Source organism: Aulonocara sp. 'chitande type north' Nkhata Bay, linkage group LG23 (assembly GCF_057382095.1).
Source record: "Aulonocara sp. 'chitande type north' Nkhata Bay isolate Kocher_YH1m ecotype deep benthic linkage group LG23, A_spYH_male_GT1.1, whole genome shotgun sequence".
Lineage (NCBI taxonomy): Eukaryota > Metazoa > Chordata > Actinopteri > Cichliformes > Cichlidae > Aulonocara > Aulonocara sp. 'chitande type north' Nkhata Bay.
In genome coordinates this window covers 52,558,013-52,691,657 of record NC_141365.1, presented here as the reverse complement: position 1 = coordinate 52,691,657, position 133,645 = coordinate 52,558,013, and the positions used below count along the sequence as shown (strand labels likewise).

General features: G+C 42.2%; 6 protein-coding genes and 2 long non-coding RNA genes across 12 annotated transcripts in view; 4 read left to right on the top strand and 4 right to left on the bottom strand.

Moving 5' to 3' along the window:
• Positions 1–9,802, top strand: part of slx9 (SLX9 ribosome biogenesis factor) — an 11,407-nt gene extending 1,605 nt beyond the window's left edge. Inside the window, exons 3-7 of one of the 2 annotated variants that reach the window (XM_086283477.1) lie at positions 1,254–1,286; positions 4,791–4,859; positions 6,744–6,918; positions 8,988–9,053; positions 9,146–9,793. In XM_086283477.1, coding sequence (XP_086139603.1) covers positions 1,254–1,286; positions 4,791–4,859; positions 6,744–6,918; positions 8,988–9,053; positions 9,146–9,272 — 470 coding nt within the window. In that variant the 3' untranslated portion in view covers positions 9,273–9,793. Of the gene's footprint in view, positions 1–1,253; positions 1,287–4,790; positions 4,860–6,743; positions 6,919–8,987; positions 9,054–9,145 lie in introns of both variants that reach the window. The other variant, XM_086283478.1, reaches the window with a different exon arrangement.
• Positions 9,803–13,692: 3,890 nt separating this feature from the next.
• Positions 13,693–15,331, bottom strand: LOC147303046 (uncharacterized). The gene is made up of 3 exons (XR_015127092.1): positions 15,031–15,331; positions 14,661–14,741; positions 13,693–14,201 (listed from the first exon to the last, which is right to left on the bottom strand). It is a non-coding gene; the product is annotated as an uncharacterized LOC147303046 (long non-coding RNA).
• Positions 15,332–31,438: 16,107 nt separating this feature from the next.
• adarb1a (adenosine deaminase RNA specific B1a) lies at positions 31,439–47,807 on the top strand. The gene is made up of 8 exons (XM_086282330.1): positions 31,439–32,291; positions 34,979–35,093; positions 39,808–39,976; positions 40,726–40,880; positions 40,997–41,165; positions 42,991–43,172; positions 46,067–46,245; positions 47,308–47,807. Exons 1-8 carry the CDS (start codon positions 31,578–31,580, stop codon positions 47,482–47,484), a joined length of 1,860 nt encoding a protein of 619 aa, XP_086138456.1. The 5' UTR covers positions 31,439–31,577; the 3' UTR covers positions 47,485–47,807.
• Positions 47,808–59,940: 12,133 nt separating this feature from the next.
• LOC147303044 (uncharacterized) lies at positions 59,941–60,585 on the bottom strand. The gene is made up of 3 exons (XR_015127071.1): positions 60,435–60,585; positions 60,156–60,362; positions 59,941–60,075 (listed from the first exon to the last, which is right to left on the bottom strand). It is a non-coding gene; the product is annotated as an uncharacterized LOC147303044 (long non-coding RNA).
• A 2,045-nt stretch (positions 60,586–62,630) lies between these two features.
• On the top strand, positions 62,631–75,695 carry cep70 (centrosomal protein 70). 2 transcript variants are annotated; one of them, XM_086283123.1, is made up of 12 exons: positions 62,631–63,230; positions 63,570–63,669; positions 64,014–64,137; positions 65,220–65,400; positions 65,885–66,036; positions 72,821–72,926; positions 73,024–73,146; positions 73,246–73,395; positions 73,532–73,700; positions 74,784–74,892; positions 74,973–75,052; positions 75,336–75,695. In XM_086283123.1, the coding sequence occupies exons 1-12, from the start codon at positions 63,222–63,224 to the stop codon at positions 75,395–75,397; spliced, it is 1,365 nt and encodes a 454-aa protein (XP_086139249.1). In that variant the 5' UTR covers positions 62,631–63,221; the 3' UTR covers positions 75,398–75,695. The 2 variants fall into 2 exon arrangements, with proteins under 2 accessions (XP_086139249.1, XP_086139248.1); XM_086283122.1 differs by lacking the exon at positions 62,631–63,230 and adding an exon at positions 63,313–63,467.
• A 3,410-nt stretch (positions 75,696–79,105) lies between these two features.
• Positions 79,106–81,389, top strand: LOC147303042 (ankyrin repeat domain-containing protein SOWAHC-like). The gene has a single exon (XM_086282485.1). It carries the CDS (start codon positions 79,234–79,236, stop codon positions 80,443–80,445), a length of 1,212 nt encoding a protein of 403 aa, XP_086138611.1. The 5' UTR covers positions 79,106–79,233; the 3' UTR covers positions 80,446–81,389.
• Positions 81,390–81,614: 225 nt separating this feature from the next.
• dhrsx (dehydrogenase/reductase (SDR family) X-linked) lies at positions 81,615–101,890 on the bottom strand. Of its 3 annotated transcripts, none has more exons than XM_086282483.1 (7): positions 101,757–101,890; positions 89,636–89,743; positions 86,897–86,965; positions 85,934–86,035; positions 85,640–85,847; positions 84,379–84,586; positions 81,615–83,019 (listed from the first exon to the last, which is right to left on the bottom strand). In XM_086282483.1, the coding sequence occupies exons 1-7, from the start codon at positions 101,854–101,856 to the stop codon at positions 82,837–82,839; spliced, it is 978 nt and encodes a 325-aa protein (XP_086138609.1). In that variant the 5' UTR covers positions 101,857–101,890; the 3' UTR covers positions 81,615–82,836. The 3 variants fall into 3 exon arrangements, with proteins under 3 accessions (XP_086138609.1, XP_086138610.1, XP_086138608.1); XM_086282484.1 differs by lacking the exon at positions 101,757–101,890 and adding an exon at positions 93,450–93,580; XM_086282482.1 differs by lacking the exon at positions 101,757–101,890 and having other exon boundaries at positions 89,636–90,257.
• Positions 90,397–101,894, bottom strand: LOC147303040 (E3 SUMO-protein ligase ZBED1-like). Its single transcript, XM_086282481.1, has 2 exons — positions 101,757–101,894; positions 90,397–93,642 (listed from the first exon to the last, which is right to left on the bottom strand). The coding sequence occupies exon 2, from the start codon at positions 93,615–93,617 to the stop codon at positions 91,554–91,556; it is 2,064 nt and encodes a 687-aa protein (XP_086138607.1). The 5' UTR covers positions 93,618–93,642; positions 101,757–101,894; the 3' UTR covers positions 90,397–91,553.
• Positions 101,895–133,645: the final 31,751 nt, after the last annotated feature.

Below are 133,645 nucleotides of genomic sequence, written 5' to 3'. Positions count from 1 at the left end.
TTGATGGATGTCAGAGCATTACGGCTGCCGTAGTGAGGAGCTTCGCGAAGTAATCTGGGTCCAAAACTCCGTCTACTTCAGGTCCCAAAGTCAAACGAACACTGAGAGTTAAAAACTCTCTAAATTCTTTCATCTTTAATTAAATCATCAGCGTTGCTGCTTTACCAGGTCTAATAATTAAGTTTAACATCCATGAAAACAGAATTTATGACATTTAACGGAGTTAGAAGTTAACAGGAAGTTAGCTCGCTAGTTTCCACCTAAACATTTCATACCGTGTTCTGACAGAGATTTTTTTAACTAATTCAAACGTACAGCTCTGCTGCCACTTCCAACATAAATGAAGACAGAAAAATAAACAGCAGTGATGTTTGTAGCGTTACTGAAGTTTGGCTAGCTGGTATATAATGTTGTGCTACGTGATTGCTAGTGACACAGCTATGTTAGCATAACATTAGCACAGTGAAGCTGGAGGATGAACACCAACTTTTTCCACTCGATAAAAGTTAACGTGAGGGATTCTGGTGGTCAGGGACAAATGCAGTCGCATAGCAGGATGCTGTACACGGGCCAAACTTCAGTCAGGAGAACAACTGAGATCATTCATCCACAATACGAGGCTAGTTATTAATATACAGTAACAACATGGGAACAGAGCAGCTGCAGAGAATTCAACATTAATGAATCAATGTTACGGAAGTGGAGGAAGCGCAGTTTTTGGCTTCCCCCATATTTCAAAAGTGCTTCATCTCTTTGCCGTGACCGTCGGCCGCCATCATTTGCAGATGATAATGGTTTTAGCCGCTGCCATGCTTTGACCAAAACAGGCGCAGCTTGATGACATCATCAACATGCGCTATCGCGATAGAGCGGTATAGTCAAAATCTCTATCGTTGGCCAAATTTATATCGTTTCTATCGCCCACCCCTTGTGTCTGACTTATTAAAATGAGTGTTATTAAAATGCTGATGAGAGAAATATTTTGTGTTTGGGACCTAACAGAGCTGCTCGATATGGTTACTTAAGAAATGTACAAAATTTTAAAAAATGGTGTGACAGGAACAAACTATGCTTGAATCTCTGTAAACTGTTGATGTGATTTAGAAATAAAATGAAATTCAGTCAAGTTGTTGAGCTGACTGAGTGTCTCTCTTGCTCAGCTGTGAAGCCAGTTGCAGTTAATCTTAGGTTTATGTGCTCAGGCCCCGGAGTGTAAATGCTGGTTTTCACTCAGTGTTTTGATTTTATTTCAGCATTTGAGAACAACAGAGAAAAAGCAACAACAGGTAAGAAGACTTCAGAATCTCTGTAATTTGAGAATAGAGCAGTTTCAAGTTTGAACTGTACAGAGGCAGAAAAACAGCATAATTGTGTGTGTCTTTTAGGGCTGCCACGATTTGTCGACTAGTCACGATTATGTCGACTATTAAAATCGTCGACGACTAATTTAATAGTCGACGCATCGTTTGAAGCTTTGTAAGATCACAAAGGACGCAGGAATAAGTAGCAGGATTTAAGAGTGTAATAACGGACTGAAACAGAAGATGGCAGCACTGCATGTACAAGGATGCCAGCTGCCGTTAAACCCCGAAGAAGAAGAAGCTGTGTCCCAGAATTCATAGCGCAGTCAACAATGGCGGCAGCTAGTTAGTTTTAACTTTACTCTTATTATTCTTTCTGGGTCACAAAATAAACGTTTAACATATTTTCAGGCGAGAATGTAGCTGTGTAAACCTCAAATATCTGCTCAGTTTATCAAGACACCACATATTTTCAAAAGCGCTCCGACGTTTTCGGAGACGTCTGTTACCCACTAGCTCGATAGCTAGCCGGGGGCGAGGCTAACTAGAGCCGTGAGAACACCGGACTCCCGGCAAATCGTTTTCAAACCCACCGCTGTCTTTCGCTACTCAGGTTAAATATGATATATAAGTCACTTAGATAACTTAAAAATGTTATTGTTTGGCTTTCTTTAGTATTTTATTTGTTCCTGAGTAAATCGGTTTGGCTGAGATTAAAGTTTTTGCACAGCTAAAACTGTCAAGCAGACAGCTGATCATCAGAAGTGTGAGATGCTCCAGAATATACTCCGGTGTCCTGTTATATTTTAGATAGCAAGGAGTTTATTAAACTTCACCGAAACAATCTGCAAATTTCATTAAAATTTAATAAACTACCATCTTGTCTTTATTTTTAGTTAGCACAGACCTTAAACACTTAAAGCTGTAAGCTAATGATAGTTATATAAGACCAGATGCTGCTGGTGCAATAAGCTGTACGCTGTACGTCCAATGGATGATGATCTGATTAGTCGACTAATCGCAAAAATAATCGGTGACTAGTCGACTATCAAAATAATTGTTTGTGGCAGCCCTAGTGTCTTTAATGAGCCTGTTTTGGTTCTTCCGTGTATATGAAGGCCTCCATGAAACTGTTGAAATGCTCGTCACTACTTAGAGTCGTCTAAAGCAGCTGCAAAGCTGTGATGTGCTGAACCAGTCTTCTCTCTCCCTGCTGTGGTGTTGTTTTCTCATTTGCCTTCAGCTGTTCGATATCACTTACTCTGCAGTGTGTGCGGTGTGGTGGATGTACGACGGTTAGGTGGAGAACTCGTCTTCTGCCCACCTCAATCACAGAGATCCATTTCATCTGACAGTGGAAAAATGAGGCTCCCAGTGGGAACAGTGGTGGTAAAGCATGCCCCCTGCCTAACAAACACACTGGAAACCCCCACCTACTTGTGAAAGATTGGATTTCTCCACCTGTGCTCACAGTTGTAGCCAGTGGCAGATGCTTATCTTTGCCTGTTCTGTTGAAACACTTGTGTTGTTTGGTGCTGTGCTGGTAGATAAAGGCCTGCTAGGATGTCTGCACTGTTCACAGTGTGGAGATAACATGCCTGTCTGAACAACACTGGCTGACATACAGTGGGGTAAATAATTATTGGATGAGCAGCAGGTTTGCACACATCTCAGGGGGGATTTTGGCCCACTCCACTTGACAAACAACTCCATGCTTCAGCTCCCTCCACAGATGTCCTGGAGCATTGACGTTTGGAGACTGGGGAGCCTTTAATGGGCCTCTTCCTTAGCCTGTCTGTTGTTGCCTTGGTTGGTATTTTGTCTCTCCATTACATTTAAACATGATAAAAATGATAGACAGCTCATTCTTTGTAAGTGAGCAAACGTACAAGATGTTGAGTTAGGCATGTCTCCCCATCGCTAGCTTAAACAAGTCCTTGGCAGTTCCTGTTATATAAAATATATAAAAAAATTCCCCACTTGCCCCTGTGGGCGGTCAATCCTTCAAGCTCGGGTCCTCTACCAGAGGCCTGGGAGCTTGAGGGTCCTGCGCAGTATCTTAGCTGTTCCCAGGACTGCGCTCTTCTGGACAGAGATCTCCGATGTTGTTCCCGGGATCTGCTGGAGCCACTCGCCTAGCTTGGGAGTCACCGCACCTAGTGCTCCGATTACCACGGGGACCACCTTTACCTTCACCCTCCACATCCTCTCGAGCTCTTCTCTGAGCCCTTGGTATTTCTCCAGCTTCTCGCGTTCCTTCTTCCTGATATTGCTGTCATTCGGAACCGCTACATCGATCACTACGGCCGTCTTCTTCTGTTTGTCTACCACCACTATGTCCGGTTGGTTAGCCACCACCATTTTGTCCGTCTGTATCTGGAAGTCCCACAGGATCTTAGCTCGGTCATTCTCCACCACCCTTGGGGGCATCTCCCATTTTGACCTCGGGACTTCCAGGTTATACTCGGCACAGATGTTCCTGTACACTATGCCGGCCACTTGGTTATGGCGTTCCATGTATGCCTTGCCTGCTAGCATCTTGCACCCTGCTGTTATGTGCTGGATTGTCTCTGGGGCATCTTTACACAGCCTGCACCTGGGGTCTTGCCTGGTGTGATAGACCCCAGCCTCTATGGATCTTGTGCTCAGAGCTTGTTCTTGTGCTGCCATGATTAGTGCCTCTGTGCTGTCTTTCAGTCCAGCTTTGTCCAGCCACTGGTAGGATTTCTGGATATCAGCCACCTCCTCTATCTGCCGGTGGTACATACATGCAGGGGCCTGTCCTCCCATGATGGTTCCTCGTCTTTTTTAATTTGCTTCGTATTTCGCCGCATGTCTTCACAGAACAAATGTGGACTCACTCAGCCTTGATGTTAAACAAGAGGGAGTTGTTATGGAATTTAAAACACCAACATATAGTCAGTAGATTTTATTTAAAAGTGTTTATATTGACAGAATACTGCATCTCTAATGTAATTAACCCCAATATGAGCAGTAGTGCACCGTATACCAGAACACACTGACTGGGTAAAGCTGCCTGTGTGGGCGCTTCATGGGTCAGTGTTGACCTAGCTTTTACTTTAGTGCTGGGCACTGCTATGATTTTAAAAAAGGGACGTAGAGCAAAGAACAGCATGTTTGAAGCTGCTGCTAAAGCATGGATCAATAAGCTTCAATATATTTCTGATGCTGTTGCAGCTACAGGGACAGGACTGCTCAGAGCCTCTACAGCCTTTTGTCTTCACTCTTTCATTTCCAAAAGGAAAGAACTGTGTTTCTACGTTGGGTTAACCCTGCATGGGTTTTGGTCCTGACACATGCACGGAGTGTCAGCGCTGGTTTATGCAGCACGAAGCTTTGTTTTCTGTTCACGAAGGAAGGTTTGCAGCCATCTTTGATGAGTCACATAAAGCTGCCTCTCATAGGCCCCTCCCACTGTGCTGTTATATCGACTGATATTCCTGTTTGTGTGTGTTTGTGTTTCTACAGGCACAGAAATCAAGAAAATGCAGTCAAAGAAAGAAAAGATGAAGGAGAGGAGGGAGCGGTGGCTCAGCAGTGAGTTCACATGGACACAACAATGTAACCTGCTCTTATTTAGTCTGGCAGCTGTGGTTCAGTCGTACAGCTCCATTTCTTACCAAAAATCTCAGGCCAACACGTATTTTCATCTGAGTGAACAGTCCAAACACACTCTGGAGTCTGCCACGTTGGGACCTGTGTTCATTCTTATTAATGTAATATTTTTGTCAGTGTCACTTCACTATTACACTGTTTTAATTACTGAGTTAGGGTTAGTTTGCAGGGAGGCTGAGGTGAAGGTACTGGTGTCTGATCGCTCTGTGCTCGAGCCCCACTGTGGTCCACAAACTCTTCAAAAACATCAGAAACAACAATGGCAGGTTTCGATCTGCCGTCCAGAGGGACCTGTGTACGGTCCAGGTGTCGCATCAGTGCTGCTAGAACTGAATTCAAAGCTCGTGAAAAAACAGTCGGACGCGTCGTTCTGTGGAGAAGGTGAACCCGTCACACTCCACTCACCGTGGACACGCGTGTTTGGAAACTGTGTGTTTGTGTGATCTTAGTTGTTTTCATGTAACACAGATTATTAAAGGTTTTAAAAACGACATCTTCTTCCAATTAGGAATCTTCTCTCCGTGATCATTTCAGCTAATTGGGATTAGCCTGTAACAGTAGCCCTGTGATGAGCCAATCAATTCGTCAGTAACACAACACGTCTCCTCTTCAGGCGTATAATTAGTTACTAATGGCTTCATGTCTCAGCCCTGCTGAAACCCTAAACCAGCTCCACAGTGGATCGTCCCAGTGTTACAGTCTGGGCTCCACTGGCCAAGGACATCCAGCTTTCACTTTAAATGTACAGCTTGAATGGACACGTTAGGGAAAGAAGATTCATTTCCAGGAATTGCTAAACTTAAAGTAATTCTGATGCTTGGGGAGTAAGAAGTATGGTAAATGGTCTGTATTTATGTAGCGCTTTACTCGTCCCTAAGGACCCCAAAGCGCTTTACATATCCAGTCATCCACACATTCACACACTGGTGATGGCAGCTACATTGTAGCCACAGCCACCCTGGGGCGCACTGACAGAGGCGAGGCTGCCGGACACTGGCGCCACCGGGCCCTCTGACCACCACCAGTAGGCAACGGGTGAAGTGTCTTGCCCAAGGACACAACGACCGAGACTGTCCAAGCCGGGGCTCGAACCGGCAACCTTCCGATTACAAGGCGAACTCCCAACTCTTGAGCCACGATCGCCCCTGTAATATGCAGTACATACTTTAATGGTTTGTTTCCACATCACTGGGGCTCAGCTGTTTGACAGGAGAATGAATCCTGGTACTTGGTCGTCAGCTGTGGAGAGTTTAGTTGGCATGAAGGTTCCTTTGGGATCAATACTTCTTATTGTTTTGGTAGACACGCCGCTCATTTTCACTGTGATGCCAGAAAATAGTTTGAAAAGAATTAAGTGACAGTAAAATGGATAAAACCCTCCTGTTAAAGTACCACAGAGGCTTTCTTCATGTGCAACGGTCTGCATGTGTGATGTCACAGAGCTGCCATCACAGAGCGGCTGAGAACGCCGTCGCTCACAGGTTCGGCTTGTTGTTGTCAGCCGTCCCTCGTCTTTATTCTGTAGTCTGCAAACACTGTCTGCGTGTGTTACTCAATGTAACATCTCAGTTTAAATCAACTTTGACATGTTTAAGTTCACATGTGAGAGATAACGGTGTCATTGCACAGTCCTACGTGGTACAATAGCACAATGACACTGATAACTGTCCCACGACGGCACATCACAGTAACTTCAGTAATAAAATGAAGAAGAATAAGTGTATGTTATATAGAAACCTCACATCTTGTACTGACATTTCCTGTTACTATATGTCTCACTGTAATAATTTCGCTGCTGTTTCTCAGAGATCAGCTCCATTAAGCAGGCGAAAGAGCTCCAAGCAGCCGAGGTCCGGAGACAGGCCACTCCTGTAGTGGGAGACATGAGGCCGCTGGCTGACGCCTTACCGGATCTCTCTCAGCTCATCTCCCCAGCTTCCACAGCCCCCGTCGCTTGCCGCAAAAGCAGGAAAATCAAAGTGTAAGTGCCAAGGTGACCGCTGAGCAAGCCAGGCATCAAGTGTCAACATGACAGTTGTTGATTATCAAGTGCAGCGTCCCAAAGTGATCCCGTTTCTTTTGTCCTTGAAGACAGCAAATCAGGACTAATGGCATGTTTGTGGCTGATGAGGCTTCATCTACTGGCTGCTCTCACTTGTGTTCGCTGTCCGTTTCTTAATGACCAAATATTTTAGTAGAAATGAGCAGAGGTTGGAAAAATGAGCTTACTTTGGGCTGATCAGGCCAAAATAAGACGTTTTATTTCAATAATAAAGAGATTTTCTAAGCTTAACTGTTTTCCGCAGGCGTGTCCATCAGTGCCTGCTATACTGACACAAAATGAATTATGGACCATCGCACGAGCACCACTGTTTTACTGCTGACACAGGCCTGCACTTACATCTTTTGCTGGACTCGGATGAGTCGTCAGTCCAGTCAGTTTTTTCCATTGTCACCATGGTTCACCACAGTCCTCAGAAACTTTGTCATCTTTGTACACTGATGTGCTGGTTTTCACATCTTTAGTCTCAATCACTTTCTTTGTATTTTAGAGAATTTGTACTTCACTTTGTTCTGTCGTGTTCATGATGAGTGACAAAAAAAACAAACCTTGAACTGTAAATTTGTTATTCAAGCAGCAGTAATCAGGCCTGGGTTCATCTAGGTCAAAGTTCAACTTTAACACTATTCAGTAATAACAACAACAATGATAAGAAGAAGAATATCAAAAGCAAACACTAAGTGATGCTTTCATTTGGATCAGTGTCAGATATCTCCTAAGTACAGTCAGCTGACTCATGACCACAGGTCTGTCTGAGAGAGGGAACCTTTAGTAATTAAATGAGCTTCAATGTCTGTCCTCGTCTGTCCCCATATGTGCCTGTCCTGTCCCCATATGTGCCTGTCCTGTCCCCGACTGTCCCTGTCTGTCCCCCGCTGTCCCTGTCCTGTCTCTGTCTGTTTCCATCTGTCCCTGTCCTGTCTCTGTCTGTCCCTGTCCTGTCTCTGACTGTCCCTGTCCTGTCCCCCGCTGTCCCTGTCCTGTCTCTGTCTGTCCCCATCTGTCCCTGTCCTGTCTCTGTCTGTTTCCATCTGTCCCTGTCCTGTCTCTGTCTGTTTCCATCTGTCCCCGTCCGTCCCTGTCCTGTCCCCGTCCGTCCCTGTCCTGTCCCCGACTGTCCCTGTCCTGTCCCCGACTGTCCCTGTCCTGTCCCCCGCTGTCCCTGTCTGTCCCCCGCTGTCCCTGTCCTGTCTCTGTCTGTTTCCATCTGTCCCTGTCCTGTCTCTGTCTGTCCCTGTCCTGTCTCTGACTGTCCCTGTCCTGTCCCCCGCTGTCCCTGTCCTGTCTCTGTCTGTCCCCATCTGTCCCTGTCCTGTCTCTGTCTGTTTCCATCTGTCCCTGTCCTGTCTCTGTCTGTCCCCATCTGTCCCCGTCCGTCCCTGTCCTGTCCCCGACTGTCCCTGTCCTGTCCCCGACTGTCCCTGTCCTGTCCCCCGCTGTCCCTGTCCTGTCTCTGTCTGTTTCCATCTGTCCCCGTCCGTCCCTGTCCTGTCCCCGACTGTCCCTGTCCTGTCCCCGTCCGTCCCTGTCCTGTCCCCGACTGTCCCTGTCTGTCCCTGTCTGTCCCCGACTGTCCCTGTCTGTCCCCCGCTGTCCCTGTCCTGTCTCTGTCTGTTTCCATCTGTCCCTGTCCTGTCTCTGTCTGTCCCCATCTGTCCCCGTCCGTCCCTGTCTGTGCCCATCAGCTCCATTTCTTTTTCCTGGCCTACGTCAGATGTCTTGCAGAGTTTGGGTGGAGCTACCTGAAGGAGCAGCTTCTCCCACAGACTGTGATAAAAACATCTTTAGTTTGATTTACACTCTGTGGTCATGTGACCACCACATACTGATGTCAAAGCAACATTAACGTAGTGACTGCCTGATAAATAAACCCCGCAGCGTTTCCCTGCTGTGTGGAAGACCAGTAGGAGACACCATTAGAAGAAACTGTCCACTGTTCTTGATGTGTTAAAGTGTCCCCATGTCTCTGTCCGATGTCCTCCCTTTAGCCCGGTGAAGAGACCAGAGCCCACAGATTTCAGTCAGATGAAACGCTCACAGAAACGCAGACTGCTGTAAGAGTTTTCTTTCTTTCTTACAGTGATTGAGAGCCAGACTACACTCCTGTGTGGAAATCCTCTGCCACTCTTCTTTATTGTTTTTACAGGGAGACTGAGACCAGCAGGTTCAGCAAAGCAGTAAGGACGCTCTCAGGTAAAACCAACCCTCTGGCTGATATCGGTGAGCTGCTGAGGAAGAAGATGAGACAGGAGGAAGAGCAAAGCTGCGTTTAGCAAGATCCCAAAGCTGGACTGTGGGAGGCTGAAGAGTATCCACACACGAACATTTCTAACTGTCAGCGAACAGCAACAACCCTGATACCTGTGAGTGACACAGCAGGGTTTCTCTGAAATAATAAATCACAACATTCAGACCCAACATGTTCTGTTTCATTTCTCCTACAAGGTCACAAACTTTAATCACTGTGTTCATTAAAAATAATAATAACATCCCAGGATGTGTACTTTCAGCTGCTTGCCTGTGAATAAGGCCTGACAGTAGTGTTCAGACTGTCACCACATGCACATACCTCTAACATACAGAAATGTGGATGCTTCTGATAATTCCCCTTTCTCTCAGCCTGGTGTGTTCCCAGGAATGTGGCACATGTCTCCGTGCTGACTCTCCGCTGTAGATGCAAATGAAATAACAGTGTGAAACCCAAGTCTGACTTACAGGAAATGCAGAAATCAGAAGAGAGAAGACATAAGTAATGTCAAGGCAACGTGCTAGCTTTGATGTGTGATTTTAGCTTCTGCTCTTTTTTAGACTCTTCTTCATTAATTCTTAATAAATGAAATGAACGAATGAAGGTCTGGATTTGACTCCCAAGTATTTAATTTGCAATTAAAGACATTTATGTGAAGCCACAACATACGATCAAGGCTCTGAATGCACCGAAGGACAAACCAAACATTACAGGAGTGAATGACAGAAAGAAGAAGAGCACAGTGAACAGGAAACGGCCTGGGCAGTGATGCCAGGATTCTGTCTGTGGTTCAAAATGCAAACAAACTCCTACATGTCATTCTGTACACGGCTGTACTACAAACTGGGGTTAATGGTAAGTCAGAGCTTTGCTTTCTGCTTTTATTTAAACAGCTAAATCACATTAGTCGTTTATGCTTAACACTAAACCGGGTCTTAAACGGGTTATATTTAGAGTTTCAATCCAAAAGCACCACCTCATAATTCAATTACATTTACAGCATATGTTCAATGTGCTGCAGAACCTGTGCTGGGGATAAGCGTAGGGATCATGTTGAGAGCCATCTGACCTCATGTGACCCATATGAAGGCTCTCACAGTATGGATCAGTTAGAGAGACAATGCTACTGTATGAAAGACATCCAGTTAATAAATGTATTCCTTTGTTTCCAGAGTCATCGACTCGCACCCCACCCCCCACCCGAAGCCCTTTTATAATTAGAGGCAAGAAAAACCTAATCAATACAAAGTCCGGTGCTGCCATTAGAACTCATTAATAATGGATCTATGGGACGAGCGCAGTGTTGAATTAAAGTAACCAGAGCTCATTGTTAGCAGCCTCCAAATGAAGTGAATATATGAAGCACGGCGCTTCCCAGGCTTGTATCTGTGAATCCACTGTTCTCAGATCTCACAGCCTTAAACTGCAAGCACAAATATTTCATGACCAACAGACACAAACGCAGCTATGAAAGAACACAATCGCAATTCAAGTGTGGCAGTGAATGAACTGTGACAACAACAACAATAATAGTGCCTGAAAGGCTACAGATGCTGGGTTCACTAGGACAAAGCAAAGTGATCCAATGCGTTAGGAGAATTTAGTGGAGGCTGGGTCTGTAGCCCATGTGCTAATGACTTATTTTAAAGTTACAGTCAGATTCAGGCACCAAACCTAGTTCAGTTTAGGAAAAGATTTAAGTTTCAGTATAAATACTTTCAGAATATGAAATATCCAGGTGTTCTTACTTCAAGGTTAGAACTCCTGAAGGTACGTTTCTCTCACTACTGCAGTATAACTCTCTACATCAGGGGTGGGGAGCTCCAGGCCTCGAGGGCCTGATTCATTCCTTGCCAGGCCTCTGGAGAACTTCAAGACGTGTTGAGGAGGTCATTTAGCCATTTGAACCAGCTGTGCTGGATCGAGGACACATCTAAACCCTGCAGGACACCGGCCCTCGAGGCCTGGAGTTGAACACTGCTGCTGACACAGCAGAGCTTCTTTCTAAGCCTGTATCAGTGCTGCTGGCCTCTCTTTAACTGTCCCTCGCTCTGATCTTAAAACCAGATGTGCTTTTGAGGTTGTTGCACCCAAACTGTGAGACTGCCTCTCTCTGTTTGTTTCAAGCGATGTGTGTGAATGAGGCACGTTGTATAAAGCGCTGTGTGATTTTACCCTTAATCTTTTCTCTTCATGCATACATGCGTGTGTGTGTGTACAGGGAGTGCAGAATTATTAGGCAAATGAGTATTTTGTCCACATCATCCTCCACATGCATGTTGTCTTACTCCAAGCTGTATAGGCTCGAAAGCCTACTACCAATTAAGCATATTAGGTGATGTGCATCTCTGTAATGAGAAGGGGTGTGGTCTAATGACATCAACACCCTATATCAGGTGTGCATAATTATTAGGCGCAAAATAACTGCCCATGAACTGAGAAAAGTCAAGCATGCAGCTGCCAAGATGCCACTCGCCACCAGTTTGGCCATATTTCAGAGCTGCAACATCACTGGAGTGCCCAAAAGCACAAGGTGTGCAATACTCAGAGACATGGCCAAGGTAAGAAAGGCTGAAAGACGACCACCACTGAACAAGACACACAAGCTGAAACGTCAAGACTGGGCCAAGAAATATCTCAAGACTGGTTTTTCTAAGGTTTTATGGACTGATGAAATGAGAGTGAGTCTTGATGGGCCAGATGGATGGGCCCGTGGCTGGATTGGTAAAGGGCAGAGAGCTCCAGTCCCACTCAGACGCCAGCAAGGTGGAGGTGGAGTACTGGTTTGGGCTGGTATCATCAAAGATGAGCTTGTGGGGCCTTTTCGGGTTGAGGATGGAGTCGAGCTCAACTCCCAGTCCTACTGCCAGTTTCTGGAAGACACCTTCTTCAAGCAGTGGTACAGGAAGAAGTCTGCATCCTTCAAGAAAAACATGATTTTCATGCAGGACAATGCTCCATCACACGCGTCCAAGTACTCCACAGCGTGGCTGGCAAGAAAGGGTATAAAAGAAGAAAAACTAATGACATGGCCTCCTTGTTCACCTGATCTGAACCCCATTGAGAACCTGTGGTCCATCATCAAATGTGAGATTTACAAGGAGGGAAAACAGTACACCTCTCTGAACAGTGTCTGGGAGGCTGTGGTTGCTGCTGCACGCAATGTTGATGGTGAACAGATCAAAACACTGACAGAATCCATGGATGGCAGGCTTTTGAGTGTCCTTGCAAAGAAAGGTGGCTATATTGGTCGCTGATTTGTTTTTGAATGTCAGAAATGTATATTTGTGAATGTGGAGATGTTATATTGGTTTCACTGGTAAAAATCAATAATTGAAATGGGTATATATTTGTTTTTTGTTAAGTTGCCTAATAATTATGCACAGTAATAGTCACCTGCACACACAGATGTCCCCATAAAATAGCTCAAACTAAAAACAAACTAAAAACTACTTCCAAAAACATTCAGCTTTGATATTAATGAGTTTTTTGGGTTCATTGAGAACATGGTTGTTGTTCAATAATAAAATTATTCCTCAAAAATACAACTTGCCTAATAATTCTGCACTCCCTGTGTGTGTGTGTGTGTGTGTGTGTGTGTGTGTGTGTGTGTGTGTGTGTAACCAACATAACCAGATCAGGTTAGAAGTCTGTGTTCACATAAATAAAGTGTTGATGAATCCAGACATAAATATATTTCATTAGCTTAACTCACTTATGTAAAGACAACTTTAGTTAAACCAGTGAAACTTTGCAGCTCACACTTACCTGACTGACACTAGTGAGGCAGTCGCTGGGTTTTATTTTACTAAACCCGTTTTAAGTGGTATAACCGTAGAATATTTAAGTTGACTTACTACACCAGGATATGCCCACAGCTTCCACACAGTGTAGTTAAGTAAACTGAAATGACAGCACTTTAGTGGAACAAACGTTTGTTTACTCTGCTGAGTATCAGTGAACATGTTCTTTCTTCCTCACCGAGCTTAATGTTTAACAGTTTTAACTAAAACTGTTAAACTGTTAAAAATAGAAACACTTTTCCTATAATAAGCAGGAAAAGTGTTTCTATTTCACTCTCACATGAATGCGGTCATAGCTGCCATTTTCTATGCTGCTTTAAATTTGTTACTGTTGTCAAACCAACAACAAATGGACTCGTAGCAGAAAGGAAGTGGAGAGAAACAGAAAATGCATAGAGTAAATATATTTACTTTGAATCTGTTGTCTGTTAATGTGAAAAAGCTAATCACCAGCTTTACCCTTCAGCTCGAACAACCACCAGCTGTCATTAATATTCTAAGATAAACTCCCAGAACCAGAGGAAACACTGGAGTCAGTTTATGAGATTGTAAAAAACTGAATATACTTTCTCTGCCTCTAAATATGATCAAAACATGCAATCAACAAAAACCTTCTGGACTTGTTGGACCTGCACAAACCCAGAGAAACTTTCAAACAATATTTCAAAGGGTTACACAGTGCTGTGCCACAGGAAATACTTCAGTCAATTCATTTCCTCACTTGCTCCACTCTCCGTTTTATTTCTTTCCTCTTCCCTGACCGACATAAAAGGAAAACCTCACGTGAACAAGTGGAAAGTCTGTTAAAACACATCCAGACATCGTTTCAAAGCGCATTAGTAGCTCAGTGTGTGGATCCATTCAGTTTGTTTTTTACCACCTGAGCTTTCGTCGAGAGACCGTTTCCGTCACAGTTCTTTGTAAAACCTCAGATGTGTACTTCAGCTTTGTGGGGAGGCTCCAGTCCAGTAAGTAAACGAGGCCAAACAAAACAGCGACTGCATCTGCAGTGTTACCAAGGTCACGAAGCATTTCAGCATCTTCAGTGATTACTCCGACATCTTCAAGGTCACCGGTGGGTTCTGCTCCTTCCTTCCTAATGGTAAGATTCCCAGGATCTGCCGCATTGCCTCCTGGTTCTCCTCAGCATCCTCAAAAACAAAAGAAATAAACCTTCAGCCAGAACACAAACCACAGTAAATATCTGGTGTAGCTTTCCAGCTGTGCTAACATCCACTTTTGGCCTGTTGGTATCTGTTCCCAGCCATGGATAAGACAAAGGCTGCACTGGAAAACTCAACAGCACATCCGCTAAAACATTTGTTAAACGTTAGTCTATAAATTCTTAATGTTGGTGAGAAGAGATCTTTACTGCATGCAGTTGTCCTGAGGGAAGAACAGATATTCTGTATTTCTGTGCATGCACCCCAACAGGGTTTATTCTGTGGGCCATCTGTTCTGATCCCAGGAAGAAATGAAAATAAAAATACTTTATTAATATCAATGAGGAAAAGAATGAATAATTAATAATCAATTAAATTAAAAATGTAAACATCATCACAACATTCAAAAAAGCTAAATCTGTGGAAAGCAGAGGTCACTAAACTTACCATGTACGCCTTTATGAGGGTTTCTGGGTCTTCATTGAGATAAACAATTACACAAGCTCTTTTAACTTCGTTGGCATCATCCTGCAGCGTGTAAGATTATTGTGCAGTAAATAACACAAGAAAAAAATAAAAAGAAATAAAAAGAAGAAACACAAACACCAAAACTGACATTTTTTATAGTTTCTGTAGCTGAAACAGTTCACATCTTAATTTCATGGAGTTTTTAGGGAGAAAGACAGGAACAAACGCCAAACAAGCATGCATTATTCAGAATAATAAAAATGAAATGAGTAACAGTTGCATTCACACAATAATTACAGAGTGAATAAAAATATGTCAGTGAACTGAAGTTTGTTAAAAACAAACACACCTCGTCTGCCATGATGTTCTTAATGTTTTGTCCAGCAGCTCCTCCTTTCATTAGCTGCGCGGAGAGGCGGTGTAGCCGCTGCATGAAGCTGGGTGTCAGGGGTGATGCTGCAAACATTTAATCGTTACCATATATGGCGCCGCTGCTGTCCAATGAGAAGCGCAGCCCTGAAGCATCCAGAGGAGTTTTGAACCTTCACGCTCTGCAGGCGCCGTCACACCGAGGAGGCTTCAGCGCCGTCACGCAGCTCGCTGTGAGTAGCTCTCATTAGTTCATTGGTTGGTTTTCCAGCCTCCTGTCAGTGTTGTCAGAGCGCGCGGTCAGTAAACAGGACAAGAGCTTTAGCAAGAAAGCATCAGGTTAGTCATGTTGCTTAAAATGTGTCTTTTATTCTCAACTTTAGGAACCCGTTTTCTTTAATTACTGTCTTTTTTTTTAATCCTTTTACTTTGGCGCGAGTGCTTGGAAGTGCGCAGACGCACGCGGTGCACTAAGCTGGGGCGGACAGCTAAAATATAACAAATCAGTCAGTCGATCAATATTTAGGGGGAGGTCACACGAACCGACCTCTAGCACAGGTTTGGCTCCCTGCTGTGACACGTGTGTGTCTAATTAAATAGCGTTGTAAACAAACAAACAAACAATGGTTAATATTTCGCTCTTTTTGTTCACATGGTCGTGGAATATCATTAGAGCTTAGATTCATATTTGAAATATGATCCTTCATATTATTTGAATCTGCTGCATCACAGAAATACTGCCATCAGTCTAAATATGGAGATCTGTGAATCTTCCCTCAAACTCGGGTTTTTCTGTCTACAAATGAAATTAACAAAGTTTTGTGATTTTCAGCCTTTGTTGCCTCATAGAAAAAAAAATTTTTGACAGGTTTGTGCAGTAAGTACAGTGAGTACTTATGGAAGAAGTAATCACTGGGTTTCATATTCAGTGCTTACAGAAAACGATAGGTTCACATTTTCCCTCAGCTTGCCTCACTCGATGATGGGCCTGGGTTATACAGGGGCTGGCTGCAGTTCAAACAGCTGATGCTATGTGTTGGTACATTCATACTGCAGTGTCTGTGTGTTTCTGTGCCGCTGCCTCCGTCCAGCTTTTCATCCCTGCTGTAGTTCAAATTGAAACTTATGGTTGACGTCAGAATTTCCTGTAAAGCTGAGCAGCTTCTTCTGTGCAGCATCAGTCTGACTTTCACTCTTGCTGTAAAGGACAAGAAATGAAGAGGAAAACGTGACTCTATTAATATCCTACATGTCACATTTATTAAAAGATATTTACAATATTCTTGTAAAAGCAAAAAGAGCCTCAGGATGAATCATGTCTGTCCCTGAGGGTGACAGCACAGACAAAGAAACAGTGCGGAGCATGTAAAGGTTAAAGGGGAGCTGGCAGGCTGTAGCTGTGGGTGCAGCGTTGGTCCGTCCAGGCTGATATGAGCCAGCTGGAATATTTCTGATCATCATGTGAAACATCTCCTCGCTGTCGGATGATGTTAATAAACGTTTTTGGATACAACACTTCACTTTTCATGTGAACGGCATCAAATACGTCACCTCCAGGAGACACTGACTAAGTCTTTATGATCATCCCCACATTCAGAATATTATCACATCTATTTTCTTTGGCTGCACTGAGCCTTCACACTACTGTGGGACACTCAGTGGGCTTGTTTGGAGCGACTCATATTCTGAAAGTTTTTTTAAAAAGGATCTAATTGAAAAATAAAACATAGCCGTCATCAGAAGCATTAAAGTAAGCGCTCATATGACTTCCATGATGCTTCCTCATAATTTCCCTGTTGAAACTAAAAAAAGAGCATGTGATGTATTCAGCCACAGAAGCTAGTTACCTATTAGTTTAGTAAACAAGTATTTTCATTTGTTTTCCATTAGTCCATTGATCAATCGAGTAATCTGATTTCTTTTCCTTATTAATGAATAGTAATAAATATTCAAAAGAAAAAACAGGCATTTCCAAATGATCTGTCGTTGGTTTCAGTTTTTGAAAGTTTTAAACTGTAACTGCATGCAACATCTGTCCAAATAAACTAATACAGTATTTACATTAAAGCCTTATTAAAGTTGTATTTTTTAAAGAAAACGTTTTCTTAATTGTAAAAATAAATATAGTAATGTCAAATAATATGAGCTATACATGCATAACAAGCGTTCTCTGTTAGGAGGCTCACTGGCATTAACCGGAGCCTAAAACTGTTTTCAGCAGTTTGTGTGCTGCTGAAAACAGGACATGATGACGGTGTAGACGTTAATGTGTCCAACTGGACAACGCTCAGAGATTTTCTGTACTTAGATTTTTTTGTGAAAAAAAATTTTATTTTTATATTTTTAAAATATGAAACCAATTTAATAACAGAGTTGTTTTTTTATTTCACTTTTAATCTGAAAAATGTCACAAAAGCCTTGAAATAAATATGGTCTCGTACATCTCTTTAGACTCAGCGCTGTTTCCTGCTTCCATGTAAAGTAGGATGGCTGCTGTCAGCCTTCAGCACGCTGACCTGACCATAGAGACTAACGTCTGGAGCAGCTGCTTTGAGGAAGGGCTCCCGCAGCTTTTCCCCAGTAAAGGTTTAAATTGTGGTTACAGGAACAGGAGCTCCTGCTTTGGATGCTACAAACACATTTCTTTCTCTCAGCCTGACCTCATCATCTCAGTAACAGATGAACTCCACACACACATCTGAAGCACCTGCGATTACAGGGTGACAATGGGACGCTACAGAGCAGCGCATTGAACAAAGAACTGAGCAAATAATTCATGTTGAAGGTTTTTAACGATCACATTATTCTAATTACTGCATGATGTAGCAGCCTATATGTCACACACTCCCACTCAAAGGTTTGGACACCCCTTTTCTTTATTTTTACTATTTTCTACATCGTAGATACAAACTGAAGACATCAAATACATGAAGCAAGATATATGGAATCATGTAAAAAGAAAAGATAAATAACTCTAACTATGTTTTCGATTCCTGACAGTAGCCGCCCTCTGCTGTGTCGACAGCTGCAAACACTCGGCCTTCTCTCAGTGAGCTTCATGATGTCATCACCTGACATGGTTTCACCTCACAGCCTGTCAGGGTTCATTGGTGGAGTTTCTTGCCTTCTTAATGGGGTTGGGACTAGGGCTGGGCCATGTCATACCGTTCACGGTAATACCGGTGTAATGTTGGGCAATGATAAGAAAATGAAATATGGCGATAGAATATGGGTAAAATGCTCACGCACAGTGCCTTTGTTTTCATACGCACACGGTGGCGACGCAGAATGAGGAGGGCGAAAGCGGATCGTTGAATGAAACGATGAACCAGAACTGGTTCGTAAAAATGCTGCAGCTTCACTGGTGTGGAACTGGTTTAGCTTTCGTCCGTCAGATACACAACAAAGCACTATTTTTGGTAGCGCATGCTAGCGGGCCGTCGTTATTACCGTGTTTTTTGGAAAATACGGCGCACTTAAAATCAATCCTTTGATTTTTCTGAAAATCGACAGAGCCCCTTATAATCCCGTGTGCCTTATGTATGAATCCTGATTGTGTTTACTGACCTCAAAACGATTTTATGTCAAATATCAAATGTTTTAGTGCGACTTTGTGCTACGAAGCCGCACCGCTTGATGGATTGTCGGAGCATTACGGCTGTCGTAGGCGGAGCCTCGCGGAGTGATACGTGCTGTGCTTCAACATAATGTTACCGTATTGTGTGTGTATAACTGTTTTTAAGTTTTGTGGATATTATACATGGTTATGCTGAGGATATGTTGGGTAATTTTATACCTTTTGGTCATATCGCCCTGCTCTAGTTGGGACCATCAGGTGTGTTGTGCAGCAGATGATCTGATATCCTCGTGTTGGTGTTGTTCCCAGACCATCATGAAAATGTTGTTCCAGGTTCAACATTGCAAGTGACCAATCACATTGTTGTGACGTTATTCTTCTGCGCACCAAGCCATTCGTGCATTTATGAAATTCCAGTGTTGCAAGGACAATATCAATTCTGCTTACTGTTTATTAAAGGGTTACGGTTAGGGTCAGGGTCCGTTGATCGGCGGACAGAGGCGGTTTCACGCAGCTTAAGTACAGTTTTTTGTTTTACGCCGGTTTTTCCCGAAGTCGCAAAAGTATGACGTCACAACATTCTGATTGGTCACTTGCAATGTTGATCCTGGAACAACATTTAGTATGATGATCTGGGAACAACACCAACACGAGGATATCAGATCAACCGTTGTGCAGCAGTCAGGTTGGTGCACAGCTGACAGACCTATTTGACAACTGTTAGAGTTCATATTATTAAAAGAACCAATCATTGATTTGATTTGATTTTATTGATTAGCATTCAAATATCTCAGTGAAGACAGAACAAAGATCTACCACAAAGCAAGAAAGCATGAGACAAGGCTAATCAAAAGGTACTGGCTGAAGCGTTTGCTTATTACGCCAACCCTTTAACAAAAGATCTTTTTGCGTGTAGCTCCTGTACACAGGGCTCGAAGCAAAGAATAAAACAAAGCAAAAACAAAACAAACAAACAAAAAAACCCTGTCCACCTTAGATAAGTAACTACATCAAAGCAAAAGAATCAAGAGGGGTTTTTTTGCTCTTTTCATTCTTGATTTATATATTTTTCTAATACTCTATTTTTAAACATGTTTTTAAACAAGGAGAATGAACTCCACCTTTTTAAATCACTGTCATAACTATTCCACAGGTTACCTCCTCTAACAGAAACACATCTCTGCTTTATATTTGTCCTCATCTTGTTTTCCTTAAAGAAATCTGTTCCCCTTAAGTCATATTGACTCTCTCTGACTTTGAACAGCTTCTGAGTACTGGGGCAAAGCAAGTTATTTTGTGCTTTATACATTATCTGTGCCATTTTATATTCAACTAAATCATAACATTTCAGGGTATTCCGATTAATAAACAAAATGTTAGTTGGTTCTATATAGTTTGATTGGTGTATAATTCTTATAGCTTTTTTTTGTAACTTGAAAATATGAAGAGTGTTCGTTTTATATGCATTACCCCATATCTCCAGACAGTAAGTCATATATGGAAGCAACAGAGTACAATAAAGTGTGTATAATGATTTTTTGTTCAGGACATGCTTTGTTTTATAGAGAATAGCAATGGTTTTTGACATTTTTGTTTTCACGTGGTTTATATGAGACTTCCAACTCAGCTTATCATCAATTATCACTCCAAGAAATTTATTTTCGTTCACTCTTTCAATTTCAATTCCATTAACCCTGATTTTAGATACATTTTTCATTTGTCTAGTGCCAAAAATAATCAATTTTGTTTTCTTTATATTTAATAACTTATTTACATCAAACCAGTTTTTTAATATATTTAACTCCTTTTCCGCTGTACACTGTAAAAACTGTGATTGGGATTAATTAGAATCTAATAGGAGAGTAATAGTAATTATTACTCAGTAAAAACGTGTATGAGTAGTTTTAATCAAATCTAAGCAAAATTCAACAATTTTGAGATGTTCAGTTATTTAAATTTACACAGTTTTGTTTGGGGTAAATTCAGCAATGGTTTGTTGAGTAGATTTAAAAAAAATGTTTGAGTACTAAAAAATTTTAAGAAATCTAATAGATTTAACTGATGAAAGCATTTTCATTTTAATCATTGTACACTTCCGCCCATAATCCTTTGTGCCACGTGCAGGACACACGCGCTTCATGAGTGGACGTCTCCATTTTGTCAGAGGTAAGACTTCTTAATTTGTTCAAATATAAGACACGGTTTAAACAATAACGTATATCGGTTTTGAGTAAAGGTTTTAAACAGTATGATACGTCGAAATTTTATTAATAATCATCACTGTAATGATAGTATCGTATTTTTACACAAATGGCAGTTAGTGGACTGCTAGCACAAGGTCACTTTCCAAGCCTTCACGACTGTGTTACTGAACAGCTTTAACTAACCACATGTTTTACCATATTAAAAAATATCAACGGTATATTCCGATGAGTTTTAACGTCTTTCATCCACGTTTAAAAGTTCATGAAAAGGTTTTGCGGTCAGTTGTGAGTGATTTTGTCAGCCACAGTCAGTTTTTCGAACTCCAGTTTCCAATAATGGCGGCCGCTACTAAGTTTTAAAATTACTCTTAGTAATCTTTCTGGGTCACAAAATAAACTTTTAACATATTTTCAGGCACGAAAGTAGCTGTGTAAACATCAAATATCTGCTCCGTTTATCAAGATATCGCATGTTTGCAAAAGTGCTTCGACGTTTTCGGAGCATCTGCTACCCACCAGCTCGATAGCAAGCCGGGAGCTCGAGGGTCACTGAAGCCGCTGAGAACGGCACAACTCCCGGCACATCATTTTCAGATCACCGCGGGGTTTCGCTACTCAGTTTAAACGTAATGTATAAGTCACTTAGACAACCTAAAAATGTTATTGTTTGGTTTTTTTCAGTGTTTTATTTGTTCGTGAGTAAATCGGTTTGGCTGAGATTAAAGTTATTAGATTAGATTAGATAAAATAAAACTTTATTAATCCCCCGGGTGGGTTCCTCCTTGGTTTTTACACAGCTGACTAAACGTCAAAAATGATAATGTTGCTTTCCTTTCAGGTAATGGAAGATCCCTCAACTTAAATTCACCTGATCAGCATGGGATTGAAGTTGCAGGCTATCATAGCCAAGGTATTTTCCACAGACATTTCAGCTTGGAATTTTATTTAAAGAATTTTTTTGTCAAATTTCATTTGCATGGTGCACAGCTCCACTAATTTGTTTGCATGTTTTTGTCAGTGCAAGAGGACGCCAGGACGTCACTGATATAATTAACAACACAATTATGGGTTTCATGTTTTAATTGTATTTTAAATACATGTCTATTCTTAGTAAAAAAAACAAACAAAAAACAAACAAAAAAACACAAGTACAGGTATTGCTGGGTTTCTGTTTTGTCCCAAGAAGGAAAAACCCTTTCTGACGAACATAAACTAAATTAGATAAAAAAAACTAAATGACTAAATTAATGTAATTTACTAAAACGACACATTTAAAGATTGAACCTGTCAAGCATGTTGACAATACCTTTGTGTTGACTGTCAGCACCCAGGCATGTGCATTAACATCAGCTAATTATCGCACATAATGCTCCATGTGATGATAATTTGATATTTAACAGTTTTTTTTAATACTGCCAATTCTCACAGTTTTGTCTTAATAAATGGTCACTTATCTGATGGTAATTTTTGGAATTCTTGCTCATTTTCAGTCACCAAGCAATCCTAGCAATAACATAACCAGAAATCTGGTTATTCAGTGCTTGATGGTGTACCTTGGGGAGTCCATTGATCAACTGATCAAAGAGTACAGTGTAAGTGTTGAAGTAGAAACATTATTCTGTTTTTGTTATTCATATGTGTTTGTCAAGTTTCAAATAATTTGAGGCATTATCATGTTTTATTTGTCATTCAGCTACAGGATGTGTCCAGGAAATATTTCATGTGTGCAACTACAGTCAGAAAACCCATGTGTTTGTTGTTTCAGGATGCTGATGAGGATGGTGTGTCACAAGATCTTTCTGAACAGAGGATGAAAATCTACAAAATCAAGGCTGTTGGATCTGAGGAGGATGACATTGGCATTGTGCTGGAGGGTGTGAGAGTTATGCCTGCTCTGGGCAATTTTCCAAGAGCATGCGCAATGCTGGTTGGATTGACATATGCAGTCGATCTTGCCTATCCCAAAGAGCTAAAATACACCTTGGAAGTATTCCAGAAACTTTTCCTTGAACTGGATTGTGCTAAGCTCTCACCAAAAGTGAACAGCCTCAAGAACAAGTTATTGGCTTAAGTGAGGACTCTGAAAGAATGAAAGGGAAGTAAGCTCACTGAAAACCTTTGGTTTGTCTTTGTTAGATGCAGCTATCTTTTCAGTTTTTAAGTTAATTTCATCTTATTCATATCTTACCCAAATGACCTGCAATGTGTCAGGCTGTATTTGTGCTCTTCATTTTAATTTTGTTTTTTATTACCTACAAGTTTCTTAGGAATATTCTGTTTGAAAGGCAGCAAATTGGAGGAATCACTAGTGAAGCTTTTCTTTGTTTATAGTGTATGTTACTATAAAACATTGGTTTAAAACAACTTTAAAATTTAACAGAAGTGCAGTCCTGTAGCTGTAGAAATGTTACTTCCTCTTACATGTGTCTTAGATTTTCTCAGGTTAAACATCCAAATTGGGATAAAAGGTTGATTTACATTATTGATATTCCATGTACATGAGTGAAAAACCTTTGTTCTACAGTTATATTGAGTGATTCAATTTAACAAAAGATTGACAAACTAAAGTTTTTGTTTGTCAATCATAAATAAGTAACAGAGATAAAGGAAACGGTAAAGGATATTCAAATTTCAGGTTCATGTTGATATTACAGTCTAAAGATTAATTTCTTTTTTACAAAACTGGTTTACATTCATGCAGTTTATGTTGCTGTTGCTCTGTACACAAAGCTGTGTGATAAACTGTTTATGACACTAAAACAAATTTACAGCAGAGGAATGTATTTAGGAGATCAGGAGATTGTTGATGAGAATTCAGTGTATACGAGCAGAAAAATGTTATATTATAAATTACTGTGTTTTATTTTCCACAATAAAACAAATTACTGTTTTGATGTTTTCTTTGTGAAATTGATTCATTTTACTCAGAAAATAAGTTAAATTCATTTCATTTTCTCTTATTATTCAGTCATTATTTTTAAGGTTTATTTGGAAAATTATTGAATCCAATTTGAGTTTTACTGAAAAAACAAGAAGATTTCATTTCTTTGTAATGGATATTTTAGGAAGTTTTTACTAAACCTTTGCCAGATAGTTAGTAAATTCAAAGTAATTTTTCTCAGAGACTTATTTCATATCAATTATTTTTTTTGGTAAAGTTGGGCAATTTCAACCTTCAGTTTGAGATTTTGACCCTAAATCCAACACATATTTACAGTTTAATTCTATTAATATCTACTTTTGTTTTCTATTTGAATTTAATTAACATTTTCTCTACATTTTACATAAATCTTTTGAAATTAAAATCTACTTAATTATTTCAAGTGTCACTTTGTTGCCATAACTTTTTTAAGTAACCTCTAGTCACAGTTTTTACAGTGTAGTCAGAAGCTGTTCTAAGTTTTTACCTGAGCAGTACAGAGTGGTGTCATCAGCAAACAATACACATTTTAACAGTTTGGAAACACTACATATGTCATTTATATATAATATAAATAATTTAGGGCCCAGCACAGAGCCCTGAGGAACACAAGTTACCTTCAACTGCTTAGATTTTACATTATTGAATTCGACATATTGATATCTTTCATCCAGGTAACTTTTCATCCACTTGTATGCTATCCCTCTTATGCCATATCTCTCTAGTTTATTCATTAATATAGAATGATCAATTGTATCAAACGCCTTTTTTAAGTCTATAAAAACACCAACAGTATATTCCTTATTATCTATTGCATTAGATATCCCTTCTACAAGTTCCATCACTGCCATTGAAGTGGACCTTTTCACTCTAAAGCCATATTGGTTATCACTTAGGAGATTATGCTTCTCAATATATTTATCAAGTCTATTAACAAATAACTTCTCTAAAATTTTTGAGAACTGTGGGAGCAGTGATATTGGCCTATAATTGGTAAACTGACATCTCTCTCCGTTTTTATGGATTGGAATAACTTTTGCTATTTTCATTTGTGAGGGAAACACACCAGTTTGAAAGGACAGATTACAAATGTATGTGAAAGGTTGCACTATATATTCTATAATACTTTTAACTAATATCATGTCAGTACCAAAACAGTCAGTGGACTTTTTATTTTTAAATGTCTTCACAATGTTAATTATTTCTCTATGAGTTACAGCACCAATAAACATGGAGGACACATTCTGAGTAATATGTTTATTTAGGTCGTTATTATTTCTTGACTCTGGAATTTCTTTTGCTAAATTAAAGCCAACATTTACAAAGAAATCATTAAATTCATTTGCAATGTCTTTAGTTTTATCAAGCACAATATCTTTATCTTTTTTAAAATAATCTGGATAATTCTTATTTTTTGAGCCCTTTTTGATTAGACTGTTTAATATCCTCCATGTTTCTTGTGTGTTACTTCTACTTTGCTCCAATAATTTGTGGTAATATTCTTTCTTAGTTGTTCTTATAATATTTACTAATCTATTTTTATATAACTTGTACTTTATTTCAGCATCCTTTGTCCTCTGTTTTATGAATCTCTTATATAGATTATTTTTCTTTTTACATGCATCTTCTATCCCCTTTGTGATCCATGGCTTATTTGATCTGTGATGCTTTCTAGTGATCTTCATTAAAGGACAATGTTTTTCATATAGTGAAATTACTGTTGATAAGAATGCATGATATCATAGTCATGACAATAAAGAAAAACCATTAAATGAGAAGGCGTGTCCAATAGGGCTGCCACAATTTGTCGACTAGTCACGATTAGTCGACTATCAAAATCGTCGACGACTGATTTAATAGTCGACGAGTCGTTTGAAGCTTTGTAAGATCACAAAAGACGCAGGAATAAGTAGCAGGATTTAAGAGTGTAATAACGGACTGAAACAGAAGATGGCAGCACTGCATGTACAAGGATGCCAGCTACCGTTAAACTCCGAAGAAGAAGAAGAAGAAGCAGCTGTGTACCAGAATTCATAGCGCAGCCCAGCGCAGTTTCCAATAATGGCGGCAGCTAGTTAAGTTTTAATGTTACTCTTATTATTCTTTCTGGGTCACAAAATAAAAGTTTAACATATTTTCAGGCGAGAATTTTCAAAAGCGCTCCGACGTTTTCGGAGACGTCTGTTACCCACTAGCTCGTTAGCGAGCCGGGGGCTAGGCTCACTAGAGCCGTGAGAACACCGGACTCCCGGCAAATCGTTTTCAAACCCACCGCCGTCTTTCGCTACTCAGGTTAAATATATATGAGTCACTTAGATAACTTAAAATGTTATTGTTTGGCTTTCTTTAGTATTTTATTTGTTCCTGAGTAAATCAGTTTGTCTGAGATTAAAGTTATAGTTTTTACACAGCTGAATAAACATCAAGCAGACAGCTGATTATCAGAAGTGTGAGATGCTCGAGGATATACTCCGGTGTCCTGTTATATTTTAGATAGCAAGGAGTTTATTAAACAACACCGAAACAATCTGCAAATTTCATTAAAATTTAATGAACTATCATCTTGTCTTTATTTTTAGTTAGCACAGACCTTAAACACTTAAAGCTGTAAGCTAATGATAGTTATATAAGAGCAGATGCTGCTGGTGCAATAAGCTGTAGTTTTACGTCCAATGGATGATGATCTGATTAGTCGACTAATTGCAAAAATAATCGGTGACTAGTCGACTATCAAAATAATCGTTTGTGGCAGCCCTAGTGTCCAAAGTTCTGACTGGTACATGATGAGTTTTAAGTGATGAAAGTTTTCTGGACAAGGAGAGCTTCAACATACTGAACAGATTTACTCACTGTTTATGGAGGCGGTGGTAGCTCAGAGCGTTTAGTTATATAGCAAACTAACACAGCATGATGTTACATAGTTACAGCTAATGTCCACTTTAACGAGTGAACATGAAGTTCCACAGTGCTGACTTGACCTCCATGAAACAGTTGAAAGAGTGTGTTGCACACCTGGTCTTATCGATTGTTGAAGGGCTGTCTGAGATATGAGCTGCAGGCTGTTAGATTTACATCAGCTTTGAAAGAACGACCCATTTCGCATGTACATTAGTTTACATGGTCTCTGTCGCACATTACTACTGGTCTGAACCTATAAACAATGTTCAAAAAAGCTGAATCTCTGAGGTTTGCCCTCATTTTCATTGTTGCTTGTTCAGTTATTTCTAATAATGAGGTCTCATCTCTTAAAGCACTCAGTAGTAAGAAAGTTTAATCACATATTTGACACATGTAGACTTTAAATGATCTATGATCTATTAAAAGTGTCTCACAGGTTTGTAATAGTGAAGTTAGTGGGCACAATCATTATGTTCACGATCAGACATACAGACATACAGACATACAGTGTGCAAAATCTCACCACTAGATGTCACTAGACTGTAGATTGCAGTCAATGCTACTGTAAGGCTTTTAATCAAACTAGCAGTAACATTTTTGTATTATTAATGGCACACTATTAAACACTAATAAGTGCTCTACTGATCACTTGTAAAGCTTCTTACTCCTTTGAGTACTTCTAATCCAATCATCTGCCTAATTTTTCTTCAGTTACTCGATTAGTCAGCGATTATTTCAATAACAAGTTTACAGATGATGCAGTGGAAACGCTCTGAGGGAGGCTTGAGCTGATGTTCCCAGCTGCTGATGACCATGCTAAAGAGCCTCTTTACAGGACAAGCTATAATTATAACTATAATTAAAAATGTGATGTCCACCTGTACACACAAAAACTGAAGATTGGAGTTCTCAGCATTCGTTCATACCTTTATTAAAAGGTATCCACACCTTCTAAAACAACTTCGATAGAGCATGATATTGATGTGGGTGATGCAAAACCAATCCGGCAGAGGTTCTACAGAGTCTCTGAGGAAAAGAGGAAAATAATTGAGCAGGAAGTTCAGTACATGTTGGAAAACAACACTGCAGTGCCGTCGTCATCAAGCTGAGCTTCCCCATGTTTGTTGGTTGAAAAAGCTGATAAATCACCATGTTGTTGCACAGACTTTCGTAAAGTAAATGCAGTGACCAAACCCGATTCCTATCCTTTGCCTCATATTGACGACTGTATTGACCAAGTTGGTGCAGCAGAATATGTGAGCAAGTTTGTGGCAGGTGCCACTGACTCCCAGAGCTCAGGAAATATCTGCTTTCATCACGCCATCCGGTCTTTATTCATATACAGTCATGGGTTTTGGTTTACGCAATGCTCCAGCTACATTTCAGCGACTCATAAATATGGTTGTTAATGGGCTGAAAGGCTGTGCTGTTTACCTAGATGACGTGGTGGTATATAGTAGCACCTGGGAGGATCATCTGGATCGTATTCGCACTCTGTTTGAACCACTAGTTTGGGGAAATCTGACTATCAACCTGGCATTCCAAGAAGTTCAACTCCCATCAGCTGAATTATTCGGTCATTGAAAAGGAAGCTTTGGCATTAGTTTTGGCCTTGCAGCATTTCAGAGTATATTTGGATTCTGCTCGGCCAATTGAGGTATCTTCTGACCATAACCCTCTCACTTTCTTGAACTCATTGCAGAACCCAAATCAGAGGCTCATGCATTGGCTCTCTTTTTGCAGCCTTACACTTTGGACATCCAGCACATTAAGGGCAAAGATAATGTCTTGGCAGATGCTTTGTCCCGTGCCCCTTTGTAACCAGCAGCTTCACTCCTCATATGCTTTGAAGTATGTCCTCTCCAGTATCGTTTTCCTTCCTCTTAAATTGCTCCTAGGTACCAAGGTTGCTGAGGTTGGAAATGTGCTGAAGATGGAAGGACTTTGAGCATGCAGAAAGGTGTTGCGTGGGTGTACATATGTTGGACATTAATCTCTACACGTTCTTCTAGCTGCAAATTCATAATGTACATGATTGTGTTTGTCGCCTCAGGGTGAAACTCTATTCTATGGGGGGAGTGTGACAGCCAGTGGGCTGGCCTTTTGTTTTGCTTTTTCTGTTACCTGTTTCTTGCAGGTAGGTGGAGCTGACCCAATTATAGATGCAGCACACCTGAGAAGGCCAGTCCCAGTATATAAAGACATCTTGACTGAACCATGGGCGGCTGTCTCCATCCATCGTGTTTATTTGAGGCTTCAGTTATGGCTGTTATATCATTTCAATTGTGTTTCAGTTTCTTCACCTTATTTTCATTAAATATATCGTACAGCCTTTAAAAGCCTGTGTGTGGTCTCCCACTTGCTTGTCACTTCCTTTGAGCTGGGTTGTGACAGACCCGGCTCAAAGACAGACATTTTCCAATACAGTAAGAGACAGTCAATCGAACGGCCTCTGTGCTGGTGAAATTTAGCAATGCTCTGGGGACTCATTCAGTGGAGTGGCTTTACAGATAAAAGCTCCCAACATAAAGAAAAATGGCAGCAAGGAACTTGAGCTGAAGACTGAAGATTGAGGGAAAATGTGTTTATTGCAGAAGATCAAGCACATACCTCAGAATTACTTTGGCTATTTTATTTCTATCCCATAGCTTTAAAATTCTTTGGATGTTCTTTGACATCACACATGACATGAAATACAAGCAGATTCTGGAGTGGCTTAAATGATTTGAATTACTAACTACACTGTATTTTTACACACCAGTGCTGGAGCTCCCACAGATCCCACGAGGCAGGTCAAGTTTGGCTTGATTAAACACTGGGGCATCACATCCACTAAACATTCTCAGGATAATGTTCAAACTGTTCATCACCTTTATGATATTAACTAGAATGCAGAATGTTACTATGGTGCTGATCAGCAGCTTCATGAAACCATAGGTATTTGTATCCATTCTGTGAGGTCTTGTGGATAAAGTCAAGTTAATGACAAGGTGCAATAACAATTTTGGCATCTATGGTACATGGATGTGGTGCTTCTGGCTCCCCATATACAGTATGTATGGTCAACCGATTTGGCTCAGTGTGACACTCTTCGTGTTCAAGCCCATAGTTTCAGAGATTCATTCATTCATTGTGCAACAGCTGCTAATATTTTCACTGTCTGCAGAACTGGAGGGCTCTTAATCTTCACATGAGTTCAGAGTTCAGCTGGCACAGCGATTTAGAATCTTTTACCCCATGTGGGTATATTAAATTTAGTCTATGGTATTCAGAAAGTAAACAGTACAAGGACTGTGTTTGTTGGGCCAAAACCACAAAAGATGATCTCCTTGATGAGGAGGAGTTGATACAACCCCTCTTCTCTGACTCCGCCCACCTCTGCACTGCTGCTTGAGTTTGGTCTGAAGTTCTGCTGACAACCCCGACTCTAGACGATATGAATATAACAGTGCTGAAAAAAAACAAAAAACAGAGTCTCTTCCACCAAATCCAATATTTACATTTTTTATTAGAAATGGTCAACACCTGTAACATATCTGACTCAACTTTGCATGTTTCCTGCAGGTGAAGGGCTGCTCATCATTGGAGGACACAAAGTAGAAAGCATGAGTGAGTCACTAATGTCTTTGTTTCAAATCCTGCTAAAGATAAAGTCTTCATTTGAAATTTAAAAATAAATGAATAATACATAATATATGTCCAGGTATTTTATGAGGAAACACAATTATTATTTAAATATCCCACATATTCACATAGGATGGTCCTTGAACATGTATCATCTTTAGCTTTTTTTAAGGATTGATCTACTATGAGACTTCAGTCTGATTTGATGGCAGATTATGCTTGTTCCCTTGCTCTTAAAGAAGTTCCCTCTAAAGACCCCTAAGAGTTACGTTCCAGAAGTAGTACAGTACACACTTTATTATTCGTGTTAGACAGCAGTAATCCTGTCCCTGTCCTGTGTAAGCCCAGTGTTCCTCCAGCGTCGCTTCCAGGATATTTTTGGCCAAATATCCAGAATTTACAAAGTAATTAGAATACAATTTCTGTTAAATAAGATAACATTTTAAGCATAATAGTCTGAAAACAGAAGGGGAGATTATGGGTTTACTCCACATTTGTTCAGATGCTGCTGACTCTAATCTCTGGTAACCACATTTCCTTAAAACCTTTGCTACATATATATAAGGTGAATCCTGCATTTTATAGGAATGTTTTCTGTACGTAACACTGGACAGAGTAACCTATTAAGCTGTTGCGTGAGGATGTTATAAATGAAAATTGGCACCAAGTTTGGCTTTGTTGACCGGGCCTTGTGATGTGTGCCCCCAGACTGTTTATGTAGGTTTTCAGTCATCCAGGTCGAAGCAGTGTAGGGACAACCCCCACGAGGGTTTAAACACCAATGACTCTCCACCATTGGGTTTTAGAAATGACGAGGCCTCTTGGATGAGCGGTGAAATGTCTTCACAAAACTTAAAGTCACTTTCTTTCCAAGCTCCTTTTACTGTATTCCCAAAATATAAAATCATTTCGAGAAAGACTTCAGGAAAGATACATAGTGAGTAATGTATAATGAGATACATATTAAGCTTTCCATGTTAAGGAAAGTATTAAATGTTAACGATCTACATCCACAAGATAAAGCAATCTCTAAATTTTCCATTTACAAGATCCTTCAACAAAGGCATAGTGAGTTACTCTTTCTGGGCACTGCAGGTTCATGCAGCGTTAAGGAAAATCAGAACCGGGACAACCACGTCTCCAAAGAGGGAATTGCAGCTGAGGCTGTTCAACTCCCCAGTGGGAATGCGAGGCATGGGCGGAAACGTCCCTTAGAAGAAGGCAATAATGGACATACCAATTCCAGGTACAGGCCCAGGAAGCGTAAGAAAGTCCCTCGGCCCATACCGCCCAAAAATGCTCTTATGCAGCTGAACGAGATCAAGCCAGGGTTGCAGTATAAGCTCCTCTCTCAGACTGGGCCGGTCCATGCACCAGTCTTTGAGATGACCGTGGAGGTCAATGGGCAGGTTTTTGAAGGTCTGGGTCCTACCAAGAAGAAGGCTAAGCTGAGTGCAGCAGAAAAGGCACTGTGCTCCTTCGTCCAGTTTCCTAATGCATCGGAAGCACATGCTGCCATGGGCCGGACCCTGTCTGCTCACACGGACTTCACCTCGGACCATGCCATTCCAGATATGCTCTTTAGTGCATCGGAGACATTCAACCCTACAGAAGACACTTTTTACCTTGGTTCCAATACCAGTTTCTTCAGTTCACTGGGAATAGAGTACCCATTGCCATCCTCTCCTGTCCCAAACCTGGCACAGTCTCCCATACCTCCAGCACCCTCCGCCTTCATCTCCCTAACAGCCGGCAAGAATCCTGTCATGTTTCTCAATGAGGTGCGGCCAGGCCTCAAGTATGACTTTGTGTCAGAAAGCGGGGAGAGTCATGCCAAGAACTTTGTCATGTCGGTGACGGTAGACTCTGAGAATTTCCAGGGTTCTGGGCGCAATAAGAAGCTGGCCAAGACTCGGGCTGCCCAAGCTGCTCTGTCTGCTCTCTTTAAGATACAGCTGGACCAGACACCATCACGACAGCCAATACCCAGAGAGGGACTGCAGCTTCACCAGCCACAGGTGAGCATGGAAGAAATCAGTCTGTCCCTCCGTCTGACTCACTGACAGACTGACGTATGTGTGGCCTCTTCCTGATGACAGCATATTTGTCACACATGTTTCAGATCATCATTGGTGAGGGTGAGATGATTATACAGCATCTTTAATAACTTTAAAAAACAAGTTTGTATTTATTTTGGATTTCTTTTAATACACAGGGCCAGAATTATGCATGTCTGTGCATTGGGACCAGCAAAGACTGTTCAATTCAATTTTATTTAAATAGCACCAAATCACAACAACAGTTTCTTCGAGGTGCTTAGCTGACCGTAACTACATAGAAGAGTAACTCTGCATTTGATCTTAGCTCATGTTTAAATCCTTTATCTAATTTGCTGGCCGGGGTTTCTGATGAACTTCAGCGATGCTCTATTTTGAGAGTTCTTGAACTCTGTAAGAGCCCCTTTCTTTAACCAGAAACGATGGAAAAGTGGAACACGGATCTGTCTTGATGCATGCTCAGTCATCCAGGAGAAACGTTTCGTCACTCATCCAGGTGACTTCTTCAGTCTCAGCTGACTGCAGGTTTCCCCAGCCTTATAAACAGTACATTTGCAGAGTAACATAGTGTACGCTGTTAAGTGCCAGGAGGATATGGCGTTATTTTTGTGCCACTATTCTGAGTGCACATAAAAAAAAATTGCTGTAAAAGCTGCTGCTCATGATATCGGTTTGGATACGTGGTGAGAGGGAAACATGAAGGTGATACAAATCATACCAACAAGACACAGTGTACATCACCGTCACAACAGTGTTTGTTTTAGTTCAAAGGCTTTATGGTTTTTCCTGTAATACCTGGTGGTGTAGTCGGTGATTTTTTTGTCAGTTCAGCCTTTTATATTATGTTTAACCCGAGTGACCACCCGGTCAGCTGGTGGGTAACGGGCATCTCCGAAAACGTTAGAGCACTTTTGCAAATATGTGATGTCTTGATGAATCGAGCAGATATTTGAAGTTTACACAGAAACATTCTCGCATGAAAATATCTTAAAAGTTTATTTTGTGACCCAGAAAGAGTAACATTTCAAACTCCGCCCCTCTGTCTTCCTCCGCCACTGCCTCGTTTGAGTTTTGCATGAAATGCATTCTGTGATATTGCATTTTGTCATTTCGAGCTGATTGGAGACCAGAACAGCCAATCAGGTTTTTTTGCATCCAAGTCTGTGATTGGCTGGTTTTGTGGCACAAATATAACGGTGTAGAGAAAGAGTTGAAGGCACGGGCAGAAATGTTGAGAGCGTGAGCAACACATTGTGATCGAGCGCAAATGCAAAAACTGAGCGAGAGGGGCTGCTGTTGTGTGTGTGGATAATAGCAAACACTGAAATACATGTTTTGCACGCAGCAATGAATTTTTTTCACTCAAATTCAGCTTTTCTTCGCTCAAAATACATTTCTCCTCAAAATGCAACACTTGCACCTGCAAACTTTTTTTTACGTGCGCTCAAAATAGTGGCACAAAGATCACGCCATAGGAGGAGTGCCAGGATTTATGCATCAGGGAAACCAAACAACCTCTGGCTACAACACAGCAGAGCCACCTCGTCAGGCCAGGACTCTGCAGTCTATCTACACCTACAGGCCAGTGGACTCTTTCAATGATGAGGATGTAACATCCTGGACAGGGAGGAACGCTGGTTTGAGGGCGGAGTCAAGGAGTCCATTTACGTGAAAAGAGAAAGACCATCTCTGAATCGAGGAGGGGCCTAAGGGTACATCTGTCACCATCTTACAATTCTGTGATTGCAGCCATTCCCCACCTCTCTGTGAATGGGACTCATGGTTATTGATCAGTGATTGTTGATCAATGGTCATGAGAATTTGCATAATTAAGATGAAGGAGCTGACCTCCCAGCCCATTGTTCCTTCAGTGGGCTGGTTTCAGTCATTATGCAAATGTCCTGTTTATAAGATTGGAACCTGCAGTCAGCTGAGACTGAAGACGTCACCTGATGATGACGAAACGTTTCTCCCACTGAAAACATCCAGATGAACAGAATCAACTTTTGGAGAATACGGATGTGATTGTGCAACAAATCCATTCCTGTTCTGATGAGGGGGATTTAAAGTGATTACCTGAACCATGTAAGTGACAAATATAAGAAAAAGAAATCAGGAGTGAGGATTTCTTTTGGACTACAGCCTGAGTTGAATGAGGCAGGGCTGTATTGATCATGGACAGATCCTCATTGCTCATGACCACGCTGTCTAAGGCTGATTGAAGATGATAGCTTTAGGAGATAACTTTCATGATGCTGAGAAGCTATATAAACATGCTTCCAATTCCTATATTACAACAAAGCTGCTATGTTAACCCTCTGTGTGCTATTCAAACACTGCAATTTGTTATACCAGCCTTTCCAAGTCATTTGTTGAATTAAAGGATTTGGGTGTTTTTTGAAGCTACTCACATCCCTGCTTGGCTTTCACAGTTATGCAGCATTCCTTAATGAAATAAGGAATGATATACTGAAATATGGATTTAAGCTGCTTTAAGTAACTTCTTATCCTCCTTCACTAACATTTTCTTTTGCTAATGTTTGTTAAATACAATTGAATAACAGTTGCTTCTCTAAAATTGTTGGTTGGATATTTGTTATGTCTTATTTCACATAATTTCACTGTTGCACTTATGTGTCACTCCTCAGGTCCTGGCAGATGCAGTCTCTCATCTAGTTATTGATAAGTTCAGCAAACTGACGGATAACTTCAGGGCTCCACATGCTCAACGGAAAGTCTTGGCAGGTGTTGTCATGACAGCAGGTATTCTTGTAGCCCAGGTCATCTCCTAATTAGAAGGTTGCTAGTCTGATCCCAGCTGCTCCGAGAGTTTAAATGTGTACATAAGGCTCATGCCACCAACCCCCAACCAAATCTGCAGGAGATCTATAGTGAGGTACGCGTACTTGTTCAACTCAATTCAAATGACTTTTATTTATACAGCACCAAATCACAACAACAGTCGCCTCAAGGTGCTTTATACTGTAAGGTAGACCCTACAATACATACAGAGAAAAACCCAACAATCATATGACCCCCTGTGAGCAAGCACTTTGGTGACAGTGGGAAGGAAAATGCAGAGAGGTCTATTAACACATAGTGACTGAAGAAGAAACTCCCAGTGCATCATGGGAATCCCCGGCAGCCTATGTCTATTGCAGCATAACTAAGGGAGGATTCAGGGTCACCTGGTCCAGCCCTAACTATATGCTTTAGCAAAAAGGAAAGTTTGAAGCCTAATCTTGAAAGTAGAGATAGTGTCTGTCTCCTGAATCCAAACTGGAAGCTGGTTCCACAGAAGAGGGGCCTGAAAACTGAAGGCTCTGCCTCCCATTCTACTTTTAAATACTCTAGGAACAACAAGTGGGCCTGCAGAGCGAGAGCGAAGTGCTCTAATAGGGTGATATGGTACTACAAGGTCATTAAGATAAGATGGGGCCTGATTATTTAAGACCTTGTATGTGAGGAGCAGGATTTTGAATTCAATGTTTAAGTTGTTTGTTGCTGGTTTTTAGTTTGTTTTTTGTCTGTTTGGGAGCTGACACAGTCTCTGTGGAGATGGGTTTGGGGGGTAGCAGGAGGAGAGAAGCTGCAGAGAGGCGTGTAAGACTGCGACTCTGCTTCCTGGTCCCAACTCTGGATAGTCATATTTTGGGGGGTTTAATAAAGTTGTGGGATGGATCCAAGGTGGGATGGATGCGTCTCTCTTTATAATCTGTTTATTCACAAGTCAAATAGTGAAGTATTAGTTTGAATGAAAGCCTTACTAGTACTACATGTAAAGCTGGCTTAATGCAGAAAGATCAATCTTACTATAACTACAGCTTAGAATCAAATATGTAAATTAGGCAAATTCAATTACTGATAAACTTTTACACTTCTTACAAAGACCAGACTATTGGGATACTTAATATTCTGTTTCTTCTGGGCTGCACTGTAACTGCACATGTGAGCATATTTTCTATACATGACAGCAGGCACACAAAGGGACACAGGTACAATAGGGGGAGGCATTGAGAGGAGGTATGAAAATAATACATTTACATTAGCTAAGGTAACCCTTACTCCTAGCATGTCAACATCTGGTGGCCTGGCATTGATCTTAATGCATCTAAATCACAGTATCAGCTGAACCATTAGTTCAAGGGCAAAGTGGCCGTCGGTTGGAGGTCAAGCAACTGCTGTTAATCAAATCAACCAATTTGAACTCAGGAACTTCTTTAAACCAGCTGGGGCAGGGATAGCTCAGTAGGTAGAGTGGTCGGCCCATGATCAGAAGGGGGTCGGGGGTTTGAATCCACTGAGCGGTTACCCTGAGGTTCCATCTCTACACACAGCTCCCCAGGTGCTGGATTGGTAGCTGCCCACTAAGTGAATGGGTTAAATGCAGAGGACTAGAAATTCCCCCGTGTGGGACTATATAGAATTAAATGTTTAAAAATTAATTAGCAGTCTCTGACAGTCTCAACAGTGAGAAGACACGAGTGAAACCAAACATGGTGCATGATCATGCTTCATAACAAGGTCCAACAACAATAGACTGGTATAATGTTTGATGGTCTATATCTGCTTTACAGCTTATGCACATGGGCTACACAACTTGATAATCTTGTGAGTAAAATGGGTAGAGCTCTGGGGAAAAGTTCCAAAATAAATGACACCAAATATTTTGAATACATTAGGTTAGTCACAGCTTGATTATTGTGTGGAGGTGTTTCAACTAAAGTAATTAAAAGTTCCAAGTTTAAATCATGCTGCTCATTGTGCATTGCAGTGCTCTTCAAGAACCAGTGCAAATCCGATTTATCATAACTTGGGCCGGCTAATTGTTCGAGGTCATGTCATGATCAGAAATGTACTAGTGAAGAGATTATGGACGATGTTACATCAAAATTGAGTAAAGGTTATAAATAGAAAACACTAATCTACCAAGTTGATAAGTTTCAGTTCAGTGAAAGCACTACTTCACAACAAAAGATGGCTCATGTGAGCAAGCATGAGTGGGAAGGAAAATCTATCTTTTAAGAGGAAGAAACATCTGGTAGAACCATGTTCATGGAGGGACAGTCATCCATCATGTTTGAGGTGAGAGTAAAGAGAAGACAGCAGAGAGAGAGAGACTGGAAATATGGTAAACTAAAGGATTGTTAATGATTAAATACATTAGTGATATATAAACACGCACCAAACAAAGGTGAGTGACGAATTTAGTCCATCATTGGAAGTCCAGTTCAGTGTAACTTGTTCTGCAGCAATGCAGGTTGATCAAGCCTTGAAAGCTGCTGCTACTAATTCCTACAGCTGTTCCAACTTTTCTGGATTACTTCCCCCTCTGTCTGCATAAAAGCAGTGCTGGGACACACTGATGTACCCTCGTGAGCATCAGCTGAACAGTATTGTACTGCAGAAAGTAGTGTGTTGCTACAAACATGGTGAGAAAAACCAATGGAAGAGAGACAGACCATCATAACACTTATAAATGTAGATCTGCAAAGAAAGTCAAGGTGTCAGTGAGTCCAGTTTCCTTCAGCATCAAAGGCTCAGAAACTGTGACAGCAGGAGGTCTGCAGACCCAAAGACACGACTGACTCAGAGGAAAAGTTTCTGAAAGTTAAGAGCTGTGTGATGGCGGCTCACAGGACAACAGCTTCAAGCAGCTCAATAGTGGTCGTAGTGAGAAAGTCTCAATTTCAGCTGTGAAGAGAAAACTGCAAGCTGCCGGTTTGACAGGATGAGTGGCAGCAAGAAAGCTCTATCTGTCCCACAGGATCTTAGCTCGTTCATTCTCCACCTCCTTTGGGGGTATAGGAGCCATATGAGTTGCTCCTTTTTTGATTAAGTGCGTCGGTTTAAATGGACTCACTGTATTGGTGCACTGCTGAGTATGGATATGCTAAAGCTAAATCTTTGCTCCAGGAGAACTTTGGCAATTCGCTGAGAATTGCTGCTGCCTACATTGAAAGGGTCAGTAAATGGCCTCCTATACAATCTGATGACGTGAAGGCTTTGCAGGAATATGGGTTTTTATTAAGGCAATGTTGCAATGCAATGGGAGACGTTGAGTCCTTGCATGAGTTGGATGTCTCTGCTAATATGCAAGCAGTTATAAAAAAGTTGCCTTATAAGCTCAGGGATAAATGGAGGAATGTTGTGTGCAATCTGCAGGAGAGGTTTCAACGTAAAGTGGTTTTTAGCGATGTTGTTGAGTTTGTCGAAAGGCAAGTGAAGATCGCAAGTGACCCATTGTTTGGAGACATAAAGGATCCTCCAACAGACATCAGAAAAGAGGCGAGGAATGGTAAGTCTCAGTTTTACCCTACGGCTAAGAGGAGTAGTTTTGCTACTACGGTGGCCAAGGTGGAAGGGAAGATTGAGCCAGTGTTGAGGCGTTTGAGTGGTTCAGTTGTGACCAAGGCTTGCTTGTTTTGTGGAGCAGGGCATATGTTGGATTTGTGTCCTTCATTTGAAAGAAAGTTGCACTGTGAAAGATTATCTTTTTTGAAAGAGAATGGTGTGTTTTGGTTGTCTGCGCATTGGACACAGAAGCAGGGACTGCAGGAAACGTCTCATGTGTAAAGTCTGTAATCAGAGACACCCCACACTCTTACATATCCACTCCAAGCAGAGGGAAAGCGTTTCAATGCAAACTATAGGAGGGAGAGAACCACCAGATGAAGGTCCTTCGTGTGCTGTGCAAAGCAGTGGTGTTACTGGGGCTGGTGAGCAAAATAGTGCTCTGTCCATGATACCAGTTAGAGTGAAGTCCAAGAAAGGTAATCAGTCACTGATAACCTTTGCTTTTCTAGATCCTGGGAGTTCAGCTTCATTTTGTACTGATGGGCTCATGAATAGGCTGAATCTTTCAGGAAGGAAAATTGGCATTCTGTTGCGGACAATGGGTCAGGAGAAAATGGTCAGTAGTTATGTGGTTCCAGATCAGCTGGTTTGTGCTGCCAGACGCTTGTGGAGTCCAGGCAGCTCCTTCAGCCGGCATGAATCATGTCAGGGCCTGATGCTGTCCAACTCTTCATACTGGAGCTTACTGGTCTCCTATAAACAAGCATTTGGTGACAGTAGGAAGGTAAAACAGCTTTTAACAGGAAGTAACCTCTGGTGGAACAAGGCTCAGGTACGGGCAGCCATATGCAGCAATTGGCTGGGGTAAGAGGAGGGAGACAGGGCCATGTTTGGACAGGTATCCTTATTATGCAGATTGGAAGATAAGATATGTGGAAAGATAAAAGAAACAGGGAGATTTTCAGTTGAAGCCACATAAGCAGGCACGTGGTAGCCTGGTTACTCTGAGAGTGGTTTCTCAGCAGGACATCTTTCCTTGAAGAAAAACTGTTCCAGACACTATTCATTTTAAATTTTCTGGATAATAAAATATGCTGAAGTTGAAGCGGTCAAATTGATTCGGCTGAAGTGACAAGATGTTAGGGACCTTATGAACCAGTGCAATGTTTTACCCATCCAGGTGCAGATGTGAAGGAGGCTCAGGTCATCTGCGTATCCACAGGGACAAAGTGCATCGGTCGTGAATACATGAGTAACCGAGGTTTGGCCCTCAATGACTGCCATGCAGAGATTGTAGCTCGTCGGTCTCTCATTAGGTTCCTGTACTCCCAGCTGGAGTACTTCCTCAGGTAAAAGCCTCCCACCTACTTTCAAAGTGCTCCCTACAAACACTGTACATAGAACTGAGTCTACCAAAGCAGTCTTTACCCTTACTTACTGAATCAAAAGAACTAAATACAGTTGGTCTGTTGACTGTTTCTACAGTGGTGTGAAAAGGTGTTTGGGTCCTTGCTGATTTCCTATTTTCTGTATGTTTGTCACACCTAAATGTTTCAGATCATTAAACAAAAATATAAATATTAGACAAAGATAACACAAGTAAACGTGTCTATTATTAAGGAGGAAAAAATCCAAACCTACATGGCCATGTGTGGAAAAAGTGATTGGCGATGGCCCCGAAACCAAATAGCTCTTTGGGCCACCCTTAGCAGCAACAACTGCAGTCAAGCATTTGCAATAACTAGCAATAACTCTTTTACAGCACTGCAGAGGAATTTTGGCCCACTTTCCATAATTGTTGTATTTCAGCCACATTCGAGGGTTTTCGACTATTAACCACCTGTTTAAGGTCATGCCACAGCATCTCAACCGGTTTCAGTTTACTAGTGTTATCTCTTTCTAATGTTTATATTTGTTTGATCATCTGAAACATTTAAGTGTAATAGAAATGGAAAAATATTAAATCAGGAAGGAGGCAAACACTTTTTCACACCCCTCTAGTGTTTTAACAAATGAGCAATTACTGTCAACCAGCCGTTCTGAACATTTCAGAAAGCACTGCTAGCCTACCAGTCTTTTGTCTGCATTTCTGTTTTAGTAACAGTGAAGAAGAACATCAGAAATCCATTTTTATGCGGTGCGATAACAGTCAAGGCTTCAGAGTAAAGGAAAATGTCCAATTCCACCTGTATATCAGCACCTCCCCCTGTGGAGATGCTCGCATCTTTTCACCTCATGAAGGCGGAGTGGACGGTAAGTGGATTATTATGATCGTTACAAATAGAGATTCATAGTGATGAAACAATATTTGTTTGCCTGAAAATATGTAGGTTACTGTTATGTCGTCAGTGATTTTTTACCTGTGTCAGATCAGGGAGATGGACATCCCAACAGAAAGGCCCGTGGGCAGCTGCGCACTAAAATTGAGTCTGGTGAGGGAACCATACCTGTGCACTCCAGTAACACCATCAAGACATGGGACGGTGTTCTTCACGGAGAAAGGCTGCTTACCATGTCTTGCAGCGACAAGATTGCAAGGTGTCTGTTTTGTTTGTTACATGCTCACATGGTGATTAGCAACATCACATGTTGTCCTTTCCTGGGGGCTTTTATGGCCAGGTATAAGGGCATAAAAGCTCTTATACCTGGGCCCTTTATATAATCTTTGTAAAGTATGAAAGTACAGATAACAATCTAAGGAGCTTGGAAACAAAAGCGTCTGGACTTAAGTTTTCTTGAAGACATTTCATCTGAGAAGTTCTTAAATTCTAAGAAAAATTGGTGGAGAGTACCAGATTTTAAGCCCTATGGGAGTGTCCCCCCAAGAAGGTCATGGACCCCCTTATGATCGACTACCTAATCACATGAGGCAAGGTGTGAAAATCGACGTGGGTCACAATCAGCTAAGGTTTCGGGTGGACCTACTGTGAAACCTGGCCCCACCCTATCATGTGATTTCCTGAGGTCAGATGGCCCAGGGTGTGAGTGGGAGTTAAAGCATCTGGGAAGGATCTCAAAACTGGATTATAGATGACAGATAGTTGGTGTCGTAAGCCCCGCCCTCTGTTCAAAGATGATTGTTCACAGTGGACATAGATGCTTCGTTCTAGAACTGAAGAAGCTTCTCGGATGAGAGGTGAAACGTCTTCAAGCAACTGAAAGAAGTCCAGACGCTTTTCTTTCCAAGCTCCTTAGACTACCATGACCTGCATGACCGAGAACCTTCACAGATATACAGATAACATTAAAATTATACCCTCCCCACCCCCTCATATAAATTTGAGAGTTTTGTCAAAAATTTCTGAAGTTCATTTTTAGCTGAGCAAGGGATTTTCAACATAGCATTTATAAACATACTAACCCTTTTTACCTTCTTCAATATGATATGTGCCCTAATTACTAACTTTCTAAGGTGGCCTTTGTGGCTGGAAAGAAAATTATACAAGGCACTGCTGAGAGGCTGGGCCGATACAATATGTAATAACCAAGTACATCCATGAGCCTTGGTTTTATTTAATGTTTTATTAAATAAATAATAGTACTCTGGGAATACTATGAACAAGCATCTTATGCTTCCACATCGTGAGATAACATTAGCCAGGCAAACTTAAATGAAATGGGCTCAGCTGTCATCATCATCATTGGACACATTTGGTTTCCTCCTAATTCAGAGTGAGCTAATGGCAAGAAGGAGAAGGAGGAGAAGAAGAAGGCGGCGGCGGAGAAGAAGGCGGCGGCGGAGAAGAAGGCGGCGGAGGAGGAGAAGAAGAAGGCGGCGGAGGAGGAGAAGAAGAAGGCGGCGGAGGAGGAGAAGAAGAAGGCGGCGGAGGAGGAGAAGAAGAAGGCGGTGGAGGAGAAGAAGAAGAAGGCGGTGGAGGAGAAGCGGCAGAGGAGAAGAAGAAGGCGGCAGAGGAGAAGAAGAAGGCGGCAGAGGAGAAGAAGAAGGCGGCAGAGGAGAAGGCAGAGGAGAAGGCAAAGAAGAAGGCGGTGGCGAAGAAGAATTTTGATTGTACAGGTCGTCGAATAGGCAAAATAGATTTTGGTGTGAACTCATTTCTACTAGCCATTGTCTATGCTGTCGTCTAAATGCACAAGTTTAACACTCCATCTTCATATTTATAGCCTTGTACTATCCATTTGTTCTAAATATTAAAACCAGCTCTGCAGAATCACTTTAGTTTGAAGTGTTTTGGAAGAGATCAATGGGAATCCTGTTGATGTGTACAGAGGCTGAATCTAGGAGGACACTAACAGCAGCAGACCCCTCTGTGCCTGTATCAGATTTATATTTTCAGGAAATACTAATCTGCTTTATTTCTTTGTTTCTGTCAATTTCTCTGAAGATTTTACTCTGTTCCTTCAGGTGGAACGTTGTCGGATTTCAAGGCTCTTTGTTGAGCTACTTTACTGAGCCCATCTATTTCTCCAGCATCATCCTGGGCAGCCTGTACCATGCCGACCACCTCTCCAGAGCCATGTACCAGCGGATTACTGAGATTGAAGAGCTGCCACAGTCCTTTAGCCTGAACAGGCCACTGCTCAGTGGTGAGAGGCACTGTAGTTTTCCACAGTTCACTGATTTCTCTGATCTGTTCATTCGGACCTGATTGTTCTGAGAATCTGAAACCAGGTCCTGCTCACAGATTTTATGGAAAATTCCCAAACCAAGAGATATAATTTTTGTTTTAATTTTTAACATTTGAAAGGTTGCCAATTAATTAGTAAAATAATCCATGAGGTAATGAAAATGGCTGGCAAAATGTGTTCACATGTTTTGAACCTGTGTACAATACACAGCATTGATATCAAACCCATTTTACATCATGGGCCATGTACAGCCCACTCTGATGTGAAGTGGGCCAGTAGTGTGGATGGCATTCATGGCCGTGGGGGTCTTTATTATTAGAATAATTAGTAAAATGTACAAAAATACAGTTAAAAGTTAAAATCCACACTGTGAAGTATGCGACACACACACCTCCCCCACACACCCCCACCGCACAACTGAGGCCGGGGAGCCATCCAGCCGAACCTACCCCCCCCCCCCCCCCGAGGAAATCGGCCACAGCCATCTGCGCCCCTGGCCTATGGACCACCTTGAACTTAAAGGGCTGTAAAGCCAGATACCACCGGGTGATCCGGGCGTTGGCATCCTTCATGTGGTGGAGCCACTGCAGCGGGGTGTGGTCCGAGCAAAGGGTGAATGAGCGCCCCAGGAAATAAAGCGAAGGGAGTCAACCGCCCACCGGATAGCCAAGCACTCTTTCTCCACAGTAATGTACCGCCTCTCCCACTCGGACAGCTTCCGGCTAATGTAGAGCACGGGCCGGTCTCTACTTGTGGACGAACCTGCCCGCCCCCCAAGTGGTACCCGAAATACTGAACCTCCCTCCGTCCAACCGCACACTTCTTCGGGTTGGTCGTGAGCCCCGCCTGCCTCAGGGACTCCAGGACTGCAGCCACCCGCTGCACATGCTCCGCCCAGGTGTCCCTATGGATGATCACGTCATCCAAGTAGGTGGCAGCATACGCAGCGTGCGGACGCAGCACCCGGTCAATGAGGCGCTGAAAGATGGCCGGGGCTCCAACAAGCCGAATGGAAGCATGATGAACTGGCACAAACCGTACGGAGTGGAGAAGGCGGTTTTCTCCTTGGACTCTGCAGACAAGGGAATCTGCCAGTAGCCCTTGGTTAAATCCAGTGTCATGAAAAAACGGGCCGTGCCTAACCGGTCCAGGAGCTCGTCGACCCAGGGCATGGGATAAGCATCAAACTGTGACACCTCCTTCAGAACCATATGGTCTATATGGTTCTGAAGGAGGTGTCACAGTTTGATGCTGGTGTAGCCCCATCATTCTCATGGTGAAGAAGGATGGGTCTCATCCTTCTTCACCATGAGAACGATGGGGCTACACCAGGCGCTGTGCGACTCTTCTATTACTCCCATCTTCAGCGTTTTGGCCAATTCCCTCTGAACGATTTGCCTTTTGTGTTCAGGGAGCCTGTAGGGCCATGAACGCACCATCACGCCAGGCTGTGTTTCAAAATGATGCTCAATGAGAGACGTTCAGCCGGGCAGGGGGGAGAACATGTCGACAAAGTGCTGTTGCAGCGCTCTCTGGGCCTGTGTGAGATGGTCATCACAATGGAGGGAGGTGGGAATGATAGAATTTGGCACCTCTGGCCCCAACTCATCTCTCTCCTTAACCAGGCTCACTAGAGAAGCAGACTCGGCCTCCCTCCATGCTTTCAGGAGGTTGAGGTGATAAATCTGCGTGGCCCCTCCCCTGTCCATTCGTGCGACCTCATAGTCAACGTCCCCCACTCGCCGTGTGACCTTAAAGGGACCTTGCCATTTGGCGAGTAACTTTGAGCTAGAAGAAGGGAGTAATACAAGCACTTTGTCTCCCAGTGAAAATTGCCTGAGTCTAGCCCCTCTGTTATACAGGCGCTGCTGACGCTGCTGAGCCTGGAGCAAATTCTTCCGTGATAACCTCCCCAAAGTGTGGAGTTTCCCTCTCAGGTCCAACACGTACTGACTCTCGTCTTTTTGCGGGGCTCGGACCATCCTCCCAGCTTTCTTTAATTAGGTCGAGCACCCCACTTCGAACAGCCGATCCTCGCCAGTCAGCTTGCAGGCACAGAACCGCCGGCGATGGTCTTCCGGGGTGAGGCCCATCCGGTCCAACATGGCCCGGCACACGTCGTCGAAGCTGCTCCACGAGGCTGGCGGCAGGCCGTGGGCCCACTCCGCTCGCAGCCACTGGCACGTTCCGCTGTAGCACGGAACGCCTCCAAAAAAACCTGGGGATCGTCACCGTCCCCCATCCTGGGCATCACCACTAACAGAGGCGGCGACTTCGGCGACGCAGCACCTTTTGACCAGTTGCTCCAGGACCTTGGTCTGGTGGTCTGAATGTTCCTGGAGCTTCATCAGATGTTCCCGCTGGGCCACGGCCTGGTCCCGGCACATCGTCGCCAACTCCGCCAGCATCTGTGCCAACAACTGCACAGGCTGAGTGGGCGACGCATCATGGGGGTCAGACATCCCACACTGGGTTTTAGCACCACTTGTGAAGTATGCGACACACACACCTATGCACCGTGACAGCTCGTTCCAGTCCAGCCAACCTCCCGCTCGACTCTGCTGTCACTATATAGACACACAGAAGGAAGACACTCATGATACAATCGCCACCACCTGTGGCTCCCCTGCCTCCCGGTACCACCCCCCTGAGCTCACCACTCCACCCCTCCGCTGCAGCTACGCCAGGGACCACACCTCCACCACACACACATTTCCTCACCTTTTCTAAAACTGTCCGGTGGGCTGGATTGGTGTTTTCAATGAGCCGACTCTGAAACTCTGACCTTTTGTACAGCCAAACAGCTATCTCATTCATGTTTTTTAAAATGGTTTAATGTGCCCAATATGCAGGAATAAGTAACACAGAGGCCCGTCAGCCAGGAAAAGCTCCAAACTTCAGTGTGAACTGGACGGTGGGGGACAAGGGTTTAGAGCTGATCAATGCCACCACTGGGAAAGATGATCTGGGTCGACCCTCCAGGCTTTGCAAACATGCCCTCTACAGCCGATGGATGAATCTACACTGCAAGGTAACACAGTGCTGATTTTTCAATGCATGTACTGTAGTGTGAGATTGCATACTGTATCTATCCAGTCTTTAAGTGATGACGTGATGAATCCTGCTTCCGGGCCCAAAGTAGTCTGCATTTAATACGTCTGTTGTGTTTTTAACATGTTTTAATGCTTTTTATCTTGTTCTATTTAATCTCAACGAGCCCCTAAAAACAGTCAGTGATCACTGTCGGCCTCTCGGTTTTTATTATCGCTAATCATTTTAAAGCTCAGTTTTTAAACAATTACGATGTAGCTACAGTATATTAATGACTAACCTCGTATTGTGGATGGATTATCTCAGTTGTTCTCCTGGCTGAAGTTTGGTCCGTTTACAGCATCCTGCCATGCGATTGCATTTGTTTCTAACCATCAGGAACCCTCACGTTAACTTTTATCAAGTCCTCCAGCTTTACTGTTTATGCTATGCTAACATAGCTTTGTCGCGCTAGTGGTCACGTAGCACATCATTATATACCAGCTAGCCCAACTTCAGTAACCCTACAAACGTCACTGCTGTTTAGTTTCCTGTCTTCATTTATCTTGGAAGTGATAACAGAGCTGTACGTTTTAATGTTTCAGAAATCTCTCAGTCAGAACATGTTATATCATGTTTAGGTGGAAGCTAGCGAGCTAACTTCCTGCTAACTTCTAACTCTGAATGTAATAAATCCTGTTTTCATGGATACCTGGATGTTAAACGTCATTGTTACACCTGGTAAAGCAGCAACGCTGATCATTTTATTACAGATGAAAGAGTTTAGACAGCTTTTAACTCTCTGTGATGTCCCAGTGATTGTGTGACCTGCAGCGGAGTTTGGGCCCAGTTACGGCTAATGACGTCAGACTTAACGACCGGATTAATAATGAAAGTGTGTGAGCAGGAGGTCTGGCCAGAAAGCCTGCGCGCGAGCTCTTTTCTCTTCCTGCACTGTCCAATAAAGGCAAATGTCAAAAAGATGTATTTTTAAAAAGTCATTCCTGGTTGTTGCACATTGTTGCTGTTGTCTAAGTGAAGGCTTGTCTCCATTATACCATAGCTCTCCTCCATGCTGCGAATCAGAACGGTGAGACCCAGAAGCTACCATGAGGCCAAACAGGCAGCAAAGGAATATCATTCTGCAAAGCAGACACTCTTCAGGGCCTTCCACAATGCTGGACTGGGCGCGTGGATAAAGAAGCCTATAGAGCAGGACCAGTTTGCTCTCTCCAGCTGATGTACCTCATTCTACCTTGATTTTGTAGCATTGTGCTACTCCCTCTTAGCCTGGACTACATGTTAAAAAGGTCAATATTCAGTCAATTATACAACTTCATACGAAGGGTAAATGTAAAAACAGACCGAGAATAGCAGCAACTTTGTAAACTGTTAGTTCTTTCTCAGGTATGGTTATGCAAAATTAATCAAGTATGAAAACCTTTGTTTTCACATTCTGTATTGGGAGCTCTAATGATCAGAGCTGCACATCTCTCACTGACTAAACTCACAAGGACACAGCATTTCTTTCTGAGTTCTAATACACACACTCGTATGTCTTATCTGCTTGAAAAATGTGTGTCGTTGCATCTTCTGTTCTCAGGTAAGCACACCTACAGTCTGTTTATGCATGGCGGTTTAACATGCCTGGGCACGCTTAAACTGCCATGTTCACAACCAAGTAACTGTTGGAACAGTTACAATATTTTAATTACTTTTAGTCAATTTCGTATCAATTACAGAAACTGAAACGTGAATGAAGAATAATTCCTGAGTTCCAGTGGGAAAACAAAAAGTCAGAAAAGACCTTTGTGAACACTTTGGAGTTACCAGGATTTCTAAATTGCAAGATTTGCAGGAGTGTTGCGGTCTAGCTCAGTTTTTCATGAAGGGTATGCCGGGCAGACTTCAATATCTTTCAATCCCATCTTTCTTCACAGTAAACAAGCACTCTAGCAGTCTGTGACTCTTCAGTCTGGCTTAAGTTGGATTAGACTTGCAGTCAAGACCGCCTAATCTGAGACCAAGACAAGACCAAGTCGAGACGAGACCAAGACCGAGACAAAGTCGAGACGAGACCAAGACAGAGTCAAAAACAGTCTTTAAACTGCAGCCAGATGCTGCTTCGTTTACGGGTTTCAGGCATAGTTATGTGTTTTTGCTTTCGCACAGCCCTCCTCACTGCTGTCTACTGTCTCACTCACTTACTGAGAGGACGGACGCATGCTCCACTTGACTGTCGCCTCTCTCACCCTCTCTGTTTTTCACACAATGACATTATCCTATATCCTCGCATGTGATTGGCCACAATATGGAGGGATTGGAGCGTAGCAGAGCCACTGTGTGAGAGGTGAGCAGCAAAAGGAAATGAAGTGAGGGTAGAAATGACTGAAAGATTAATAGGCTCTGTTTTGAGTTTTGTTCAAAAAAGAATGACTTCATGTAGGAAAAAAATAAATATCACATATGCAGGACACCTTAAACTAGTTTTTTAATTAAGCAGCGAGGCAGAACACAGTCAGGGCTGTATCAAGACACAGGGACTGAACCCCAATTCAACCAGACCCAGAACTGATCCGGAATTAAAACAGGACTACAACAGTTCAAAATCAGGACTACTGAGGACTTAACAAAACTAGATGATAGTAGCACTAAAAATCATCATAGACCTGCACTACACTTATTTTTTAATTTTACCAAAGTACAATATTTAGATTCAGAAACATTTATATAATTATTCAGCCTTGTTGTGCAAACAAGCTGCAGAACTTAATAAATGTAGAATTTGAAAAGTAACAAATGGTATCTAAAAAGTTACACTGGATACATGTTCTGATGAGTTCTCTCTCTCTGCTCCTCTCTCTCCCTCTCTGCTCCTCTCTCTCCCTCTCTGCTCCTCTCTCTCTCTGTTCCTCTCTGCTCCTCTCTCTCTCCCTCTCTGCTCCTCTCTCTCCCTCTCTGCTCCTCTCTCTCCCTCTCTGCTCCTCTCTCTCTCCCTCTCTGCTCCTCTCTCTCCCTCTCTGCTCCTCTCTCTCTCCCTCTCTGCTCCTCTCTCTCCCTCTCTGCTCCTCTCTCTCCCTCTCTGCTCCTCTCTCTCTCTGTTCCTCTCTGCTCCTCTCTCTCTCCCTCTCTGCTCCTCTCTCTCCCTCTCTGCTCCTCTCTCTCCCTCTCTGCTCCTCTCTCCCTCTTTGTGCTGACAATCATCAAATATACAGTTGAAACCACATATTTATTTACTCTTCAGATAAAAACACTTTTTTAATTGTAACATCAAATCAGACTAAATGTTTATTTTTTAGATAAATATAAAAACATATTTGTTAACTTTAAGAGTAAAGAGAGAAACTGTCTGTATTTCTTAATTGTAAATGGCACCAAATTGTATTCAAACTGAGCCACACTTATGAAGCTCCACAGTTCTGTTCCTGGTGTTTTGGTTGACATCTCCTGATGTTCCCATGTCACAGAAACAGCCTCTGTGTTTTGCCTTATATGCATCCACAGCTGTGCCACCAGTTTACTCACACGGACTCTACGAACCAATCAGAAGCTTCTTCAGCTCAGAATGGAATCGTCTGGAGTTTCTTATTAATTAACAATAAACTTAGTGTATATGTGCTCCTAAATTTGATGAAAGCTCCCTCTTTTTATTCTGACATTTAAAAGTCTCAGGTACATCAAAGTGCTTCACAGACGAGCCACATTTGTGGGGTTACAGCAGTAAAGGAGCAGGAAATACAATTATCAGCAAAAGAAATACAGTTATAAAAGGGTGACGTGACAACAAGCATGAACCGGGGGAAAGTTAAAAACTAAGTTGTTTGGAAGGCTTAAACAGGTGGGTTTTTAAATGTGATTTAAAGGATTGGATGGATTCCGACGCACGGACATCCATCGGCAAGCTGTTCCAGAGGTATCCGATAGCTGTTTCAAGGGCATGTGACTGTCAAAGATGATCATTCCTGTTTTGTTTTCATTAAGGGTGAGAGAGTTGTGCAGTAGCCAGTCTCTAACATCAGCAGGCAGTTGAACAAAGGCAATAGAGGGGACTGGAGATCCAAATCCAGAGGAAAATAGATTTGGATATCATCCACATAACAATGGAAAGAAATATTATGATTTCTGAAAATTTGTCCCAGGGGTAACGGATACAAAGAGAACAGGGTAGGACTTAACACAGACCCCTGGGACACACCACAGCAGAGGGGTGCAGAGGAGGAAGAACGATTCCCCATAGAGACAGAGAAAGTCCTCTCATTTAAGTATGATTTGAACCATGAAAGTACTTTGCCTTTAAGACCAACTACATGTTCAAGCCTTGAAAGGAGGATGTCATGATCAACCGTATCGAAGGCAGAGGACAAGTCTAAAAGAACTAAAACCACAGGACGCCTTGTATCAACAGTCATTAAAAACTCTCAGTAGGGCTGTCTCGGTGCTGTGGTGAGGTTTAAAACCAGACTGGAATTTTATCTAAATCAAAACAAGTTTACTCTAAATTGATGTTTAACAGTAAAAAAGTTTTTATGTTTTCTCCCTAAAGTGTAAATATCTGGTTTCAACTGTGAATATCCTGCTGTGTATTGAAATCTCTCTTGTTTTGCATAGATATACTGAACAACATCCAAAGCATAATATATAAAATAACATCTACCAGAGTTTTTTCTTTGAAAGAAGCTCTTTGTGTCCATTGTTGTGTTCATCAGTACGCAATTGAAACCGATTTAGAGAGTTTGTTTAGCCGTGGAGGGAAACAACTGAAAATATGAAATGTAAGCTGAGACTCTCTAAAAATAAACAGCATTGTTGTTGTTCGGCTTTTTATTTGTCCATTTGTTGATTCACTCGAAGAGCAAGTAACGCAACCAAGTGATCAGTTTGATATCAATCTTTTGTGATACACCGTCATATTTACATTATTAGTTCAGTACGAATGATTTGCTTTGGTTCCTGGTCAAACTTAAGCTCTCCTCTGTCTGCAGCAAACTCGCAGGCAGCAGCTTCTCCCCCCTCGCTCACATGGGTGCTGTGCTCAGTCGCCTAGTGCCTGAGCTCGGATCATACCAAAATTAGGGGGAATTTACGACGGTGCGCTCTGTGCTTCGTGTGCTGTTTTTGTTTTATACAGTTGTCAGCCAGGCATCTAACTAACAAATTACACTCCAAAAGACCCCATGCTTCTGAAAAAATGACCTGGGCGTAAGCCCAGTATGCCACCCCCCCGCTCCGCTGATGGTTGACTCCAAATCTCACGAACACTATGTCGATTTGAGAACGCAGGACCGAGACAGCGAGACCTAGATGAGACCAAGACCACTCTCGAGTATCTTTGAGCTACAAGTCTGACAGTATGACTTTATTGAATACTCCCTCTTACCACACTGTTTTGATACAAAGTTACACCCAACAGTGTAACTTTGTAAACAGAATATTCATGCAAACTTCAGGCCACGTGAGAGTCCAGAGCTTCCCACGAAAATCCAACACTGTTAATGTCACCAAAGAGGTCGTCTGTGGGTGTTTTTGATTAGCACTCAACTCTTAATCTCCAACACTACGAATGATCAGTCAGCTCAAACAAGTTCTCAGTCTTGTATTATCAATCTGAAATCATGTTCTGTCTCCCATAGTGTACGTGATCCTTCAGCACTGCTTAAAAGACTGCTGCTTGCCTTTCAGAATGAGGAGTTGCTCCCAAATGTCACAAACTGTACACACCTTGCCTTTAAGTCCTGCAGTTTTTAGTTGTCTCGTTTGGAAGGGTCCTGCTGCAGTTATCTATATACCTAGCACTAACTAGATACCCAACTGCAACTTAAGCAGTGAAACTGCTCTCCTTACACAAACCCTCTTACACTAGAGTACAGTACCAACCTTTGTGCAGCGAAGCTCAACTAAACCAACATCTTCATTTGTACAGAGGCAGTAAATCACAATACTTCTGGAATCCAGCATATCTGGTTGTAGACGTGGTGTTGGCACAGATACTGTAGTCCTTTTTACTACCAGTTAAAACCTGTGAAATTCCACCTTTTCCAGGATTCCTGCTGTTCTTTTATAATTGTAATATACCTCAGTAGACCTTATATCTCAAGCCTCAGAGGAGGATGTGAATGGACTGCAACCAACAAAAGCCATTTTTAACTAGTTTAACATTTGTAAAGAGTGAAAGAATGTGAATCCTGCTGTTCGTAGTTTAATGCTGAAGACACGCCCCATCTTTGCGCACCTGTGAACCTGACCCCTCTGTGCTTGAATCTTTCCTCTCCATGTGCCACTAACAGGTGAGCTTCTTTGGTTGCAGATTGTTCACTTTGTTATCGTTCCATAAAATAAAACAACCCCTCGGGGCCAAATGTGTGAGGTCTACCTGTTAAGCATGTAACATGTAAGTGTCTAATATATACAAATACAGTCAAGTCCCTGATTTAATGAATACTGAAATAATGATCAAATAAAATGCACTGAAGTGTTTTGTTTTGGGTTGTTTGGGTCTTTGAAAATCTTTTCTTAAAGTAGATTATTTATATTCACCCTTACTATCCTACGTTTGACTAAGAAAGACGGAAAGCTTTGGAAGGATTTGTTCTTTGGACTCGAACAGTGTGGACCGTTTAGAGACCAAACGAGGCTCTCCCCTGTAAGAAACAGAGATGATGAGGTGGTCTGTCTGAGGAGTGGGGAACTCCAGAATCCACCCAGGGGGTGGAGTGTGCCTGCTTAACCAATCCAGAGAGAATTAGTACCTAAACAAACCAGTGCAGTGAACTTGCCCAAGGACCCTGGTCACACATAGCATTAGGCTTTATAATCAGTCCTCCTCCTTCCAGAGACAACGCTACCATCCTAAAAATCACCATTTAATCAATCGGCCCCGTGAACGTCGGGGAAACTGTGCCAGAACATCGTGTTTTATGCCAGCTGGTGTTGGTGGCAGCAGTCTGTAACACTGTGATACTGACAGACCCCCTCAAAGGAATGTGGCCTGGGCCTGTTGAGGAATGCACTCTTCCCACCTTTTTCAAGTCTACAGGCCCGACTGGAGGACAAAGGATGGTTGCCATGGTAATGGGAATGTCCTGACCACCCTGTAAACATTCATGCTTCTCTAACAGAGTGATCCAGGTCTGGTCCTCCAAAGAAAGAAAAAGGAAAAGTAGGCTGAACAAGTGACAGTGACAGCATCCTGATTTATTAAACGGCAAATTTAACATCTTAATGATGTTATCTTAACTAAGAGGGCGGCGCGAGCAGTCACAGCAGCCCGGTGCTCTCCACAACTTTGCGGCTTTCTTTTTATTTTGTGTGTTTTTGTTTCACTTTTCCTCCGACATGCAGGAGCACATATGCAGTACAGTAAGGCTGAACTGCTCACGCTTCTAAACCACAAAAACCTGCACACCTTCGCTGACAGTGACTGGGACTCACTCCCCCCAGAGATCCAAAGTGACACAGACTCTAATTTCACCATGCCACCGCTGAAGTGGCGTAGGCGACGGAGGCACAGGGAAGAGAGCGGGACTGAGGGCTAGGCTACGTGCTAACCCACACAGACCGGCTATTCCGAGTCTCTTCCTCACCAACTCACGCTCAATGAACAACAAATCAGATCACTTTTATTGTAGCATCACATGTGCAGGTACACTGGTACAGCACATGCGAGTGAAATTCTTGTGTGCGAGCTTCACAAGCAACAGAGGTGTGCAAAATACAACAAGAACAAAGCAAAATATAAGAATGGGAATCTGAGAATTATAAGAATAAATATATGTACAAGAATGTATGCACATTACTGAATATACCAAATATGTATATATACAGTATATATGTATGTGTGTGTGTGTGTATAAAATAAAATATACATTATACACCAACAACACAGTTAACAACACTGCTGCACGGACACAGAGTACATGATGGTTCAGTGTAGACCCTTCTACTTGCCGAGAGAGCTCACAGCGATCACAATAATAGCAGTTTATGTGCCGCCGCAAGCTAATGCTAAGTCAGCCACCATTGTTCCAGTGCCCAAGAGGAACACAGTGAGCTGCTTGAATCACTATCGTCCAGTTGCTTTAACACCCATAATTACCAAATGCTTTGAGAAAATCATCATGTCACACATTAAAGCTGCCATCCCTGCAGACCTTGATCCACACCAGTTTACATACAGGGCAAACAGGTCGACAGAGGACGCCATAATAACAGCTCTTCACACAGCCCTCACACACCTGGAAGTCGTAACACCTATGTTAGAATGATGTTTGTGGACTTCAGCTCGGCCTTCAACACAGTTCAACCCCACAAACTGGTTAATAAACTAAGCAACTTGAGACCCAGCAGCTCACTGTGCAGCTGGATACTGGACATCCTGAGTGACAGACCCCAGAACGTCAGGATGGGAGCGCACACCTCCTCCACCCTCACTCTGAATGTAGGTGTCCCACAGGGGTGTTACCTCAGTCCCCTCTTATAGGGCTTTGGAGCGTGATGTCACGGGAGGGGGCGTAACCACCGAAGCGCCATTTTAGCAGGTCAAGCTTAGGGCTAAAGGAGCGAAAGCACACAGATAGCATCAGCAATAGCATGCACTTCGGGAAGGGAATAAGCTGGAAAATGGGCTCTCTTTTTATCATTTCCTCACCTGGAAGCAACGTGAGGCAGCTCATGTATCGGATGTTACCAAGAGAAGGCGTCTAGCCTGGATAGCAGCTGTGAGACCAGCTGATATCCAGTTCTCTATCATCCACAGATATCTGTTGGTGCTCCACACATTTTCATTCAGGTAAGATCTAAATAAGTTCATATCACTCTTTATAGCCCATTAGTTTTATTTTCAATGCGCTCTGAGGTCATAGCAAATTAGAACAACATCCTAATGAGTGATTTTGCAGAACTACCTTCTATTTATAGAGTTGCTAATTGTTTTTCATTATTGCAGCAAACCAGCCGATGAAATGAATGAAACACATCGTGACTGAGTTCCGACGCTACACATGGGGCACTACGAAATCCCTGCTTCAAACCACATGCTACATACCAGCATGCCAATCAGATTACTTCATCCATGTCGGGGTGAAGAGGCGACCCTTCTGATGGCAAAGGTTCCCAGTGGGGCAGTAAAACCAGGGAAAATGCTCTTTTTAAATACTCTTAAAAGTCTTGTGCTGTTTATGTAGTGACAGTAAATTACAGAACGCTATAGTGGGTGATATTATTTAAATGCTGTCATGATTTTATGTGAACATTTTGTCGTTTGTAAACTATACATGACATTGATTCTACATTGTAACTGATGTGATGTTCTACAAAGTGGTTTTAATTAAAAATAGGCAAACCTTTGTTTGTTTCTTCATTCAACTTTTGAACTGTGGTATTTAGTAACTACATTATCAGTAAATGCAAATTATTTACATGCCCCCCTAAATTAAAACATTATGGGTTATTCAGAACGGAACTATGCTTGGAGAAATATTTTCCCATCAGTTGATCCAACTCCTCCACAGTAGCAGGTGGAATGTTTCTTTTTTGAGGACGGCTCCTTTTACCTGTCACTACAGATGGTCTGTTTATGTTTTGATCAAGAGCCTTTTTTTGGGCAGCTGAAGAGGAGAAGTCTATCTTATGGCCAACCTCTGGCTGTATCTTGGTCACATTACCCAGCAAAACCCAGTATGCAGGTTCATCTGTAACAGTCCTTGTGCCACAGATCCTCACTGTTGCTTCTACATTAAACAGAAGAGCAGTGACGTGGGTGCAGGTCTCCATGACTCCGGCCTTACAGCTGCAGTGGGCGGCTTCAACCTTCCCTGTGATGCTCACAGTGACCCATGGCTGCAATGCTGGTTCATTTAGTCTTAAAGAGTGCAGGACCTGAAACACACACAAAGTTCATTTAAAGACAAGAACTATGAGCCAAGGCCGACGCAAATGTGTTGTATCTACTTTATCATAAATGTAACAAAGTGTTTAGAAAGTTAGCACATACATGTCATTTTTTATCTTTTTATGTATCCATCTATAGAACGCCGCTGTTATATTCTAAATCTGCCTGTTCTCTGTCAGAAACCCACCTGCAAAAAATGAACCTAAAGCATGTAATCAATCAAAGCTTTATTTGTCACAAGCAGGTTGCCCTGCAGTGAAATGGGACCCCCCGACCTTGAAAAACACTGAAAAGTACATAACAACGGGAAGGTACAAGAGGCAAAAGAGAGACCTCCACTCATGCTGTGCTTCCATGGTAGGACAGCACGAGAACAGGAAACAAAAAACTCCTCTGCACGAAAAAGCACATGAATGTCCACAGCACAACATTGTGCTGTGGACATTGTTGTTGTCTTCACGTTAGAGATGGAGAAAGCATAAAGTGACAATTATGAATCACTTAATATGATAAGGACATTCTGCAGGTCATTAATCAATGTATAAAACCAAAATAGAATATATTTTCAGTTACACAGGACAGTGTTGGTCAAGTTACTTGAAAAAAGTAATCATTAACTAATTACTGTTTACTTCCTGAAAAGAGTAATCCTGTTACTTTACTGATTACTTATTTTCAAAAGTAATTAGTTACTTAGTTACTTAGTTACTTTTTAAAAACACGATTTACAACCTGAACAGGTGATAAAACGATAGATCTTTCAGCCCAATTCTACTTTTTCTGCATAATCCATCATACAAAATGTAATCAAATGGAAAAGTCTCTTTTTAAAACTTGTTTTATTAGTTTTAACCTTTTAACTTTATGCATCAAGCAAACATTAGATTATATGCAACATTCTCTGACTGGAAAAAATTAGTTTAACATTTAAACCTATTTTCTGCACATTCCAGCTCATAAAATAAAATATTTTTTGTGTTTACACTCAGTCTTTCAAATAGATGCAAGTAAAACACAGCAGAAAATAAATAAAATCAAAGACTAGCGGTCCTGTTGCTCTATTTTCACCTGTATAGCAGGAGTGAGGTAGGCGGAGGTTTACCCTGGTGCAGGTGTGCCGCAGCGGTCAGTGGAAGGATACGGCAGTGTCTCTGTGAAGTTCACATTCCAGCGGCAGCGTATTTGGCGTTTGCTCGGGAGTTCAGGGGTTTTTTCGCTGTAAAAAGAAGTTTTCTTCCCACACGGTGAACAGCAGACGCAAATGTTTTTGTCACTTTTTGCGGAATCAAACTCAAAGTAAGGTCAGTACTTCCACGCTTTAAACGCTGCACGCTCATACTATCTGCAGCACGTGTTATATGATCCATTGTTGATCTGCACACAGCTGTTGTCACGAACGTCGCACACGCTTACGTCACTGTCATGAGACGCAAAGAAATCACGGTTTTAGTAACGCAGCGTGCTTACTGGAAAGTAACAGTAATCTAATTACCTTTTTTGTAATAGTATCCCTTACTTTACTCGTTACTTGAAAAAGTAATCGGATTATAGTAACACGCTACTTGTAACGCGTTACTGCCCATCTCTGCTCAGGACATAAACACGGAAGCAAGGTGTATAATTAAGAGAAAGAGGTCGCGTCCAAATTCATGGGCTGCATCCTCCTGAGGACCCGGTCTACATGGTCTACGTGGGCCGGGTCCTCAGAAGGTCGGGTAGGCCGGAAGTAAACGGCTGTGAAATTGGACGGTCCAGCCTTCTGATCTGCGTCACCGCTGTCTCGGTGGAGTTTAATAAACTCGGCCGTCGGGTCCTTGCGGTCTAAAATATAACAGGACACTGGAGTAAACTCTCGACCATCTCACACACTGTTTATCAGTTTTCTGTCTGACGTTTAGTCAGCTGTGTGAAAACCAAGGAGGAACCCACCCGGGGATTAATAAAGTTTTATTTTATCTAATCTAATAACTTTAATCTCAGCCAAACCGATTTACTCACGAACAAACAAAACACTGAAAAAAGCCAAACAATAAAATTTTTAGGTTGTCTAAGTGACTTATATATTACGTTTAACCCGAGCAGCGACAGTCCGTGGTGATCTGAACATGATGTGCCGGGAGTTGTGCCGTTCTCGGCCGCATCAGTGACCCTCGAGCTCCCGGCTTGCTATCGAGCTGGTGGGTGGCAGACGTCTCTGAAAACGTCGAAGCACTTTTGCAAATATGCGATATATATGATATATATATATATATATATATATAGATAGATAGATATGCTTGGTTGGCAACCAATGTTAAGGTGCATTACCGCCCCCTGGCTCACAGCTCAGTGGACATTTAGATGAGAAAATATATATTTGACACGTTTAAGGAAAATGCTAATAAAATAAAAATAAACAAAATAAATGTTTATTAAGCAATTTTGATAGGAAATTGCTTAATTTTAGAAATGTTTTTGCTCCTTTTTGCTCCATAAAATAGTTGTTTTTTTAGAATCATTCAACTTAGCAGTGGGATTTACATGAAAAGAGAAACAAATTAAGTTTGAGTGAAAATGTACATTTTTTTGCACTCTCTGGTCGACTGACTCAGTGAATCAAATGACTCAAAAACCGATTCAATTTGGTGAGTGACTCATTAAAACTCGATTCAGTAAAAAGAATCAAATTTACCATCACTAGCACTATGAATTCTGGGATATGGTAGGCCATGAAGGACACACCCGACCCATCCTTCAAATTCGGGAAAAAGGAGGACGCATTTGTCGGCTGCATTCGGAGGAGTCTACGAATTTGGACAGCCTTGTACCAACTGCACTGTGGCAGTGATGTGTATTCCTCTGATTGGGAGAAAAGAAAAAGGAGGTGTGATTCTGTTCTGAATGATTCAATATGTTGCTTGTCTCTTTGAGACTGTCATTGTTTTTGTTCTAAATAAAGTTCATTTAAAAAAACAAGAATTTGGACAGCCTTCGGCTGATGACCTAACAGTTTATACTGGAGAACTGTAGCAGTTTTAATCACTTCAAACTGGGTAGAGGAGGCACCAGTAGGAAGTATTTGTGCTTCCTACTGTCACGTGGCCGGGTGGCCGGTACTGAACAGTAGTGATGTGTCCTGTGTGTCGAAGCTTCGAATCGTGCGTCGGGTAATCGCGGGGGCGTTTTTCTGAAGCGCGTATCGAGGCTTGCTTTGATTACGTATGCAGTGACGTTCGAGGCCTCGCGGGCAGTCCGTACCACGTGACTGATTCAGGGACTGGTTCATCGGTTCGCGCCAGATTCGAAATAACATGGGCAGGAAAACAGCTGATTCCCCATCACACCATGTTGTGGAATTGGATTACGTACGTGCTACATAGTTACTTGTGCATTTCTTCTTCGATGGAACCAGCAAGGAAGAGATGTTTTTTTTTAAATTTTGTCTCTCCTAATAAAGTATGCACACAGTAATAAATATCACAAATGATAAACACCAAAATATAAATAAACAACACTACACATCCTATAATCTGATTTCTGTCTTTTAGTTTATTAAAAAGTGAAGCACCAAACACTAATTTGTGTCATTATCCAGATGTACATAAGGTTTACACATCATTATAATCAAAGAGCCCGCTTCACTTGAATTGTCCACTTGATGGCGCAGTAGAGCAAATGAATCATCACAATGCTTCGAACCATGAGTCGACCAATTGGATGGAAAGCTTCAGTTCATCATGAGGCTTCATCTCACCATCACTACTGAACAGGACTCAGGTGCAGAAACCCAGAGCGGAGACAGCAGATGATGCAACAATTTATTAGGTTTAAGTGCAAGAGAAAAACGTGGCAAAGACAAAAAACAACGAGACGTGGAGTCTTGGTGCGGCGTGGCCTGGGGAACGTGGCTATGGCGAGGGAATGAGGCCTGAGTTGCGGAACGGAGCTGAGTGGGGAACAGTCACACTGAAGGAAGAGGATATAGGAGTTAGGTAGGTAGTGAAGGCAGCTCTGCAGTGGCCAGTTGTAAGAGCAGCAATTCTTACTTGCAGTTAGGGACCTGGAGTGTTGAGAGGGGGGTGATGAAGATCCAGGGGAGGCTGAGTGGCGTGGAAAAGCTGGCCTGAGATCCGGGGCTTCAGATGGAGTGTGATGGCAGGAGGGCAGGCAGGTGAGGCACAGAGAGATTTCCAGAATGATTACTAGGTATCCTGAGTCCAGAGGTGGAGTGTGAGCCAGGGTGGATACAGCAACTGTAGCACAAGAGAGTCGTGTTAACAGGATGAATCACAGCAAGAACTTAACATATACGGCCTGTTACCAACATGTGTTGATGACGAACTGGCAGTGAATGAACATCAACGTGTGGTTTAAATCCCTCTGGCTTGATTGCCTGCAATAGGCTCCAGGTGTGCGGGAGCTGGAGTTGGCCCTGCCCAGGGGCGGATCCCAGGTCAGTTCAGGAGCCTTATGGAAATTCCAGCCACCCACCGCAGACCATGACACCTACTGGAAGTACAAATATTTGATTTACTGTTTTTTTTTAATCAACTTTAAATCATGCTTTTTATTGTTTTTGTTTTTTAATGTCTCTGTAAAGCACTTTGAATCAGCTTGTTGTTGAATTGTGCTATATAAATAAACTTGCCTTGCCTTACTCAGACTCTAGTAGCGCACCATTGAGCATATGTGATATGTGTTTGGATTCTAGACACAATATTGTTTTTTGATATAATTCATTTGATCTGGGCGATCGTGGCTCAAGAGTTGGGCGTTCGTCATGTAATCGGAAGGTTGCCGGTTCGAGCCCCGGCTTGGACAGTCTCGGTCGTTGTGTCCTTGGGCAAGACGCTTCACCCGTTGCCTACTGGTGATGGTCAGAGGGCCCGGTGGCGCCAGTGTCCAGCAGCCTTGCCTCTGTCAGTGCGCCCCAGGGTGGCTGTGGCTACACTGCAGCTTGCCATCACCAGTGTGTGAATGTGTGGATGATTGTGCAGAGTGTAAAGCGCTTTGGGGTCCTTAGGACCAAGTAAAGCGCTATACAGACCATTTACCATTTAATCTATAGAGTCAAACATACGGGAATAGAAATACATTTTCCGTGTCGGTTTGGATGAAAATGAACAGGCTGATAAGTTTGCAAAAGCTGCAACAAGAAAAAGTCATGTAGATATGAATATAATATACAGTAAAGGTGAGGTTAAAGGAACAGAGCAGGGAAAGGTATATTATTATAGTATACAGAGAGCAGTGGGACACTGTAGAAGAAGTCATAGAAGTAAAAGAAGATATCATTTCAAGAGTAAGATTTGGTCACATAGGTTTAAATAACACTTAAAAAGATGAACAAGAATGAGACAGGGAATTGTGAACGTTGTGGACCACAGGAAACATTTGAACATGTGATGTTGGAATATGGTAAACATAGACGGGAAAGACAAATGCTCAAATCTGAATTGAAGAAGAATAGAGTTCAATTAAGGGTAAAAGAAATATTTCAAAGGGACACAGGTGGTGTAGTTTATAGGGAAATATTTGATTTTTTTTTGTTTGTTTTTAATATTTTTATTAGGATTTTCTTCATAGTAACAGACAAAGACAAAAGAAAACCAGAACTTAGCTCAGGCTGTTTTGAGGCACATACAAGGCAGTTGAGGTAAACCACAACCCCTCCAGGAATCAAAACAAATCACAGTAAGACCAACAGTCAGGCAAATTAATTCAGTTTGGGAAAGCCCTGCAACAAGGAGGATGCCAGTACAGGTCCAACGTAGATATGGGTCCCAGGCCTGTGGAAAGAGTCCAAGGTGGAGTTGAGCATACAAGTTATATATTCATTGGGAATACAGTCCGTACAATGTTATGCCAGGATTTCTTAGTTGGGATGGCTAGCCTGCCCCAGAGGAGCAGGATATTGTTTCTGGATGAAAAATAACAACTGGAACAGCCTCTTGTGTTTGCCTTAGAAAACCAGATTGTCCATTACTCCCAGTATAAGAACTAGAGGGTCCAGAGGAACAGCAGGAATGAAAATAACTGAAAGTACCGTTGCAACATCAGACCAAAACCTTAGAATTTTCCCACATGACCAAAAACAATGCATAAAGTCCCCCCCCCCCCCCCCCATTCACATCTAACATACAGGGGAGCGGTTTACATCTGTTTTACTTTTTAAAGAGGGTGTGATGTATGCACAATCAATACATCACACAATTTTGAACTGAAACGATTTATCTTGGTTACAGACAGATATCCTAGAGACACAGGCCCAAATCTCCTGCCAGTCTGGACCATTTCTAGAGCGGCCTAGGTCTCTTTCCCAAGCCTGTTTAGCAGCCAGGAAGTGAGGGGCTGAGCCGGAGTATCCTTTAAAAGGAACTAATGGAAATATTTGGGTTTTTAAAGAGCAATAAGTATTTATATGAGACCATAGGTGTAAAACTGTTCCGATCCACACTCCAGCCCAGAAGGTGGCGGTAATGCACCTGAAGTTTGACAAGATAGACGAAGAAGAAGAAGAGAAGGGGGGGGGGGGGATACCTACCTTGGCACGACACCTGTCGGATAGTTTGCTTGTTACACTTGTTTGAAAAAAAAAACCCTGTCGGATAGTTTTTTTGTGTAAGCTGATTGGTCAACAAGTCGAATAACCACTTCCTATTGGTTTACTATAGTGACATCATCGCGCACTTATTTGAATGACGGAAGGAGCATATTTTCTGCATGAGATGTCTAAAAATTAGCAAAGTGTACATCAACAGCTGGTAACTTAAACTAAATTAACCAGCCTTCTTTGTTCACTACGTTTGCTAAGCTAACGTTCAGGGCCAACGCTAACTTGTTAGCTACTAGTGCTGCTAACACAGTCTGTGCCTGTTTGCTCGATTACAATTATATTTTTAAGTGGACGTTTATTTATCGACTTTCTACAGGAAATACTTACAGTAAGGACTTAATTTAACCACTTTAGGGAGTCTAAGGTGAATGAATGTGAATGGCTGAGTAAAGAATACATTAAACGAAGGTTCCCGAGTTGTGTTGAGACGCCAAAAGAAGAGCTTTTCACTGAAGCCCTTTGGACACTTGTTGATTTCTTTCTGCAGACCGAACCGATGAAACAGGTAAGCTACGTGATTAAAACAGCATGATTAAGGTGGTCCGAGGCTGCTGGGTTGTTGGATCGCCTTTCATACACTGCTTAGCGACCGCTCTCCGATACACGAGCTGCATTGTTAATGAAAGCTGGGTTTACGTTGAGTGGGACGTTTTTACGCGTGGATATGGACTTCAGGACTACTTATGCTTTACAGTCAAGAAATCAAACATATGTTTATCTGTGGAGCTACAAGCAGTTTCAGGTAGAGCTGTATTTGTGTTAACTGGAAAGTGTTGAACTCCGCTGTCAGTGACGGTTTGTAAATGGCCTGTATTTATTTTATTTTATTTTGTGTGTGTTGCAGCAGGAACAAGTGGAGTGGGATGACGTGAACAAACGTTTACAACATCATGGTTTTAAACCGGTGTTTTTTGCAGATCCCGCTGAGAATAAGAGTCCTGCAGGTAAGAATTGTCACTACGAGACTTTATCAAAGGTCACGTGTTACGGTGGCCGAAAGTGAACAATCGTATCAGGCTGAAGACTGTAACAACTATACATGGAAACAAAAATCATAATTGAAGACGGCTAAGGACAGAGTGTTTAAAATTAAAGTGGCTCAACAATATAGTTACTGTGTTAAATTTCAATAGATTTAATTTACATGCAACTTTAAATGAAAAGAATGATTTAAATGGTCTTTTTGTTGTTTACTTGTTTATAAATTCTACTTTGAGTTTTAAGCAAAATGTTTGGCTTGTCAGTGTGATTTGATGAGTAATGTATACGGTTGTCTGTGTGTTTGCAGATTTGGTCCTTCTGGACAAGAAGTCGGCTGCTGAGCTGAGGACAACTCTGAGGGTGATGCTCACAGACTCGGAGAGAAGGCAGGCCCTGATCCAGGAGCTTGTCATGTCCAACAACCAGCTCAAGTAAGTTCAGCACTGTGTAAGAAACATCCTAAGTGGTGCTGGGATGTTATTTAGTGATGTTTTCAGTGAAACATGTTTGTAACTATCTGTTTAAACATGGAAACTGTAAATAGCCCCCCACCCCAAGGACATTATTGCAGTTACGAATGTCATCTTACTGGACTGAACCTCAGACTGTCCTGTAACGTGGCTAGGAGAGCTGGGGTCTGTTTCAGTGACACATGTGCAATGCTACTGCTGGATAATAATAATGTATATGCAGTGTTGTATAGACCACCTGTCCTGCTGTCATTTAACCTCTCCAACATCAGATGAGTATCAGGAACACACATTTCTTGATCCTCACAGACCAGTACAGGCATGAAATGTGAGACTGGGTGGCACACTGCTGAGATGGAGTCTGTATGGAGCATGTATGCTCACCAAGTGTCGGGCAGTTTCTGTTGGTGCTTGGCTTTTCTCCAACAGTTCAGCTCTATTCAATTCAGTTTATGTTTATAGGGCCAAATGATAAGTTTCCTCAAGACGCTTTATATTCTCAAGCAAAGACTCCAAATTAGAGCAGAGAAACCCCAACAATCATGTGACCCCCTATGAGCAGCACTTTGGCGACAGTGGGAAGGAAAAACTCCCTTTTAACAGGAAGAAACCTCCGGCAGAACCAGGCTCAGGGAGGGGCGGGGCCATCTGCTGTGATTGGTTGGGGTGAGAGAAGGAAGACAGGATAAAGACATGCTGTGGAAGAGAGACAGAGGTTAATAACAGATATGATTCAATGCAGAGAGGTCTATAGAAGAAAGCAGTCCTACATATTTGTTTAATATGAAGGACAAGGTTCCTCACAGTGTTATTAGACGACATGGTGATGCCATCCAGAGTAAGAGTCTGGCACATTCTTCTGGCTACATGTGCTCTTCTTTTCTCACCCTTTGAGATTTTAACTTGTTGATGCTGTTTTAATAATTTTACGTAGAAGTTTGAAGTCATGTTGCCATAAAGTATTCAGCGAGCCGTTCAGGGCCTTAGGACTACACAAACTGCAGTCAGCAGGTGCAGACATGCTTTGCTTTGTGTGTCGTCAGAATGGAGGTTCAGGAGCACATGAGCCGAGCAGCTCAGCAGTGTCAGAGGGTCACAGAGCTGGAGGAACTGTTGGACAAGGTGAAGACCAGAGTCCAGGATCTGGAGGACCGCTACCTTAGCAAGGCAGTCCAGCAGCACAGCCACACACAGCAACTGCAGAAGGAAAAACTGGAAGCACACGTGGGTCGTTCAGCTTTTTATTTCACTGTCTTTGAATTTCCCGTTAACAAAAGGGCATTTACAAAGAGTCAAAACAAACGGCACAAGCACTCGAAGCCACAGTTACTTCTTACAACTCGGCACCAAGTAAATTAAATTTCTTTTGGAAGTCTTAGTCATGCTGAACAGCTCTGTGCATGTAAAACACTGAAAAAACACTATAGTTCATATAAGCAGATGTCTCCAGGTGTCTGCTAAAGTTTACATGATGTGAACATATTATCTGTAATGAACAAAGTCACCAAAGTTAACACTGAACCTTGAGCTGTTTCCCAAACATTTAACAGGCTACCCTGAACTCTTTAAGATGAGTGTAGGTGTTTATTTTCATCGACTGCATGTTTTCTCATAGAGCACACATTTAAACATTAATGTTATGTTTCATGTTTCAGTGGTTTGCAGTTTCCGTGTACTGGTAAAAGAAAAACCTTCTGCGTACTTTCAGAGACGGTGTGAGATTCTAGAGCAAAAGCTGTCGAAACAGAAAGAGGAGGCAACCCAGCTTCAGAGGAAACTCCATTTCATCACCAAAAAAGAAGAGCAGCGATTGGCTTTGCAGCGTCAAGCCTCCCAGCAGAGGTCTCCTGCAGATCAACAGTAAGATATTTGAAAACCTCACACACAAGATCATTGAACAGTGTGTAAAGTCTGTTCTAGACTGTCTAGGGAGGGCAGTCAGCCATACTGTTGTGCAGATCTGTAGAGGAGGGCTCATATCAAATAATACTACAACAATACCAAGTCAAAGTGAGCGTATCCACATCAGTCAAACATGGCATGTTGTAGCAGGGCCCATGCTCAAAAGTCAGGCCTGTGCCCCAGACGTGCTCAGACATGCAGACGGGAACATGCTGTGAGTTTTTGGGGAAGTTTGACTGAGTCAGCGAGGCTTAATCTGACCTCAGATTGCCTCAAATTTGGCCTCATTCTACCCCTCTAAGTCAGAGCACCAGCAGAAGAACCTGGAGGAAACAGACCAATCTGACCCAAGGTCAGTGCACGTCACATTGTCAATGCGATGTCTCGAGAACAATGCGATGTAGGATTTTCAAATTGATACCATAGTTACATGTAATAAAAACAAATCGGAGACTAGTTTGAATCCTGGTGACCTCGACTTCAAGGTCAGGGGTCAGGTTTTCTGAAAATTCAGTGAATGCAATAACTTTAAAACAAGGCGATTCTGAACCTGTTAGGAGGCTGAGGGCTAGTACTGGCTGCTGCTAGCAGTTTCAGATCTCTCAAAAGATGTCTAGTTGGATTTGTATCTTGGTTCCGGCTGAGCCACTTAAGGACATATACAGACTGGTCCTGAAGCCAGTCCTTTGTTATCTCAGCTGTGGGCTTAGGGTTATTGTCGTTTTGGACGATAAACCTTTGCCCAGGTCTGAGCTTCAGAGCCATCTGGAGGCCACTGTGCTCATTAGGACCATCGGTGCTGCAGGGATTGTTCTGTAGTCTTTCCCAGATCTGTGCCTCGATACAGTCCTGTCTCTGCGGTCTGCAGACTGCTCTTTGGACTTCAGGACTTGTGCCCTGACATTCACTGTCAACTATAGGATCTTATATAGACAAGTGTGCTACTTCACAACATGTATCCAGTCAACTGAATTTACTACAGGTGGACTCCAAGTTGTAGAAACTAAAAGATAAGCAGTCTAAGGAGCTTGGAAAGAAAAGCTTCTGGACTTCTTTAAGTTTCTTGAAGGCAAGGCAAATTTATTTGTATAGCACAATTCAACAACAAGGTGATTCAAAGTGCTTTACAGAGACATTAGAAACAAAAACAAATAAAAAGCATGATTTAAAATTGATTAAAACAAGCAAACAAACAAACTAACTAAACACACACATTTCACACCTGTTCGCGCGATCTGAACCCTTATCGTAAGGGGAGCTACCAGTCCTTCTGTGGACGAGCTACTTTCTATTTTAAATTCCCTGAATTTAAAATACTCTCTAGACCCAGTCTAGACCCAGCTGGGGAGCTACCCAGAGCTCTAAACCCACTTAACAAACAAACAAACAAAACAGTATATAAAATCAAAACAGATAAAATCAGAACAGTAGAGAAGATCAGTAGTTAGTGTAAGTTTTGAAATTTAAACTTAAAAGTGTGGATTTGGTGCTTTATTCAAATGCAGCTGAGAACAGGTGAGTCTTCAACCTGGATTTAAATAAACTGAGTGTTTCAGCTGATCTGAGGCTTTCTGGGAGTTTGTTCCAGATATAAGGAGCATAAAAGCTGAATGCAGCTTCTCCGTGTCTGGTTCTGACTCTGGGAACTGATAAAAGACCGGATCCAGATGACCTGAGGGATCTGGAAGGTTCATACTGGGTCAGGAGGTCACTGATGTATTTTGGTCCTAAACCATTCAGAGCTTTATAGGCCAGCATCAGAACTTTAAAGTCTATCCTCTGACGGACAGGCAGCCAGTGTAAAGACCTCAGAGCTGGACTGATGTGGTCCACTTTTTTGGTCTTAGTGAGGACTCGAGCAGCAGAGTTCTGAATGAGCTGTAGTTGTCTGACTGATTTTTTAGGTAGACCTGTAAAGATGCTGTTACAGTAATCAAGCCTACTAAAGATGAATGCATGGACTAGTTTTTCCAGGTCCTGTTGAGACATCAGATCTTTTATCCTTGAAATATTCTTGAGGTGATAGTAAGCTGACTTTGTTATTGTCTTAATGTGTTTTTCTAAGTTTAGGTCTGCATCCATCACTACACCCAAATTTCTCGCCTGGTTTGTGGTTTTTAGATGTATAGATTGAAGTTCTCTGGTGACCTGTAATCGTTTTTCTTTGGCGCCAAAGACTATTACCTCAGTTTTGTTTTTGTTTAGTTGGAGAAAATTGTGGCACAACCAGTCATTGATTTCCTCAATGCATTTACCAAGAGCCTGTACAGGGCCTCGGTCTCCTGGTGACATTGTGATATATATTTGTGTGTCATCTGCATAGCTGTGGTAGTTTATTTTGTTGTTGTTTATAATCTGTGCCAGTGGGAGCATGTAGATGTTAAACAGAAGGGGTCCCAAGATGGAACCTTGGGGAACTCCACATGTGATACTTGTCTGCTCAGATGTGAAGTTACCTATTGATACAAAGTATTTCCTGTTTTCTACGTATGTTTTGAACCAGTTTAGTACAGTTCCTGAAAGACCTGCCCAGTTCTCCAGTCGTTTGAGTAATATGTTGTGGTCAACTGTATCAAATGCTGCACTGAGATCCAGTAAAACTAGGACTGACATTTTTCCACTGTCTGTGTTCAGACATATGTGTTTCACCTCTCATCTGAGAAGCTTCTTCAGTTCTAAGAGCAACTGGTGTAATAAAAGCTGGGACTCTCCACTTCCTCCTCTTAGAACTGAAGAAACTTCTCAGATGAAACACCTTCAAAGTAGGGCTGGGCGATATGGCCTAAAATTCATATTGCGATATAATTTGAAGCATGTGCGGTAACGATATATATCAGGATATATTCTTTTCTTCTGTATAACGTATTTTTCACACTATAAGGACTTAAAATCCTTTAATTTTCTCAAAAATCGAGAGTGTGCCTCATGTATGATTTCTGGTTGTGCTTACTGACCTCGAACCGATTTTGGCAGAAATCTGTTAAAAAATGTTTTAGTACAACTTTGGTAAGCAGCACTGCTTGATGGATGTCAGAGCATTACGCTGCCGTAGTGAGGAGCTTCGCGAAGTAATCTGGGTCCAAAACTCCGTCAGTTCAGGTCCCAAAGTCAAACGAACACTGAGAGTTAAACTGTCTAAATTCTTTCATCTTTAATTAAATCATCAGCGTTGCTGCTTTACCAGGTGTAACAATTAAGTTTAACATCCATGAAAACAGAATTTATTAAATTTAACAGAGTTAGAAGTTAACAGGAAGTTAGCTCGCTAGTTTCCACCTAAACATTTCATACCGTGTTCTGACAGAGATTTTTTTTAACTAATTCAAACGTACAGCTCTGCTATCACTTCCAACATAAATGAAGACAGAAACTAAACAGCAGTGGCGTTTGCAGGGTTACTGAAGTTGGACTAGCTGGTATATAATGTTGTGCTACGTGACTGCTAGCGACACAGCTATGTTAGCATAACATTAGCACAGTGAAGCTGGAGGATGAAGCCAACTTTTTTTCCACTCGATAAAAGTTAACGTGAGGGATTCTGGTGGTCAGGGACAAATGCAGTCGCATAGCAGGATGCTGTACACGGGGCAAACTTCAGTCAGGAGAACAACTGAGATCATTCATCCACAATACGAGGTTAGTCATTAATATACTGCAACAACATGGGAACAGAGCAGCTGCAGAGAATTCAACATTAATGAATCAATGTTAGGGAAGTGGAGGAAGCGCAGTTTTTGGCTTCCCCCATATTTCAAAAGTGCTTCATCTCTTTGCTGTGACTGTCGGCATAATTTGCAGATGATAATGGCTGTAGCCGCTGCAACGCTTTCGGCCAAAGCCGGCGCAGCTTGATGACATCATCAACACGCGCTATCGCAATAGAGCGATATAGTCTAAATCTCTATCGTTGGCCAAATTTATATCGTTTCTATCGTATATCGCCCACCCCTACTTCAAAGAAATCCAGACCCTTTTCTTTCCGAGCTCCTTAGACTACAATGACCTGGATGACTGACAACCTTCACAGACTAAAAGATGAACACTTTTGTTAAAGTTACATTTATTTATTTTATGAATTTGCATTTTATGAATCCAGTTTCAAACAAGGCTGACAAAATGTGGAGCCAGTGAAGGGCAGTGAATACTGTAAAACCCTTGTAGGTTGTACTGTGAGGGGAATCGGGTGTAAACATCTGCCAAGTCAGTTATGTGGTAAAGAGCAGCTTGTTCTTAAGCAGCCTTGGGCCCTCTATGGCCCACTGTGAGTCCTGGTATCAGGAGGAAGTGTTGTTATTTATTTATATAACAGCGAATCACAACAACAGTCGCCTCAAGGTGCTTACTGTTGTAAAGCAAACACCCCACAATAATACAGAGAAGGGACGGAAAACCTATCAGCAACCGCTTTGCTGATTATTTTGATAGTTGACGAATTTGCCTAATATTTCTTCAATTAGTCGATTAATCAGCGATTATCTCAATAATAACCGTAGGGCCCCGTGCCCACTGCCGTGCCCACTGTAGGGCCCAGGCCCACTGTAGGGCCCAGGCCCACAACTTAATTGTTGTGACACGTGTTAGAAACGCAGAGAGGTGTGCTCGATTTGCCACACGGAGCAGCGCGAGAGTAAAGAGATGATGAGATTTGTCAGTTGCAGGTCTTTTGCCCACAACCGAGATGACAGACCTTGCCGACCGTACATACAATACACAAACATCACATTGGGGAGACAGGTCAGGCTAGGTAGCGAGGAAAAAAAACATTGAAATGTGTAACACAGAAGGATAATACAGGAATGCACAGATATCAACACACCACAGCACAATAAACACAGACAGCAACATGGGAATGAGTTCCAGTGTGTACATCTGATCTGGGACCGCTGCAATCTTTGACTGCGCCTCCAGCTGACCCGATGTCCACATCAGAGGGGAGGTAAGCGTTGGAGGTGGCGTTGGATCCGGGGTAGGGAGGGTGATGCATCAGTGAGTGCTTATCAGTATCAGTATATGTGTGCGTGTCCATAGTAGGGCTGCCACAAACCATTATTTTGATAGTCGACTAGTCACCGATTATTTTTGCGATTAGTCGACTAATCAGATCATCATCCATTGGACGTAAAACGTACAGCTTATTGCACCAGCAGCATCTGCTCTTATATAACTATCATTAGCTTACAGCTTGAAGTGTTTAAGGTGCTAACTAAGAATAAAGACAAGATGATAGTTTAATGAATTTTAATGAAATTTGCAGATTGTTTCGGTGGAGTTTAATAAACTCCTTGCTATCTAAAATATAACAGGACACCGGAGTAAATTCTGGAGCATCTCACACTTCTGATAATCAGCTGTCTGCTTCATGTTTATTCAGCTGTGTAAAAACTTTAATCTCAGCCAAACCGATTTACTCAGGAACAAATAAAACACTGAAAAAAGCCAAACAATAACATTTTAAGTTATCTAAGTGACTCATATATCATGTTTAACCTGAGTAGCGAAAGACGGCGGTGGGTTTGAAAACGATTTGCCGGGAGTCCGGTGTTCTCACGGCTCTAGTGAGCCTAGCCCCCGGCTAGCTATCGAGCTAGTGGGTAACAGACGTCTCCGAAAACGTCGGAGCGCTTTTGAAAATATGTTAAACGTTTATTTTGTGACCCAGAAAGAATAATAAGAGTAATATTAAAACTAACTAGCTGCCACCATTGTTGGAAACTGAGCAGGGCCGCGCTATGAATTCTGGGACACAGCTTCTTCTTCTTCGGGGTTTAACGGCAGCTGGCATCCTTGTACATGCAGTGCTGCCATCTTCTGTTTCAGTCCGTTATTACACTCTTAAATCCTGCTACTTATTCCTGCGTCTTTTGGGATCTTACAAAGCTTCAAACGACTCGTCGACTATTAAATTAGTCGTCGACGATTTTGATAGTCGACTAATCGTGCCAGCCCTAGTCCAGAGTTCAGCTGAGACAGTGTCCTTCGCCCTGCCAGGCTTAGTAAACAGTCTTCCAGCCAACCCAGGTGGCCTTGCAGGGAAAGGGAAGGAACAGACTCAACACAGTCGTTATCAGGGAGTTGTTGTTCAGTTCCAGCCTTGAGCCCACAGCTGGCACCAAGGGGTAGCTGCATTATGATGGTAATTTTTCTTTTGCAACAACTCATGAGAATTTCAAGCTGTTCTCTAACACTCCGACACCGACACTGGTCTCTCAATCTCCTGTTGGAGAACCGTGAGCTTCCCCATGATGGTATCAAACTTGCGCTCCGTGGTGTTGTCATTTTTTTGCTCGGAGAGCCGATTCTGAAAACTCACAACTGCAGTCAGCTGTTCTACGATGTAACCCAATATACGCTCAGAGGTGTTATTCTGAGTATTCACGGCAGCTGTAAAGCACGAGGGAGGGGCTAATAATCGGCTCAGTCATTTTTAATGATCGTTGAAAGCCCAGATCGTAATCAAGATTAAAATTCGATTAATTGAGCAGCCCTATCGTCAGTCACACTCCATTAGAAATGGTCATGCACTGCATTGTGACTCATGATAGACACAAAATCCAATTTAAGTAGAAACTGAACTCCCACTGACAAACAAAAAGCCTCCAAATAGTGTTTAAATATGAGTCTCGTGAGTTTTTTGCTGTCCAGACTTTAACCGTGTGAAGAGGACCAAAGTGAATTTGACCCCTGTTCCTGAAATTAAACAGAATTTCTGTATCCAGGAGTTCATCTCATTTCTCATTCGCAGAGCCAACTTCCTGTGGAGCTCGCCAAAACAAGACGGCACAGCTGAGATTAGCGAGCTCATCAGTGACCCAGCCAAGGAAGCCCGGCTGTGTGTCTACTATCATCATGTAAGTGTGACTTGATGTGGTCTCGGGCACGTACTGCTTTGAGCCTTTTTTCCTGACATAACAGAAATATTTCTTCTTTTCTTTCCTGAAATTTCAGCTGTTGAATGAGATCAGTGCAGTTGTAACTGATCATAAAGGTCCTGTGAGAGTCCACAGACCGGACTTCCAGGATGTCCTGTCTACACTGAAAGTGTGGGCAGAGCAGCTCGATCTGCTGAAGGTAAACACCAACAACCTGCCAAACTATCTCGAGCCCTCGGTTAGGTATGTGACGTTTGCTTTGAAGATGAACTTCCTGTGCATGCGTGCTTGTACGTAGGGTCTTCAGTGCAGTTTAAAAGAACTGTCTGTCAGACTAATGCCCTTACAACCATGCGATGGTGGTTATAACACTGACGAAGCAGCAGAGGTTGGAGACATGTTGCTGCTTGTAGACGCCATGCTGGAAAATGCCTCGGCTGATGATAAGGTACAAGTTTGTTACTCTTGTTTGTAGTACTTTATCAGGCTGTTGTGTAAATGACACTGCAGGGCGCGGTGGCTCACATGTCTGAGCGTATACTTCAGAGAAGCCTGCTTATTGCAGCGTTTTCTTTCCTTGTTAGGTCCTCAGAAGCCCCACTCGACACACTCTGGAGTCCATGGTGTCTCATTTTCAGAAGCTGTTTGACGTCACCTCTCTGAGAGGAGTGTACCCCCGTATGAATGAGGTCTACACTAAACTGGGAGAGATGACCAATGCCATGAGGAACCTTCGAGATATCCTTGATCTAGGTGACTTACACACAGTGCCTAGTTATGGATGTTATTTATGCAGTATGACAGTCTGGGCTTCTATCAGCATCTCCTGGACACATTTTCCTTCGTTTGGATTGAAACCCTGAAGTCAAAAGTAACTAAGAGTCATTAAAATAAGCAAACTCACTCCTGGAGGCAGAGTAGACCTGTACGAGGAGGTACTAGTGCTAATGCCATCCATCCATCCATTCGCTTCCGCTTCTCCTTTTCAGGGATAGCTGTCATAGGGCGAGAGGCGGGGTACACCCCGCCTCTCGCCAGTCTGTCGCAGGGCCAACACACAGGGACAGACAACCATTCACACCTAGTTTGTGAATAATTTGGATTATCCAATTAACCTGTCCCCACAAGCTGCATGTCTTTGGACGGTGGGAGGAAGCCGGAGTAACCGGAGGGAATCCACACAAACACGGGGAGAACATGCAAACTCCACACAGAAAGACCCCGGCCTGATGGTGGAATTGATTGAACTCAGGACCTTCTTGCTGTGCGGCAACAGTGCTAACCACCGTGCCACCGTGCTCATGATAATCCATTGTTTGACTGTATAAACATGTGGATGTGAACTGCTCGTTCTTCACATCCAAGATATTCCAAAGTACTGCACAGTAGTGCTTAATTAAAACTGTTGGCAGACACACTGTCCAGAGTAAACTAAAAACAATGAGTGTTTGGAACATAAGAGCAGTGACTGTAGAGGCCTGGACCTGCCGAACACTGCTACTCCCTGCAGGTAGCATCACCTACACTTATCTGCTAATGCACGCCTTGGCCACTAGATGGGGCCGACTGACAAAAATGAATATTTGTATAACTGTATCGTCTTCTTTGTTTTTGTGTGGTTAGATTAGTGTCATGTCTCCACTGGCTGTGACTCTTTGTTTTCGATTACTAACAAGCATCTTCCTCCTGACCTTGACCACAGCAGTAGCTTTCATAACGGCTTCTTTTTCATGCTGCTTCCATAATCAGGAGAGTCTTCCATATTACACTGAGTGGATTACTGTCATTCAGCATCATTCAGCATGAGACTAACAGGGCTGTCTGTGGTTTTGTCAGACGGTGGCGTTTCTCCTGCTGAAGTTGTGAAACATGTGTCCAGACTGGTGTCCTCCATTGAAAGCATGGCGAGGTTCCCTGAGCTGCTGGGAGACATTGATATTGACAGGTTTGCTTTTCTCACACATGAGTTGGACTACCAGATGGCAGCTGCTCAGGCCTGCTTCAATCTTTGCTCCTGTTTTTCAGCATCATCATGAAGGTGAAACAGCACGAGGAGTTCTTCCCTGCGTTCCATGCCCTGGTTACAGGAATCTTACAGACTCTAGGTAAATTCAACCAACTCTATTTATTTTATTTACAAATGACTTCTTGGTAGAAATAAATCCAGGACTCTCATCCAATATTACTGAGGAAACATGAAGATGAACAGATCGTGGTGTTTCCAGGAGCTCGCAGTCAGAATCATTGTGGTGTTGGGTGCCTTCCGAGCACTGACTCGTTGTGAACTGCTCGTTGTCATGTGATTTTAAGACGATCCTGGGCTGGGATTGGCCGAGCTGACTTTAAGCCTGAGATTTCTACTGCTGCTCTTCTCTCTGTGTGTTACAGGAGTGAGCCACCTAGACGACATCCTGCCAGCTCTGAAGGCTTTGACAGAAACAGCACAGTGACCTGATCAGCTTTTTGTTTTTAGTCAAACCTCTATTTTATAAGCTGCCTGAAAGCATGGCTGATGCTGTTTTCACCTCTGTGTGGATGATGCCAGCAGATTTTTACACTTTTGATACTTACCATTGTAAACCTGGCAGGAGTAGATGAGTTAAAGGCACGATGTGATGGTGGTGGTGCCGTAGGAGGTGTGGTCTCTGAAAATCACGTCAGTACTGTCAGCACTTGTGTTTGACATGTGTACATAGCTGTAACAAAAGCAGGCCCCAAACATGGGAGGAATAAAGCATTTGTCAGTTACTAGCAGTTTGATGTCATTTGGTTTGGTGAGCGCAGCGTCCACACACGTCTCATAGATTTATACTCCCAAGCACTAAGAAGCAAAAGTGTTCCAGCTGTAAACGGACGAACGCCTCACATGGAGCTGGTTAGCATACCGTGTTACTGAGGGAAGCACAAAATGTTGCGCTTTAACACTTATTGTGTTTTTCACAGATAACGTCTCGATCAGTAGGTTTAACTGGACACTGTTTGCTGGTTTACCATCAGAATGGTTTTATTTGGTGGCAGCAGCAACGTGTAGCTGAATCATGGTTAATCACGGACAATAACCATATCCAACTTCTTAATAGCACTGAGCTGGGCTGCATTGGTGCATCATATCTTTATTCTCTTTCTTAAATAGATAACTATCATATCTCACATCATATCTCACAGTACAATAATATTGAATGGGTTGCATTGTTGTACTTTGTCATGTTTCTCAGGTCTTTGTCTGAATTTCTTATGAACATTACTTGTCATGTTCTCATGTTGTTGCTAAGGATTGTCTTATTGCACTGGAGTCACACTGGGTTAAATATTTACACTTGGGTTTTAAGGGGTATTTATTATTTTCTTCATTATTTTATTTACGGGTTGTACGGAAGCCCCAAACGCAATTTCATTGTTCTCTGACAATGAAAATAAATACTTAAATAAATAAAATAAATCCTAATCAGAATATAATCAAACTCATGAATGAGAAATGTAGTCTGAGTGATGGAAAGGATTTGTAGGCCTGACCTTTTGACCCTGACTCCCAGGAGCATTGTTATTTCATTTCATTTCATTTCATTTTTTTTTATTTATTTCACACTTGGTACTACAAATCAAACAAAACAACCACATCTTCTGTCAACAAAACACAACAACCATGTGTGAAAAGGAGCAGGAAGAAGAAAATATTCTTATTAAACCCTGCCCCCTATCTACCATCGAACTTATATCACCGGTGGGCACCAAAAATCAGGAACAAACTAATATTGACATTTCTCTCCGGTCGAATCCCAAACCAACATCACATTCATTCGCATTCTTCATACTGAGTTATCGTTTTAAACATATAACACTTTTTAAAACATTGTAAATTTATACAATTCTTTAAATTATAATGAAGTGAATTCCACAGTCTTATACCCCTAACCGTTGTGCTCATTAATCTTTGTGTAGTCCTGGCTAACTGATGTTTAAAATAAAATTTCCTTCTATTCTCTTCTCCCCTTGAACACATCAAAAATACACTTTGTAACTTAAAAGGCAAAATATTATTTTTAGCCTTAAACATAATTAATAATGTCCGTAATTTCACTAAATCTCCTAATTTTAATAATTTTGATTCTATAAATAATTTGTTTGTATGTTCTCTATATTTAACATTATGAATTATTCGTATTCGTTATCACTGCTGTGAGAGCGCAGCAGGTAGTGTGTTATATGTGAGAAGCCCCGACTTTACCATGTACGACTGAAAAGGGGATTTTAGATTATGTTGTGATTGAAGAGTCGTGAAGAGAAAAGGTAACCCTGTGAAACTAAGAGGAGATGTTGTGTCATATTCATGTGCGACTGATTCAAGAAGAAATCATGTTGAAGTAAACTAATGATGAACTCTGAGTCGTTCTACAATAAAATTAATTCCAGTAAGGAAGACTCGAACTTTTGGAGTAATCAATGATAGAGGGACAGTTTTATTAGCCGTACACCTGAACAGTTTCCCAGGAAACAAACTGGATTTCTGCAGTTTTGAATGTCGAACAGTCTGTCTTTATTCGTTTGAATGTTTGTGGATATAATGGAGACTCTAAGAACAAGATATTACTGGAGATGTTATTGGAGATCTAAAAGCAAAATACCCAGATGACTTTACATTAGCTGGTGTTAGTTGTGGCCCTGATGAATGGTGTGGTAGTCTCCTATTTATACCATGAACACAATCCAAAGATTCTTTTAATACGCATCTCAGGACAACTGTTGCTGTGATTTGGTGCTACATAAATAACATTGAATTTAATTGAATAATAATAATGTAATTGGTGTATGGACACATTTTAACCCCATAATAAGCTGGTTTTCATGGATCAGACCCAAATGAAATTGTTGATCAAGAATTAGTTTTTGGTTTGTTACCCAAGATATTTGTTAAATGTGTCGCAAGCCAACATCTCTGCAGCTGCCATTCATCTGAATCAGAGCACTTTAACTAAAAGTAAGACAAAGTATGGAGAGAAAAGCGGGAGCAACTGAAACAGGCTGCATGCCGGTTGACGCATGCGCACTCCTTAATATAAAAATTATTGATCATTGTGGCGTCACTATTACTTTCAAACCTGGAACAGAACTAACTCTCTGACACAAATGGTGGAAATTTAACGCATAAAGTTTAAATGATGGTGGAAAAAAATCCTGTTCAGGTAATGAAAAAGTCAACTTGTTTATTTATATTTACAAAGTGAGAGAATCCCAGAAGACAAACAGATTTTCAATTCAACTTTATTTATACAGCACCAAATCACAACAGCAGTCGTCTCAGGCGCTTTGTAAGGCAGACCCTACAATAATACATACATGACTGAAGGTGATTTAAAAACAGTTCCTACTTCATCGAATTACAAAAAAGGAGAATGAACAAATGTGACGGTAAAATTATGAGCAGCCGTAAAGAAATGTAAATGTTATCAGAATATTTTCATAGCTACTCTCAGGTATTGTTTTTAGAAAAGGTTAAACTGGTTATTTGTCTAACCTGACTTTTTAAAAATTAACTTGACTCAGAGCTGAAAACGGCTCTGAGAAAATCACCAGGACAAGAACGCTTCAGCATTTTGCGCAGATATCAGAGGTAAAAACAATAAAACAATGTATACAGTGAAGCGAGAGATAATTAGTTTAAAAGTATCCAACGGAACTATTAACATGATACACCAAATTACTATTTCACTTAAAATAATAACATCTCCCTCGAAAAAGCTTTATAGTAAAGTCGTAAGAAACAGGAGGTTAGACTGTAATACATGCTGTGAGTGCGGCACAGACACCCATCAGTTCTGGTTTAGTCCCAGTATCCTGTCCAGTAAACACTGGGTGGGGTCCAGTTGGACTCCTGCGGGTATTACTGCCTTGAAAAAAGCCTCTGCAAGAGATTTTCTTCTCAAACTGAGCGATAATATTTTCCTAATGTGGCTTTAACACTCCGTCGTGGGTTTTTACGCACACAGGTACACGTGTAAATAAAAAGTCTGCGAGTATTTTAGTTTCATAAGCGCTGCCTGTTTCAAAGAAAAATGGTGCTTTGGCGCAATCGGTACTTAACAAGTAGAAGTCCAGTGAATCACAGCTGTGAGTAGTTTTAGTGGATGCGTTACAGCCAGCCCGCGGAACAAGAAGTGAGGAGAAACACCTGGTTCAGGTTACGGAAATAACAGCCAAGTCAGAGTTCCGCATAATTTCAACACTGAAAGAATTTGACAGGACAAAGTGTCCTCGGTGTGTTTGTACAGAGGACAGCAGCTGGAAGGCGATGGGAAACTGGGAAAGCTTCAGACGAGACGACAGGGAGTCCAGAAAGGAGCCGGTTGGAAAAGAGCCCAACGTACCAGAAATTACAGTGGCTGAAGCGTCGCCGCTCGCTCCAGAGAGATCTTTCTTTAGCGTACCCGGGCCTGCACACACCGGTAGGACGGGGCAGGTACTTACTGCTGCTGAGCAGCAGGCTGAGTCACAGGAAAGCCTGAGCGCAGCAGAGGGGCTTAGTGTGACCATGTGCAGAAAGTCTGCACAGTCCCAGCACAGGTCTCCCTTTGGCCCGCCGGAGTCACAGGAGGAGGAGCGCGTAGATACGCACAGTTTGTCTGGAAGTGACGATAACAGCACCCCGAGAGGGAGTCGCAAGCATTTCATAGAGGTCATGATGAACAGCTCCCCAGGGATTCGGCGCTCTTTTTACCTGTCCCCCAGGGCTGAAGCTGACTCCACCTCTATGGTTTCCTCCACCCTGGATGAAGACAGGACAGCTGTAGCCTTGGAGCCTATGGAGCACGAGTGGATGATGTGCGCTTCAGACGGGCAGTGGAGCAGCTTGCATCGCCTCCTCACCGCAGAACCCAGCCTCATCCTGAAGAAGGATTTTGTGACTGGCTTCACCTGCCTGCACTGGGCCGCCAAGCACGGCAAGCCTGAGCTCATAGCCATGATTATTAATTTTGCCAAGCTGCACAACATTTCTGTTAGTATTGATATTCGATCCAGCACCGGCTACACACCTCTGCACATCGCCGCCATGCACGGTCACGTGGAGGTGGTCAAGCTTCTGGTCAGAACCTACAATGCAGATGTGGAGATCAGAGACTATAGTGGGAGGAAGGCCTGCCAGTACCTCACCGACAACGTGAGCGTGGAGATACGGAGCATCGCTGGAGGCTGTGAGTGCTCTGCAGGTGAGAACTCTCATCTCAGGGACGGAAGACGCTGGAGGATCTCTAACATGAAGCCCCTCAGCCAGCTGAACTCCAACGATTGTGCTTCTGGGGACAGTGAGGGCCAACCCAGGGAAATGCCCCTCTGGAGGAAGTCCTCACTGAGCAGGATGAAGCCCAAACTGCAGAAGCTTCGTGACAGGACATCCCAGATCGTGCACAGCACTTCATTCAAAGATAAAGAGCAACAGGGAGGGTCAAAGAGAGCCTCTAGATCCAGAGCCAGGAGCCACTTCTTTGGGTCAGATCAGTACTGACCCAGGATGTGGTGGAGCACTACCTATATCTCCCAGCTTATTTTCATCCATCGTTATTGCAAACGACCTTTCAGTGCAGTGTCTGCTTGACTTGACTGAACATCGTGTTGATTCAATGGGAACGTGAAAAACATGCTTTACTAGCTTTGGATTATCCGACGGGAACTTCTCTGTGTGATGAATATATGAAGCAGCTTTCATGGTTACTGTGGCCCGCTGAAGGTTGTGGGGTCAGTGGAGGTGGACATGAGCGAGTGTACTTTTAACGGCTTTTCTCTCCTTTTAGTTTTCTTTATGAAATAAACTAAGGGAACAGTAATGATCAGCTCCATGATGTACAACAAACGCACACTGTGTGTTCACAACAGTAACTGCTATTAGCCTTTAAATCAGATCACAGACGGTGAGACTCCCTCTGCAGGCCAAGCTGGGTATTTTTATCCATCCACAGCTGACACTAAAGCCCGTGGACCTTAAGTCAGTAATCCGCCTGCAGTGATCCAGGTTACTGTGTCACGAGGCTGTGAGGGAGTGTAAGGTGACAGAGAAGCTCTGGCAAAGTGTGAGCACTTTGTGTGACCGCTGAGCACCGAGTGCACGTCACGTGATCCGTTTGGTTTACTGTATGTGAGGACAGCAGTGCTGAGGTGGAGGCACAGCAAAGCGGAACAGAGGCTGACGAGCCACGCATGTACTAAACGCCCTGCTTCACCTTCTACTCACACCCGGCATCTCATTTCTGGGAAAACCTTCTCCCTGATGTTGTGTGGATGTATAGAAGTTTTGTTTCTCATCAGTGTGTAAAGAAGCACTTCTTCTCTTAGCTGCACGTTTAATCGTTAACAGCTTGCACTTCAGCATTTATTTTTGCACGTTTACCTGGTTTAATGACACCATTTGAATGTTTGTTTTACTTATTAAATAAAACATCTGATTTAACTCTTGTTTCAGCTCAGCTTGGGTTTCCTGGTCTGAGGAAATATTCGTCTTTGTAATGTTACCAAATCCGTTAAAGCAAACTGCTGCTTCAGTAGAGATGCAGATTTTTACAAAAGCCCAGTGAGTGACTTTGATTTAGACCTTTCTAAAAACTCTTCCCTAAAAGAGTACATGCAAGAAAAAGTACTTACAACAGTACTAAGCTACAGAGTAACAACACCAATCCTTGATAGACCGAGACGTGACTTTTATTTACCATTTCAGAGATCAAATAACAGCACAGACAGCAGAAACATGGCTACATTGGTCCAAAGTGCGTAAACAGAGCAGAATGTACATAGTGTCCACAGGGTGGCGCTGTGAGCCTGTGACAGCGTCTGAGAGTTAACATGTAGGAGACGAGTTCATTACAGCAAACCAGACTAAAGCAGCAGTGATCATTAGTTTTACTAACACTGACAGGTTCATGTTTCTTTTATGGAGTCACATTCATGAAGCATTACACTAAGTCTGTGGGTGAAGCCAACTCCACCCATTTACAGCCCGAGTTAAAGGCACTGCTCTCAGCTCCAAGTCTGACTGTACTCACCTACTCTGCAGTAAAACACATCAGTGTAGTACTTTATTGTGTACCTTTACTATTTAGAGGTCACCACAGCAGATCATCCTAACCTGTCACTATCACCTGGCTCCCACCCTCCTTCACTGCATCCATGAACTTCCTCTTTGACCCTGGCAGCTGTGTTTGTCCAGCATATGCACGTCTCACCTCTAACGTTGTCCCAGCCTGAGCAGACAATATTCATTTACACTGGCATCCATCTTGCTCACTGCCAATGAAAATCACAGCGTACTGAACTCTGCCAGCTCCACCTCCGGCTCCACCTCCAGTCATTTCAGCGCCTTAAAGTGAGTGTTGTTGTGATTTGGTGCTATATAAATAAAACCGATAAAGCATACATCACTCCTGAGGCACGCTTTGCTCCTTTAGCAGCAACATCACAGCACACAGTGAAATATAAAGTGAAGAATAAATCAGTAAGAAGTCATTTACAGGCATGAACAGGTAAAGCTAAGGCACGAAGGCTTCATGTGAGCTCAGACCTTTCTACGTCTGTCTTTGTGTGGAATATTAATCATATTAAGGTGTGGTTTAAAAACAGGCACATGTGATGTCTGGTACATATGATGGGCCATGAGCTCGGGCCTACCACAGGCCGTGGATGTAATTGCTCCTTTGGTATAGTTATCTTTTTTGTCAGGTAAAGTTCAAATAGAGGTGGTTAAAATCATAACACAATGAACACGTCCATATGAGTAAAAGTTATATATGAAATCAAGCGTATTGTTGCAAAACTTTGAAATGTTTGGCTTCTGAAACATTGTTAGATAAGATTGTCCCAGTGAGGACTGAGGATGCAGAAGTATCCAGCCTTAAGGTCAGCTGGTGGGTCAGGCCTCCTGCAGACCCACCAGCTGGCAGCTCTTTTTCCACAGCTTGGCCTGTAGTTCAGAGTCGTAGGAAACACCCGCAGACTGCGTCTTCTGGCCGTTGTACAGGTAACAGCTACCCACCCCCTCCATCTCAGAAGCAGCTGCAGCATAGACGGCTGTAGAGGCTCCCTCTGCTGGAGTCTGAGCAAAGCACAGAACAACAACAGCTTCAAAGCCTCGTAACATCTCCAAAAGTGAGTGTTTCCTCTCATAAAGATGCTTTAGAATACTTCAGCTGCAGCATGTCTGATTTCTGTGCCTGTCAGTGAACACATCATGTCATCATAACAGCATCACACAAAGTTTCACAACCATGTGGTTCAAACTGAACTGAAGGTTTAGTGCAGAACATCAGCCACACACACAGCTGCTGACCAGCAGCTTACACCTGCAGAGAGAGAGAGAGGGTGTGTGAGTGTGTGTGTGTGTGTGTGTGTGTGTGTGAGAGAGAGAGAGAGAGAGAGAGGGTGTGTGAGTGAGTGAATGTGTGTGAGTGAGTGAGTGAATGTGAGTGAGTGAGTGAGTGAGTGTGTGTGAGTGAGTGTGAGAGTGAGTGAGTGAGTGTGTGAGAGAGTGAGTGAGTGAGTGTGAGTGTGTGAGTGAGTGAGTGAATGTGAGTGAGTGTGTGAGTGAGTGAGTGAGTGAGTGAGTGAGTGTGAGAGAGTGAGTGAGTGTGTGAATGTGTGTGAATGTGTGTGTGAGTGTGTGAGAGTGAGTGAGTGAGTGAATGTGAGTGAGTGAGTGAGTGTGTGTGAGTGAGTGTGAGAGTGAGTGAGTGAGTGTGTGAGAGAGTGAGTGAGTGAGTGTGAGTGTGTGAGTGAGTGAGTGAGTGAGTGAGTGAGTGAGTGTGAGAGTGAGTGAGTGAGTGTGTGAATGTGTGTGAATGTGTGTGTGAGTGTGTGAGTGAGTGAGAGTGAGTGAGTGAATGTGTGAATGTGTGTGAATGTGTGTGTGAGTGTGAGAGAGTGAGTGAGTGAATGTGTGAGAGAGTGAGTGAGTGTGTGTGTGTGTGAGAGTGTGAGAGTGAGTGATGATGAATATCAATGGACAACTCACTATTTATAACTGACAGAGGATCTCACTCTCTCACACACACACACACACACACACACACACACACACACACACACACACACGGTCTTTATATGCATCATTATCAGTATCGGAGATAAGAATTCACTCGCTGGGCCCACGTCCTCATTTTGCGGTTTGGGGAAGGCCTCGAAGGGGACTGGTGACGGCTCCTGGGCCTGGCAGATCCCCGTGTACTAAATAGAAAGGAAGAAGTTAAAGATTTGAGAACAAGGAGGGAGGGAGGGCACGTAAAGGAGAATGAACAGCTTGCAGAACTGGGGGAACCTCTGTAGATGACAGCTGGAAGGTTTGGAGGCCTGCTCCTGCTCCTGAAATTCCCAAACATAAACTCAAAAACATGAACAAAGAGTAATAATAACGGAGGAAAACCTTCCAGCTGAAGACGATGAATAACTTGGTCCTCACCCTGAACAATATCTTGGCTACTGGCTTCTTGAGCAGCTGCACCAGAGTCCACAGGTTATCGTACAGCGCCGTGTCCACCATTCCCGGGTCCACAGCATTCACAGTCACAGAGCAGCTGCTGGCAGTCAGCTGCTCCTGCAGGTAGTAGGTGAACAGGACCAGACCCAGTTTGCTTTGGGAGTAAGCACCATGGGAACTGTACTGGATCCTGGGAAGAAGAGGGTGAAGGGAGAATCAGAGTTAACCTGGCTTTTTTATATATCCCAAACTTCCCCAGAGTACTGCAGCCGGTACAGAGCTGAGAGCAGCTTTCTCAGCATCCAGGTCAGTGCTGCGTTCATGAAAACTCCGACATCCTATTATCACTCTCGTTATCTCGGGGTGAGAACATGCACTCTTCCCAACTAGAACACAAACCAACAATTCCTGTGAACAAAAACCTTAAATGTCTGAAATTCAACAGTCTTCTAAAAGGCATCGTTGCTGTGAGAGTGCTGCTCTCAGTCCTGTCTACATGTTCACACATCATCCCAGCCCATTATGTAACATACATCACAACCATGGAAACATTTAACACCATAAAAACACTTCAAAGAGTGTGTTGGAAATCATTTCCCTCGGGATGAATAAAGTATTCTGATTCTGATTTTTTTAACTTCTCCAGATTCTATAAAATTCAGTCCATAGACTGTTATGCACATGGTTTTAAATGCAGCCTTCAGCTCATAACCCTCCTTTGTCTCTGTCTGTGAACCTTATTTTGTTTCCTGTCCATTATTTGACCACATCCACGAGTTTGTGTGCTCCACATATTCAGCTTATCTAGTGTGCCTGTGTGCATTACCCCGTATCCTCACACAGTAATCCAACTAAGATAAAACCTTTGAACACGTGTGCCTCGTTTTTCCTACTCAGGAGCAGTAAGAGATGCTCCAACAGGCCCGCCGCTCTGTAGGCATGCTAAGAATACATGCTGGCTGAAATCAGGAAGCACAGTCTTCAGATGTGTCTGATTAAAGTCTGCAGCTACGCTGTGACCTGCAGCAGGATGTACCTTCTGTAGTTTGTTTTTAGTGGTGTGCAGGAGCGCTAACAGTGCTAACGCTGGGATCTAGGGGAATGAAGATGACAAAGTGTTCCAGTTTAAACATGACAGTGAAGTTGCAGATTTCCTGTGTGATTATTATAAAATGTAATCACTCAAACTTTTTGTATTCTTTCAGACTCAGAGGGTTTCACACCCACTGATTGATCTTCTCACCTCCTGTTTAAGTCCTCCATGTCTATGACTCCTGCGTAATGTGTAGCAGAGGACATGTTGATGATTCTAGAGCAGCAGCCCGGTTTTCCTGACCTCTTCAGCAGATCAAGCAGCAAGTTGGTCAGCAGGAAGTGGCTCAGGTAATTGAGGCCCAAGTGGTACTCAAAGCCATCCTCTGTCTGTCTGTCAGGAACCATCATGGTCCCAGCTACGTGAAAGGAACAAGTTTAATATGTAGTAAACCGGTGCGTGACTTTGCAAAGACCATCATCAGTGTGCGTTTGTATAGCCTACCGTTATTAACCAGGACATGGAGGGGTAGACCTCTGTCCCTGAACAACCGCACAAAGTGTCGCACAGATTTCAGTGACGTCATGTCCACGAAGACAAACTCAGCTGCAGTAAGAAAAGAACAGCACTGAATCCTGACTGTCATCAGGTAACAGCAGTCAGTAGCTGCAGTGCATGTGACCTCTCGAGGTCACTGTGCACGCCACATCATACGCCCCACCATCAATAGGCAGAAATGATTGAGTTTGTCTCCCAGAAGTCCCTAAAGGTAGCAAACATCTCAACAAGTGAGGACAGTATGGAACATATGTACGACGAAGGGCTTTATACTAGTAAGCATTAGCACACATGCTCATTTCTTTACGTGTCGTTACACAGCAGGAGATGCTGGTTTGTCAGGATTTACATTTTGTATTCTGAGGGGAGGTCATGTCCGAGGTCAAACTGGTTTTAACACCCTCAATGTTGCCATGGTAATGGAGAAGAAAATATGACATACCTGGTCCATAACACCGATTATTTACTGTTAAAGTATCATTTTTAGGAAGAAATCAGGATTATTGTCATTGACATTATTTTAGATTATCACTTATGTTTTGCTACAGGCTGGGATGACTGATACTCACCATGTGTAGGGATAAAAGGTGTGTGTGTTTTTCTGCACTGTATTTTTTGAGTTTCCAGTTAGGCTGGACTACACTAACAGTTTATTTTAACTTATTTAAGCCTGTGCCTGGGTCTACAGTCGGCTTTCATTTGCTCTCTGTGTCAACTCAGATGTGATCCTGTTATTTAGCTTTTCAGAGAGCAAGTATCACAGCTGACATTATTTCATATATGTATTTATGATGTAAAGCATTGCCATGGTATAACATTTTTATCTGAAATTTGAGCTTTTATTTTGGAAGACCCACTTCCTGTTTCATAGACAATACTGAATGAGAGCTTCCGTGTTACTGGACTTACCGGTTCCTTCGGTCCCTTCTTCGTGAATCTTCCTAACAGCTGCTGCACCTTCTTCTCTCTCATTCCCAGCTGGAGATGATGAAGATCAAAGAGAGGCTTGGTGGGCAGATATCCAGCAGCTGATCCACTCAATGCTACAGCCTACACTCGCTAACAAAACCTTTGGTACGACTGATACTAATGAACACTGGAGAAAAAGCCAATCACAACGCGTCTATCAACAGGGGAAGGTAATATTCTGGTATTTTAGTCCGTCGTCATCAGGATGATGGAGGTAATGAAAAAATAATCTAGAGCAGGGTTGTCAAACATGACGCCCAGGGGCCAGAATCGGCCTGCCAAAGACTCCGATGGGGCCCACTGGATGGTTTTGGAATATGTTTAGGAAGTTATAGATTTTGGACTTTTAGCTGTATTTTCATGGGTTTTACAGCTTTTCCTGCTGATGAACACCAGTACCATGACCATTCATAGTACACCACAGTAATTAGATAAACAATAATTAAAAGACAGAAGAATTCATGTGGATTACTCTCCTGGGCGATGAGACAGCAGAACTTTCTATAATTTTACACATTTATTTGTGAAACAGATTTCTTTCAATCACTACAGCAGCATCTTGTAGTAAAAATGAGACGTACTGTTGAAATTGGACTTAAGGGGGTTAAAGGTGTAGTTTAGCGTATTTACGCTGACTGAAACGAGGGCATCACTGATTCAGCCCACTTAAGATCAAAATGCTGTACGTGGCCTGCAATATAAAATGAGTTTGACATCCCTGCTCCAGAGTTAGGGTTTGCAAAGTTTGTATGTTAATGTCTTTTCAGAAAGAATTTATTGTTGGAATTCTCATTTTGTAACAATCTTTAATCAGTAGTAAGGTGGCATGCATTGACACCAGGAACATTTAGTTAGCCCTATTGTGCTAGAAAAGTTAAAGATTTTAAATCCAAGTAAAGCGCTCAGTTGGTCCTGCATGAACTGTAGATTCATTCTACAGGGTGGCCATTTATAAGGATACAGCGTAATAACATGGGAATGGTTGGTGATATTAAAGTCCTGTTTGTGGCACATTAGTATATGTGAGGGGGCAAACTCCTCAAGATGGGTGGTGACCATGGTGGCCATTTAGAAGTCGGCCATCTTGGATACAACTTTTGTTTTTTCAATAGGAAGAGGGCCATGTGACACATCAAACTTATTGGTAATGTCACAAGAAAAACAATGGTGTGCTTGGTTTCAACGTAACTTTATTCTTTCATGAGTTATTTACAAGTTTCTCTTTGGTCACAGCCATTGACATGTCGAAGAGGTTAACACGTGAGGAGCGGATCGAAATTGTGTTGATATCTGGTGAACGCAGTAACCGGGTCATTGCAGCAGGTTTCAATGCAAGACCCCCTACGAGACCACCCACCTCCCATGCTACAGTCAGCAAACTGCTTGCTAGGTTTCGTGAAACTGGTTCAGTGTTGGATTTGCCAAAATGTGGACGCAGGAAAACTGTCACTAATGAAGATGTCTGTGAAGGTTCTCAGTCATCCAGGTCATCGTAGTCAAAGTTGAAGACGTTTCACCTCTCATCCGAGAAGCTTCTTCAGTTCTAAGGTCAAATGGTGGAGAGTCCCAGATATAAACCTAGTGGGAGTTTCCCCCCACAGAGGGACAAAAGGACCCCCTGATGATCCTCTAATCGCCTGAGCCAAGGTGTGAAACTGGGTGTGGGCCCCAATCAGCCAGAGTTTCGGGTGAGTTCATTGTGAAACCTGGCCCCACCTTATCATGTGATTTCCTGAGGTCAGATGGCCCAGGATGTGAGTGGGCGTTAAGGCGTCTGGGAAGGATCTCAAAACTGGATTATAGATGACAGAGAGTTGGTGTCGTAAGCCCCGCCTCTGTTCAAAGATGGTCGCTCACAGTGGACATAGATGCTTCTTTCACTCCTCTTTCAAACCATCTGTCCTCTCTGTCCAAAATGTGAACATTGGCATCCTCAAAGAGTGACCTGTGACCTTTAGATGCAGATGGACTGCTGAGTCTTGTCCTGTGGAGGTGGCTCTTCTGTGTTGTGCCATGCGCTTGTGAAGTGGCTGTTTGGTCTCTCCGATGTAGAGGTCTGGGCATTCCTCGCTGCACTGTACAGCATACACCACATTGTTAAGTCTGTGTTTTGGAGTTTTTCACCTGAAAGACAAAACTCCAGACTTAACAATGTGGTGTATGCTGTACCTCCACTTGAGGAGTTTGCCCCCTCACATATACTAATGTGCCACAAACAGGACTTTAATATCACCAACCATTCCCATGTTATTACGGTGTATCCATATAATTGTCCCACCCTGTAGATCACTTCATTTTCATTAATACATTTAGCTGGCCTGTGGGCTACACTTTGAGAACCTAGGATCTACTGCCAGTGCAGATATGAAGCATTCAGCTCCATATATGGAAAGATTCCAGTGCTGTTTTGTGCAAGTCATTCAATAAATGAATATAAAAGGTCAAAAAGTTCATATTAAACACAGCTGCTGTTTAGTTCCATAGACAACATACAAAATATTTATAGCTCAAGTGGGCAGTAGGTTCCTTTTTACATAGTTGTACACACAGTTTTTGAGACCAGAGTCCCAGCCTGCGGGACATCTGAAACAATGCAACTTTAAGGCACTGCCACAACTAAGAAAAAGTATAGAAAGGGGAACTGACTGAGTGAAGGCATGTGATCGGACATTAGCCTACCTATGATAACATGCATGCCAAGGCTTGCCAGGTGTCTTGCTGTTTCAAAACCAATTCCTCTGGTACCCCCAGTCACAATGGCAACCCTTCCATTTTGCTTGGGTAAGACTGTGTAGGAGGAGAGAGGGGACCACATAAGAACATTGCACAATCTTTCATTTAAACTCTGGCGAGGTTCAGTAACGATGAGGTTTAAGACAATGCTGGGACAAAAGTCTTCCGTGACTGATCTATTAACAGTCATCTGTAAATATGCAGCAGCAACACAGCATTCGAAGAATCAACAGAACAGAATTACAGTGAGTGCAGATAAGGCTATACACACTTTTGTAAGTCAGGTGATTTACAAGAAGCTTTTTCTATAGTTACTCAGCTGGTTTTGTATAGAACTTAGAAACATATCTGAACTTAATTATGAATGCAATGACATGTCATTCTACTTGACTGCCACTGGGAAATACAATGACCAATTACCCAGGCCAGTGACTGACATTTTTTAATAGTGTAATGAAGAGCATGACATGTGGATTTCTTAGATCAATTTTCACAGAACCTTTCTTGTAGCGCTCGTTAAGAAATAAATACCAGTTACTCTGCTTTGTTTTGCTTGTAACCCAGGAAAACAGCAGGAATATATGAAACCTATGAAATGCACCGCTCCAGAACAGACTGGTGAAATCCGTTTGTATGACTGCATTGCATTTTCAAATATTGAACATTGTTCCCATGCAAAGTGAAGACATCAAGCAGCCAGACAAGCAAAACCTTTACTCACATTTATTATCAGTCAGTTCTGCAATATGTGGACAAGTATTTACAAAGTCCATAGCCTGAATGACACTTGAGGGGACAAAAGGACAACTAAACATCAGAGTATACTAGGAAGTCACAACAACTGATCGGTGAGGTAAGATGCGCCCAACTACTATCAAAGGTTTCTGTAAGTCTGCCGAGGCATTCGTCCCCCAACATACAAACCGGAAGATTTTCACATGGTTAATGAGTTTAAAATATTCTATTTTAATCTGTACCATGATCTTCTCCTAACCATTGCAATGTAGTTTTGGTACATAAATCTCAACAGCAACTGAAAATTAAATTTAACAGCAAATAAAACATTGTTGTTTCAGACTGTCTAAACTGATCACCCTAGTGGTATTTCTTAAGAGATATTTATGAACCAATAATTCACACGTTTCCTTATCACATAATATCATGTTTAAATGTATGAAGTTTAAAGAGATATAATTAATCATTCCAACATTGGCTTGTGGTACATGCAGTGTCACTTCACTGGTGGGAAAGGAGTCTGATCCTAAGCAAGCGAGTGACGGCGACTAGATAGTTAGGCTCACCTCAGTGCACAGCTTGGGCACTGGAACCAGTTTCCTGGCCTGTACTCTGTTCCACTCTGTACTTACTCTAAATGAAAAAGAGGATGGCAGAGTGTGCTTGTAGCCCTTACTGTGGAATTTCCATGCCCACATGGGCAGCAAATGTTTTACCTGGAGAGGTGTGTTTGTGCACTACGCTCCCCCACCGAGATGTGTACAGGTGAGACCATCAAGCAAGACTTTGGGAATGGCCACAAATTTAAAAAACAAAACAAACAAACAAAAAACAGCTGACACATTTATAATAAAGACAAAACACAATATTGCTACATAAACGATAAATCTTTCTTCTGTAACCTTCCACTTCATTTTAATACAATAGAGTTTCTGTGCAGATTTTGAATGCATAAGGACATCCGCTCTGTAAAGGAGAAATGTGTTTACAGCAGTTAACTTAAAAGCTAAAGTGTCCCATATGTTATAAAGGCTGAAAACGTTGTCCCTTTATGCCACCAGTGGCTTTTCAGCCATGGGAACCTCAGCCTTTAGCAAAGTAAATAAAGTTCTTTCAAACCTCAGTCACTTTAGTGCTGAGCCAAACTAGAGTTGGTTTCCAAAACAGTTTCAAATTCATCCTCACAGGGTTCAGGCTCATAGTAGCTCCGAGAGTTCTCATACAGGAAAACCTGCATATCCACTAGAGCTGAAGGTATGCGGTTTCTTTTCCCAGAAAGAAAAGTACCTGATGAGCTGAACAACCTATGACAAGGAACACTTGTGGCAGGAACGCACCAATACTTCTGGAGCACCTTAGGAAGTGTGGGGAACAAAGGTGCATGGTTCGACCACCAAAGCAAAGGGTCTTCATTCAGACCTAGAACCCTCTGTGACTTGTAGTTGCTCAGCTCCTCTACTACTTGAGCATGTAGCTCCTCCTGGCTCTGGTCTGCATCTGACTGGCAAAATATGGCAGCCAAAGGGTTGTCTTGAACTGAAGTGCTGGCAGAAGATTCACCCAGAAGTCCCAGTTTTTTGCAAGGTGGCTCATCAGACACCAAAGAAGAATCATCAAGGCCCGATTGCTCCGAAATCTGCTTCTCAAGGATTGCTTTGGCCTCTTCAATAATAATACTCTCAACTTTGGAGCGTTCTTGGGTGGAAAGAAAAGGCAGTTTCTTATAACGAGGATCCAAAAATGTAGCAATGTTGAGGAATGTTGCGATCTCTTGGGATAACTGTGAATTCTGTGAATATGTGCTTGACAAGACCTTGGAGATGAGCTCTTTGCTCATGCTGATCTCTTTGAGATCCCCTTCCTTAATTTTGAGGGTGGTGTTCAGCAGCATATGAAGGACAGGTCTCACCATGCTAATGGTTGGATACTTACAAGAAGTGATCATGTTTGCCACAACTTTAAAGGGCTGGAGGACTTCAATCAAGCCCTCCAACAAGGCCCAGTCAGAACCACTGAAGGTGAAATGATGGCTACTGGAACTCTCTATAAGTGTCATACTTATAACAGCCTGTTGCTCTTTCAGTCTTTGTAGCATTGCCAATGTACCAAACCATGACCTGTCCTGGTCTGTGATGAGTGTACACTGAGCAAGGCCATGTTGCTTCTGCTTTTCTCGTACTGTATACATTGCAGATTCTCTATAATGATCGACAAGCTTGCGGCAGCATCCCAAAAAGCCACTCACTCGTGGCAGCTGGAAGGCTTCAGCCATTGCATGATTGATTGTGTGTCCAAGGCAGGGCATTTCCACTGTCAGATCCAGGAGGGAGCATGCTTTCACCACATCCACCGAACCGTCTGTGGTAGCCCCAATGACTTTATGAGTTATCCCCCACTTCACAAAGGCTTCATACATGGCTCTGGTGATATTCTCAGCTCTGTTGTCCTCTTGTACTTCAAAAGTTTTAAGGCATTTGTTGGTCACCGAGAAGCCAGATGCACTGTTGTAATTGATTGAATGCACAGAAAGTGAAATATACGTTCTGTTTTGTGTTTGGCTTTGCCACAGATCTGTAGCAATGCCACAATTCATAACTCCACTTAGCTCATTAAAGACCACATTTTGGGTACGGCAGTACATTTGAGGAACCATTTTGGCTGCGAGGTCACTTTTGCTTGGAGGAGAATATCCAGGGTCGACAATACCGATTAAATTCTTGAACGTAGGCTCTTCAACTGTACATACAGGATATAACCCCTCACAAATGAAGTTGATAATAGCTACTGTCAAATCATTGTGTCGTTTGTTTTCAGAGTCTAAGCTCTGCCTTAAATAGGTTTCCTGGGACTGCTGCTGTGAAACTGTAGGCTCAGTCTTTATCCGAGAAAACGCCGTAGCAAAAGCTTCCCGCATCTGATCTGTGTTGCTTTTCACAAACTCACTGAACTCTATGGGATGGTTCTTTTCAAGGTGGTATGACAAGTTTGAGGTGTTTCCGGAGTAGGCAATTTGGCTCATACATACACGACAGTAAATCCTTTTCCAGTGTAATATGCAGCCATCTGCATCTGTGTCAAAGCCAAAGTACTTCCACACTTTGCTTTTGGCACGTGGGTGTGCGACCAGATTGAGGCCTGAGCACGAAGGTCCTGAACTTTTACCCTCCATTGGCTCCTTAGGTATAAAGTCCATCAGGATGGCTTCTCTTATCGAGAACCTAACAAGAACAGTGAAATAAACATTTGATTTTGGTGATAAAAACATTTTAAGTGTTTGAGAACTGGATTTTACAATTCTCCCAACAAGTAACATGCAAATGAGCAGATAAAATATCTGGCTAAGATAGGAATTTGCATGATGGTTACCACTGATACTGAGGTTTGCACAAGTAACCCTAACATAACAATGCCACATGAGACACTACATGTACACTATGCAATCCTGCTCTCAAAACTGACAGATTTAACACTGCCTCTGAAGCTGGATTTAAGAAATAACTGGTTTAGCACCATCTTGAGTTAGTACAGAATATCAGGTCACCAGGTTGGTTGGTTATTTGCAATTGATAGACCCACATTAGATTAACAAAAACTCGTTGTTGCAGCCAGGAGTAATTAAAAAAAATTACCCTTTGAACACATTTTTTAGTTTTAGTATTCTTGTTTTCGTCACTAGCTTACATAAACTTATAGAAGTCTGTTAACCACAACCAACCAACTCTGTGATGTCACATCCTGTACTGGCACAGGATAGTGCTAAGCATGTTCTAAAACCTTTAAGCACTTATTCTTATTTAAGTGTCACATCTATGTCAGTTTTTGACAGCGCATCCTCCATAGTGTAAATTAACCTTTACACAGTGTTTCATGTCCACTTTAAACCTACCTTCAATAAGTCGATTATGTTGCTGCCCTTTTAGGTCGCCACCAGAAATATTAGTCAATTAAACAAATTACTCATATCTAATTTGTTTACCACATCATTTAACTGCTGGTTTTACTACACTACGGTTCCACCCACAACTATTTGGCAGCCACATCGTATCTAACTCAAGACCAATAACAGCCAAATGGAGCTGCAGTTCTCCAATATTTGGCTGTACAAAATAAATGTTTGTGAGTCAGAGTACTCAGACATAACCATTTAATTACAGGAATGACAAATTATAAGCAGGCATATTAACATTAACCTTAAGGAATGAAGGCTATCGGTTGCAAATACTGCTAAAGCATGGCGCATTTAATGTGTGTGAAATGCTGTTCACATTCCAAAGTGGCACATGTGACGTGACACGGTCAATTCACACGCTCTTCAGCCGAATCCTTCAACTACGTTCACGTTCTTGGAACCAAATTTCAAGTTTGTGTAATGGTTGTTTAGCCCTGGTGAAAATGACTGCCACAGGTCGCGCTAATTATATAAACACACTTCTCAAACAAATTAAAGGGACACTTTTTAATCAGAGTACAGCACTAAGTCAATTAAACTTCTGAGACATTGATATGGTCAGTTAAGTAGCCGAGAGGATTGTCAATCAGCTTCAGCTGCTTTGGCATTATTGAAATTAATAACAGAAAAAAAATACTGTTTAACTTTGTGGCCTTCTATATACTTCCTCTTCTATATACATTTCCTGTTGGTTACTGGGACACTTTGATTGCACTACTTTAGTACTGATGACTTTTTATAAATTGAGCACAATATACACAGTTTTTTTTTCTCATTTTTGCTATAGTTTATATATAAAAATAAATACATATCAAGAACAAAGTTATGAAAACAAAAAATTAATTTTAGGTGGTTTGAAAGGATTTTGTGCAACCTTTTATTTATAAATTGAGGTCTACATCTAGAAAAATGGCTTTCAGTTTCTTTGTGGTTTTATTGCACTTTTTAGCAATTTATTTAGTTACTATGAACTAAAGTTGATAAAATTAGGATTAATAAAAAAAAAAAAAAAAAATGTAATACTGATGTAGAACAAATTCCATCCATCCATTCGCTTCCGCTTATCCTTTTCAGGGTCGCGGGGGGCGCTGGGAGGAAGCTGGAGTACCCGGGGAGAACCCACGCAAACACGGGGAGAACATGCAAACTCCACAAAGAAAGACCCCGGCCTGATGGTGGAATTGAACTCAGGACCTTCTTGCTGTGAGGCAACAGTGCTAACCACCGTGCCACCCATGTAGAATAAATTGAAATGCTTAAATAAAAAATAATTAAAAAAACATAGCACTACAGCTTGTAACAATGCAAAGATAAGCTCTGGTGGCTTTTGGTGGTGGTTTTATCGTAGATGATGAAGAGTTAACTAGAGACTAACCGACTGTTGCTGTCATCAGTAGTTGGTACCAGACACACTAGTTGCTTAATTTAATTGTTAAAATTTTAATTGATGCCCAATACAGGTAAATTATTGTGTCCATCTGCCATTTGGTGGCAGCCATTTGTCACCAGATGCCACAAATGGTGAAATGGTTAATATTGGCCTGATGTTTTTGTCATATATAGCGAATATTAGCTTCCACCTTTCCTGGATGGGCTTTCAGTCATTTGGGAAGGGTTCAGAGTATAGCTGCTACTAGGGCTGTTCGATATAACCATATATATCGGATGACGATATAAAAACGTCCGTCGTTTCATTCTACGCTATCGTTTGTTTCGTGGTGTCGCAAAATAAACTGTTTACGGCAATATTTTTTCATGGTTTTGATGGTCACTGTAGGGGCTGTATTAATTTCTTCTTTCTCTTATATTTAATATAACCACACTACGGACGGACAAGCGCCTGTTTTTATGCGTTGTCGTTAGCAACAACGACGGTAACAGCATCGCATGTCCGCTTGTTTATGTTCCACATAAATCTTTCACAATAAAGCTCAAGATCCTGTTGAGACTTTTCAAAATAAACTGAATCACGTGAAAGAGCAGATTATTTACAGATGAGAAGTAAAAAGAGCCGCCAGGTGCTAAAAAATAAACCTCAGACTCAAACGTTAGAACAGGCTTCTCCCCGCAGCACGCCGTGTAAAAAATACTCACAAAGAAAACAACAGCTGTTACAACTTATGTCTAAAAACGTATCGTTTCATGCATCGGTTAAAACACTCGACTCCAGCTACACGACGCGCAGCTGGAAACACTTCACGCAAGTCGAGCTGCTCGAGATTCACAGAATTTACAGGAAATGTTACATTTCTGTGATTTATATCGTTATCGGACGATAGATGTCTGATATCGGGATATGAGGTTTTGGTCATATCGCACAGCCCTAGCTGCTACTGCTCCACATTGAAAGGAAACAGCTAAGGGTGTCCTCTTCTGGATAAGGTGTTCCAGCCCTGCATGTCCTACTGGGAGGAGGCCCCGGCGTAAACCCAGGACACACTGGAGAGTGTGTATCTGTTCCCTGGGAACATCTTGATGTTCCTTCAGATAAGATGGAAGAAGTGGCAAGAGGGAGGTCTGGGCTTCCCTGCTGCTGTCCCTGGGACAGACTTCATGAGAGTGGCCTGAGGGTCCGAGGTCCTCCAGCGGATTATGTGCTTACTGTTTGGCCCTGTGGAGCCTAATTAGCATTTGCCATAGAATTTTGGAATTGTCACGTCCACTAGTGGGGCTCTGTGGTTTTCAAAGCAGCAGCCGTAGTACCTGCAGCACTCAGTACACGTGAAAGATGTAAAAGGGTCTGGAAATACTGCGGAGAACGTGCAGCATTCGGCCGTGGGTCAGTGAGAGTTTGGTAGGGTATATCCATGGAGCAACGCACCGATCTCTACAGGCTGGATAACAGCACTCAGACTACCCTAGACCCACTGTCAAACCCTATGCAGTTAGTTCTAGGTCCCACCTGCTGCAAGGAAATGCTCAGTCTTGTGTCATTTCTATCAACCCACTCCATATCAGTATAGATTTATTTCCCCATTGAGACCTGATGTGTTTTCAAAGTGTTCCGTTAATTGTTTTGTATCATTATTATATTATGATGTAACAACAATGAGCTGAAGATTAGAAATATACATTCCCTTGAATTTTTTTAATTGAAAATTGCCGATACATTATAACTACATTTAAAAAAAGAATAAGAAACAATATTTATATTGTGCCAATATAATCTGCCCTGGTCACTCCATCTGTGACCAGCTGAGCCGGAACAATTCTTCTTCTATCCAGCTTCAGTTTGCTAGCTGCCACAGCAATGATTACCCAGCAATTACCTGATAGCCACTGAACTAATAGTTAAGTGTCTAATGTTAATGTGTGCATCATCCAGGTTAACATTTATGATAACTTCAATGTTGCTGAAACGGGAGCTTTACAGACCTCTAACATTCCTCTTAAGCTGTTTGTATCAATATTGATGCAAAGTATCGTAATTCTGTATTCATTTTCGTATCAATAAATACTGGAGTAACATTTTTTTCTTGACAATCCTACTGTGTAGATGTCTAAAGCCCCGCCTCCAACCTGAGCAGTCTCTCAGATAAACTCATCTCTAATCTAGCACACATGATTACAGATGATTTATTGCAAATATCCAACAAATCTTGATTTCGTCACCAGTAACACTGATGTTCAGAACTACAATAAAAGTCTGTTTTTAAAAGTGAATATTTGGCTCATTAAATCAAAGGCCAATCAGTTTTGCTCTTTTGTAATGCTGCTGGATATTCCCAAAAAAAGGAATGCAACAAATCTGTCATTAGTCACGCACTCGGTGAGATTATGTGGGTATAAAACCCAGATCTGCATCTCCAGAAACACTTCCCTCTTTGTCTTACAGTGTAATGCATTAGTGATTTTCCACTCTATGGTCACATGCTTTATTCACTAAAATTAAATTACTAACACTGCTCCTTTGATAAATGGGTTTTCAAAAACCTCTAGCTGTAACTCCACCTGTCTACAGACTTTTGCTATGATTTTGAAAAAACAAATAAAAACAAACATTTTCTGGCGATGAGAAGTTCACCTGAAAAACCACCTCAGTGTAGGGAATGGAAAAATGAAACACTGGGTTAGATCATGGTGAAGTCAGCTGTGTAAGTCCACTATGGAGCAGCAGTGGTCACACGTGGCAGCTAATCACGGGTACACAAAGATCTGCTGGAGCTCACAGCACGAATCACTGGGATCCTTTCAGATATGTTAAAGTACTACAGCTGATGTTCCCCTGCCTGCTGAACTCCACTTTAACCCAGGAGTTCTGTCTGGGTTAAAAATAAAAGTTTGGATTCACATATACTATTATTTCATTACATGTTATATAGTGGTGCAACGGATCACCGTTGATCCATAATACGAACCGATCCCACTCCACGGTTCGGTACACACATGATCCGAAGATAGGAAACAGAAGAAAAACAAGTATGTGTAAGGTGGCGTGGTGGGTCTGTCAAGTGGTAGTTATGGTTAGCGCTAGCAGTCCAAGTGGAGGAGCAGAGGAGTTTAACACCCGCCGGCCAGCCTTCTACCTTTCTACCTTTAAAAACCCGCCTTCCAGCCAAATGGCTGGTAGGCTTTTAGCTAGGCTTTAGCTTCAGCCAAGTGGAAGCTAAATTGGCTAGTCATTCATATGTAAATTAGGTTGTTACCTGGGAATTCTGGAGGGAGGGGAGTGGGGGTGTGTGGATGAGGGGGTGGGGGAGCTGCTAAAAGCTGTGAACTTCCTTTTGTGTTTCATCTTGATGCATTCTCAATCATCCAGGGAAATAAATCTCCAAAAGTCACCAACTTGGAGTGTTTCAGTTTGCCATCTTAGGGAGAAATCAACACACGTGGGTGTATGTCCTTTGTTGCTGACATTTATTGATGAAAACAGTACAAAAAAACCAACCATTTGTACACATATTTACAAATAATAATAAAAAGTGAGTGAGTACATTTCAACATTTTCAGCAATCACTCACAATCCTGGCACTGCCGTGGTATCTGTAGTCTGCATTTACCACATGTGTATCTGTAGCAGTGAACACATCGCACAGTGGCATGATTGTTCTTGCATTTGTGTTTGACCTGACACATGGCTCTTTTTCCAGGGCTAGGTGTGGAGGGTTGTGTCCGAAGCAACTGTTCTTTTCTTGCCTTCTTCCCAGCTACATGAGAGTGAGCCAACTCTCTTGCAAGCTCCACCAGGAAGTCCACCCGTCTTTCCTTCGTCCCGGTGCATGCTTGATACAGCACATGTGCATTCAGTGCTGCCATGTCAATCATGTTATAAAACACGGCAACTGGCCAGCGCCGTGTTCCTCTGCGGACAGTGTACTCCCGAACCATCTGGTCCATCACATCCACGCCACACTTTGTTTTGTTGTAAAGGGTGACAGTGTTTGGCTTCCTTTTGGTAGTGTTATCAGTCTGAACCACGCTGTGCATGCTGCTAAGAATATAGACTGTCTTCTTCCGTTTGGCTACAGATACACATGTGGTAAATGCAGACTACAGATACCATGGCAGTGCCAGGATTGTGAGTGATTGCTGAAAATGTTGAAATGTACTCACTCACTTTTTATTATTATTTGTAAATATGTGTACAAATGGTTGGTTTTTTATACCGTTTTTATCAATAAATCTCAGCAACAAAGGACCTACACCCATGTGTGTTGATTTCTCCCTAAGATGGCAAACTGAAACACTCCAAGTTGGTGACTTTTGGAGATTTATTTCCCTGGATGATTGAGAATGCATCAAGACGAACACAAAAGGAAGTTCACAGCTTTTAGCAGCTCTCCCCCCCGACAAACAAAGAGGCAGTTGGCAGTTAGAAATTAGCAATCATTCACACACCCCCACTCCCCTCCAGAATTCTCAGGTAACAACCCAATTTACATATGAATGACTAGCCAATTTAGCTTCCACTTGGCTGAAGCTAAAGCCTAGCTAAAAGCCATTTGGCTGGTAGGCGGGTTTTAAAGGTAGAAAAGCCAACTGGCTGCTCTCGGGGGCTCTAAGTTTGAGCAGCCCTTTGCTGCCCAGCCCGACCGGGCTAAAGCTATTACAGAAGCTGTTGGGGTGTTTAGCTGCAGACGGGAGGCCGTATTCTGTTGCGCAAAACAAGGGGTTTAAACTATGATGGACGTGCTTGAGCCACGCTGTGATATCCCGTTTGCGTCCACTTCAGTGGCAACATCGTTCCAAGCATGTATGAGCAGGAAAAGTTTAAAGTTATGGCTGAACTGTCCCAGGCATCTTCTGTTACCCAACTACTACAAACGGGTGGAGCTCCAGGGCAACGGAAAGCTACGTGACCGCTCGTTATATCACAGCAGAGTGCGATATAACGAGCGGTGTGTATTACTGCAGGGTCGACCTTACATTATAAAGCGCCTTGAGGCGACTGTTGTTGTGATTTGGCGCTTTATAAATAAAATTGAATTGAGTGGTAGATACAAAGACTGTACTGCCCCATATTGTACCATCATTTTTTTTATAATTGCGTGGAATGAGTCTTGAGCTGAATGTTTTTAACAGGCAAAAATACTTCAATAAGTAAATGTTACATTTTTGTCTTTTTTCGCAGATCCGTAAAATTGATCCGAACCGTGAGATTTTGGATCCGTTGCACCACTAATGTTATATAAATATAGTTTAGTTCGGACTAAAACAGCTGGTAAAACATGCTTCAGAGAGCCACTTCTTATTACCTCTGTCACAGTTTTACTGGGCCCAGGCTGTTACAGCTCCACAGGCTTTTCTTTGCATTTGTAAAGACAAAGCGGCTCTCATGTCACACCTTTACCACAGTGCCTATGAGCTCAGTGGGGTATGAAGCTTGTCCCTGGGGACATTAATGCACGTCAATAGAAAAAGCATAGAAACGTGCGTGTAAAGGTCAGTGCATTCACCATCACAGGAAGTGTACAAACATGAATCAGTGTAAGAAATAAAAACAAATGATTGATAATGAAAATTAAATGAACCTCCTTTGAAAACAGGATTGCTCTGATGCGATCTGAGTCCCCTTTGTGTCACAGCCCGCGCAGGAGCCCACGAGGAGACGGACTCACCGTAAGAATCATCTCAGTTTAATCTCATCCCAGCATAAAACCGTTTGCGAGTTAGAAAACGCTACTTTAACTGCTGTTCAGCCGCAAACACACGCACCGCACGGCTCTGGCTGAAATCACATCTTCCTCACACTATCGATCGGAATTACGGACTAACGAGTACTTCAAACTCTCCGTGTCCTGTTCTTGCAGCTGACCGAGCAGTTCTATACCTGCAGGCGCTTCTGTCGACGACGACACGACATCAGTACCGCACATGGTGACAAATATGCATCAGGCACAAACCAGCAGACACAGAGCTGTGTAAGAGAGAAGCGGGACTGACCTGGGAGCGTAAAGGAGCGGTTGAAAATTTGGTAGAGAAGAACTTTAATTCCGCATAAGTACAGTTTGAAGAGAGGCACCAGCACCGACTGAAGAGACATCCTTCTGCTTCCCACACCGAAACGCTTCCGAGTCCGAGTGCGCTTCCGTTAATGAGTCCGTGTGGACGCCTCACTGGGATAAGTCTGTCAGTGGTTCCGCCCTCAAGAAGTTTTGACGCAAAGAGGGCGGAACCAAATGAGCTGAAACGCATTTTCTCCGCTAAAGCTGTGAACAGTGTTTAGTTTGAACAGCCACGTCAATGCATCTGCTGTCGTTATGTCAACAATAATAACAGTATCGGTACTTTGTAGTTTCTGATGAAGAGGCTGTGAGCTGTTTGGTGGCCTTATTCAGACGGTATATTTATTGGGCCATAGCAGCGGGGTTAAAGTAGGGGCAGAGATGAGGTGCAGACCCGCCACATGTCTATTGGTATCAACATTAACAACAATGAAAATAGAATACACAATAAAACAATATGTCCCAGTGGGGGGACAGGGGTACCTTGACACAGAGCCTCTGAAGCATAGTGTGGTTTGTTTTTTGTCACATGCACTGGAGCTTCACAGACCGTCACTACTAATAACTAGGTTACACATCAGCTAAATGTCAAAGTCATATTTTCCACCAGCTTAACCAAACTCGCCATAGTAACCGAAATTTCTATTCCTTGGCAGACAATAACCAGCTGGAAGAAATACAGACAATAAAAACATGTAAAACTTGCTGTATTAGTGAGGCTCAGATATTTTCTGTTGTTGCTGAGGGAGCTTTACTGTGACACGACTGTAATCTATCACATGATAGTTTAGACTGAAACATCTTTCTGAATGACTCAATTCTATTCAATTTTATTTAAATAGCACCAAATCACAAGAACAGTTGCCTCAAGGTGCTTTATATTGTACAGTAGATCCTACAATGATAGAAGATACAGAGATATTTGTTTTATAAACGCGAACACTAAACATGGACCGATCCGATATTACGTATCGGTATCGGTCCGATACTGACCTAAATTACTGGATCGGATATCGGAGAAAAATAAAAAATGTAATCCGATCCATTAAATATCACGAAAGCACCTCACAAAACTTGCAACACGCCGTAACTCACCTCAGAACGTTAGCACGTCGGAGCAGTATGCATCACGTGATAGAGTGGCTGTGGCATGCAGGACCTGTCGGTGGTCTGGATAGCATGTGGAGCTTCGCTAGCAACCCGGCATTTCATCTCCGACAAAGTTATCCCGAGAGAAGTAAAGCAAGTGTGTAAGTCCATCTCTGAATGTTTGTAAAGCATTCCTGCATTAAGCTTAACAAACGATATATGGAGCGACTGCCTCCTCTTGCTGCTACTTCAATCATGAAACTGCTTAACGATCAGCTGATCAGCTTTTCTGTCGCGAGTCCGTCTCTCTGGTTTGTTTTTGGCCCACTTTGCACCAGAAAGAGGAAACCAGCGGCTGAACAACAGCAGCACGTTTAAGCTTGATCAGCTGTTGTTAGAATGTATTTAATATTACTTTCTACTCCAGGATCTTTTTCTACGTAGCTGATGCTGGTAACTGTGCAGGGGCGGATCTAGCAAAGTTTAGCCAGGGGGGCCGATAGGGCATGAACAGGGAAAAGGGGGCACAAAGACATACTTTTCTTTCTTATTCTCATTTAAAATGTCGAGCTTTTAATAAATAATTATCTGACACCCAAAGTTTTAATTTGATGCAAAATAAATAGAAGTCCATTACTGTATATAGTAACTATTAAGTCTAATATATATACCCTAGTAAGCTATAGTACTTTTTTCTTTGGGAAGGTACCATCTGTGCAGTCTGCAGTTCTGTTGAAGAAAGATGTTGAATCTATTTAATATTTCTTGAAAAATAATTGATTTCTGTGCATTTTCTGTGCACTGCATCAAATTAAGGTTGATTACGTCGATTAAGCATCATGAGGTGGAGCGTGAGGGGTGGTTCCTTATTTTTTATTTATTTCTTTTTGTTGTTGCTGGGAGTTGGAACCCTATTAGTTAGGTTGCTTAATATTTACACTAAGTACTCTTTAAAATACCAGAATAGGGAGGATGGTGTAGGTTTAAGTTTATTAGATTGATCAGTATTGCTGAACTATGAAATATTTTTTTTGCATACAGGTATAACAGAATAGCTTTAGTGTAGTTGTTGTTTTAAACTTGAGTATGAACTTATACAAAATGCAGCAAGATATTTAAAAAACAGTTTTGTTGATTAAAACACACTATATCGGATTCATATCGGTATCGGCAGATATCCAAATTTATGATATCGGTATCGGACATAAAAAAGTGGTATCGTGCCATCTCTAGTTCACACAGAAAAGCCTCCATGGACATCTAGTTTATCTCTCAGATAAACTCATCTCTAATCTAGCTCCTCCTGGTTCGTTCCAACAAAAGCACACATGATTACAGATGATTGCTTTATTGCAAATATCCAACAAATCTTGATTGCGTCACCAGTAACACTGATGTTCAGAACTACAATAAAAGTCTGTTTTTAAAAGTGAATATTTGGCTCATTAAATCAAAGGCCAATCAGTTTTGATCTTTTGTAATGCTGCTGGATATTCCCAAAAAAAGGAATGCAACAAATCTGTCATTAGTCACGCACTCGGTGAGATTATGTGGGTATAAAACCCAGATCTGCATCTCCAGAAACACTTCCCTCTTTGTCTTACAGTGTAATGCATTAGTGATTTTCCACTCTATGGTCACATGCTTTATTCACTAAAATTAAATTACTAACACTGCTCCTTTGATAAATGGGTTTTCAAAAACCTCTAGCTGTAACTCCACCTGTCTACATACTTTTGCTAACAAACAGACATTTTCTGGTCTTCAGCAGATTCATTCTCCACATCTTTGGCTGTAGTTCAGCAGGTCACCTATTAATCACATGCTTGGTGTTTAGCCTACCACCTACACTACAATAAAACTGAAATGGCTATTCAGTAGTGATGGCCTAATGAAGCTTGAGTTAAGTTTTCAATACAGTCTGCTTTGGTGCCATCATTTTGGCAAAAACATGAAACGCAGCTTGAATCTACAAGTTCAATGAACTGCCCGCTCTCAGAGCTCAGTTAGCAGGTTCTGTTTGATATAATGTGACCGTTCTGAGTGATCATTGAACATGGATTTGATTGAACAATGATGTGATGTCCACTCGACTAATGAATCATTTTAAAGAAGAAACCTTCCTTGTTTGATCAGGTGTCTTGCTGTGTTCTCCCTTTGCTTGATGAAATTTGTAAAGATAACAGATAAATAAAACATTACATATATTACAGTACAAGACGCTGTTATAATAGGTTGGGAGTAATGCTTGTGCTGTGAGGTCCTTGTAATTGTGACAGTTACATTTATATATAACATATTACAGCTTATTTAGTCTAGTTCTTCTTTATGTTTGTGACCTGGGAGCAGAATTGCTTATGAACATATAAACGTTCATAGAATTTATTTTTTAAATTCTAATTATAATCAGCTTCAATCTGAAGAAAAAGAAGGAAAATCTATTTCTATTTTCTGTTGCCTACATTGTAAAATATGTACAGTCAGGAGGGATTCAGCAGGCTGGGGTTGTAATGTCTCAGTGTGGTGAAACAAATCATAACAGAGCTCCAGCAGATTTTTTTAGTGTACAGGCTGTGATCAGCTGACCTGCTGCTCGCTGTGGATGTACGCAGCTGAATTCAACCAGATGTGAGCAGATGTTTCATAAGCGGTCCTGGCTGATTTCATCCTTTACACTGACTGTTTACGCTGTCTTTATATTAGACACTATACAGTTGGTGTGAAGGTGGAATTCAGTCAATGGATCTCAGCATCATCAGCTACAATGTATATGAATCTCTGCTACACTTGATGTAACCTAACGATGAAACCACAGCCACTGTGCACCAGTCACACACTGTCCTTTACTTTAAATCCATCACAGTGCAGCAAACTAACCTGTTTGTCCTGCGCTAACCTGCAGAGGATTTTCATGCAGCCTTTACAAAACTGTTATTCTGCCTCAGTTTGTTTAGCAGCAGGTTTCACAATATGAAAAAACATAATGTCACATGTACAGACCCAAGAGCTGATTTAAAAACATGACAACTTACATGTGAGCTTTACATTTCTCCTGATCATCCTTCCCTTTAAAGCTCTCTTCTTCCTCTCCTGTCTTTCTTATCTTTCTCCATCTCTGAGTGAGGTTAGCTCTTTCTTTTCTCTTCCTGTGAAATAAGCAGCTGGACCTTTTAGCTGGCAACACACTGTGAGACAAACTGCACACAAACAGTTTGTGTGCAGTTTGTTGAGCTGATAGAAACGTTGCATCTGAAATTACTTGCCACTTAAAAAAAGTCACTCCCTTTATGGTCGCACCTAAGGTGGGTGTCATCTGCATAGCAGTGTAAATGTATGCTATGTCTTCTAATGATGCTGCCTAAGGGAAGCATGTATAATGTAAACAGAATTGGTCCTAGCACTGAACCCTGTGGAACTCCATAATTAACCTCAGTGTGTGAAGAGGACTCTCCATTTACATGCACAAACTGGAGTCTATTAGATAGATATGATACAAACCACTGCGTTTAATAACTACAGCACGCTTAATCACTGCAGTAATTCATGTTTTCTATCTCACACACACACACACACACACACACACACACACACACACACACACACACACACACACACACTAATCTTATTAGTGTCAAATTGGTTTGCACAAGTTAGAATGATTACGTGCATCCTTATGTCTCTCACATAAATGAAAAATATAGTCTTCACTTAATTCAAAAACATCACAGGATTTGTAGTTCCACTTTGTGATAAAGGCACAGTGTATAACAGGTTCATGCCGATGAAAGCTTGCATCATGCGGGCCCTTGCAGCTATGTGGATAAGAAGTATAACTCTATAAGTCATAAATGCTGCCTTGTCTTTACTGGCATTGAATCCAACCTTTTCTAAGCACCTTTAGGCGACTGTTGCTGTTATTTGGCATTATATAAATAACATTGAATTGAATTTAAATGAATTTTCTCTAGCATGGATGTCAGGACTAATTGTTCCACTTCAAACTTTGAATGTTCACGCCAACAACTAAATCTCTTTGGACAGTTGTTTCTTTATTAGAGGGAATTAAATGGATCTTAAAATAGAAACACAGTTTTTAGAGTAGTTTTTTGGGAGGTTATATCATTTTGAAAAGAAGTGACTCATCGCTTAGCAGAGCACTAGTGATTTCTACACACAAAGTGCCAACTCTGTAACTTCATGCTGAAGTTGCTTGGGTTTCCCAAGTCCTTTGCAATAATGTCAATTACAGTTCATTATGGAGGGAAGATGTCTTGTTGCAAAGGTGGCATGCTACTACAAGCTAACACCTGAATTTAGTGATCTCTTTAGAATGACCCTGTAACTCACCTGACACTGGGACGTCCTCTGTGTTTTCCTTGTATAATTGTAGGATTTTCACCATAGAATATAAAGTGCCTGAAGCAGCTGTTGTTGTGATTTGGTGCTATATAAATAAAATTGAATTGAATTCAAGGTAACAGACCCAACAGCACTTTTGAAATGGCCAGCTGGTTTACCAACTGGCAGCCTGGTAAACCAGTTGCACAGCCCTCCTGCCAATAGAATCAGGTCATAAGTTGATCCACAGTTGATTCATACTCCATGTGACCAGCCATCAGGCTATAATGAGCCACCTGGGAAATTAATTCCTGAGGGCTTTTTGGCACCAACAACTGGGTGTGTTCTTCTCTAGTGCAACCATCACGAATCATTTGGTACAATATGCCCCTAATAGTGATGTGTCGGTCGCAAACGAAACGGCTCTTAGAGCCGGGTCTTTGACGTGAACGACGCGAGCCGTAGGTTTTTTTTTCTTTCTCTCTCTCTCTCTCTCGCACTTTTTCCCGCTTCACTCTGCACGCGAGCCTTGTGCTTTGCGCTGGGCAGAGGGGGGAGGGGCGGTAGTTACACTCAGTAGCACAGGAACAGAGCGGGAGGGAGAGAGAGAGAAAGAGAGCAACGTCACATTAGAAAGGTATTGTTGTAAAGGCTCACCTTCTAGCACATTCACTTCACCAGATGCACCTTGTTTCTTTTCCTCACCTTTGATTGGGTGTGGTGCTTGGCCTTAATTGCACTCACCTGTCACACATTATATGTCACACAGTATATAAGGACTGCACTCACCTACCCCTCACTCTTTCTTCACTCCCACATGGGGCGGCAGCTGAGGTGAGTTTCTCTTTGAGTCTCCTGAGTTCATGTATCATTTTGAGTTACTTAAATCGTACTTTATGTCCTTTTTAGAGAGAGCAGTCCATGTGTGTCTTTCTTTCCTTTACCTGTTATACAATAAAACGACAAAACCTGCAAATGATGACTGCTTATTCTCATTCTAATCCGATGAGCCCATGATGATGACTACTGAAACCCTGAACCTTCCTTCCTCCAAAACAGGTATAGTAATCATCCACAACTATTTTCAGTTGCAGATGATAAAGGATTCAGAAAGTTTATTCATGCAGGTCCATATGACAGAGAATATGCATGTTCTTTATGTTTTCATATTATAATTTATATTTAATTGTGTTGTGGTTTGCAGTGTTTTGTGTTGTTTCACTTTAAATTTGTTTAAAAGGAAAAAGCTGAAAGTTTAAATAATTAAAAGTTGAAATGTGAATAGTTGGTTTTTGTATTATATGATTTATTTATTACATTTTATATTTACAGTGGCCCGGTGGACTGGTGCCAGCTGAACTACCTCCACATCAACACCAGAAAAACCAAGGAGCTGGTCGTAAACTTATGCAGGAACAAACATCCTCCACTGCAACCACTGAACATCCAAGGTATGGACATTGAGACTGTGGACAGCTACAGGTACCTTCGTGTTCATCTGAACAATAAATTGCACTGGACTGTTAATTCAGACACCCTCTACAGGAAAGGGCAGAGCAGGCTGTACCTGCTGCAGAGACTCAGGTCTTTTGGAGTGGAGGGCCCACTCCTGAAGAAATTCTATGACTCTGTGGTGGCCTCGGCCATCTTTTATGGTGTGGTCTGCTGGGGACAGGAAGAGACTGAACAGGCTGATCTGCAGGGCCAGCTCTGTTCTGCCCTCTGGACCCAGTGGAGGTGGTGAGTGACAGGAGAACGGTGGCTAAGCTGTCATCCCTGTTGGACAACATCTCCCACCCCATGCAGGAGACTCTGACAGCACTGAGCAGCTCCATCAGTGGCTGCAGCACCCACGGTGTGGGACGGAGAGATTTCGCAGGTCTTTCCTCCCCACTGCTGTCAGACTCTACAACATGGTCATACATGCACACAGACACACACAAACACCCCATACACAATTGTAACTCTCCCACTGATGCGCAGAAGGAGATAATAATCAAGGAGAGCACTCTCCGGCTTGAGTGAACGCGCCTGCTGGCCGCCGCCTGGCTACCGCCGCGCCTGGCTACCGCCGCGCCTGGCTACCGCCGCGCCTGGCTACCGCCGCGCCTGGCTACCGCCGCGCCTGGCTACCGCCGCGCCTGGCTACCGCCGCGCCTGGCTACCGCCGCGCCCTGGCTACCGCCACTCACCAGTACATTTTCATTTTCGATTATTTGGCTTCAGACTTGAATGAACAGGAACATTCACACTCAGGACCAGATCGATCTCTGCCAGGGATTGATTTGCAACGCTTGTCCTCAACATCTGCTATTTCAGCTGAATGTGCTCTGACGTCTTCTTCTCAGTGAGCTGCACTAGCTTAACTGTTTGAGCTATTTTAGCCTACCTGTTTGTTGCTCCGGCCAGCTCCTTTTCCTCCACATAATTCAACATGTGGGCCAAGATGTTCTTGAGCTGGTCCACACTATTTTGGATTCTCCTGACGCTCGTCTACCATCCTCACTTTCCAGCCTCGCCGGAGATACATCCATTGCGGGTCCCGCATGGAACTAAATCGTTCTGGTCTGCTACTCGCCGCCCTCGCAGGAACCCTGATCGGGCTGTCAACCATCGATCTCTAGCCCACCTGCCCAGGGCGCCCACCACGATTAGCAAAAAAGAAAATACTCCACTCAACTTCGGTCTTCTAAACATTCGTTCATTGACAAGTAAGGGACCTCTCATCCAAGACCTCCTATCTGACCGTAAGTTTGACTTTTTCTGCTTAACTGAAACCTGGCAACAACCTGATGACTTTTCTCAGCTAAACAAATCTACTCCTCTGGGGTTTGTTTACTTTTCTAAACCCCGCTGCTCAGGTCGTGGGGGTGGTCTCGCGATCTTCTTTCGCCAGCACTTGAAAGTCCTGCCAGTTAACGTTGATACCTTTAGTTCTCTAGAGGTCCTTGCATGTGAGCTGACTGGACCCATTCCCACCATCATAGCTACTGTATACCACCCCCCCCCCCAAACCTAACCCTGTCTTCCTCAGTGACTTTGCTAATCTACTAACCCATCTTTCATCTCTCTCCCCAAATGTGATCTTGGTGGGAGATTTCAACATTCACATGGACAATAATGACCTTCTGCTCACCAGAGACTTTTCCTCCTGTCTCGAAGGCTCTGAATTTCAACAATTTATCGACTTTCCCACTCACTCTAAAGGACACACCCTGGACTTGGTCTGCTGTTCTGGTCTCACTCCCTTGAATCTTTCTGCTACTGAAATCCCCATAACTGACCACTTCCTCCTTTCATTTAACCTCACTCTCTGCTGCTCTTCTACCAAGCCAACCTGTCTCATCTCATTCCGCAACATCAAGAACATTGATATGGACATTCTCACTACCAGTTTGGACAATGTTCAGATTCCAATGTTCAGCGTCTTTCTTTTTGCAAGTGTTTTCTGAAGTTGCAGTCCGTTTGGCCTCTCAGGGCCACTGTAGTAATGGCTTCATGAATTTTATTTTACAAATAAACCTCACAAATGTACATTATGTACTGTAACAGGGTGGCCCTTAGTGGCTGGAAACACAGTGAGATGGACCGAGGCAAGAGTAGTGGAACAAATTATTTATTTGCTATACAGCTCTCCTTACAACAATTAACTTGTCGAGCTTCTTCACAGCACAAAAAATCCCCCTCTAATGACAACTGGCAGCCTTAAATATGTTCAGCTGTCACAGACTAAACCATTATTCCACTCTCAGGTAAATTCTTAAATCCCAACCTTCCACCACAGTATACAATATATCAATAAGAATAAATAAATACAGAAATACATTTTCACATTAATAAATATTTCACACTTAATGTTACACCAAACCCAATATTATAAAAACCCAGAAACCCAAGCACAAAAAGATTCACCACACTCTCTTTACCAATGGTCTCTCCCGGAACCTTTAAATGGTGTCTGGACCCCCGGGGAAACATTTGCCCAAACACCTTGAAGAGGACGCAGGCAAGAAAGGTGAGTAATCATTAACTTACAAACACCTATTTGCACCACTTTTATCCCTAGATTTCACACACACATTTGCATTAGTTTTCCTTATTGGTAAACCTTAATCACAATCTCAATCACCATTCTTCTCTCCTGACAGACAACCACCACATTCCTTGATGAGGAGCAGCTGTGCAGGATCTGAAATAAGGCTACCAACTGATTTTAAAATTCCCAATAAATAGTCAATAAATATTTAAACTGCTTGTGTGCAAATCCATGCTTAAAGTGCCATGCTAAATAAAGTGCTTGATAAGGTGCTTTTAATAAAGTGAAAGGTGTGCTCCGAAGTGCTATACATATAATATAAATAAATGCAGTAAGGGAGTCCTCTTCCTTACATGTACAGCTACTGTAATCCATCAGCCAATGTTGATAATTAAAGAAAAGATATGATTGTTCACAGCAGAAAGTACAAGAGCAGTAAAAAATTAAGAGAAGAGAAAAACAATAGAATAAGATAAACAGAATAACATACTATACAAAATAAAGAATATTATATACAATAGAATAAAATCTGCTCTCTGATGTATTTTCTGGCAGAAACCTTGCTTGTTGTGCCCGTGTGTGCTGTGAGTCAGCCACAAACCTCTTAATAGTGAGATGATCATGCTTAAGCTTTTGTGAAACATCTGAGGTTTTCATTACGTGTCCAAGGTATTCAACTATTTCACACTTTTCAGCAGCAGAGAGAACCTGCTTCTTTCCCATATTGCTTGAAAACGGTGGTCTGCTTAATAATGTGGAACACCCTTCTTTAGTTTTTCCTTTAATTGGGCTCAGCTGGCAAACTGATGATCACAGGTGTCTGGGATTGATTTCAGTCATCCAAAGAGCTCTGAGGCACAATGCTCTCCATGACTTTAATTGAAAAACATATTTAATCTTTATGACACTTAAACACAATTTGCATAATAATTTGGAACGCGGTATACAACATGCCACATTAGCACTGTTTTCTATTCTTTTAAGTGCTCAATAACTATCATTCACACTCCGATGGATGCATCGGAGAGCAACTTGGGCCCCAAAGACATTTGGCATGCAGACTAGAGAGCCAGGGATCAAACCACCGACCTTGCGATCACTAGACGACCTGCTCTACCTCCTGAGCTACAGCCACCCCCACCGCTTTATTTGCATGTGAAGATGCTCCCCAGAGCTTAATTGAGGCAACAACAAACTTCTGAAGTGCCACAGAATTTCAGTGAGGCCTTCCTTAGGAATGTGTTTGTTTTGCTTCTTCCTCCAGCTTCAATAATACAGGCAATTGCTCAAGAGATGCAAAATGTGCACGAGTTGGGTCAGGATTATGCTTTAGGTAAACTACAGTCACTTTTAAAAAATGATTTGTGCCTAAGAGATGATGCTATTGCTAAAATCTGTGATTGTATCAAGTCCACTGAGAACAACATACTGAAGCCTAAAGAATTAACGTCAGGAAATGTTGGAAATTTGACGCCAAGGATTTCCTTCTACATACCAAAGAAACAAACACAGCAGCTTATTAAAATCAGAATTATGGACGAATTCAGTGTCACAGCAGTCTGGTGAAACTGACTCGGATGCTTTTGGAGACATACGTAATGGAAAAGTCTGACAAGTTTTTCATTGAAAATCCAGGATGCCTGAAGCTAATTCTGTCCCAGGATGTATTTGAAATTGTTAATCCTCTTGGCTTTGCTAAGAAAAAACACAAAGTGGTTGGAGTCTGTCTGTCTGTGGCAAATCTGCCTGCTCATGTGTGGTCCAGTACTGATCACATGTCTCTTATCTTCCTATGTGGAGAGAATGACCTTAATAAAAATTTGGAAGAACAAAGGTTTTCTCAAAAATTTTTATTATTAACCTTTATTTAACCAGGAAAAGTCCCATTGAGATTAAAAACCTCTTTTTCAAGGGAGTCCTGGCCAAGAGGCGACAACACGTTGAAATTACAAATGTTAGAAGATTTAAGAGATTTGGAGGAAAGTGGTATCATTTCTGGTGATGAAACAGTCAAAGCAGCTTTGTCTTGTATTTCTGGGGATAATTTGGTTTCACACAACGTTGGTGGGTTTACTGAGAACTTCAGTCGCGCTGAATACAGATACTATGAAATCACACAAAGTGAGTTTCAGAGTTATGATGTAAATGCATGTGATCCGCAGCGCACATCTGAAAGCTACAATTCTGTTGTGGACAATCTACAAACTGAAGGCAGTCAAGAAATCAAAGGGATAAACTCTGTTTTTAATACTTTGAAATCTTTTCTTGTTTGCCAACCTGGTTTAGGCCACGACATGTTTGAGGGTGTCTTAGCCTACGACATTGCAGTGTACCTGAAGTATTTCATTAAGGAAAAGAAGCGACTTACATGTGCACTTTTGAACTGACACATTAAACAGTTCAAGTACAAAGGAGCTGGTGCGCTAACAAAGCCGTGTGCTGTCAACCCATTTTTAACCAAGCTTTCAGGTCAAGCCATTCAGAACTGGAGTTTGTTAAGGTTGCTGCATGTTATAAATGGTGATAAAGTCCAAAACCCAAAGGATGACGTACGAAAGTTAATGCTCCAGCTTAAAGACAGTTGAAATGATTCGTGTACAAAAGATCTCACTGTCACAGGTAGCTTATCTTGACCTTATAATCCAAGAATATTGAGATTCAAGAAAGTGTTTGTTTCCAGAGAGTCTACTAAAACCCAAACACAATTTCTTGAGCCACTATCCTGCACTTATTTGTAAATTTGGCCCCTTGATTAGGTGAGCTATGCATTTTAAAAGTAAACATAGTTACTTCAAAAGATGTGCCAGGAATCTGAAAAACTTTAAAATCATGTGCCAAACGTTATCGAAAGCCATCAAATGATGTAGTTGTGTATTTTGTGGATATACACAAAGCTGAGTATCTTTCTGAATACCACGTGTACTCGGTGACAAAGGATAGTACAAGGTTGCAATGTCTCAACTAGAGATGGACCGATTCAATATTGCGTATCGGTATCGGTCCGATACTGACGTAAATTACTGGATCGGATATCAGAGAGAAATAAAAAAAAAATGTAATCCGGTCCATAAATATCACAAGAGCACCTCAGCATCTGGGGCTCTCCTCAGCTCTTCCCAGGAGGGTGGCACGGATGCCCCTCCGGTGGTCCTCCTTGGGCTCTCGCCCTCTGGGGCCTCTGGATGTCTGGAGCCTGGATCTCCTCCATGTCTGCTTCATGCCCTGGGGGGCGGGGCTATGGCTCTCTACATCCTCTAGCAGACCATTACATGGGGAAACCTTTTGAATACAAGCGTGCTGATCCACACAGGTGTGCACACGGGTGTTCACTGTTCATAGACATAAACTACACCTTTATTGGTGCTATTTCCAAGCACATTGTGCGCTGTTGGTCCTGCTTGCTGCACAACAACATTCAATATTTAGTATTTACTGCTGTTTACACTCAGCTAGATTAACGTGATGGTGTTGTGTTTAGTATGTTGCTCTGTTGTTTTTGCTTGTTTTCTCTTCTTTCTCTTTTTAAGTGCCCTTTCTCACTGTCCCTCTTCCCTTCTGTTTTTCTTTTCCTTCATCGTTCTCTCTCCCTTTCCTATCCCTCACTCATGTCTGTCCCGTCTGTAACAACTGAAAATAAAATTAAATAAATAATAACAACAAAGGTCGATCAAATGGACCAATAAGCAAGGCCTTGATGATCCATTTGGCAAAGTAAATCCATTGGGTCTACTTGTTGGTCTTCAGACAACAATTCTGACGGCTAAAGAACCAAATGGGACAGGCACAAAGGAAAAAAAAAAAGAGTACCTCAGAAACTTGCAGAGGTGGGACCAAGTCATTGTTTTGCAAGTCTCAAGTAAGTCTCAAGTCTTTATCCTCAAGTCTCAAGTCAAGTCTCAAGTAATGTTAGGCAAGTCAGAGTCGAGTCTCAAGTCACTGGTGTAAAAGTCCGAGTCAAGTCACAAGTCTGAAATTTTGAATTTCAAGTCCTTTCGAGTCTTTAAAAAAAACAACGAAAAAATAATGTTGCAGTTATGCTAAATGTAAATATTAGACCATGTAATTTTAAAATCTGTGTTTTTCTCAACACATGACAAAATAGTGAACTTAGAAAATATACACAAATTGTGAAATTGCACCTCTTTAAAATGCAGCTCAATTAAACCTAGCTCCAAGAATAATTTTCACCGACAGTTCTGAGATAAGCTGCATGTTATTCTTGGATGCGGTTGTAGGACCAGCTTTAAAATCGCATGACAAAAATATCATACACATTAAAAAAAACTGCATCACCAACGTAGCCTGGAAAACATTTGCTAGTTAGATGAAGTCAGCTATCTCATCGTAGCATATTTATATGCATATTTATAATCATACGGTTCTTGGAGTGAGTGCATACACTCATGAAGTTTAGTAACTTCCGGTCACTGCAACAAGCCCAGGTACAGTTTACCGACGGATGGGTGCAGGACCTTGAAATGCACCGTGTAGAAAGTAAAGACCATCGTACGTATCATAAGTTTACCAGTCTCACAAATCGTCGTCATAAATACACATTCCTTAACCGTTTATTAATAGGACCTTTGAGCTCAACGGTAATTAATTAGCAGTGGAAATAATTTCTGGTTCATCACAGAAATGTAGCAGTGACAATAATACTGTATGCTGTAATCGTACTGGGCAATTAGTGATACAAAAAACCTGTTTTATCCTGTGAATAAAAGTATGTGTTTTTGTCAATGTACCATAATAACAGAAGCGAAACGCAATATTGTGTCAGGACAATTTACTATTTATGCACAATAAATAAAGGAGCATAGCGCGACCATTTCTGTTCAGCGCCAGACTTGCTTGTAACCTATATCACCAATTATGTTAAGAAAAATGATGCATTAACTACAACAGCAGACTGACCTTTGTGGAAATGCTTGGAGCAGACTAACCTGTGAGCTGGAGTGTTCTGGGACGTTATATTTGATCTTTGAATGGCTGCAATCCAGTCGCCTCTTTGTTACTTCGGAAACATGGCTCGAACAATTTCTCTTCAACGACGTAATCCGATAACAACCGATCTCTTTACCCGTCGGCTTCCCGTGGCTGTCATGCGACCGGCTATTGCAGTTAATAATACAACAGCTTCTTGACATTTTTGTGTTTTTTTTTATCGCTGTGTAACTGATTTTAATTGAAAGCCTGCGTGCGCTAGTACCGCTTGCCACGCGTTCCCAGAATCCTTTGCGGTTTTACCCCTGAATGACGTCACATTTTCAATCTCTATATAATATGCATGTTAAATTTTATATTTGGGGTAAAATATCAAGTCTTTTCAAGTAAACCGGTTCAAGTCCAATTCAAGTCCCAAGTCATTGGTGTAAAAGTCCAAGTCAAGTCACAAGTCTTAGAACATTTTTTCAAGTCAAGTCTAAAGTCATAAAATTAATGACTCGAGTCTGACTCGAGTCCAAGTCATGTGACTCGAGTCCACACCTCTGGAAACTTGTGACATGGCATAACTCAGCTCATAACCTTAGCACAGGGGTGCCCAATCCCGGTCCTCGAGAGCTACCGTCCTGCAGCTTTTAGATGCATCCTTGTTCCCACACACCCGAATCAAATGAATGGCTTGTTATCAGGCCTTTGCCAAACACGATGGCATGCTGAAGAGGTAATCAAACCATCTGATTCAGCTGTGTTGGAGTAGGGATGCATCTAAAAGCTGCAGGATAGTAGCTCTCGAGGACTGGGATTGGGCAGCCCTGCCTTAGCACGTCGGAGCAGTATGCATCACGTGAAAGAGCGGCTGTGGAGTGCAAGACCTCTCGGGGGTCTGGTTGAGCATTTGGAGCCAAACCGGCATTTCATCTCCGTGAAAGTGATCCCGAGAGAAGTAAAGCAAGTGTGTAAGTCCATCTCTGAATGTTTGTAAAGCATTCCTGCGTTAAGCTTAACAAACGATATATGGAGCGACTGCCTCTCTCTCTCCCTCTCCGGCTGCTACTTCAATCGCGAAACTGATCAATGATCAGCTGATCGGCTTTTCTGTCGCAACTCTGTCTCTCTTGTTTTTTTATCGCCCATTTTGCACCAGAAAGAGGAAACCAGCGGCTGAACAACAGCAGCAGGTTTAAGCTTGACAAGCTGTTGTTAGAATTTATTTAATATTACTTTCTACACCAGGATCTTTTTCTACAGCTGACGGCTGTAACTGTGCAGGGGCGGATCTAGCAAACTTTAGCCAGGGGGGCCGATAGGGCATTAACAGGGGAAAGGGGGCACAGAGACATACTTTTCTTTCTTATTCTCATTTAAAATGTCGAGCTTTTAATAAAAAATTATCTGAATCTTACACCCAAAGTTTTAATCTGATGTAACTAACGGTACAACACAAAGAAATCACAAAAGACCATGAACTCAAAATGATGGGTCACTGACCCAGGACCCTGATATACTGTTTTCCTGGCTGCTAAGAATAATCACCCGGGGGAGAGCTAACAGGGCCTACGCTACCTTCAGCTGCACCAGCTACAGAGGCCTGGCTAGCTACAGTTTTGTTGAAGGTGCGAAGCCAACTCTCAAATTCAGTGATCCTAGCCCAAACTGCAAACAGGCTACATTCATTACAAGTATCATTACTGCTAGAAGAGGCTGAGGAGTAACTAAACATCTGACACACTGAGCAGGAAACTGCAGGAGGGACAGGTGAAGAGGCCGTACCTCTAGCAAGTCAGCTTTGAGGTAAGCTAGCAAATCACAAAAGAAACAGTGAGTGAATACTGTGAATGTAACAGAGAGTGTACTTTGGATAAAGCACGTGAAAATGACACTATGAAATAACACACTGTCTATTATTTCGTTTTTAATTAAATTGACTACGCAGATAAGCTACACAAAAGCACCACTGTGTGTTGGAACAGGAACAGAAAGGGATACTCTACCGCAGTGAGAGTCAACACCAAGCGCGAGCCTCATTACATGGCAAAATATAATGGCACAAAAGGAGGGTGTGTGTGATGTTTGGTGATGCATGTTGTACCTTCATCCCTGACAATACTGCTGCTAATAGTTCTTTTACATAAACAGTCAGTAAATTAGAAACATTGGCTGATGGATTTAAATATAACATTTGATAAAGATGTCTCACATAAATGAACAACTTATTTAAATAAAGTTTTAAAGCTCTCTTTATGCAGTAGAACAACTAATGCTAATGTACTATGTGCTAACTAATGCTTTGTACAACGAGTGTGAAGACGGGAAAAGAACTGACTGTAAGCTTTGCTCAAGACCATGACAAACTTCATTATCAAGCTGGTGTCATGATGGTGAGAATTTCACTCCCAGCCACTGAGTTGAGGAAGGAATCTTGTCTTTTTCTCAATGCTGGTACAAACCCCATTATTATTATTATTATTGATCACTTTGCAAAGTTTTTAACGTTCGTTCAATAAATCTCAGAAAATCAGTTTGGTTTCGATTCTCAAATAATTTTTCCACAACAGCCAACATGAGCGTTGAAGTCCTGTTCTTAAGCGTGCTGTACCTGCTCGATGTTATCGTGCTTTTGGCTCAGATACCGCCGAGCGGTTCTCCATATTGTTTGACCAATTTATTTCTTATCCTCCTGAGTTGTCCATCTCAGATGGATTAGTTTCTTGTTAAGATTCTGCTTGTAAATCTGTCGCTCCTTTTATATTCAGACGATGCAAGCCAAAGGCTAGTCCTTGGCTAACTGATTTTACCAGAGTCGCTAGAAAAGAATGTAGAAGATGTGAAAGACGGTGGAAAAAAGATAGGCTGTGTGTCTCTATGGAAGCTCTTAAGACTAGCTGGAAAGTCTATCAGGGAGCAGTAAAGGCTGCCAAGCACTCCTATTTTTCTCAACTTATTGCTGCCAGCTCGCATAACCCTCGTGTTCTATATAACTCTATAAATTCTGTACTTAATCCGGAAGGCTATATTCTTTTGCACTCTTCTGCGGTTATGTGCAATAAGTTTCTTAATTATTTTGTGGATAAGGTTGCTAGTTTGAGACCTCCGACTCTACCTATTGCTGACCCAGCCATGCATGGTTCTTGCTCAAGTCTGTTCTCTGCTTTTCTACCAATTGTTTTATCTGATTTAGAGAAACTTGTGTTGAATGCTAAACCGTGTGGCTCTCCAAAGGATGTTGTTCCTCCCCGTTTTCTTAAAAAGGTATTTCCTGTCATTGGAACACACATTCTGAACATCATTAATACTAGTCTTTTGTCTGGTCAAGTACCTAGGGAATTTAAGCAGTCATACATCCTTTACTTAAGAAACCAGGCTTAGACAGTTCAGTCATATCAAATTTTAGACCCATCTCTAAGCTTCCCTTTCTTAGTAAGATTCTGGAAAGGGTTGTTTATACTCAGTCGATGGACTACTTGAATGACTCTAAATTGTCAGAAATCTTTCAGTCCGGCTTTAAGCCATTCCACAGCACGGAGACAGCCCTCGTAAAAGTTATGAATGACATCCTGATAGCGACAGACCGTGGTAAATATGCAGTGCTGGTCTTGTTGGACATGACCGCTGCATTTGACACAGTGGATCACGATTTGCTGATCGCAGCACTGTGTGGGAATTTCTGGTTCGGCACTTTTGTGGTTAAAGTCCTATCTCTTAAATAGGACCTTTTGTGTTAAGTTGGGGTCGGCTTCATCCTCTGAACAGAAGGACACGCATTCGGAGGGAAAGGGGTTACCCGCACACGCAGGGTGGATCTATGAGAAAAAGAAAAATGAAACTTTAGGGGGAGATGCCAAACCACCGATAAGAAACAGCAATAAACATGGGGAGAGTTGGAGAGCTCACTTGTCACACTCGGGCGAGGGTTAGGGTTAGGGTTAGCCCGAGCCCTGTACAGGCTCGGGCGAGGATTCTCGGGATGTGGGAGAAACGCTGTGATTGATCTCCGTAGTGATCCCGGAAATGCGGCTTCACAAACAGCTGACAGGTAAGCGGGTGATGGATCCGGCTGAGGATACAGGACAACAGGTAAGCGAACAAAATCCCAGACATATGTAACGTGCGGTGGAGATGAAGCCAGCCGCGGAGGTGTGCAGGTGGATAGCGAATGAGCAACAGCTTCTGACTTTCCAAAAAGTACTCATTTATTTACAATATCAAAAATAAGTGCTACCTCTACCACACATTACTGAAGAGCACACTAGTCCGCGTACACACGGGAGCATCCATTACAGGAGGAGTGCGAAGAAGAACAAAAAAGGGGGTGACACCAGTCGTGAGACAGGAGGCGCCGCCATGTGGTGATACACTGCATTACGATAGCAACTGTTACACATAGGTTGGCCGTAATGCACACCGCGGAGAATTAACAAACACGTTACCACTCGAGGAGGTGGCAATACTCCGACACCAGACGTCAGTCGCGCTGCTCCTGAGTAACGCTTCATCAAATGACGTCTGATGCACCACCCCGCCTACCTGTGCTGAAAACAGAAGCAGACCCCGTGACACCACACCAGAGAAACACCACCAACTCCTAATAGTTATTACGTGAGTTATCATAACATAAAATACAATATCATTGTATTGAAGCAATCAAGTGATGAATAACTGTTTTCCAGTACGATGTTTTGCAATGTTGTTGGTTTTTTGTTGCATTGTTGATTTGTTTTTCACCGAAGCAGCTAATAAAGCATGATGGATTTTTACAATTTTGCCTCTTTCTTGTAAGATTCTATAATACAATTAAATAATAATGCCAGTTATAAATAAAGACAATAAATTGAGTAAATTATGAAACACTTATTTTATTTCTATTAGATCTGAAAATGTTGTGTAACACTACAACCTGAAAGGACAAATAGATGCGTTGGCCTGTAACAACAGCTGTGAGATGGAATCGTCCAAATCACCAAAGTAAACTGGACCTGGGCTTGTTGCAGGATCTGAAGTTACTAAACATGTTGTGAGTGTGTGCACTCTCACTTAGGACCATATAATAATAAATATGTGCGTGATGAAAGTTGGGCAGCACGCTAACGTCCTTACTCCACTCTGTATGCTCGTGTGGGTCTGACCCTTTCACTCCTTTGATTTGTTCCTCGTACTTTCTTTTGCCTCTTCGTCACGTCTGTCTTCGTACGCAGCTGCCGTGTTCTCCGTCGTTTTGTACAGAACTGTTTTTGGGACAAATAAAATGCAAGTAGGGATTAAAACCGCAGAATTAATGATTACCGGTGCTGGAAATGCAAGTGCTTGATGCAGTGTTTTGATTTTGTTGCCACTCATACCCACAATGCAATGTGCAAAAGTCACGGGGTCTGTGAGTCTCTATTGTCTTCAGACACCGTGAAAACTGAAGAAACATAAGGTTTACAACATAAATGTATTTGATCTTATCAGAGTCTCATGTTTTGAGCAAGCAGAACAGAAAAAATGCAAAATAATGGATATTACTGAAAATGTCCTCTTGTTACCAATGTAGAACGTGTATGCAACCTTACGATATACATGAAAACCATGCTGTGTGCGCCTCTTGGACCACACGCAGAATAACATTCATGTTGTGCTGTAGCCCCATCTGTAGCTTCTGACCCACAATGCCATGGTTGTGCTCTCAACCAAACTCTGCTCATGTGACCATTACAAACTCTACCTAATACAAACTCTACAGCACTTTACATCTGTAACAAACCATTATTTTGTAACCACATATTTTAGCCAAGGTTTTTTAATCAATGCTACACTTTTATCATCTTATCCAATACATGTTTAATTCTTTCCAACAAATAAATGAACTAAATTAAGCATGAATCTATCACAGAAACATGTGAAATAAACAACTTTATTTTAACTGTCTCAGGGACAGTTACATCGTGGAAACATCTGAGCACAACAGAGAGCGTCTTCAGATATTCTGACGATGTCAGAAAATAAATGAGTATGTCATCCAAGTAAGCTTCACAGTTTTTCACTTGAAACAAAACCTTTTGCAGTAAACGTTGAAATGGTGCAGGTGCATTTTGCAACTTGAAAGGCATAACCGTGTATTGGAAGAAATGATCCGGAATTACAAAAGCAGAGATTTCAGAAGCGTTAACGTGTTAACAGAACTTGCCAATACCCTTTAAAAGGTCATCATCATCATCATCATCATCATCAACTTTATTTATAAAGCACTTTAAAACAACCACAGCTGACACAAAGTGCTGTACATTGGAACTGTAAAATAAAATTACATGAGATATAAATAAAAACAAATAAAAGAAGAGTGAAATCATTAATTAAATAACTACTGCATTAAAAAAGAAACTAAGTCTCACTGAGGTTAAAAGCCAAGGAATAAAAGTGGGTTTTAAGACGTGATTTAAAAGTGGACAGTGAAGGGGCCTCTCTAACATGCATGGGCAAATTATTCCATAATTTTGGAGCCACAATAGAGAAGGCCCCGCCCCCTCTGAGCTTCCTCCTGGATCTCGGTACCTCCAGGAGCAGCTGGTCAGCTGACCTGAGAGACCGACAGGGTATGTGGGGATGAAGAAGCTCAGAGAGGTAAGGTGGGGCAAGACTGTGTAGGCATTTAAAAACAAACATAAGAATTTTAAAATTAACTCTAAAAGACACAGGCAGCCAGTGCAGAGAGGCCAGCACGGGGGTTATATGCTCTCTTTTTTGAGTTCCTGTTAGGAGTCGTGCAGCCGCATTTTGAACCAGCTGCAGACGTGAGAGCAATGACTGACTGACCCCCACATAAAGTGAGTTACAGTAGTCCAGGCGGGAAGAAATAAAAGCATGGATCACTGTTTCAAGGTGCTGCCTCAAAAGAAAAGATTTTAGTCTTGCCAGTCGCCTTAAATGATAAAAACTGGACTTCACCACTGCTCTGATTTGGTTGTCCAATTTAAAATCACTGTCCAACTTAAAACCAAGGTCAGTAACAACAGATTTAAAATAGACTTCCAGGGATCCTAAAACAACAGAGGAGGACTCACAGGGACCACTGGGTCCAAACACCAACACTTCTGTTTTCTTTTTATTAAAATTTAAAAAGTTTCGAGCCAACCAAGCTTTAATGTCATCTAGACATGTGAAGAGAGGTTTTATGGAGATGGCATCCTTGCGTTTTAGTGTCAAATAAATTTGGCAGTCATCGGCATAACAGTGAAATGAGATCCCATGCCTTCTAAGGATAGAACCCAGAGGCAGTAGATACAGAGAAAAGAGCAGTGGCCCTAAAATTGAGCCCTGTGGGACACCACATGACAGAGGAGCAGAAGACGATTCGTAACCGAGAAGGCTGACAGAGAAAGTTCTATCTGACAAATAAGACCTAAACCAATTGAGTGCAGTGCCACCAATACCCACTACATCATGTAATCGAGAAATTAAAATATTGTGGTCTACTGTGTCAAAGGCAGCAGTTAGCTCAAGCAAGACAAGAACAACATGGTTACCAGAATCACATGCCAGAAGGATGTCATTAAAAACCCTTAGTAATGCAGATTCTGTGCTGTGAAGGGTTTTAAAACCTGACTGAAAAACCTCAAAGATGCCATTTTCATCTAGAAAATCTTTCAGTTGACTAAAAACAATTTTCTCTAAAACCTTGGAGACTAAAGGCAGCTTGGAAATAGGCCTATAGTTCGCTAAAACTGTGTGATCAAGGCCAGGTTTCTTAAGCAGTGGCTGTACTACTGCATGTTTGAAATTTGCAGGAACCATACCAGAAGGCAGACTGCTGTTAATAATGTCAAGGACATACTGTTGTATACTAGGAAAAATTTCTTTAAAGAATTGTGGAGGGACAGGATCCCGTGGGGAACCTGTGGGCTTAATATGGCGAACCACATCCTCTAAAGTGGAGAGCGTCACAAGCTCAAACTGAGTGAAAACAGCAGCGCAAGGGACAGAGACAGAGGGGTCAGAGTCAGGAGCTGTGATAAGAGCCCTGATGGTGACAACCTTTTCAATAAAAAAGTTCAGAAAATCATTGCAAATCTCAGGAGAAACTTCCAAACAGACATTCAAAGGAGTATTAAGAACAGTGTCAATGGTCCTAAATAACACACGTGGGTTATGACCGTTGGAAGAAATAATATTTGCAAAATATTCCCTTTTTGCCTCTTTAACAGTGTTCTGTTAGCGATGCCAGCAGTCTTTGAGAATTTGAAATGATACATGCAGTTTATCCTTTTTCCACCTCCGTTCTGCTCGACGACATTCCCTCTTAACAGCACGACTGCTCTCATTAAACCAAGGCTCAGGTTTAGCCTTGGGCTGCCTGGTTTTTAAAGGAGCCACAGAGTCCATGATTTTTTGACAGCAAGAATAAAACCAGGAATTTAGCTCTTCTGTATCAGAGGAGACAAAGTCAGAAGGGCCGCCGAGCTGATTAAAAGCAGCAGAAAACTGCGCAGCAGTGGCGGGGTTAATAACCCGACAGCACCGAGTAGCAGCACCAGATTTAACTGCGGTATATGTCAAACCAACGTTGAATAACACAGGCATATGATCTGAGAGTGCACAGTCACAAATCTCCAAGTCAGTGACAGGCACACCATATGACAGAACAAGGTCCAGTGTGTGTCCATGCTCATGTGTAGGGCCACGTACGGACTGTACCAGGCTAAAAGAGTCAATAAGGCTTAAAAAGTCCTTTACCAGTGGCTTATCAGGACAGCATACATGTATATTAAAATCTCCAACAATAAGAACACTATCATAGTTGGGCATAATCTCAGCTAAAAAATCAGAAAAGTAGTTTATGAAGTTCTTATTGTATTTCGGGGGGCGATAGATGACAGCGCAGAAAACCGGGTTTGTACGACTCACCTCAAATGAGGTAAGTTCAAAGCTGGAGAACGAAGGCTGTAGAAAACACTGCTTACATTTAAAATCCTTTTTGTAAACAGTCACTGTGCCTCCACCTCTGCCTGACGTCCGTGGCGAGTTAAAATAGCAACAATCCACAGGTAAAAGTTCAGATAGAACACTGGACTCACCAACACTCAGCCACGTCTCAGTCACACACAGAAAATCCAGATCATGGGAACTGAAGAAGTCCCGAAGAATAAAAGTTTTGTTTAAAAGTGATCTGGCGTTCACCAGGCCAATCCTAGCTGGAGCTGGAGTTGGAGCTCGGGGTTCAGGGGGTCCAGAAACCCGCCGCAGCGATCTCAGGTTCCGATAATGTTGACAGCGGAGGTTTAGCCTGGGAGGGCATGGGCAGCGAGGCCGAGGAGCATCATCATCAAAGCCGACCACAGGCACCAAACAGGCATCAACAGGATCCAGAAAACGCCGAGACGCAAACAGCCTTGGCAAGAATCCATGCACTGGTCGGAAAACAGCAGAATAATTCTTTAGGTAAACCTTTAGCTTCACCAGGCGACCGCTTCGTTTACCCCGGCGACGAGGACGCTTTCGCCGGGAAGGTAGCGTGGGAACCCGGTACAGGTAACCCGGGGTTTCCGATGCAAATGGGGGCAGGGGTTGCTGCCCACCAGCTCCAAAGGACACAATATTTTGGACCACAGGTTTGAGGTCCAATAGTGTCTGGCGATCATACCTCAGCAGAGACTTTGTTTCGTGGATGACACAAATTAGAAATAACATAAACAGGAACAAACTTGGCAGTGACAGACGAGCAGCCACACACACCGGCGCCATCTTGCCTATATCATGCAATTCCCTTATATGCCAGTAGCATATAAGGAAATTAGGTCCAACTTTGTAACAAATTTAGCTGACTCAACACTACGAATCCTCCCCCTCCTTCCTGGAATAAGGTAAGTCCAGAGACCAAGACTTCAACAGAACACCATTTTCAACTAAATACCTTACTGGGTCTTTAGATCCATCCCTCTACAACAGAAGAAAAACAAGACGCCAGTGAAGGATCACTCTGCTGTGGTTTGATCAACGTTTCACGTCTATTCACGTTCAAATTCAAATTTATGTCTGCAGGAATAACTTCAGAAACATCACATCTGATCATTTTTACAGAATTACTGGGTGACACAAAAGAGTCTTTTTCATCAAGTGTAGCCATAAATGATCCAGACAAATCCACAATTTCATCCATTTTATGAGCTTGTGCGCGTGTAATTGTGCATGCAAGAAACACATCTGAAGATAGTGCACCAGTCAACGAAACAAACCAGCATAAGATGAATGGCAAAAACTGTGGATCAACGTCAGCTTTTGATTTTTCCTCAGCATCAACATGCACATTCAGCGGAGAAGCTGCCGGAGAAGCCCACACTGGCAGAGCTTTAGTGGCTTGAGCTTCCTTTCTCTTTAATGCTGGACATGCAGCGTTCAAATGTCCTCACGACAGTAAAAACAGACATGATCATTTGACTTAACAGCAGAGGATGATAAAATTTTTCAGAGAGGTTTTGGTGATTTTTTTTTTTGTTCAGATGAAATTTCTTGAAAGAGCATTTCAAGAAATTTCATTTCATTGAATTCTTTGAACGAAACACACTTTTATGAGTTAAAACAAACTCATCAGTCAAAAGTGCAGCATTAGTGAGGGAGGACACCTTTTGTTAACATAAATGAGTCACAATGCGTCAAATGCTTTTTGTATGATACGTTTTAACTTTACATAGGATAAGATAAGATAAGACTTTATTGATCCCACAACGGGGAAATTTTTGCGTCACCTCAGCTCAGGTACAGATATATGAAGGAAATACAAAAATACAATTAAGTACAATCAATGAAAAAAAGTAAGATAATACACTATATACAATGGTAGCACACACAGTATGTGATTATGGATATAGTTGGAAATATGGAAATATGGAAGACATAAACTATATAGCTTGGAAGGTCATGGAAGGTCCATTATGCATGAAGTGGTGACCGTGGATGTTCACAGTGTCCAGTGACTTATGACATCGTGATTGAGGAGTTATAGAGTCTAACTGCTGTTGGGATGAATGATCTGTAAAAGCGCTCCTTCCTGCAGCGAGGGTGTTTCAGTCTCTGACTAAAGGAGCTGCTCAGCCCACTCACAGACTCATGCAGTGGGTGATGTGGGTTGTTCATGATGGATGTCAGCTTTACTAACATCCTCCTCTCGCCAACCACCTCCACAGACTCCAGGGGACATCCCAGCACGGAGCTAGACCTCCGCACCAGTTTGTCAATCCTGCTCCTGTCCCTGTCCGTGCATCCACTCCCCCAGCAGGCCACTGCATAGAAAAGGGCAGATGCTACCACAGTGTCATAGAATGTCCTTAACAGAGTCCTGCAGACTCCGAAGGACCTCAGTCTCCTCAGCAGGTGGAGTCGACTCTGGCCCTACAGGACGTCTGTATTTGTTGTCCAGTCCAGTTTCTTGTTGAGGTGAACACCCAGGTACTTATAAGAGTCCACTATCTCAATGTCTTTCCCTTCGATGTTCACCGGTGTTGTAGGGGGGGACTTCCTCCTGAAGTCTATGATCATCTCCTTTGTCTTGCCGGCGTTGATTTGGAGTACGTTGGTCTCACACCAGCCAACAAAGTCACTGATGACCTCCCTGTATTCCTGATCATTCCCGTCTGATACGCATCCAATGATGGCTGTATCATCTGAGAACTTCTGTAGATGGCAATCGTCCGAATTATAACAGAAGTCTGAAGTGTGAAGGCTGAACAGAAATGGTGAACCGTGCCCTGTGGTGCCCCCGTGCTGCCCCCGTGCTGCAGATTACCACCTCAGACACACAGTCATGGAGCCTCACATACTGTGGTCTGTTGGTAAGGTAGTCAATGGTCCATGCAGGCAGCTGTTTGCCTATTCCGGCTCCCTCCAGCTTCCCTCTCAGTAGTGCAGGTTGGATGGTGTCGAAAGCACTGGAGAAGTCAAAAAACATGATCCTCACAGTGCTCCCCGTCTGCTCTAGGTGAGAGAGGGATCGGTGTAGCAGGTAGATGACAGCGTCATCCACCCCAGTTCTAGGCGAACTGCAGGGGTCCAACACTGAGCCCACCAGTGGCTGAAGGTGGTGCAGGATGAGCCTTTCCATGGTCTTCATCAGATGAGAAGTCAAGGCAACAGGCCTGAAGTGGTTGGGCTCCCTGGGGTGTGCGATTTTTGGCACCGGAACCACACAGGAAGTCTTCCACAGTTCAGGAACCCTCTCCAGGCTCAGGCTCAGGTTGAAGATGTACAGGCCCACCTGACAGAGCTGGTCTGCACAGTCCCTGAGCAGTCTGGAGCAGATTCCATCCGGACCTGCTGCCTTCCTTGCCTTCGTCCTCTTGAGCTGATTTCTCACCTGATCAGCTGTGAAGTAGATGTGAGGCTGGGCTGGAGTGGGGGGTGGGGCTCGCTTTGTTGTGGATAGATGTGTGGATAGGGGTGAAGCAGGGTTGTGGTGAGAGGAGAGCTCAGGTGACAATGGCGGCAAACGGAGGGGGGTTCATGGAACCTGGGGGGTGGGAGAGGTGATCAGTGGGCCATTGTCAAAACTGTTAAAAAACAGATTCAAGACGTTAGCCCACCCCCGGCCAGAAGACTCCGCGGCTCCTCCATTGTCCTGGAAGTGTCCAGAGATTTGTTTCATGTTCCTCCAGACGTCTCTGACGTTTTTCTGTTGGAGTTGGTTTTCCATCTTCCTCCTGAAGCGCTCCTTGCCTTCTTGGATCTTGTATTTAAGATCCTTTTGGACTTTCTTAAGTTGAATGACATGAATAACACCATTTATTAAACAGAACTCTTTTCTCTTGCATCTCAATGAAGGTCAGGTTAGCAGTTTGCTCATGTTGATCACTTTATTTCAGTCAGGGTCACTTTAAATCACTCATACTGCAAACTAAAGCTGCTACGTTTGTCATTTTAAAGCACTTCAAAGTCACTTTAAATCTCAATTGTAAATTTTAGACTGTTACTAAACCATTTTTTCCTTCAAAGTGTATATTTACTCCCCTTACCTCAGTCTCAAAGAGTATATATATTTATTCTTACTCTTCTTATATTTATTGTTGTTCTTTTGCACTGAATGGAACTGGAGCCTCGTCGTCTCCTCTCTCTAATTACTGAACTGTATATAGCAGAGATGACAATAAAGTTTACTTTGAATTTTAACGTGACTTTGAGCTGAGAAATTTGTGCTTGGTGGTGTTGATGAAACTGCAGGTGAGCCCTTTTCAAGTTCAAGAGCTCTGATATCAGTCGGTATAGCTCCATCTATCACTGCCACCATCCTCCTCTGCTTGTCCATCACTACAATGTTCAGTTGGTTAGCCATCACCAGTGTGTCACAATATTTATTATGTTTTTATTATGTCATACAACAACAAAGACCTATAAAATCGAGTCAGGTTGGATATTTGGGTAATTCTCACAACATTAGTGACAATTTTATAAGCTTTATTTGGCTGTGCAACAAACGCTGTTGCCAGTAGATGTCAGCCATGAGTGAAGTGAATGAATAGAATAGAATAGAATAGAATAGAATAGAATAGAATAGAATAGAATAGAATAGAATAGCCCTTTATTGTCATTGTACATGTACAATGAAATTTTGAGTGCTCCACACCAACTGTGCAGAAATAACAAGCAGGAGAAATATCTGCAGGCAGGAGTAAGGCACACATTAGAAGAACAGGTTGGAAGTAGTGCAGGGCTTGAGTGGAGTCTGTCTTTGAGTGGCCTGAGTGATGATGGTTTCTCCGAAACACACAAACAGGAAAACGGGGAATCAGGACTGGAGTCGAGAAAACAAAACACAACACACGGACACAACGGGCAGGTCGACCGGCGAGGACTGCCAGACCATGACAGTGCCTCATATTCATCATGGAGTCGGAAGGGAGAGAGGATGCTCTGCCTATTCCTGATAAAAAATTAAATGTTATGTTTTTATTTTACTAGTTCATAAACAATTCTGCCCCCAGGTCCAAAACGTACATAAAAATACACTATAGACATACGTTATAATATATCTCAATGTACCTGTCCACTGGTTAATTACAAAAGCACGAGGAAGCAGAGACCTCACCACACAAGCACACTCCCAACCTACTATGAGAGTGTGCACGTTGTTATATATAAAAGGTTTTTTTAGTCTGTTATTTTTACAAATGTCAAGAAGTCAAAGGAGACCACAGCATGGCACATGTTTAAACAAAAAAGGTTTATGCATTAAAATGATTTTTTAATCAAACAGACACCACAACAATGGCCCGGTATCACACAATTACATGATCTTAAACTGAAGCTGTCAAATCATCATGAAGCAGTTTAATTCAAGCTGCTTTTCATATTTTTGCCCAGCAGATGTCACCAAAGAGACTGTGTTAAAAGTAGAGTATTGAACCTTTTTCAATACAAGCTTCAATGCTCGAGAAAAACTTAATTTGGCCATCACTACTGAAAGCTGTTCAAAAGGACCTAAGAACAACTGAAACAAAAACCAAAGGCTTGGTCGACGGCCATTCTTCTTACAGGGTCACCTTGAACAATCCCTCACCTGCATCAACCCAGGTGTATAAAGCTTAAGCTCCTCCCCAGAAAAAAATGTGTGTCACAAACCGGGCCGCACGGCCATGACAAAAAACCCAGACATGATTAGGAAGGTTTCCAGACTACTTTATTTATTTATTAATAAATAAAACAGAAGAAAACCTACTGTCAAAAAACACAAACTGTGGTGTGTGTAGTCAGTACCATCAGCAGAGTGAGGGAGTGCATGGGTGGGAAAATGGCGCATGTAATGGTGTAAAAAGCCAAACCAAACGCCTGGTGGCATTTGGTTTGGCTTTCCCCGAAAAAAAATGAGCCCAACACAGCTATTTAAGGCTTTTTATGGAGCCTTGGCTCACTGGCCCAGGTGTTGCCAGTGTCACTGATTGTAAACGCAAACTCCGCCTCTCCAACACCTGCAAACAAGACACACATAAGCCAAAAGGGTCGTCACATATGCAAGCAGTTATTAGTTAAGTTACATATCAAATACTTTTGCACACTAGCATCTATTTACCCCTTCTGAGGCTTTTACACAAAAACACCAATACACAATTTTGTTAACACGATTCAAGAGACAATTAAAAAAAAAACTCTGATAAACTTTGTTGTTTTTTCCCTCTTTCTTCCATAACTGGTAAGCTCCAAATTTGCACTCCTATAAAAAGGCTTGGAATCTGCCACTTCCTGTTTGACTCTTTGCAATAAGTGGAATGAGTCCTTGATCAGTGATCAAAGCCCACTGATCAATAACCATGAGTCCCATTCACAGAGAGTTGGGGAATGGCTGCAATCACAGCATTGTAAGATGGGGTCAGATGTACCCTTAAGCCCCCCTCCTCAACTCAGAGATGGTCTTTCCCTTTTCACGTAAACGGAGAAACCAGTGAGTGGACAGAAGTGGACAGTTCTTTGGTAGCTAGCTCGTCTTGGATTTACAGTACTTGCTTAAAGATGCAGTCCCACCACCTCTCTTACCACTTCTATGAACCGAAATGTTTTGTAATTACTGAATGCATGTTTTTGATACCATCTCTTCTCTTTATTGCACCTGCATGCATAAAAGCCTCAGTACAAAATTAAAGCATGATCATTACCTTTTCCTTGTGTTATTTCTCATTGTGTTTGAAGCACAATTGAAAACAATAATGTTATGGTGTAAACCAACACCAAAGAAGAGGTGAGGTGGTTCTTGGGGCTGGCTGGCTATTATCACCAGTTCAGCTTTGCCAAGCTGACCAGCCTGGCATAGATTAGTATGGGAACCCTAAGATCAGTAATGAAGCATGGAGACAAGTGCCTGTGATCAGCTGACCTGTGCTGATATTCTTTCTGGATTTTGCCACACAGCATTCAGCAATACATAAATGAGTCATCACGACTGCTAGACATGTGGAAATCACTGAGTTAATCTAATCAGCAAAACTTTAACTTGATGTCTGCTACTATTGATGTAACCCAACTTTGACCATGAACGTCACAACTGCTCTGTAGCAATTCAGCTTCAAACTGCAAACTAACCAGTGGAGCCTGCACTAAACTGTTTAGGAGGTTCATGCAACCTTAAGACATCAATTTGTTTTGGAAGGATGTTTCCCCACATGAAAAGAGAACTTCAGCAGCTACGTATAGATCCAATGTCTGTTTAAAAACCTCTAAAATTAATGGGGACATTACATGTGAGCTTTTGTTTTCAATTGGTACTGAAGGAAAAGCAGGGAGGTGCCTTAATTAGAAGTTTTGTGCAGATATTTACATGATGCTACATGTGTACAGATGTGTTTTGTGACCAAATGATGCAGATCTGTCTTTTATTGTTTCACATGGATAAAAATCCACTAAACAAATAACTGTCCTCGATACGTTAAGAAGGAAATGCAACAATGATGCAGTAGAATTTAGAGATTCACTCTAACATGTATCCTGTCAAGTGAAAGCCTCGATACTAGCTCAACGTTACCCATGAAAGGGTTAGCTTGGAGCTAGCAATGCACTGTTTTAATGACATGGCAATCTTTTCATTTTGTAAAATAGTAAACAGCATGCAGAGCACTTAAAAGATGTTCTTCCTCACACACTCACTTGGTTGAAGCAGCATTTTCCACTGTAAAAACACAGAGACTTTGGTAAACCAGTAATAACATGAATTCATTACATTAACTGTCACTGGTGACTGCCTACAGCCAGCTTTACTAGTGTCTGTTTAGCATGACTTGTCTTTCATACCTGGTTCGGTCCAGCCATGCTTTAGATGTGGTTTAAACAAGTGTTTAACTGACAATTTCTATTTACGTATTGACGTTTAAATCCATAGGTGTCTATATTTCTAATGTGTTCAGTGACACATGTATTAGCTGCCATACTCGTGTAAAGAAGTTCTTTCATGCTACACCAACTGGTTAAATGTCTGTTTATTATGAGAGATAAGAAACGTGCTGATTGCTGTTCCTCTCTATGGTGCAAATGAAATGGCTTTGAGACTGACATAACTTTAACAGGCTGATGGGGTATGTCATGCTGCCAGGTGGGCAGGCAAGGCTGAAATACTAGTTTGTGAATGTGATACATGGAGAAAGCAGTGACATGGGAGTTTCAAATGTGTCTACTAAAAATAGAATAGAATAGAATTCAACTTTATTGTCATTGCACATGCACAGGTACAGGGCAACGAAATGTAAGTATATTACAGAAATGGGTCTATTATGGTATGTTATAATGTACACGGTATGAAGTATGTTGTGAATATTCTATAACTATAAGTATGTACAGGCTGTAGTGAGTACAAGCTATGTACAGGCTTTGAACAGGATATAAATATGAAAAACTATACAGAATATGAAATAAATAACTTTACAGAATCTGAGATATACAGCTATACAGAAATGGGAACTATGCAAGTTGTAAACAGTTGT

Coding starts and splice junctions, on each gene's coding strand:
- adarb1a (XM_086282330.1), top strand. CDS start 31,578: ATGCAGCTGAACGAGATCAAGCCAGGGTTGCAGTATAAGCTCCTCTCT. Junction 41,166..42,990: donor TGCAGCGACAAGATTGCAAG/GTGTCTGTTTTG, acceptor CTGTTCCTTCAG/GTGGAACGTTGTCGGATTTC. Junction 46,246..47,307: donor GGATGAATCTACACTGCAAG/GTAACACAGTGC, acceptor ATTATACCATAG/CTCTCCTCCATGCTGCGAAT.
- cep70 (XM_086283122.1), top strand. CDS start 63,345: ATGAAAGCTGGGTTTACGTTGAGTGGGACGTTTTTACGCGTGGATATG. Junction 64,138..65,219: donor ATGTCCAACAACCAGCTCAA/GTAAGTTCAGCA, acceptor GTGTGTCGTCAG/AATGGAGGTTCAGGAGCACA. Junction 65,401..65,884: donor AGGAAAAACTGGAAGCACAC/GTGGGTCGTTCA, acceptor GCGTACTTTCAG/AGACGGTGTGAGATTCTAGA.
- LOC147303042 (XM_086282485.1), top strand. CDS start 79,234: ATGGGAAACTGGGAAAGCTTCAGACGAGACGACAGGGAGTCCAGAAAG.
- dhrsx (XM_086282482.1), bottom strand. CDS start 89,879: ATGACTGTTAATAGATCAGTCACGGAAGACTTTTGTCCCAGCATTGTC. Junction 86,966..89,635: donor TGGCATGCATGTTATCATAG/GTAGGCTAATGT, acceptor CATCATCTCCAG/CTGGGAATGAGAGAGAAGAA. Junction 85,848..85,933: donor CCATGTCCTGGTTAATAACG/GTAGGCTATACA, acceptor CCTTTCACGTAG/CTGGGACCATGATGGTTCCT.
- LOC147303040 (XM_086282481.1), bottom strand. CDS start 93,617: ATGGACTTTATACCTAAGGAGCCAATGGAGGGTAAAAGTTCAGGACCT.